General features: G+C 32.1%; 1 protein-coding gene across 2 annotated transcripts; it reads left to right on the top strand.

Moving 5' to 3' along the window:
• Nucleotides 1-13,147: 13,147 nt before the first annotated feature.
• On the top strand, nucleotides 13,148-78,863 carry LOC111039067 (putative uncharacterized protein DDB_G0291608). Of its 2 annotated transcripts, none has more exons than XM_022322346.1 (4): nucleotides 13,148-13,879; nucleotides 59,076-59,880; nucleotides 61,236-61,281; nucleotides 75,142-78,863. In XM_022322346.1, the coding sequence occupies exons 1-4, from the start codon at nucleotides 13,636-13,638 to the stop codon at nucleotides 76,462-76,464; spliced, it is 2,418 nt and encodes an 805-aa protein (XP_022178038.1). In that variant the 5' UTR covers nucleotides 13,148-13,635; the 3' UTR covers nucleotides 76,465-78,863. The 2 variants fall into 2 exon arrangements, with proteins under 2 accessions (XP_022178038.1, XP_022178037.1); XM_022322345.1 differs by having other exon boundaries at nucleotides 59,073-59,880.
• Nucleotides 78,864-129,633: the final 50,770 nt, after the last annotated feature.

Here is a 129,633-nt window from a genome sequence, read left to right as displayed (position 1 = left end):
GGCGGTGGCGGTGGCGGTGGCGGTCCTAGGATCGGCAAATATATACTACTTATGCGCTATTTTGCTTACATGAGGAACTTGGTTTTTAATTTGTAGAAGTTGTGTTGAAATTAAATTTAGTAAGAAAATATAATAAAAAGAATGGATGTTATAAAATATAAAAAAATTGTTTAAGAATAAAAATCGAAATTTTAAAATTACACAGTTAACTTCTTTCTATTTTTAGTCTTCAATAAAAGTGTACAAGTGACAAGTGTACATTGTACAAAATAAACACTTAACTCCTCCCCCACAAAACACAAAATGTTCAAGTACGTGCTTGATAATAAATAATAACACGTAGGTAGGTATTAAGTAGTAAGTTACACCTACATAGGATGATTTATTAAACTAACTAATTTTACTTATAACATAAAAATGGACTATACCGTATTACATATTTACGCAGTAGATACCTATACTATATTATTAGTTATTAGACACTTATTACCTATATGCTTATGTACATTTACACCGTGACCGTGACGAATTTAAATATTTAAAAAGATTGCTTGTCCAACCAGCAGTACCTAACCAGATTTAGCAGAATCCGAACAATAGCCGCTATATCATACTATGCCGTATAATATTATAAATAATAATCGTATATTAAACCGCGGAATGCAGATTATTTAACGCGATCGGTCAAGGAAGTCAATCCAATTAATCGTCTCGGCGTGGCAGTAAAATGATACGATTGATTTACCTAGAATATAGAAGCCTGTAGTAGAATTATATTATAGTAGTATAGTTTATAGTTATTTATGGTATGTCTTATGAGTGGTTGTGAATTCTGCTGTCGTATATTTTGAGGGGAAAAAGTATGTAGATACCTAGTATACTACGTACCTTTACGTCCTAAACATCAGGGATGGCCAACTTTGATAGACCTCCGAGTTTTTCTAGGTGGTCGCGATCGACCAAAAAAAAAAAAGGTTGTCAATAAACAAAAAAATATATTATATGAACAGGCGTGTTACACTTTCTAAATCTAATTTTTATATTCGTAGGATATACAAGGATACACAAATTGTTCAAAAATTTAAGAAAATGCGAAAGGGTGTCGCGATCGACTTGAATTCATCTCGCGATCGACCGATTGGCCACCCCTGCTATACATTATAATAATTATCCATATACCTACCTTTGTTTTCCTGAAAATGTTAAATGGTCAATGTTATTTGTACATTTATAATAAACACTACAACATTTCATAAGCTCGAAATAAGACTGGTCAGCTACTAGGTGTCTTCACCATACTTGCAGATAGGATTCGATAATATATAATACCTGAATCGACATTTCGACAATATCCAATCTGTGTACTACACAGTAGGTAGGTACATAGTGGCCACTACAGGCCGATGCCATATTACCATGTGGCACTGATGATTTGTTTATGGTTAATGATAAATAAAAATAATAGATTTTATTTTGATGCGGTGTTATTACATAGGTACCTCCTTATGTTACGAGTATAATAATATGATTCTTATTTGCTATGACTTTTAAAATTATTCAATTAATCTGTCATAGACGTTGACTCGACGATTGGTTTTATACATTTTCGTTTCTTTTTTTAAAAATGTTTACTCTAATAAGTTATTAGTAATAACACTGTTTGGTTATTAGTCATCACTAATAACTCTGCATTTTCAAACATACATTCATATACGCACTCAAACTATAATATATACTATTGTACCTTCTTACATATCTAAGCATTGAGAAAAATAAAAATAAAATAAATAGATAACAGCAAATATAAATATTCATATTTAACTCCAAAAGAAAAATGAATTTAAATGCTAAATAATATGATGCAAATTATCTATACAACCTACCTATATACATACACATGGTATACATAATATGATACATTTCAATCGTTATATTACCTGTGTAGGCGTGGGACATTAAAACATTTAGGATTTAGATTTAATACACTTACCGCTAGTATTAATCAGTTAACATTGCAAAATTACAGATTAATAAAGTTCTGAGTCTATAAGTTCATCTAATATAACATGTTTATTCGATTTACCATTTAGAATTATTATATATTCAGTAAAAGTGATATTACTATGTGTATAATATACGCTATGCAAATATAATGTTAATATGCTAATATAGTGTTCGCATACCATGTAATACATGCATATCTCGTGTTCATAATATTTCATGAATGCATGTGTTTTTATATATTTTGAATTATCTGTTAAGGTTAGGTTAGGTTATGTGAGGTCATTAGCGTTTCCTGACTTCTTGTTCAGGGTATGCGAGAATGCACAATCGTCAATCAATGATGTAAAAAACCAACAGATTATAATTTATAATCTGTCTTCATCATAATCACTAGTTAAACAACTTATTTAACATAACTTTTGTTGAAATATGTACAGGTATCATGAATAATATATTCAATTTAAATAGTTTAATAACTAACTGCTGTAAAATAAAATAATACGTATTAAATAAATACACTTAAGTATAAATTATAAAGTGTACAGTAATAATAATTAATAATAAACCCTACATATGTAACTTAATAATTATAAGTGCATATAATTAATAATGTTGAGTATAAAATTACCACTTCTACAGCACTCGATCCAAAGACTGTATTTTGTGGTAGGGATTTAGTGGGTTCACCCCCTTCCTCCACTGAAACTTTTCGTGGTTGGTAAACTTAATTTATGAAAATCAATTAATCAAAAAGAACTACACTGCACGTACCCAATAATATGTTGACTAGTGACTACTTTTTTTAAATTAAGAGGACGTCGTATACCCGAATGATTAGTCTCTATACTGAGTATGCTTACTACGTTATATTTTGTTCTCTTTGTCGTTTATTGTAGACAGTCGTCGACATAATATTATTTTATGTATGTGTGTATTATAGGTGGGAACAGCTTTAGCAACTAAAATATTAGGATAGGTCATGATGCCCGTGAAGTGAGATGTGCTGAGGTGACATAAAATGTACTATACGTATAATACTACCACACGACGGGCAGAGGGGGCCGGTAGTCGTCGAGAAATTCGACGGAAAAGTGCGATTAGGTACGACGATCGTACTCGAAAGAAATAGTACGGGCTAAGTGTGCTTCTCAAAAGTGATTGTTTTTATATTTTAATAAAAGTGAGTAGTACCTGGGTCCCTGGGTGTTGTCCACCGCCACCGCCACCACCCGCCCCGCGATAGATCGGGCCACCGCCACCACTCCTACCCACCGCCACCGCCACCGCCCAGCCATGGCTCGCCCGGCATCACTAACTCTTCGGAGAGGAATAGAGGATCATGCCGCCGTTATACCTACGTGTGCATTATACACACACATATTCATTTTTACACACATGCATATGCAACCGGTTGGTCAAAGAAACTGCAGCAATCACATCATAATTATTGCTTACATATAAATTAAGCATAATTAATAAATCGTAGGATGTTTTTTCACACACATGTCTTTTTACTTAGTTTATTTTTTCATGTTGATTTTTGGTATTCAGCATTTCCATTCACTTAAAATCCCTGTCCTTCTGATTTGAAATAATGATAATCAGTATGAGTTATATTTTGTACCAAAAAGTGTTAACGTATTTCATAATGTTTGATTTGGCAGTCATTTTTTTAAATTTTTTTTTAAATGATAAAGAATTTTCAAGGCGGAAAAAGAATAATAATAATGAATTCGTTATTCCGAATCAGGATTTTCCTGCAATGTAAGTTTAATGTTATTATTTTTACTATTAGTTTATTAATCAAATTCGATGTTTAGTGTCGAATGTCGATGAACAACCATTGCCCCAGCCAATAAATTTACGCGATGCACTTCTCGGGAACGCGCCCATCAATTTGATGGTTCGCGGTGGAGTGCTACAACCTGTCATCCAAAACGGAATGTGTGTGATGTAAGTTTATTATTAAAATGTTTTTTTTTCTAACATTTAAAAAAATAAAAAAATAAAAATAAAAACATCTTTATAGTAGTGATGACGAAGAAATGCCTACTGATGAAGATTCGAGTGACGAAGAAATGTCAGAAACGTTCTCCAAATATATCATCCGACGAAGATTTGTGATGTTAAATAAATAAAGTTACAAAATATTAATCAAGAGTTGTATTTTTATTACGACTGAATATTCACATGCTCAATTATTAATTGTTATAATACAATATCACCAAATATATCATCTATCTATTAGATTCAAATTCAGTGCATGCTTCTAGTAATAACCGTTCGTCGTCCCTGTATCCTTCTCCCCAAATATGACGTTCCAGTGCTTCGAGGCATGTAGCATCTGAATCTTCGTCAGTCCATGAGTCAATATCATCTGCAGGTTTATCAATGATAGTAAATATTTACCATACAGTATACATAATGCATATGAAAAAACAACATTAATTGAACATACCATTTATTTGTTGGTGATTAACACAGTCCTTCGATAAATGTTTGACATTGTTTATAATCTATAACAGCATATAACGTTGTTAAGGTAAGTGCTACAATAATATTATATTTTACCGTACTAACTTCGTCAACGGAAATGATTTCTTCTTCGGATAATAAATCATTGTACTATACCCGCCTCGGTGTATTCGATAGCTACAAATACATAAAATGTATTATTTTTAATATATATAAGTAATTAAACTTACCATTTCATCAAACTCACCATTTGCTAAGAAATCAATGAAACCTGATGAAACATCATGTGCGTTTATAGTCGATACCTGGCTGAAGTATGACATTTTAAAAAGAAATGATAAAACGCTGAAATAATTGTTTTAATAACTGCGTTTAAAAATGCACTAAGAGTGCATTGAGATTTATCATGGGTATTATGTTTAAGAGAAAAAATTACATCGTCACACGGGGGGATATAAAACAGCTAAGACAGCAAAAATTAAAATAAATGATTATTTGACTTGACCATTGCCATAACTCATAAGCGTTAGTAACGATCCGACAGTCATTTGTGTGTGTGTGTGTGTGTGTGCCACAGCCCTGTAGTTATCGTTATATTAAAAATGTTTAAGTGCGATAAGTTTGTATCTGTTTTCTCCCGGAAAGATATTTTTTTAAGACATTTAAAGTGCCACAAGAACACTAAACAAATTAAGTGTTTTATTTGCAGTACTTTTTTTAGCGATTTTTTTTCAAAATGTTGCACTTCGTAAATTTTTAGAATCTTATAACCTTTGTCTAATGGTTTTTGCACTTCATCTGTTGTCCAGGTTCCAGTAAGCGCCTTCTGTTCTTCGTTGCGTGTACACTGTCTAACTTTATCTAAACGACATTTATGACAAAGTGTGAATACTAATTTATTAGTTTTCACCGGAAGTAGGGGATGATATAATTTGTTAGGCGGTAATATTTTACATTTAATAAAACCATACCAGTTTGATCGCATGTATTGTTGTATTGATGGTTTATAAATTTTTTTTGGATGACCTACGGGATAGTTGTCATAATACATTACGGTTGGGTATAGACTACACACATCAATGTATTTAATTTTTTTATTTTTAACCATTAGTTTTATCGCGTTCGTTCTGCCTCCGAAAAATGCATCTCGGGGGTTTAGTGGCTCAATTACTTCATCGGGATATTGCATCATTTGTTTGTGCTCTGCGTGCTTTCTCCATTTACAACTCCACATTTCTTCAACTTGATACCCTTTTCCTTTCAATTGAGATGTTCGTCGTATCGTGTTGTTATATAAATCAGTCATAGTGTTTTTATTAACGGGGTTTATACCATTAGGATGGAAGCAATCCGGGCAGCCATGCCAGAAACATCCACGATACTGATAAACTTTTTTTTCCGATTCATCATAACCGTCGACTTTTGCTCCACATATGACGACCTCTCCACCGTTTAAAGCATGACGTATGTTTTTATTTTTGTTTAATATTTTACTTTTCATCCACTTGATAGACTCGTCTGAAAAAGTTTCTTTTTTGGTATTTTGGACGACTGCTATAGAATTATTTAACAAGTCATTTTGTCGATAAATTGCCATACAAACGCTAGCTATTGTAATGTATTTAAATGGGTCAATATTACACACGTCCATAAATTGATTCCTTAGTTCTAAGCACCCTCTTCGTAGTATATCAACGTCCGAATTACAATATTCCTCCAACTCATTTTTGAAATTAAATACATAATTTTTACTTGCCATTTCGTCATACCAATTTATAAATGCTGCTCGCTGATTTCTCGCCATAGAGTTATAACCGTAATAATAGGTATTTGTCCTGTAAAGGCCCTATATAATTTTGATTTACGGGAGTGTTGAAATAATGTGGAAAATAACCTTTTTTTGCTTCCGTAAGTCCAAATGTTTTCGGAAAGTCCGATAGCTTTGACTGTACAAAGTTATGGCTGTCAATACATTTTATATTTAGGCCCCCTTCTTTTATTTCAAGCATCATAATTTTTGTTCCGTTTCGAATAACTTCGTACTTCACTGTAGGCATATGTTTTAAAATATACTGAATTATAAAATATGTATCATATATGCTTTTGAATTATGTGCTATGTATGTTGTTCCTTTCTTTTCTTTACTAAGTGCCCATTTACAAAATTTATCATTGGCCGAACTCCCGTCATCCGTAGAAAATACAAATTTGTTTCCTTCAAAGTCGTGAGCGATAGCCATATTTGGTATGTGCGTTCCTGTGTTTTGTTGCGCCTCATAATCGAAAAATATATAATTGGTAGTGAAAGAACAGCCTTTCTGTTTTTCTGTCGATTGTTCGTTACAAACACAGGCTTCCACACAATAGCCTCCTTTTCCCATTTTCCGTTGCATATAACATTCATGTTGACTTAATTTGATATTTTCCTAATTGAAATACCGTTTCGTCAATATTCACAGATTGATCCGATGTTAATATACTACAAATTTTATTTAAAATTTTCCGTCCTGAGACATTAGACGTCATATTTCCTGTAGATATTGGTGAAAAAAACTTCGGATTGTCTGCATACAAGTTAACAATATCGCCATCAGCGAAGATTGTGATTTTTTTAATATTTGATATCATATTTTCTAACCCATCCTTCAATAGTGCGTTTAAACTAACTATATCTTTAAGTTTTCCAGTTAAAAAATTTCTTCATATAGGAGTGTATACTTGGCCCATCCCTATCTCTTAAGAGGATGTGTGCGCACTGTCTGTTTTTTCTCTCTAGCCCACGCGCAACATAAACAAAACACATATACGCAAAATCATTATTTTTTTGTTTGTTTTTGAGTAATCTTAGAGTAAAATCACTGATTACAAAAATGATAGAAAATATTATTTTTGAGTCATGACGTATAGATTTATCTAAAATATATTGTCTTAAAACAATTTAAACATAATTATAATTTTTTTTTTATTATTATTCTGAAAGCTTAATACCAAGTTAAATAAAAATAAAATATATAACCGATAAGTCACCCTTCAAAAATATTATCCTCTAATCTTTTTTAATAGGTGATTTTATTCTAGGCTTTAATCATAAATCATAAAAACGATTTTTCGAGTGGGTCTGAGAAAGAATATATTTTGCTGACATATTAAAGGAACTGATTTCTAGCAGTATCTATACGACGTCTAAAACATCGATTGTATATTTATTATTAAATATTATTATAATTAATTGTGTAGGTATATTTTAATATTTATATAATATATTATTGTTCTTAACTTTTGAGCCAATATACCAACAAACCATAGAAGAGCGCACTTGAATAGGTCCATGAGAAATAAATATCTAATATTATAATATTATAGAATATAGATATTAAATAGATTCTATTTTATAACTTATAGGTTATAACACAGAATATATTTATATTGTTAAATAAAAAAGTATTGGAATTAGTTATACATATTTGTAAATAGTATACTGAACACAACTATAAAATGTCAATATAAGTATGTACATTGTACCTACTATTTTTTAACAAATATTTAAAAAATAAATGATCAATTTACCTTCATATTATTATTATGTAATAATATTATTTTAATAGATTCATTAAATTGTTAATAAACATTATACTAATATTCATTTCATTGTAGGTAGGTGGTTCGCTAAACAATTTTTTTTTAATCATAATTTAAACACCTAAAATAGCATGTAAATTAAGGCTACCGATAAACTTAGTTAATAAATGAATATATGAATAGTATTAATAAATACTATTTACTGTACCTTTTATAATTTAATTTTGGTATAACAATACAATTCATCTTTCACGAATTAAAAGTATTCTGAATTAATTGATTATGTTTATACATATGTAATGTTTCAGTTTTAATTCACACTTAATTTTACCAAAGAAATGTAATAGGTAAACCTATTGTTTATAAAAATTATTTTGAAATTATTTGGCTAGTGTTAAGGAAACATTATTTCTAGAATCCTCAAGTACATATAATTTGTGACTTTGGTATATATTATACTTATATATTTGTTTGCTTAATACAAATAACCTACAAAATAAATTTGCCAAAAATTATTTACTGAATTCAAATACACTATTTAAAATTACTTTTCTCTGAAAAATAAACAAAAAATAAATTGTTGGTACTTCGTTGAAGCCCTAGCTGTTGTGTGTTAGGTACCTATATCAATTATCTAATATAAATAGTAAATACCATGTGTTTCTAAAATATTTAACCTGTGTAATTTTTAAGGCACAAATCAATTACAAAATGTTTTATGCCAACTGTTAACTGTCTTTTAAAATTGTTATAGTTTAAGTAATATAGTCGTAACAGCGCCGGTTATAGACGATAGGCGACGTAGGCACAAGCCTACGGCGGCAAAATTGATAACTATATAGAGGCGGCATATAAGAAAAAATTAAACATCTTATTTTTCATGTTTATTTTAGATTTCAACAAATTTCAAAGTACAATATACAAACATATTGTGTAGATCGATAAAACTTTAAGACAATAGTCAATAAAAATAATATAGATAATTTTTCCCTGAATTGCGATAACGTCTCAAAGCATGTTGTGCCATTACAATTTAATCGATAATAATTCTATTAGCTTTTTTGCAATTGGTGACTGTTGTGTCATTCACTCTCACTGTACGGTGTAGTGTAGCCAGTGTATAGGTACATTCTTTATTGAGCTCAGCAATATATTTTTTTATAAATCAAGACATTTACATCTATCAAGACTTCATCATTACACAATAGGTAAATAATATAAATATAATATATTTTTAATTTACTGTTAAATTAATATTTAAATATCATTATTGGTACCTATAGCGCGTAAATGATTCAATAGTATATACTTGTAATATACTTGTTTATTATTATAAATTGAAAGCCACAAAGTCTAAAACCTATAAATGGTTATTTTAATAGAAATGCTATATTATACTAGTTTTATTATATTTGTAATTATTTTAAAAATGTAAAAAGAGCAAATAATAGACTTTTTGTTGACTAGTGGTTAATTAACTATGATGTAATACTGTTATATAATTAGTTTTTCTTGTTCGTTGTTGTATGGAGTTTATGTTAAATAATTTTAAGTCTCCCAGAATATTAACTCACGAGCCGCTACTGATAAAATACTTGTAAATTGTTATTATTTACTAATCATATTAATTAATTACTTATTTATTCAGACATTATGGCCGATGACATAAAAAAAGAGTAAACGAATATCAGGTTCGCAATATTTAAAGAAAAGACTAGCACGGGAGACAGATTTAGTTAAACGAAAAGGTATTTTACTGAAATTTGTTCAACAAAATAGTCAAGAAAAAGTTATTAATGATAATGATACTGATGACAGTGAAGAAAATAGTGGAAATAAAAATATTGAAGATCTAAGTATGGGTGTAGTTGACAATAAAAAAAAAACATGACAATGAAAGTAAAGAAGAGATTAATATAACTGAAAAGAATAGTGGCTAGTGCCAATTTAAATATTAAAGATATATACATGATATAAACTGCAGAAAAGATGATTTTGACTCTGAAAATGAAAACAAGAAAGAAATAGTAAATTATTGTATAATAATTGACAAGTGTAAAACGTTTTTTAATTTTTTTGCTCCTACATATGACATTTATCTATTTAAGTTATAATAAAATGAGAGGCGGTTAGATATTTGCCTATACATATAAAAAATTGCTTGCGCCGGCCCTGTATATAAAGATACTATAAAGATACTCTGATACTTTATATAGGTATTAAGGCATTTCTCTAATATATGAAGTCTTCGTTGGTCTATTAATATACTACTATAACCATTACCTATTCATTGAGCAAGATATATTAGATTCTTTCTTCTAATGTTGGTTGTAAGTTGTTCTTTTAACATCATGTTTTAACATATTATAAAAAATATTAGAGTATCTATTGTATTTTGAAATTAGAATCTTAAATATTAAAAATAAATATATCTTACATCGACATACTTTTTTTGAGATTTCTAGCCCAGCTCTACCAATATAGGCTAGTATCGAAAATGTTCTTTGAAATAATTACGGTTTCTAAAATCAATTCAATTGATTAGCGAACAACTAAAAACAAAAATTACAGTAAAGGTACTGACCTTAAAGTGAATACCTAAAGGTTAAATATTAACAAAAAGTTAAAAGTTGAAAGTTAATTCCAATTTTTTTTTAAATTTTTTATTAAGTTAAAAAAAGTTAATCTTTTTTATGCAACGGTAGGGTACTTAATTTTGTAAAAACAAAAACTATAGTGTTTAATGTTTATACTTCATACAGTATTTTCATATAGTACTTAAATAGTATTTTTAAGAACAGTAGTTATATATCCAATAAATAAACTAATAAATAATAATTAATACCTAAAAATATAAATTAGTATTATTTAGTATGTGTTTATGATACAGTATTACTGTATATTTATTATTTATTATGTAATAAAAAATCACAAAATATTTTATTAAACAGATACCTACTAGGTATTATATACTTATGCAGATACAAAAATATTAAATGAGTATAATTGCTTATATTTTCATAAATTAATAATTATATATTTATATATTTATATCCATCACATAAAATCTACCTAACTTCAAATTATATCAGAAATTAAAATATAATTTAAACAAAGAGATAATAAATAAATTGAAATAGTTGGATAATATAATATTTTACCACAATATACATTTAGCATTTTAGTCATGAATAGGTATACTTGAACTATAAGTTTAAACATAAATGGGTAGCATTACTTTTATGCTAAAAAAAATTATAATTTTAACTTGAAACAATTAGTATTTTATAACAATAAATATTTTTTTGACATGACAACAAAATCAAAATGGACTCAAATAATGAAATGTAAAAAAAAATTAAAAACAAAATAAATTAACTTAACTTATTTCTTAAAATGATAAATTAATTCGTGGTTATATTAGTTATAGTTAATTAAAAAATAAATTTAATAATAATTAAGTTAATGAAAATCCAAAAGTAACTATTTAAGTTAAAGTAAAATTAACTTTTTAACTTGCCATAAAGTTTTTAATTCGTTAATGCCCAGCCTTGTAAATATTAAATTATTATAATATACCTAATACTATATTGTTATAAATTATAATAGAAGTAGGATGCTTACAAAATGTACTAAATATTATATTTTATACTTATATGTATAGCATTAGGAAAATATATGAACAGGTTATTGAAAAAAATGTTATACTCACCTTTAGAAGTTTGATAGTAATAAATAATAAATATTATAAAAATATGATTTTCCATTTCACCAATATAAACATTCATATAATTAGTTTAATGAATATAACAATAATCCGTACCTATAACAGGTAGCTTATAAGTAAGTATCTATACTCATTTAAATTTCAGTTATTATTTAAATCAAGTTTTAGATTTATATTTTGCATTATAGTTTAGTCTATTTTATCAATTTATCGGCTTACCCATGACCTATCTACTTTTTAATTGCTAAATATTATATATCTAAGTATATGTTAATAAGGATCACATTATAAGATTACAAAACAATTAATTGGTAATTTGAAACAATTGGATATCCTTGAAATATTTAATTTAATTCAGCTTTATGAGTATTTATATTATATATATATATATATATTATATATGTATAACCAAGGTAACAAATACTTAAATATTATTTCAAAGGGAAAAAGGGAGTATTATTTAGGGTGGCCTAATTTAATAGATAACATTTATAAACTAAATTATTCAACAATAATAAGGAATTGTTTATTTATTTAAAATAGAAAAATATTTATTTGAAATATAAATAATGCGCATTATAAATGTATAACTACATTATTATAAGTTTTGCTGTCATATTTTATATTTAAATATTCCTTTCTATATTTATAATACCTGAAATATACTTGTTATAACTTAGTATTTTATATTATATTGATGTTATTTATAACTTAATGAGCTGTGCAGTGTGTATGACGCTAATTAATTTAAAAATGACAAAATTTTCAATCATTTTATACAAACAATAATTAAAGTTCTTATTATTGGTGAGTTATTGTGTTCTGATCAACAATACTATGTTTTATAATTTAATCAAGTTTTTTACACCTTGTTGATTATAAAACATCTATCAAAATAATGCTTCAACAATCCAAACTGTAAATACATTATATATGTCCAAAAAACATCTGGTATAAAGGTTTTAATTTTAGATGGGTCATCAAAGTTATGCTTTTGCTCATTAGCATAATATATATCTGGTGTGTTAGTTTCCCCTTCTGTCAGAAGTAGGGGTACTCTGGCCTCAATTAATTAATCTGTTACAAAAATACTGAAACTTGACAAACAACGAGCAGAGCAGTAGATCCGTGTATGCATTGTAATAATATAATATTAATATTTATCATATAGGAGGAATCCTGTGGTAGCCAACGATTGGTCGGTTGACGTCGCTCCTCCTCCAGACGGAACCACCATGTCACCATAGTTACCGCCACTGCCGCCGACGTCGACGCTACCACCACCACCGCCTACAACCACGTAACAGCGCAACTACCATGTTGTGACCATGTACCATTAATTGTATACCTACTTCGGCGGCAGCAGGTTGCTGTGGCTGTGTATACTAATTATTACTATTATCATAACACGCTCGTGAACAGTGTCTGCACGCGCAGTACAGCGGCAGCAACGGCGGCGGTAGTGCGTGCGTATCTCACTTGCGGCGTTCAGTGATATTGTGATAATACATCGCGGTATGTTATATTATTATCATCACACATTCGTACTTTAACTATATTGTTATTTAATTATTACGTTAATAAAACAGTTCATTCACGTACAAATCGATCGATCTTACATCGGTCTAATTGTATTAAAAAAAAAAATTCTTATCGACAGTCTTGGTCCAGGCCGCCGGAAAGCGCCGGAGAGAAAAAGTAGTAATAATTTCTCTGCAGTCCACGTCTCTCGATATCATTTGACTTTTAAAATAATAAAAATACCAAAATCAGTTTCCGCGTACACTCGCATCGGCATCGATAAATGTCATCGGCACCGTCCGGGCCCGCACCACTCGCACCGTCAACGCAATGATTGCTTCGGAGACCCGTAACCATTGCGCCGCCGTAGTCATGGATTTGAGCACTCGGGCCAGTTCCGGCGGCGGAGGCGACTCCAACGACGGCGGCAACCACGGTCGCCGGCGCAGCGGTGGCGGCAGACCAGCCAAGTCGGTGTTTTCCATCCGGAGTCTGGTCGGCGAGGATACCGTTCGCAGCCGTTGCGACCGGAACATGGACGGCAGCGGTGACGACGACGACCTAGACGATCGCGGTGAGTGATAAATATAGTTGAGTAGCCTAGGTGAATTATATTACTTTAGTATATTTTTGAAATGCGCGTCTAAACTAATATGCTATGTTTTCGACAATAATTTGGTACCTACCTATTTACAATATTATAGTTTACATTATACACTAATCTAGCGATCGACGGCAATAGCAAATTACATTGTATTTATAGGATCATTCGTACACCAATTTATGTTAAAATAATATTATTTATACCTACCTGTTATTATTATTTATTATTTATTTACTCGTAGTGTAACCTGAGTAGATTGTGCTTGTGTATCTTTATTCGTCAGTCAAATTCGTTTACCCGTGCAATATATCTTCATCATTTTACATCATTCCGTAGGATGCAATTATGCAAATAGGTAAAGGGCTATTACCTACTAAAATCCTGATAAACTGGTTTACTTCAAAAATAATGAGATATTTCGGTATTTTTACAAAATGTATTATTAGGTGTAAATTAAAGAAATATAATATCATGATTCATGGGTTGCATACGCAACAGTGATGACACCCGGAGCCGGCCTTAAGAAAGCGCCAGGGGGGCCCTTGCCCCGAGATTCGCTCATTTATATAATATTTTAAGCCTCACATATTAAACAATAATTGTTATATTCTGAGGCTTCCCCTAAAAAAAATTACCCCTGACCTCTTTCCACCGTAAGGCCTGCTATGATGATACATACACATATATAATATTGTTTGTATGTATTTATGAATAAATTCGATAGATATATAATTTACCCACATTGTACATAGTTAATACGAGACGCGATTTATTGGATAACTCGGTGGTTTTATTATTAAGCTAGGTAAGAAAAAAATTCGCATAAAATATAATGGTCATATCTCTTGTATGTATATAAAACGTAAGTAGTGATATGGCAGCAACAGCAATTTCTGCTGCTGCTACGACGACAAGAGCACGAGAGATTGATCCGAGCGGAGAGGCAAAAAAAAAAATCCTACATAAATTAACTATTGAAAACCCTCAAAAAATATGTTAACAACATCTGCAGCTGCAAACAGACGTTCTGCTGTGCGTTGCATATTGACAACAAAAATGATACGAAAAATGTGTGCACACGTGGTGATACAGTTTGTTAGTATAGTAATATGTTTATAGTATTGAAGTACAATTGTATAAAGCATACTAACTACATAATAATATTAATATAATATTAGTTATTACTATGCTTCTTTATTTATATGTTTTTTTTATACTGATTGTTGGAGAAAAAACAAGTTACAAAAGTTGATCGTTAATTAATAAATTTCTAACAAAAAGAATAACTAATTACTTAAGTATCTAAAATTCTATTTTCTACAACATAATTAAAAGTTATCTCGTTTTGTTGCTCTACGAACAGCTATAAATTTGGACTTGATTATTCAGCAATTTCTAGTGTCTATGTCGTTTGAAACTATTAAGGCTTTGCAGAGAACAATAAAATAATATATAACGGTGAGCGTATTATCGCCGCGGCGCCTCGTACGATTTACGGCGATAACTATGCTGTCTACGCAAGATTATGCGTTTTATTCAATACATTTGTAATATTTTATTAAAATGGTATACACATTGATGGTTAGTAATAATAATATCTAATAATAATCTAATAACAACAACAAAAAGGTTATACAATAAATACAACGAGATTACCGCAGAGCGTTTTTTATAATATATAGCCTGGTCTTTAGGTATTTAGAGTTATAAATTTATAATCAAATACGAATTCGTTTTCAACGGGCAATAGACATAACCAAAGTTAATTACTAAATTACCCATTGATTTCGACTCAAATCTCACAATAATCCCTGCATAAATACTCACGTCTTCGTTGGTTTTTGATGCGTTATATATGACCTCCGAACCTTAAGCACACCTTTGCTACCGACAGATCGGAATTCGGAATATTATGAGCGTGTGTTACCGTGGGTGATGATACATTATGTATTGATGTGTGAACATTTCATGATATTGATGTTATAGTAGTTAGTGAATGTTTGTATGTATATATTAGTAGTGAACATGTAGTTGTAGTCCATTTGGTTATAATACTTATAACAAAATATATTTTATATATATGACAGTTATATGGGGAGGGACATTATTTAGCTTACACAAGAGGCTAACACTGGCCTTATAAAGTTTAATTTTTTGAAAGTTAGTAAATAATACAAGAACACAATTATATTTTAATAACAAACGTATAGCGTATTAAACATATAATAATATTATACTAGCCATAATTATTGAGAAAAAAGACTTAAACGCCTGCAACTGTTGGTGATAATATAATAATATTATATTATTCCTCGATATAGTACTCCAGATACATGCAGTGCAGAGGATGCAAATGAGTTTTGTTCCCGTGCAAAATTATGGGACATATAATTTGTGCCCCTCGGTTTTTTTCGGGTCACACGATATTTGTTGAGTTCAGTAGATTTTTTGGGATGTAGGTACACGTTGTATGCCAAGAAATTTGCCCAATGCAATATTAATTATTTTATAGTATTATATATTATACATATATTTTACAAAGAATAAATGTTATTTCGAAATTAGTCATAATTAATATAAATTAAAAGTAAAAAAATGCATTATAACGCACTGGACAAAAAAATTAAAAGATTAAAAAATTGACTTTTCATCAGGAGACAACTTTTTTCCCTATAATTTTGAAACAAAACCCAATAAAAGTCATTAAAAAAATAATTTAAGATTGTCGAAACACCGATAACCGTACAATAATACTTTTTATTCTAATATATTTGTATAAATAAATAAATTGAACCTATTTTATGTTTTTCTGGGGAAAAAAAAAATGTGCAATAGTGCAAGATTTTTACCGTATTGTTTTGTAATACCAATATATCACTCTCTCTCTATGGACCCAGTCTTCTATAGTTTGTTACTGAAAAATGCTTTTTACTTTGAGTTTTTGAAATTACTGATTAGACTTCCTCGTTTGTTCTTGTTCAATATTCTCCGTTTTCAACAATAGGGCTGTAGATACGGTGGAATACTTTTTTTCAGAGATCATTATATAGATTCTCTGCGTCACCTTTTGTTCCGACCTCATTAATTTTCACTTCCATTAGATTTTTGTATTACAGTTAAGCATTGAATTTAAACCAATCCATTACAGTGAGTACAATGATGAGGTATACAATCGAAACCTTTTATGCAGCTAAACTGAGTTCTGCTTTTTTCAAATTAAAACCGTCCTTTTTACTGTAAATTGTTAAGTAAATTATATTTTTAAAAATGTTCATGCATTTAAATTTGAGTGATTACATTCTGAGTTATTCAATAGTTATTCGGCGGTCAGACATTGTTCTCACATAGGCACATGGTCTGCACATGTGTTACCTATCTACATTGCATTTTGGCGGGTCCAGTTAAACAGACGTCTTGCTGGACCACAAAACGATAGCGTAGCACACTGACATCTACAATATGAATGTAATTTGTTTTTTTGTTTTTTTTTTTAGTGTCCATACTTAACATCTGCGACTATGGCCATTAGTTAAATTTACAATACATTTATATTTCCTTCTTTTTTTGGTGGGTGGGGAGGGAGGTGCACATGGTTATACATATTTGGTTGTACAGTTTAGTTATTTTTAAAAACTTAAAGATTTGTGTAGTGGTGTCAGTGTTGGGTGAGAGTAATGGGTAAAGATAAAGGTAAGGGTAAGGTGTTTGAAACGTAGATTTGTTTTTTTATGTGTACGTTTAATGTAGGTATACTAATTAATAATTACTAGGTATACCTTGTTTGTATATAATATACTTGCAAACATAGCTAAAATTTAAATAATTAATAATTTTTTGTAGTTAATATATTAAGATTATTTATACACCTGCAGCGGTGCAAAATTTAAATACGAGTTTTAATGAAATGTGATTTATCATTGTAACAAACAGTAAATATAGGTAAATTACGTTTTGTCAAATTTTTATCGATGAATATTATTATTACCATATTAGGCTTACTAACGGTTGTCATTGATCTCCGTGTATATATTATATTTTGTTCACCTAAATGTGTTGCTATAATAGCTATTCAATAAAATATTGGCTGATAACTACAGTCTGCAGTCATCAAGTTGCTATATATTAGCACACTTAAATACTAAATAGTTAATACTCTACACACGTATACACATAACACATTTCACACAATAATTCAAGTAAATAAAATGTATTGTATAGTATACCTACATTATAACTGGCTTAAATATTTCTATGGGTGTATTATGAGACACCGGCACGACATTGTTTATACGGAATATAATCACCAAAATATCCATCGTTATTGTATACCTATACCTACTCGACTGTTCACCGCCACTATAAATGACATCGATGACGTTATAACCGGAGCGACGTTGGTCAACAGACCAATAATGCTCGTACGCGTGTTTGTTATCTTAATTACTATTACTTGTATACATATACATTATACATATATGTTTATAATATTATACATTGTACGACAGTCTCGGCTTCGTGGTCGTCGTGGTGGCGGACGCCTAGTAATCTGGGGTGGTCGACCGCCGCCGAATTCCATCGCAGTGACGGCCATAAATTCACTATATAAAAGTATAAAACACTAATAATAATATCATAATAAATTAGAATATTTTCGTTATTATCTCTAACGTAAAATACGATTCAGCCAGGGATGACTTCGACGACAGGAGAATCACGAGCTAACATTTACATTATTGTACTATTTGTACTGAACAATTTTTACAATATTATTTTGCACGCGACCTGCATATTTTCTCAAAAACATAACTTACAGGAAAAAGTCTCTAGCCTCGTAGAGTGATCAGATTTTTATTTTTGTTAAAAAGAGGAGTACTTCTTACAGGGCTCATTGGACTTTGATTTTGAAAATTATATTTATAAACCCTATAATAAGAGTTTGATTTTTACAAATTTTCACAAGGTTTTAATTTTAGTATTAATTTTGTTTTTAGCAATGAAATAAAAGAGTCCAATGCGCCTATAAAAAAAAACAATTTTAACAAAACAAAAATTATAAAAATCCGACAGTTGTACAAAATTATTCATGAAGTCAATTTTTTCGATATAATACACTTATCCCTTGAATAGGTATCGGATTGATAAGTGAAAAGTGTTATAATTAAAGTGGCAATTCAAATATAAAATATAAATTTCGAATTTTATTGAATTGCGGAAAATTTGAAAAACCGGGACCGCCCCCCGTTTTTAACAGTTATAATGACTGCAAAATTCGGGTGTGGCATTCAATTAACTTATCAGGCATCGATCAATTATATTAGGAACAATTTTTGATAATACTTCATGTCAAATTCAAAATTTTACCGAGTAGTTTTTGAGTTTTTTAACTTTGAGAACTGAGGATAATTGGTTCTTGATTATAGGCTTATAAGATATGCAGGCAATGGTGATTTGTAAGTGTTGGAAATATCCCTGATTTAGGGATATCTATATCTATCAATATTTATAATGTATAAAAATGGTCCAAGAACAATAAATACTAGATCCAATGTAACATATTATATTTTATGCTATTGTAAAACTATTTATCTTAATTTAAACATTTTAATAACGAATTTTGAATTAGGTTTTGAAATTTTCAGAAAAATTATCCAATAATTAATTTAAAGAAAACTAGGTGGATTTTTATTTGAAACGTTAGAAGTTTGTATGACCACAAGAACACCCCTTCGTAGTAAAAAAATCCCAAGAATTTGAAAATATAATCTTTAAGTGTATTTCAAATTTTCAAAAATTAAAATTTGAATAAATTCAATATTAAAAGAAAAAATGAGGGTGAGCATGTTTGGTAAATCTCACTGTTTATTAATCGTTTTTATTCCCTGGATTTAATGTAATGCAATTATTATTCGAGTAGATACCTAATACATTTTTTTCCGAAAGTCCGAAATAAGATATTAAGAAAGCGTTTGTAACAAAGAAAGATTTTACACAAAATTAGCGAATTTGTTAAGTAATATTTTCTGTTATACTCTGTATGTGTTATGTTAAAATATCGCTAAGGATTATGCGCTATTTGATAATAATATGAAATAGCGTACCTATGTATTTTCTTTTGTACACAGACGCTCTGCTTTACTTAATATATAGGGATTGAAATGTGTGAACGACTCGAGTACAGAACGACCAGCACAATATTATTCTTAAGTATAAGACGTGTATAACACATGCGTAAGTAAACGACGAAATAAATGACGTGGGTTATATTCGAAAATGATTTCGATTTTCGTCGCTAGCTCATGTTTGTTCGTTTGCATAAAAGTATTACATTCGTGCAGTCTTCTTTCTCGCGATCGTCGACCGACGGATTTACATTTGAATCTTTCCATTATTATTATTTCCACACGACAGACGAAAGCGACATTCTTACACTCTAACACTAAAAATGTATAATAATATTTGGTTGGTACTACAAAGACGACGACTAACGTTTTGGGCGTGCGGTCGCGAACCTAATAGCACACAGGACTCACATATTATTATTATCATTGTAATTTTTTATATATATGTATAAATTATGTATTATAAACAGACGCGCACGATGAATATAATAATTATATATCACACGCGCAGAGAAGAAAAAAACATTAGGTATACAATACGAGTGTAATAATATTATTAATATGTACGGAAATACCGTACGCGCAAGAGAGACTGGGGCGGCGGCGCGGCGGTCGCGTATACTACGGGCGACGACGGCGACGACCCGAAAAAAAATTGTAATCTATTAACGGGCGCTCGTTCGTGTCTGCGAGCTTGTGTATTATAGGTAATCTCACTAATGTCCGTACGTGTAATTCGACGACGAGGACGACCCCGAAATTAATGTACGTTTTAATGCGTGTAATGATGTTAACGCATAAGACGACCCGGGCAATTAATCGATACGAATGTGATACGCATAATATAGTCACGTCTCATGTATAGTATAGTACGATATACTATAAAGTGTATTAGTGTGTTTACTTGTACTGATATCACTACTACTACTACTAATAATAATAATAATAATACTACTACTAAATACTAATACTACTACTACTACTACTACTACTACTACTACTACTACTTATTATTATTATTATTATATTAATATTATAGTAAAAAATGCTCTCGGCGGCGAAACCAGTTTATCCATTACCACAGTGTACCATACGCACGCACACTCTTGTTGACCGTACCACAACTCCGGCGGCGACAATCTCGACCGTCGTGTACGATAAAAACTTTAAGAAACTGGTCGCGCCGTCGCCGCCGCCCTTATCAGTCTACGAATGCCGCTATTACTTACGAGCCGGTCGCCACTCGCCGGTCGCCGACGACCGACGACGATACCGAAAAACCGTCGGTTTTAACCAGCGTCAAGCGTAGTAATAATATAATAATTATTGTACTCCTCGGAAACGATAACGGTGAAATAAAAAACGAACACCTCAAATGTATAAATATAAGACTACAAGTAGAATACGAACCACAGTCGTCGGAAGCGATTTTACTACGTAAGCGCTAACAGTTTACTTGCCACCACGACATCGACGTTTTCGGTTTTAAATTAACGACACGATAGTATTAGTTTTAACATTATTTCGTAACATATTTTGTAAATTAATACAAATACGGAGAAGTGAGGACCACTGGTTTTGAGTGTTCACTCCTCCACCGCCGACGCCGTCCGTCCATGTAAGCGACTGTAAATCGAAATAATTTAATTGTGCGGACTGCGGATACGGTTTTTATAATAAGCAATAACTAATAACGGAATTATTAGAAATTAACGGAAGTTAGGACTAAGATTTATATATTATACTGATATGTTTTTCTTATAGAGTACTTTTACAAATTTAGTTGGAAATGTCAATGAATAACGTCGCTGTATATTCCTACAAATAACATATTTTTAAAATCCTAGGATTTTTTGTACTACTTAAAGTGTCTTCTGATACAAACCTACTTTTCAAATAAGAATACCCCTTTTTGACTGTAAATTATTTAACGATTAACTTTTCTCAAAATGTCAACCTGTAAAATTCAAAATTTAGTTTTTGAGTTATTTAACTATGAGTATAAAAGATGATAGGTCAATGATTACGGGCTTATAACTTTATAAGATATGGAGGCAGTGGTGATTTACTAATTTTTATTAATCCATCAATATTTATAATGTATAGGTTAGGTTAGAATATATTAACATCTATTGTACAACTATTTTTAAGAACTTAAATTATCCTTAATTTTGTAACAATCTGACTACGCTCGGTTTGATGGTGTTGAAAAATAAATGAAGAAGAGTTGTCTTTTTCTTTATAAATTGAATACTTTTATTTGATTAATACAAAAACAATAAATTTACTAAGTCCAAATGACTATTTAAAATAATGAAGACTAGCGAGATGTGACTTTAGTGTCCTAGCTCCTAGCTCTTCGTTGATGTTAGTTCGCCTAGTTCGTCTAGCTCGGTGTTGCTGGTCCGTCTAGCTCGGTGGTGTTAGTCCGGCTAGCTCGGTGTTGTTGGTCCGTCTGCCGAAGCCTATCCATGCGACGTTTTTATAATGGTGATCCTAGGATCATATCCCTGCCTATAATCCTACTACTTTACCATATAAGGTCATACCGTGGGCGGCCACGCGCTGCACACGCCGGATGTCCCTTGCTTATCTGGTCGTTGTCATCTCTACAGAGGCAACACAACACTTTTAGTGTGAACTATTTTAATAATATTCATATGAGTAGTTATATATCTATGAACATATACATTTCGAGGTCACGCGAAATAGATGTTTTGTAGGCCTTACTCAACTATTATATCTATATAGTTCTTGTCTAGGTTATTTATAATATTTTAACAAAGTCACAGCTCGCTACAATTTAAACATTTGATGAACTGAAAAACTACTCATTCGAATTTTGAATAACCTAACAAAACCGATTCAATCACGGGCATTTGCCATTATTATTGTATATTATAATCTAACTGTGGCACTAAGCATGCGAATTTAGGTCTACTCAAAGAGTTGACTATTGTAGGTTTTTGACATTTAAAATTGGCCGGGATCCAAAGATTTTTTATAGATTTATAGAAATCCTAAGTCAGGATCCTGCCTGTATAATTAATAATAATAATTCTACACACACGGACTTTTACTTCTGGGGTGGATTGAACCTCTAACCCTCCTACCTATATACACCTCTGGATATAATGTATACTATACAATAATTATTTGTGCTTTATATTACAACTTGTAAGCTAGGCTTTAGTTAGAACTTAGAGGTAGAACAGAGAACTCACTGTCTAAAGGCTAAACAAATAGTTTTATTTTAGATGAAACGACTGTATAAATCGGACTTTTTCATGTTTTGAATAATATCCCCAAATACAAAATCATTCGATTTTCATTTACGGGCTATATTTTCCACGATGGACATCGTGATATCACCGTATTATACATTTGAGGGTACGAAGCCCTTTCGGGTCACTTTGTCCTGTAAAATACTAGCCTCTACCCGAGCTCTACCCCTAAATAATTTTTACAAGTCTCTGCAGCCTATGCTGAGATCTCAATTTTGTCTTACCTTGGACCAAATTAGGTCCTAGGAGCACACGGCAGGGTGATAACCAACAATCAGTATATTTATATACGAACAAAGTGTATAATAATAATATATCAATATGTATCGTAAGCTGTCGTTAGCATAGCAGCTGTAGCCGCAGCGTGTCGTCGTTGGACACGATTATAAATTATAATATTGTTTATCAATACGAGACGACACTTGGACTGCCTCACTGACTGTTGGTGGAGATCCGACGATCCGATCGAAATCGAATGGGAATCGAACCGGATCGCGATCGACATACCTGCGTATCTATGTTGTATACATATACCTACATAATACATATTACACTCGTGTATTCCCACCGGCGGCGGAGGCGGAAGTAATTACCACCTACCCACCCGCCCGTCCGGCCACGATGACGTGGTGTACCCGTACTAACTAACTTTAACGGGCCACCGGGCGGACAGCGGACGGAAAACCCGCGGCACGGTTCATTAGGGAAAAACCCGTGCGCGCGCGTGTGCGACAAGCGCGCAGCCGCCGCCGCCGCCGCCGCCGCCTTCGTATTACAGTGCGTCTTTTATATATTTCAACAATAAATTTACATTATTAAAACGTGTATCACTATATTATACCTATAACCGGCGCGCCGAGCCTGATGAACCGCGGCGGACTCTGCACCGGTTTAATAATAATAATAATAATAATAATGTACACCGTCGCGCCGTGGCGTGCGTGCGTTTGGTGTAAAGCGGGCGGGCGGTCGCGCGCGCGCCAAGCGTAAAATATGTAATTATTGTCGTTCGACGTTCGGTGCAACACACGCACACGGGCGCAATACACGCCGCCACCGACTGATTGACTACTGACTGACTGACGCTACTCATTTCCTATATTTAATAATATAATTTCGTCGCACACCTGCCCGCCACCGCCGGCGCAGGGTTTGCGCTCCGTCGCTCGTCGCGCCGTGTTTTACTATATATATTTTTTTTTTCACCATTATTGTTTTATTATTGTACACAGACGTCGTCGGCGCTCGGTGCGCGCAGGAAATCCTCGTTACGCCGCCGATCAGTGTTGTCGTTATTATTAGATTCGTCGATACACTGCGCTGCAACGACGATACGCCTATTAACAATAGCGTACAATAATATTATGTTACAACTCTGGCCGAAGATCGTTTTTGTTCTTTTCGTCAACATCAATGCTATCGGCAAAATGTATTACGATGTGGCCCCTCACTAACCTTCATTCGTGCGTCGAGTATTACCGAAGACATCAAAATAGTGTGTAAAAAATGTATACATGTCACATGAATATTGGTGTCGGGGATCGGTGGAGCTATGCCCCTTTTCAGAAACAAAATTAAAGCTTGGTCTGTACTTGTTGTAAACATGCAGGTCGGATCGTCAGTTGTAATATATTTTTGATTTTTATATAATATTAATTGTTCAGCTAATTGCTTAAAACTAAAAATAAAGAATTATGTTTAAACTGGGAAGACAGAAATGTGTTTAGACGTGCTACAAGAGAGTATGATTAATAGACAATAGTATTGGAGGAGTGAAAAGAATAAAAAGGTGCATTGTACATTTGCCGCGATCTAGTCTAGCTGGGGCCTATGGTGAACTTAGATGACTTATGGAAAGCAGTGCAGGAATCAATCTCACCGGGTAAAAGCTTTGATAAAAAGTCTTTTCTAATTTCTGTCGTCTAAAGGGGAAACGAATATGCATAGTTGGAAATCGTGGGAGCTTGTCTGGCGCGGAGTTGCCCGATTGTGGCCCGTCCAAACACACATCGGTTCACAAAAAAGCTTATAATTAATAAAATTAAGCATTTTGTATTTGACATATTTGTATATGCAACTCAAATACAATGTCTTGTTTATGATGTTGATCATAAATATATGAATAAATATATGAATAAATATACAAGTATATCTTACAAGACTGTAAACAGTATAAATTTAGTCTTACATTTTATCTTCATTTTTTTTATCTTTAATGGACTGGAAATTACCACATATTGGTGATCGTGAGAATCGTGAATACGATAGTTGTATATTTATGTCAAAATACGTATCGGACGCAATCGGGATATTTATTTAGTTTTGATAACCACTGTATATGTTTCCTACCTAATGTGTACGGGCCGTAATTGGGATATGTAAAAAGGTAAAAAGGTTACTTTGGGCCGCAATCGGGCTACACCCGTCTGGCGAAGCCCTTAAAAAGCAGACGACTGCTTCTTAGTTGTTTTGAAGCAAAGCCCAAATTTTTCAAATTTATGTTAAAATTGATATCCCTCTTTAATACATTTCCGCTTAAGTGTAATGAACTAATATTCATACCCACGTTGTTTACTTCATTAAACCTCCGAAGTCCAAACCAAGACATTAGGTCAATGGTCCCAGTTTCTGCTGTATTTCTGATTGTAATAACAATTGACATTATGAAGGGTAATATATACATTTTTGACGTCTTGCAAAACCTAAGAAAACCTTTAGGATCAAAATCCGAGACATTTGTCAGGTAGTGCTCCTATCGTCTGGGCATTATCGCCCAGGTTTTAACTATACACATACATCGGCACTAGTGAATTGCGATCTACGCATCTACCGAACTGCTGTTGCCCACATGCTACAAAGTACAGGTCAAACAGGTGAGATATACATAGTATCATTATGTGTAAGTACGAGCTTGTCGTGGCAATACACACATTACACACACGTAACAATGATAATAATAAGACTGACGTGCTTTTCTTCAGCGCCGGGCGTTGTCCGTCTCAACCGCGGTCCACGTACGAATCGTGTCTGCGCGTGACGCCCAGAAAAAAAGAAAAAAACCGTACATCTCCGCTAAATATTAATAATCGTGCGGCGGCGGCGGCGGCGGTCGTGCTGTGGCCGTCGTATACGCACTTGGTACTTATAATATTATTATAATCACGGCGCGATGTCGGCCCAGAGGCAGCGACCGATTGCGGTTATTCCTGTGGGCTATATAATATTATATTATTAATACATAATATTATACACTCAGATACTTGGATGTGGTACTAGAACGGACCATCGCCCCTAATGGTCGTGTTGTACACTACGTGTTTATAGGATGGTTTTCCGACCAAAAACAAACACTCTCGACCGCAGCGACACCGTCTTGGCGAACGATTTCCATTTAAGTTGCGTCGTTAAACACACACGCGCATAGGCACCGATCGTGGGTTATAGGTGTCATTATCGCGGTCGCCTTCGTTATTATAATAATGATCTCGTGTTTCGTTTCTCCTAGTCATCGGAAATCAGAAAAACAAATACACACGATAATGGCCGCGCGATCACGACGTGGTGCACCACAATGATATTACACCGAGGAAATTATAAACCGGAGGTCTCCTCCTTCACCGCGAGCGCGCGAGCTATCGGACGTAATGATATATTATAATATTATTATGTACGCGCTCACAATATTATAATATTAGTGTACACTCAAAGTCTCGTAATAAATAATAATGCACGCGCTCGGCATCATGATGCGCCACGTACACCTCCCGACGAATTAGTGGGCCGCGATCGTGTGTGTAATAATCGACGTCGACGAGTGTCATTGTTTTCTGTACCGTATATTATTATTGAGCTAATAAGCACCCGACGACGAGCGGAGAATGACGGACGGACCGAGATAGAGTGAGAGAGAAAGAGAGAGTGTGAGAGAGAGATGGTCTGGTGGAGAGAGACGGTCGAAGGAAAAAAATGGGATTGCGTGCCCATGAAGTCAAAGAAGAGGTATCTCGTGTGACGGATACGTGTGCGGTGTGGTGTAATCGTCGCTGTGGCTTGGAAATCAGTCGTCGACGACGAGACCATTTGTTTGCGCCCATTACAATATTGTGTACGCCTATTATAATATTATTATTGTATAATATCATTGACAACAGACGGCCTCGTACGTATATTAATATTATTCCAAGTTGTACACGCCTCCGATTTCGGTACGATATAATATTAATAAACAGCAACCGACTTAATTTCCATACCTCTTCGAGTGTGTAATATATATTTGGTGTGACCAGTCGTCTAACTACAGCGATGGGGGGGGGGGGATTGGTCCAGCTTTTGAGATCCGCGTCTATCTTTTTTAAATGTTCTCGATGTTGTCTTGTATTCGCAAAAATTCCAAACATCATTTTTTTAATCTTATATTTGTATGATTGAAACAAGATTTTATTATCTATGGTTCATGGTTTCAATCACGACGTAGAGAAAATGTTCTCTACAACAATGGGTATCTTCTCTACACTGTAGAGAGTTATAACATTGACACCATTTTATAGAGGCATTGACCACTATTATTATTCAATCATCAATTAACATGGTATGAAAATAATATCACGGTAGTCATTACGGTATTTCACACATCACGCCTTGACTTTATTTTATATTTTTTAATTTTATTATGACAATTTTTTTTATTATTCGTATAAAAGCAAATCTCTTTTTTGTTAATTAATATCTTTTAGTTAAAAATTAAAATGTTATCTTATAGTATAATGTATGATACAATCATACAATATTAATAGTTTTATACCTACGTGATACGTATACGTCTTATAAAAAGTAAAATAATTTAAGACCCAAGCTAAGTATTCAAATGTTCATACCAAAATTGAGTCACGAGTCACAATAATGTTAGAATAATATAATATATTTTTTGTCAATACCCGATCATCTATGCGGACTCGGTCCGTGTCGGTTTATGATGATGATGATGATGATGATTCCGATGATGATACGAATATATACGAACGACGCATACTACAATAATAACGTGTGGTGGAGAACCAAAAAAAAAAAAATGTATAATATTATAATAATAATTAGATTGGAAGAGTTAGGTCGGTCGCGGTTGGATGCGAAAATAAAATAAAACACGTAGGTAAACACAAACGACTATGGCGACGAGCTGGTAATAATAACCAATTATCGTCGTAGCTGTTTTACGACGGCGATAATAATAATCGTCGCGGTTTTCCGCCGCGGTCGTCATTACGACAATAATAACAATAATAATAATAATAATAATAATCCGGAAAACCGAAAAAACCAACAAGACCGCCGCCCGCCACACCGCGAAGAACGGCCCCGCCGACCGGTGCGGTAAACGGCGATGACGAGCTCGTGCTGTGTACCGCTTCGCCGCCGTCACCTACCGCGAACGCAAACAAATACGACTAATTGCGGCTAAAAAGGGGGCACACCACCGCCGCCGTCGTCGTCGACGGTATTCTAATAATAACAATAATAATACAATGCCCCGGGTAGATGGATATTATAATGGTATTTATTATTATTATTATTATTATATATCATAATGCGTGTGCACGTATGGAATGTGTAATATCGTTTTTATCGTAACCGCGCGCGCGTGTTCGGTGTACGCGTTATTTATAATGTACAACAAACTGAAACGCGATATTATAAATAATGACGTGACTGTGACTTTGGGGTTAAGCCGCAGAGATGACTTCGTAAACTGTTTTTTTTTTCCGCAGTCGTTTCGAGCTGAGCGGATGAAACGCTAATCGTTGTTTGGGCACTTAAACATCTACAAATAGATTATAAATATAGGACGTAATAATATTATTGTCATACTATTGCACAGAATTATTTTACGTACTGCGTTATAACTTATCTCACATTACGATTTTATCTTTTGTGGCTGTATCGGATCCAAGCTCGGCTTTCTTCTCTTCGGTTAAAAAACTGTACATATTATCTGTTGCGGAGTCGTTGTCCCAATTCGACATTACGGTTCAAAACAAATTCGTCCTAACGCTTTTCGCAAGTTGCTTTTCAAATATCGTTTAAAAACAATTTATTTTTTTTTGATATATCGCTCTTTAGTGCTACGACCTAACGGCCCTTATCAAATCCGAGACGATGTTGCACTGTTGCACACTTGCGTGTACACAACTGAGCGTCGTCGTATCGAAAAGTTAATTCAGCACATTCCTTTCGATGCCTATGTAGCATGTGGTAACGTATTATATTCTGCATAATACATAGTCTTTATAAACAGTACAATAGTATACATTATATCAAATCATTTATCGGCGGTTCTTAACAGTATATAAATAGTATAATAATAAAACAATTTTTTTTCATTGCATAATAAGTAAAAATAATCTTTTTAAATTAATAATAAGATTTCAGATATAATATTATGAACATTAATAGATATGTTTGATCACTATTATTAGAATATTATGAAATGACAAAATAAATGCTTGCCACTTAAATAAAAAATTCAACCATATTCTTAATTTGTAATAACAGTAATACATTTGATATGTAAATATAATGTTCACAAATAATGTAAATTGTAATGCAATTTTTTCTATGTGTGTAAAATAATAATACAATACAGTGGGTTTTCTATCATCCTACATGAGTGGCCGTTGATGCGAGAACCTTTCAAAACAGTGACCTATCCAGTGAGCAGACACGACTAATTGCGGCTAGAACAGAATAGTGGCTATTTATCCATAATGATGATAATAATAAAAATTATTTATAATTTATAATAGTAATGATAATAATAGTATAATAGGAATTTATTGTTCATAATAATGTCATTTTATTGTAACTGCTCGAGCGTGCAGAATATAATAAATAATAATAATGCGTGCACTATAAAAATACAATATAATGGAAAGAGTGCCACATGTATTTGTGGACTTTCGGGTTGTCCCGAAACCCGAAATATTCGTAAACCGTAGTCGGCTGATGGAATCGTGTGTTTTTAATGTTTTTATAACATTGTGATGCATATTCAGCACACCGAAAAAACGACGAATAAAACATTGTATGTACATTGATTGATAGAACTTGATTTCGTCTCAGAGTCGATATCAAATCGAAATAATTTCATTGGCTATAGAATTGGTAAATTAAATTAGTTCGAGAAAAACAATATTTTAATTTACTACCTATCTGGAATATTTCTTATTTGGAGTGGTAAATGTTGATCGACTGAAATAAAAATCCATATTCAATGATCATTCACAACGAATTGTTCTCGCACATGTTACATGTTAGTAATATGTTGGTGTTATTAGTTTATTACTAATTAGACGTTAACACTAAACCGCAATAAACAATATTTAGAAGTGATTTTCAAGCTAAGACACCTTTTGCATATAAGAAAGAAAATTAAATTTCATACCGTGTTCTGTGATGTTCTAAGTATAATAACATTAATATACTCAACCGTTTTCTAGGTAATATTGAACTATACATCACCTAAGACCTAAGTGGCTAAGTCTTTCTTTTTGTTTGTTATTGGGAAATAACAATTTTTAAACGTAATAGTATTATTAAAATATAAAAAATAGTTTTGATCAACTTTCGGAACGTAAAAGGACTGCTGTGCTTAAGATATTAGTTTATTTTTCCATTAGTGATTAATAGGTCTGGGATTTATATGTAATAAAAAACCAAAAATATGTACATATATATGTAATTAAAATTGCCAAAATATGTAATATAAAATAAAAATTATGTACTAAGAAAAATTTTAAAAATACCTATGTTAAAATTTTAAATAAAAATACAATTCCAAATAATTTTTGATCATAATTGAAATACAATAAATTGATGTTTAATCAATTGTAAGGGAAACAATGACAAACCATATATTGTTTTAAATGTTCAAAATAAAATGTCATCCGCAATACCACAAAGAATGTTTCTTATACATTTAATGTTCTTCAGTCCCGAATTTTTGTTTAAAGCGACGTTCATTTCATTCTTTAATAATTCTGCTGTTGGGCCCTCTGATTCATTAATTTTTGAAATTGTTAAATCATTAATTTGTATGCTTTCACTCAACGGAATCTTGGTGTTTTCTAATTTTGAAATTGATTCACCCAAAAAACTAGAATTAGACACAATATATGATAGAGCAGACTTTATATTAGGTCTCTCAAAAATTTCTTTTCCCTTGGAAATTGATGCTGCTAAATGTAAAATATTATTAAACCACTGAAATTGTCAAAATTTACGAAGTATGTAAATAAAAATGAAAATTGTACAAAGTATGTAAAAATATGTATTTATGACGAAATATTTAAAAATATGTAAAATAAAATATGTCTTATTTTATTGCAAATCACGTGAAACGAATTTATCATTTTCAATAATTAATTTATCGTGTTTCACTAAAAATATGTATTTACATACAAATCCCAGCTCTAGTGATTAATATACGATATGTTAAATTAATTGTTGTCAAAATCATCACATGGCACATTATTATAATACTTTACCGATGTGTCATTAATTATTATAATAATATGTAGCATACATTATTTGTTTTTAACTTACAATAGATGAAAATAGATTTGAATTAATTCACGGAATAAACATCTTAATAAACTATACTTTACGTATAGTAACAAAAAGTTTGAAATCCATATGAATAATATTTTTGAATGATCACAAAATAACGTAAATTGTTATTATAATTTTGAGTATCAGAATATCCAATATAATAAACATATATTAATATGTATTGAATTTCAATCACTGATAAAAAATGTACGTGGCTTTTCAATTGACTTTTTTTCCAGTAAAAAAAACTGATGAGGAATCTTGTATTACATTTTCAATTTTTTAACTCCAAAACAAATATATTATTATCCATAATGAATGGAAAAAACCTAATAAACTCTACAATTTCATGTATCTAAAATTTAAATAAATAAAATAAATATAAATAAATAAATATCGAATCATTTTTAATTATCCAAACTCATAACACAAAATATTTTCGTTAAGTCAATACATTTATAGCTCCGCTCAGATTCTGAGAAATGTAAATATTAATTAATGTTATTAAGGACTGTAACTATCCCCAGACCGTGCAAGAATGCATAGAATGTTTTCAGGTTGATTACCTATACGCCGTTACTTTTGAGACTACATGATAAGCGATAAGCACTCGTATGATAAGATACCTCGGTAATTTTATTAATGTCGCCATCGGGGCGGTAACCGGGTTTCGACTACGACGTCTCGCCGGCCGCGATGACGATGATACTTGAGTGCATATTATAATTCATAATATTATACTACATTATACTGTAGGTACGGCTCCTAAAATTATTGGTGTGATTATATATAGATACGAGTCGCTCCGACCGAGAACGTCGAATATTACTGTCATGTGGGTAGGCAGTAGGTACGTCGACGACACTACAAATTCGTGGTGACGACGATAATATATTATAATAATTTACAATGTACTTAATATTAAATTGCGAAATTTAAAATATTACGCACCGCCGACGACAGTACAATTATCGTCGTATAAGGGGCGTCTTTTGTCCCCTCCTTCATATTTAAAACGGAAGAGTTTCGAAGAAATCCCAATACAAATGCATCATTGCCGAAAGCAATATTTCAATTTTACCGTACTTCTAAAAATCATTGTGCTCACCGGGACATTTGACGAACAGTATACCCAGTTTATACCGTATATCGGTGTTGAATTTGAAAACATTTGAACCACCAAATCAATTGCAATATCTATTGAAATTTTTACCATTGAATTTACGTATTTTTGTCAAAATACTAAATATAATATATTTTAATAATAATTAAATTCACCTATTAATTACGATAGGAACCTATTTAATGTCTTTTAAATTGTGAGTACTTGAATTTCTAGTATAATATTTAAAAATAATACACGCTTCGCCATATTATGTTTGGATCTCTCAAATTTCGGCTATCCGTTCGCAGTAAGTACATTTTGTGATTTCCAACTTTATCATTAGCGATATAAAAATATTATTATTGAAACATAAATATTTTTAAACTTTTACATTCGCTCAGCGTCAATGAATAGGTGAATATTGTAAGAATATGATAATATGCATTCATTTTATTGTCCTGAACTAATTCATTATAATATAATACATATTTATAAAATAATAATCTGAGTACTCAATTGAATTTTTTCTAACAGATATAATTGTCTTCAAATTCATTATGATATGCCAAAAATGACATTTATTGTGTACAAAATATTTTACCATAGACATAAAATCATCTAATGGAACGCTAATCTAATAAGACCAGTATTATAGTGGACAGTTTTTGCAACTTCAACGATCATATTTGTTATTATAATACATAATGATTATAATTTATAATGGTTGATTGTAAACTTGAATATTTAATAGTGCCTATTTATTTTTATTTCTAAATAATTTTAATTATATGATTTTAATTAATTCTTATAATTCCATTTTTAATAATATAATATATAATATACTAATAATATGTTTATTATTTTTCAAATTAAAAAAAAAGTAAAAACTTTATGAACATAATATTATTATTTTAACATCGTGTTAGTTAAAATTAATCAGTATAACGTTAAATCAAATAATGTTATTTGGACTTAATTTGGTAAAATAGTAAGGTATTGTTAAATGTCAGTAAACTATTATTGTCAGTAAACTTTACCATACAAATATAATATAGTATAGTACAAAGATTATTGGTGTAATCTAAATTTATCAGAAATATTCTTATATATTTATTATTTTTTTTCAAGCATTTAGTTGTAGCTTGAAGATCATAAAAATATATTTTCCTTTTGGATTTATACAAACTGCACTGCCGGGCTAGGGTCAAATTCCAGTTATCATGTCAGTGTGTTTATATTTTCGTGTTTTTTACTTTTTTATATTAATGTATGTGTGTGTGTGTGTGTGTGTGTGTGTGCGCGTGTGTGTGTAATTGACTAATCTACAAGTAATTGCAGTAAACGCTGTAAGCAGTAACATTAGGAGTACCGATAATATGTGTGTAATGTACCTAATCAAATTAGACGAGTGTCTATATTATGAGTCATATGATTTTATATCTGTATTTATGTCTATAAATCGGGCGATTTCACGCGTTCGCGGCAGTAGCGTTGTTATAATAGTAACAAACTAACAAGTGTAACCTGTACTCTGTAGTTATATTATAGTACCTAGTCTGGCCAGTCAGTTCGAGTTGGTAGATTCCGAATATAATATTATTTTTATTATTACTTCATAATAATATAGTAATGAATTGAGACGAATAATTATTATAGTAATTAATCGCAATTAATCGCGGACACCGAAAATGAGAGATACCCTGTAAGCCTATAAGTCTTTGTTTCAATTTTAACGTTTGATCGTTTACACCACCGATTGCTCAGAATATACGGTCAAGATTCAAAAGAAATGAAAATCCAAATCAGTTGTCTCTGTCTCGAAAAGTATGTTTATATTGAAGTTGCTTACAGTATATCAACAAATCAAAATTTAATTATGAGCTGAATACGAATACGGAGTAAATCACACAATGACTATTGACTACTAATTACAATGAGTGAACAGCAATATTATTAAATTGTTGATATCCCCATGTGGCCATGTGTATATAAAACAGTGAGGCGTCATATTTTACTATTGCTCCATTATCTCGACAAATTTTCCCGAGAGAAATTCGAATTGAGGCCTTCATAATTTATATAATAAATTGATTATTGGTATAATAATGATTAGTTTTTCAAAAATAACATAATCGATTCAAATGTAGTATTATTTTCCAAAACGTACCTAAATCGTATTAGTGGCGGTGGAGTTCGTGGGGTCACTAATAACACTCTAGAAACGGCTTAACTATATTCTAAAGGACGCCGAGTGAAGGCGGTTGTCTGCAGCGCTGTGTTTATATACTAGGGTAATAATCATTTACAATATGCCGGGGCTACAGTTGGATATAACAGTCGACGGAGCCGTAAAAGAAGCGATTCGGATATGGACAATTTTGGGGTAAAGAGGGTGTCGCTGTTTATTTGTAGCCTGTAGGTGTCTTTCGATGGTACGTTGTAACTATTACTTTATTGTTAATTATCATCTTCGAGTTTCCTAATACTGAGCAAGTGCGTATCAATTACCGCCGTCGAATTGTCGTGTTTTATTCCATTTCCTCTGCGTTTTCGTGTTATTGTCATTTCATCGTCCTTCGCTCTACGATATGATAATAACAGGGGACGCAGCCGCTGCAGTTATAATGCAGGTACGATAATAATATTATATATTTGTTTCCTGTATGCGCGTCCGATTATCGCCCATCGGCAACCTATAATAGTGGTTAGGCGTACAGTTGCTGTTCTAGTTGGTAGGTAATAATAACAATAATAACATAGCAATAATAATGTTAAATTTTTTTTATTTTTTGTAATAATTTTTTAATTTGGATGAACACGCCGAGGAGATAATATTACATATACGTACACGGTGGTGGAGGTTGGCGGAGAGGATGAGATGAGAGGGGCCGGCGACGGCATAATGCGATTTAATATAATTATATTACTGCAGGGCGGGGTGGTACGCGGGTTCGACGAAAGGAAGGGCGGTGGCGGTGGCCGTAAATATAATTAGGTTATGTACGAGACTCCAGTGCAACACTGACACAACTACACACAACAACGACAGAGTCGATTATATTATTATTATTATTACTATACGTATCGGTGTGTGTGTGTATAGCTATTACCCCACCAGCCCCCGTCCGCCACCAGCACCGACTCAGTAATATTATTATTATATAAAAACTCCGACCGACATATACACCGGAAACGGACTCGCGCGCACAAACAACAGTGGATTCGTATTGTAGTGCACATAGCTGTTGTAGTAATAATTGCACACCACACAACAACTCGTAATAATTCGGCTTTTTTTCCTCCCGTTTATTTCGTACACTCAAGACGTAGTTGGCACAACCTCCGCAAAACTGCAGTCGTATAATATGTGCACACATGTAGGTATCATATACAGTGCGATAATATAATTAAATAACGTCGGCGGCGTAGGTTATAACAACTTATAATGATAGGGTACACGCCACACGCGCGCCTTTTTCCCTCAATTTTTTCCCCGGTTGCCAATTTCGCGGGTCGCCGCTTCGTCCAGGCTGCTGTTGCCGCCATCAGCGCGGGCCGCCCCGTTTTACGACCGCTTCTCGACTTCCCGCGACCGGATCGCTCTCCGTTTTCATTTCGTTTCCGATTTCTGGAGAATACTGTTTGTTATTAAATAATTAGTAATAACCTAACCTTAGTGAATCACTGTATCCAGATTTCAATACCTCGCTTTCAAATAAATATTACATTTGGATTAGATATACCAGAAAAAGTATTTACAACGGGTGCAAAAATCTATTGGAAATTATTTTTAATGATTTATTTATTTTTTTTTTTTTTCGTTTATTGTTAAAAGTTGTTCAAAATACGTTTTAATTAACCTCTATATTATTTTCCAACATTCTATACCTACTCGTAACATTTATATCCATTTAACTTCACTACGTGATTAATTACTTACTTACTGCGAATTGTCCAATAATTATTCAGGTATATATTAATATTCAACATGAAGTGTGTAATCGCGTCACGAGGACACTTTATGAGTAAAATATATGTTTAGGGCTTGGTGAATTTGAAAACAGTGAAATATAGGTTTATCATACGTCAAAACTTACAATTATTCTATGATGGCTTAAATGTTATTAAAATTAAAATTGATAAAACTTCGACTAATTTTATAACATCGTTCTCTATGTGATGTTTTCACAACATTTCGTAATGAAAAAAATAATATGATTTACGCTCCAAGACTAATTTTAACAAGAATCAGATAATCATATAATGGAAACCGAACTTTTCAAATAATTCTAAATTACATTTCCACTTCAGATTGCAGCCACTAAACGTCGGTAAAATAACTATGGACGTAGTGTGCGAACAAATGCTATCATGGCGCGAGTGCATTGGTCTTTCATGGGTTTACTCTATAATCAACTGCTATACAACTAACTAACTTTAAACTCAAGGAGTTGGGTAACAAGTAATAAGTAATCATAATAACTAATAATTAAAAAAAACATATATGCTATGGAAAACTCATTAGAATCATAAACATTATATTATTTTATGGGTATATAGTATTCAAAATTGGGCTACTACTCGTAAAATGTTTAAAAATAAACATGTCAATTATTTGTAAAAAGTAAATGTATAAATTAATATTATAATTTTTAACTATAAGTTATAACTAATGAGTTATGACTGACTAATTTTTTTTAAACCTTAAATATCAGAAAATCATCCTGGCCTTTATATAGTAACTATATGACTACGTTTTATACTTAAATGTCTAATTACTTAATAGTTTTATTATAGCCCATATATTTATTTTCACTAGTTGTTAGAAATCTGGAACAATCTAAAGTACTTGTTTATAAAATAATATGCATTATATTTAATATCAAATTTTGCTATATTTTATTATTTTAATTTCAAATTTTCATTTTATTGTAATCTGTTTTGCAAATCATACAATAAACTACTATAATAACTACGATGATGTGTTTTGAAATTGTGATGTAAAGTATGAACTTTTTATTACCAACATTATATATTATTAAATTATATTCATTACCTATTCGATATTTCGGTATATGACTAGTAATATTGTTGTGTATTTTAAACATTTTTTTTTCGTTGTTACAAAATTTGGTAATTTTCTATTGTTATTAATTCGTTTATTGACTATGATACTATAATAATATCAATAATTATCACACACGATTATTTACCTAACATCGGATTATCACTTAGATTTCAAGATAAAAACTAAATGAGAAGTTTATTTTACGAGATTATGACTAGAACTATAAGAACTCTCTGCAACTGCAGATTTTGATTCAAATTTCAAAGTTAGGAATTTTAATTTATTAATCATATGTATAATTTATAATGATCTAATTATTTCTTTAACATGTAGCTGGTTAGGTTTATTAGTGGAAAATGATCAAATTATTGATTAGTTACAACTCTCTCTCTAGTGTATTATGTACCTATATTAAGATCGAGAAGTTCGTATACCTAGGTATAGTTGTATAGTTGCTGTTGAGTGGTTTTATCACGCACATCATAACGTTTTTTATTCATCAACGTTTAAATTTAAGTTTTACAAGTGTACTACACAATATAACCTAGGTATAGCTACATAACATTTAGTGTACTATAAACAGCTACAATACACGATGTATAATAATTATTATGGTCCATTATGTAATAAAATAACGCACCGAACGTTTTATTATGACTGCCAGTAATCAAAATGATAATTGATAATAGGACATTAGGATATTTATAGTATAGTTAGTAGATAAATTGTACACCCCAAGAGAATGCTGTAAAGTGTAAATAATGTATTCATTGATTTCAGTGTGTACACCAACAGAATACACAATATAACGTCGCTACACGTTATTATTGAAAATATAATTTATAATTACGATGTTCACCCAATACCGGTAATTACCGCGACATACCGTAAAACCACCAGAACTACTTCACAAACGCATATTATATTATAACTCCCATGATGTGTATTTACTGTAGCCGCAATCGCTTCGTCGACAAGGGTGGTCGGCGACGGCTGTGATTGTCATGTTGGCGCCGCCACTGCCGCTGCGGCGCGCCCTCTAATAAAACAACACGACGAGCACAACGCACATAAACGTAATAAACAAACGCGACCGAAGCATAAAATAAACAGTATAAAGTTTGAAAGGTTATTTTGAAAATCTAAATAGAAAACTCCGTAGAAGTTATTGCTTACATAATTAACGGACTTGGCAGAACTTACGAGATCTCGTCCACATCATTTTATAAATTCACATTTTTATGGGGCGCTTTGGGCATCTGGTTCTTGCTATACGAGTGTCTTTGTATTGAACTATTTAGCAGTATGTGTTGATGTCATATTATTAATGTATAACATAACAACAATCTATTTATTTAGCAAGTAAAAAAACATACGCAAGTTCAAATTTTAATATAACGATTCGCAAGTTTGCGACACCACTATTATAATATAATATTGATATTAAATATCATGTTTCAATTTACAAGTATCAGCTTATTAATGTTAAGTCGAGTATTGCACAAGTACCTACTCCTACTTGTATGACTTGTACCGGTGGTATGGAATCTGGATCACAAACATAGGTTATTCATATAGTTACACAATAAATCTATACGAATAAAACTAAATCGTTTTTCAATCATAAATCGAAATATTTGCAAAAAATAAATTATTGAACAAAATATTATTTTAGTTGTTATGTGTTAACAAGCCAGTTGTACGAGCTTAACTACCACTTACACTTGTTACATATTATTATATAATGATGTACTCATGAGTGCAACCGCTTGAGTATCATATTATATTCATATTATTAAAATTTAAAATTTAATATCTATATATTGTATATTATTCATTGCTGCATATAGCGTATAATAATTTATTGCGTACAGTGCAATGCGCAATCTCAGAAAAATGAAAGAATCCTGCGAATCAGGCCGTTATACGTGTTTTATCATGCAATCATGTGCATTTTTATCAAAAAATATTGTTAAAATAATTTTTTTTCTATTGTTTAGTGTACTTTAGTACAATCGCTACAATTTCTTAATGGGTATTGTCCTGCTGTCCTACGCATTTATGATTTTAGTTAGACTATACCACAGTGCCGCTTGTCACCATGTGTACCATGTTACCACCTGTACGATCTCGCAGTGGATGTATAGTACATTCATACATATATAATGTTGTGCAAAGTGTATACATAACTTATAGATATAACATTATAAAAGACCGCGTTAAAAAATGGTACTAAACAGTAGTAATACCGCCTGCGGTTGTATAGGTTTACCTATAGTCATGTTGAGTACCTTCAGTATAATGCTCTGAAGTTTTTGGGCATTTTATACTTATATACTTTTTTGGTGGGACAACCCCTACATATTTCCATTCATGTTTTCTCAATCCATGTGTTAGCGATGTGAAATAATCATTTTATGAGATCTATTTTTTTTCCTAGTTCATGGTAGGTATACAAAATTATATAGCTGTGGTACCTCCAGTAAAATTATATACTTCACCCATGCAGGTTCCGTAGCTTAAAATTTAAATTGAGAAATTATACTGTTGAATATTATCATCATAGGATATGTATATTATGCGCTTCAATATGTAGGCGGTATAGTTTTAACTATACATCTGATATTTACGATGCGCGTGTACCTGTGTTTTCAGCTCAATTTGAAGTCGAATATCGAATAAAATAACAAAAAAGTTCACCAAATAAGAATAATAAAAACTTCAAAACAAAACTGAACGAGAACTTGTTTAGTTACATCTAATTTTTATTATATATCGAGACAAATATTATTTTCCAACTGGTTCGATTGATTTAAACTTAAAAATACTTTTCTAACTATACATATCACCATAAATCAGTGATTAGTTTTACTAAAAATGTTGACGGTTGACACGAATAAATTAATGCTGCTTAAAAACTGGAAATCTGTAATTACTTTTTGAATTTGTATTTGGTCAAAGATAATGTATTAAGGATATGTTGTATGTATCTATTGTACCTATATAATAATTATTATTATATAATTAGTACAATATATACATGTATATACATATAAATTTACATATCTAAAATTTATAAAAAAAAAATAATTGAATTAGATACTAAAAATATTTTTTTTTATCGGTTTTTAATCGGTTTTAACTCATTACTCAAATCCTTATTACAACCTCTTTCAAAGATTCTCTACATCGTTTTTCTAACGCCATCGCCCATCTCTAATCATGATTGTATACTTTTTCTCGTAAATCGTTTAAATTGAATATTTTAAGATAATTGCCGAGCTAAATTGTTTCAACATCGAAAGTAATTTCAAAAAATAAAAACTGACATGGTTAGATCGATATAAATTGTCGTATTTTATCCGCATAGAAACCAGTATGTTCATCGTGCTATGTGCAAGGCGTAGGGTCGTAAGTAATGTTTTTTTTTACATATTAAATCGATAATTTTAAGAATAATAGTTATATGTATAATATATATATAGATATAATATAGAGGGGTTCGGAAGTGATGTAGTATGTGCACGTGTGCGTGTGTCATCCTCGGCGGTGACTATTTGGTGCACAACTACAATATAGTCGTGCCGCGTACATCGACGTCGGGTCACGAGGTATATATTTTAGGGTGGGGTGGAGGTTGAATTACGACAATAATTAGTATAAAGTGGCTATATATGTTTACACGTCGGTATAACGTGCGGTCCCGCCGTTGAAATGATGACTACGTTTTTATCGTCACCATACCCTTAATTTGTACACATTAAGTTGTATATATATACAGCGTGATTCGCAGTGCTCTATCCGAGAGAATAATATATTATACAACGAACGCATAAAACTGTTATATGACTGAACGGCCCACCCTGTACAACGCAACAAATTGGTTGGTATAATATATATTAGCCGTCGCACAATTAGCGGTGGAGGGTAAGCCACCACCACCGCGGGTTGCTCCGGATCCCTCCCATATCCGTCGTATATAACCCACTTTTAGTCTTCTTCTCTCATCCTCTGCAGCCGTCGCCGTAATTCGATTAACTCTCTGCACAGCTCGTACAGGTATACATAATAATATAATGCCCACGTAGTAAACAATATTATAATGTATGGGTACCTGCACCCCCTGTATACACACACGCACATTATGTTATTATTGTTATTATTATATTACACGGCATATTATATTATAATGACTGCGGTGCGGTTGGGGGTATACACGACGAATGACTGTGTCGGTGGCAGCGGCCAGGCTCTAATATGTGATTTTTTTTTTCATCCTCTTCTCCTTCCCGCCGTTTCTGTTCCGTTTGGTTCATCCGAAGACGTCCCTAATGTCTATTACTATATTATACATATTATAATACACGACTGCCGACGTGTACGCATTATATATGCGAGCCCGACTATATCATTATTCCGATTACGTGATTACACCACGACTGTTACAATAAAAATTACACGTATAGGAAATTATATATACAATAATAATAATATCATACGATCTGGGGCAGCATCGAAAGTGTATTAAAGTTACGGGCGGCGAGGCGTCGTGGACCAAATTTGTGTGTGTGTGTGTGTGTGTGTGTGTGTGTGTGTGTGTGTGTGTGTGTGTGTGTGCAGTGTAATAAACGTGTCGTAATCGTTCCACCGCGTCGTAGTAAACCGCAAAAAGTAATTTCAAAACGTGTATAATATATTTTACATATATGTATATATATGTGTGTGTGTGTGTGTATGTGTAGGTACTGTACGTGCGAGTATGCGTCGAGCCATGGCAGGGGGAGGTATGGCGGTCAAGGGGTGGTGTACGAAGGAATAACTATTATTTTTTGTTATTAGATTAAAAATAAATTCCCGCGAGCGACGACCGAGATCGCGAGAATGATTATTACGTTATTATTTTATTTTGTTTTTTCGTTATTAGATTAACGAAATTCTCTCCGCAGCGGCGACGACCGTGAACTTTTTTTTTGTGTTCCACGAAACTCACTACACAGTCATAATATAGTTGTTACTACGTCGCATATGGTTTGAATCTTGTACGAGTAGGTAGTTTCCACGTATGACATACAACACAGTAAACTCGATTTTTTTCATTGCAGTACATACTACACGCAATTCCAGAACTCAGATTATTGATTTTGGAGTGTAGACTGGGTATTTAGGTTGGAAAATAAATCGTTTTTTTTTTTTTTTTTTGAATATCGATGAAATTACGTTTGAAGATAAATTGAATGAAAGGCAAATAAATTGACCTATTTTAGCCTATATAGGTTGACATTAAAATAAACACGAGTTTGCAATTTAGATTTCTATTAAATTTAAGTATTCAGAATATTATCGACGACCTGCAAATCCTTGTGTGTCAACTTATCTGCTTGAAAGAGCAGCTCTATTGGTTATGAAACTTATAACTTTTAAAAAAGTTCTCGATCCAGATGAATGGTATTAAATATAAAACCTATTAAATTAAAAAAATATAATCGCGAGTGGCTATACAACAAATAATAGGTTTGTCATTACACTATTTTAAGACTTAAATCGGAGTATCATTCTGTGCCTATTGGTTTTTTACATCAAAATGTATTATTTTTAAATAATTGTATTACCTATCAATATTAATATTTATTTTCCTGGTGAATTAAATTTAATATTATATTTCAACTTTCGGTGCTATTTAGGTACATGCTAGCATGTATCGAATAACACAATAATATGTCAAGCGCATAGATAATATGAACAATATGAACAAATCTGGTGGTAGCGGTTCATAAAAGGCTGTGTGCCACCGAAGAGATAATACGCACAATGCACACGCCGATTAGTGTCTGCTCGAACTTTGTATTTAAGTTTTGACTCACATTATTATTATTTATGGTCGTACGAAATTCTTACCGTGCGAATTTCCGAGGTTCGTCATAATAATAATTATTATGATGATAAAAAAAAAAATAATAATAATATAAAATATAATACGGCCGTCGTTGTCGTCGTCGTCGTCGTCGTCGTCGTCGTCGCGCCGCCGTCTTCCGGTGCGTGTGGCGGCGGAGCCTCGGCATGGCACACCTGCGCGCTCATATAATTACGCATACTCGTGTAAGTCATAGGTATACACAATTCGTAACATAAGTGTATTCAAAATACACTTAAGTAAATTACACATCCCGGCGTCGTTATTAATTAATTCGATTATACCGACGACTGACGAGTACAACTCACTTAATCGCAGTTTAAGTTGTAGAACACCGAGCTAAATACTCACTATATATCCGGTGTCGTTTCGTATTTATTTCCACGCAGAACATTTAATTTCTGCAAACATTAATAATGTTTTGGCTTTTATCAAAAACAATTAACTTATTTAAATTAGCTGAACAATATGATAATACTAATTTTAATTTATGTGGCCATGTCCGGATCCCCCCTCCACCCCTCCTACGATCAGTTTTCAGATACGCCATTGCTTCGTGTGATATGTCCACATGCGGAGGTCTCTGCAGAGATTCATGCACGCATACAAATGTGCATCAGACCCTGTAGTCCTAAACCGTATACTCAGCAGTGGTCACCAAATGGAAGGCCACAGATGAATTTTATCTTACCTGCTGACCAGAAATTTATTTTCAAACCATTACTTTTTATGGTGAATTAAATGAGATTTTCATTAGCTTTAATTTGATTATTTTTATCTTAACTTATATACTCACTTTGTATTTTGGTGGCCCCCGAATTCCCAATGTGACTGTCCAAAATTATTAATTAGTTACCCCTGATATAAACAGAGTGGGAAGTGGTGTTTTCCTGTTTTCCCCTCTACCGGATATTATCCGATTAATATAGTGTCATATATTATAACCTAGGTAAAAAAACTCCATATCATTCACGTCTCGCGCTACCATGTATAAATTAAGGGTTATGTACCTATAATATACACCACTGTGTGACTTTCCTTGTTTTTTGTCTTGGTTTTTATTTTTAATTATGCGATTGTCTTGTAATAATTATTATGTAAAATAATAGCGTTAGGTTTACACGGCGATACACTTTACTCGACGACGATGATTTCGATATTTCATTAAATTGTAACAACTGCACAGTGCACACACGGCGGTCTGCCGTTCTTTATATTATTTAGTGGTGGCATCATATACGTATATAGTTGACGGTACTTATGTAATATAGTCCTATGTTATAGTAATGGTGCAGTCGGCGGTGGACTACGACAAGTGTTTGCACTTAAAAAACAAATACTGTATTCAAACAATGCGGCACTTCTTCTCACACACATGAACACAAAATATATAATTCGTTAGAAATACGCATTGCTGCTTCAGTATAGTAGTGTTATTGCGTCAGTAACATTGATTGAGACAATAAGACATTATTTTATAAATTATAATATGCATTATTTCGACTTCAGCGAGGAAATCAAAACAAGAAGTCTATTTTACTTACATACCTGTCCTACACCTATTGAAATACACATTGTTACCCTATAATGAGATATTACAGAAAAAAAATTTTTAGCTATCACTTGCTGTAAATCATAGTGTATACTAACGCATAGATTTAAAAACATTTTGTACATATTAAATGTGTAAGAGATAAAACGACAATGTTTTCTTGTTTGGTACATTGTATCTAAAAAATAGTAGAATTTTTTTGATTAATTTCGTTGTTAATTCGTAGGTATATATATTATACTATCAGCTTCTTATTAGTTATTAATTATATAAGTGTTAAGTTTGTACTTGGCGATTTGGTGGGCTTCAAGTAGTTAATTATTACAGCTTACAAGACATTTACGGTTCACTTGAAAGTTGAAAGCGAATAAAAAAATGTATTATTTTTGTCATACGATGCTAATACGTTTTGAAGATTGAAATGATAATAATTTTATTCAAAGGTTTCTTTAATTATTTACATTAAATTTCATGCAGTTGATACTCTTAAATAAAATCTGGTTAAGTTTGATGATTCACGGAACTATTTAAATAAACATTAAATATGATAAAATAATCAATTTATAATACTGTTTGAATTCGAATTTGAAATGTCCTTGATGCAAACATCAATTGTGTAAGCCAAGCCCGCATATGATGTATACACTATACATATATTGCAGATATACATATTATATTCAGAATTCAGACAAACATTATGTTGCAAACTGTCGCTTATCATTTACAAATGTTTAATTAGGTACCTATTGAGACTATTTTCATGTTTAGGAACTTTGACATGAAATAATTTTATCTTAAAAAATTCAATGTTTTTTTACATTAAATAAATAAAAATCGTATCCTTAAAGTGAAATGATAAATAAAGTACAAAACCGTGCCAAATCCTCAACAATTGTTTAATTGGTGATTTTACTCCATTAAAATTCAAAAACAGTAAAAATAAATTAGTGTGAACGCATTTTATAGATGTTGAGCTTAAGTCGGAAAAATAGTGCACTGACAGTATCTTATTAATAACCGTTAATAGATTTATAGCTTTAATTAGTTCATCGAAGTATCTTCTATATATAGTATATAATGTAATGTATTGATGTATACGTTTTAAGTATACTAACATTAGTTATAAAATGAAAAATATAACAACTACTATAGAATTAAGTATGTAAAATACGTATTTAAGGTATACTTATTAATTATTATAATCAATAAGCCGCGTGGTTCAACTTCATTACCTATGGTATATTTTATTTCATGTATACTTCTGAAAACACTTTAATAAAATGTATGTTTATATACTTATAAATAAAATAATCATCTACAGAACATAACTATATTATTATAATAACGATCAAACTACTTATTTGTAATTTATTCTCCTTAAAAAATAAACTTGTAAACACATTCATCTTAATATCTACTATACCTACCTACAAATTAACGAGATAATAAACAACAGTCATATAATAGCCCAGACGAAGGCCACAGACATCGGAGCATTTATAATAGGCCTCAGAAATATCTGCACAAGTGACGATCTGGTGTTCCATATTAAAATCAAAAGTTAAGGTGGTAGGATATTTTTTAAAAATGATCATAAATTAATTGCTGAGCTGTGATAGTATTGAACTAAAAGTTAGAAAAAAAAAGCCGTAACAAATTAATGCATTCTAAATTCATATCTCACAAACGGATTGTAATATCCTTTGTAGTTTATATTTTGTTTAATATTTTACTAATATTTAAAGTTATATTATATGCAATTTTTTGTATTATCTTAGAAAAAGTGACCTCGACTATACAATTGTCATTGGCTGAAAATGATTGTGTTAGATTTTAAATTTTTAAATGATAAAAAATAAATAATAACATAATAATAGATTATAAAGATTTACAATTGTTTTTTTTCTTAGTAGTTTTATACAGATTGGTGATGACATTGATACAGCGTTGTGGAATTATGTATAATAATTATTAATTATAATACGATTGCAATTTGAAACTGTAGTACTGGTATGATAACCGTAAATTGAGTTACATAATATATTGTGTTTGAAACATAATAATGCAGTAACACGTTGCTGTTGTGGTACATATTTCCTGTTTGTTCAAATTCATCGGTTTTATGGTAATTAATAATTATCATCTAATGATTAGTGATTACAACATTTAACCTTTAATAATCAACTACAACAAATAGGTACATTATATCCTGTATAATATAATCCATACTATGTGTAAAAGAAGTCTTTGGGCAAGATTCTGAGCGAAGCGATCAACGATTAATATTTTTTTAATTATCATAATATAATGTGACAAATCACACCCCTAATGATCCTAGCCTAATGGTTAATGGTCAAGTAAACCGAATAACATTTCTCATCTTATCGACCTAAATATCCACACATATAAATACTATACATTTTGGTGGTCCGGTTGAAACTCATTAAAAACAAATTAGTATTAAACATTAGTTTTAACTTTTAATTGTATGGATGCCACATCATGCATTTTGGTGTGTCCGGTTGATTTTACTCCCCGCCGGACCGCCTCATGATTTTTCACACGATTAGTTGTACGTCCTCCGTTCTGTTCATATGAGAAAAAAAATAACACCAATAACAAAATAAAAAATAAATGATTTTATTTTGAATAATTATTTGTATTATGTATCATAATATTGTCTCTATTTTAGTAGACATGCAGTATTATCACTATTATATCTGTAGAACTAGTATAGCATATTATTGTATATATAATTTTGTAACTCTGGATTTTTTTAAAAATTTTAGAATGATTTGAACCTTGGAAATAATAACTAGTTTGTATTAACGAGACCATACTGTGTTTATTTGTACGTCATTTATGAGCAATGGTGTTGTTAAGATTTACCGATAGTGGAGGTGGTAAATACTGTGTGCACACGACACACCAAAGGATCATAAGTAGGTATATTGGGCCGTTATAATTAACCTATATAGGTATTAAACAAAAGACAATGGATGTCGTTGGATGGCAAACACCCTCCCAGTTACGCCACTGTTTATTAGTCTAAAATAAAATAACATATGTTATAAACTTAAAATATACTAAATAATTTATGTACATACAGTCTTATTGACGTAATTGAATTACCATTTTATTTTTTATTGTTTTCATTGCACTAGATTGATCCTTTTTTCGTTTTTAAATTGAATACTGCTAATCACAGAGACTGAGAAGCCGGGTAGACTGATCCATGTTCAGTCTTATGCTTATGAACATTTTGTTGACTAAACTATATAAATAATTATGAAAAAAGCTCAAATCTATATTATAAATAACGATCAATGGACCGTTTATTGATACAATAAAAATAATATTTTATGGATAGCGAGTATGGAGGGAAGACCTTGTCAATTTTCGTTTTATTAACTATTTTTTTTTATATAATAATCTTAAAGTTATTGCTACATAATGTTTATATGGTACGTCATACGCTTGATTTTTTTTTACTACGGAACCGATAAATCGATTTAATTAAAAATCGATTCGACATTTTATTAACAGTTTTCATTTTCGAGACATACAATGGTGATTATTTTTAAATTGACTTAAAAATGTTTATACGGCACGATGCTGCGAGTGATGCGGATAAACAACAAGAACAGTCTTGTATCAAACCAATTTAACAGCAGCTCGCTACCTCTGTATAACAACATATAATATTACTGTACATATTAACACGGAATATTACGGTCTCGTAAATCTCTTATAAGCCATCTGAATAAATCCAACGTTGGACATATATTGTTGTTGGCTTGTCTGTATTCATTACCACTTATGTGCTATAAGGCGATCGTACGTAGGCAGGTACAAAATATATACATTTTTGTATACTGCACGACGCCGTAGTAATTTCTTGAGATTAAGTCCGAAAGGGACATATAATATATTGGTCGACGAGACAGACCTCAGACGGATTGTAGCTTGTAAGAGTCATAATAATATTTAAATAATAATTAATAATTTATGCCATACACGAAAAGTAGCGAAGCTGCGTCGCTGTAAATTGATTTTCTATAGTTTATAGAATTCATATACAGTGGCATTTAGCAGCCGGCTTCCATGTCACGGTACGGTATTTGGTGCTGCAAATTGGATTAAGTGCAATAAACAACGATAAGGAAAATAACAACGGCCCGCTGTGGTGTACCTACTTATAGTTTCCGGGGGTGCGGTGTGTTTCGACGAAACCGTTTTTCGTCGACTAGTTTATTATTATACCATATAGTATATAATATACTGGGCTTATTATTTATTGTAATATAGCCATACAATCGTATCATATACGTAACAACTACTATACTTAGGTATACCACACTAGAGTTCACTAATATACTTTTCACGTTTCGTATCGCGCGATGGTCACGTTAACTGCTGTGCGCCGACCACGACTACGGCGACGTGACATTTCAGACGGGAAATTATAAGCCGGCTAATTACGGTCACCTGCCCGACTCGCCTCACACCCAAACTCTGCCTTCGGTATCGTATTAGGCGTATTAACGTTATTACAAGTTGCCCACGCGTAATGTGTATATACACATAGTGTAAGAGCGTGTGTGTGTGTGTGTGTGTGTGTGTACAGTGCGCTTTGTTTCCGGTTCCGCTGCGGCTCGTCACGGTGTAAAGTCGTCGGTATATTGGTGTAGTAGCCACTATGCCGCGTGTGTGTGTGTGTGTGTGTGTGTGTACACGACGGAATGACAGTACCGCTCAAGCTGTCACTTCTCCACGCCCACACGAGTCGTCATCTCGTCGGGGTTGACCGGGCGAAGGATGTGTAATTCGGACGTTTAGGACTCGGTACCACCGCAAACGTGTTTAAAAAGAAAAATTTTCTGATATCGGCACACGACGACCTTGTTGAGGATACTAAAATTGTCTCATAAATATTGCGAGCTCGGACCGTAACATATTTCGCTTTCCTCTCGGCACTGGAGCTTCTATACACAGGGCCGAGTTGGGTTTGTGCACCGGGCGACCATACGACCATATACGCGTCAATTTGTCGTCAAAATAATAAAATATTTCGATTTTCGCGTCGTCCGTAACGTTGCACGTGTTGTTTGGTGGCCGCCGGTATGGCGCCAGCCGTACTTAATATTATACACATAATGCAGAGTAAAGACGGCCCGACCGGTACAGGTATGGTATTAGTTTAGTATAAGTATACATGTATAATGCATATAAATGTACCTATGCGTGTGAGCGTGTGTATATTAGCCCGGCGCCGATTGTGTTAATTAAATGTCATATATATGTTGCCCCGTAGACAATAATTGTAATATAATTGTCGCCAGTGCAGACGTATTATACACCGCGCCCATACATTATAATGTATAACAATAACATAATATACCATATTCTGTTCGAATGGAAACACTCAATATCTTATATTATTTCGAGTCTGACCTAGCCGTTCCATTAGGTTTGTTTGATAAAAAAAACACTATCTTGGCTCCCGCCACGTCTCTATATATAGTCATATGTATTATGTCTGACCCTATTATTTATAATTACTTCAGGTTTCGGAATGTTTTTCCGTTTCATCTCCTCGCGCTTTGTCAGTCATATTCAATAACTGACAATAAATTCACCATTATTGTGACTATTGCGGTCATTTGTGTGCTTTATGGGTTGAGATTCACACGGGTATGTTGGATGTTTGTATTAAAATATTTTGGTCTTTATGAATAGTCCAGTAGTCCACACAAGTCTTGACTCCATTGGCGAAGCGATTAATTATTTTCAGTCACATTTGAATGACATACAGCATGCGATAGATCATATTATAACAATTATTTTCCCGGTAGTGAGAGGCCACTACAACAAAGTATCTACAAAGAGCTGCAGACTTGTAGTATTCATAAAATAAGTTTTCACATTAAAATTGTATAAATCTAAAATTACATCATTTAGAATTTAGATAACTGATTTCAAAGTTATTGTATATTTGTATATGTGTTAGTATAATTTAGAAAAAAATCATTGAATATAACATTTTATTCATTGGAAATATTTAATTATTGCACCCGATGGTAAAAGTAGTAGAATTTGTTAATTCTGTAGGACTGCACAATTCGACAGTCCTATAAAATACTTAAATACCGCTGCCGCCTTATAATTGGATTTATGTTGGTTTCTAAGTGCGTGTGCGTCAATTGGTAAATTTGTTGCCGTGACAGTTATTCGTTATAAATTACAATATTATATATTTTATGCCATACGGGATTTGTATACTTGTGGCGGCGTGCACACGTGTAGGATAACGTATGTGTAATTTCGGGAATTGGCACAAAAACCGCATTATTTTTTTCACATTTTTCGTACACTATAATAATTCTCAACATTTATATTTATTTTAAATCGATGTTTCATGGTTAATCCCGTACACGTGTGGAATGGGCGTTTGATATATTGGTATGGTACGACGTACGAACTGTGTACATATATAATACGTATTGAACTACCCGAAAGAAAAAAAAACAAACATATCATTATTAAGTATATTATACATGAACATATATGTATGTTGTGTGTCATATACGTTAGTATAGATGGTTTACTTTCGCTACGACTCTTAATAAAATATAATAATATTCTCGGAAATCGTAAGCGGATGGTAAAAATGAGAAAACACATCACGAACGTTACTTGTAGAGATCGCACTATCTGACTTGACGGATAGGTCAACACGTTGTTAGCAGATATTATAGGGTATGGAAGTAAATATTTAAGTTTTAATTTTTTTTAAACCTTTATTTATAAAATAAACTGTAAAAAATGTATTAAATAGTTATTTGTTTTGATAAAATTAATAAAAATGTAAGAATCAAGGTTTTTCATTATTGAAAAATAAAACACTGTCGAAAAGACCGCGATAAGACTAATGTAACACTGGCACAACTAACACATAGTAACGTCGGATTAACTTTTTTTCATATAATTTATGCTGGATGTAATATCCATATATTCGGATATTCCATAAATACCACAATGAGAGCGGATTCCGAATTAATAATAACAATAAGTGAATAAAATGTAAAAATTACATATATTAGAATATTATATTCAAAAATGTTTTTTGTGTAAACCATGAAATTACTATATTATGTAATCTCGTTTATAGTGCTTACAATTTTTAAAATATAAGCCATTGTAAAACTCGTAACCTAACTAACCTTAGGAGTCAAAGCTAAAAAAATAATATTACTTACCTTTTATAATTTATAGACCCGACCGGCGTCCAGATTTATGTACACTGAACAATGAAGATAATGGGTCCTATGGCCCATGTGTTCTTTAAAATGTATAACTGAATTCTCTTGTGACAGACATTTGATTTTTTTTATCATGGTGACAATACGTAATATCACGATGAAGTAACAGTTACTGATAGTAATACTCAGTATTACTGATATCGGTGTATATTGTTAAAAGTTTTCGTTTACCTGTAGCTTATAGTACACATATTTTAATATTGATAAAACACTGAACTTTGCAACTTGCTTGGACCATCGGCTGAATAGACTTATTCTAGAAATATGCCAGAGTTAAAGAAAGACTTCTAATAACTATACGGTATTTATTGGTATTTTTTCTTCGTAAATTCATGCGTCTTATAATATTGTAATGATTATTATGAACTAATAATTTAGATTTATATGGATCACGGTTGGCCAAATTCATGATTTATGGAAGTTAAAATATGTACTAAAAATCATTAAATGCATTAAAAATAAGGGAACATCGACAAACTTTTTAAACTAATATGAATACAAATTGTAGGTATTAAATATTTTGTATAAATCTGTAAGAAAATCATATGTCATCTAAAAACTACAAGTAAAAGAAGTAAGATAACATTCTTAAATTCTTCAGGAAAATGTAAGAATAATTGTTTGATATAGAAAAGCCAACAGAATAAATTCAGATTTTTAAATGTGTTTTACATTTTTTTATTTTTTTATTTTCTTGTAAAATATTCTTGCATATTGAGTGGTATCAGAGTGTTTGGATTGTTTAGATTCAATGTAATTAGAGACTGCTGCATTTGATCAATGTTGCTCTAATTTAGCACACCATGAAGTACTTTGATACTCTTGTACAATTTGTGTATTTTTAAAGTTATCTGTATTTTGTATCTTGTATTTTGTATTTTTTAGTTAAAACTAAAATCAGAATAGTATGATGATACACTTGGTGGGCAATCAGAATAGTTTTGTGAATGAGTTGAATAGTTATAAATATGTTGTATACTTGTATAGGTTGGAAATGGCCAGCTACTCCGGTACATGTTTCTCCCAAAATATCGTCTATTACATCTAACATTTCACGTTTGAATTTCTTCATTTGAAGTTCTTTAATTTGGTTAATTTCAGGTAGCATACTTAATGGAAACCATTTTCATAGATCCTCTTTTTTTTTTGAATTTTGTTTTTCTTTGTCAACGTTAGCAATAAAACATTGAGGTTGGTTAGCCGCAGACGTGGATGGCTCGACGAAAGATCTACACGAACCAGAAGACAAAATCGTGGCAGTGCTGATCATAGCTATACTGTTGGAACACTACGGCAACTGCCTTCCGGTGTACGCGGAAGTGGCTGGACACGGTCCAGTATCGTCCAGCTCGGGACCGGCGGGACGGGTGCTGCTGCTTGTAGGCGGACCGCCAGGCATCGCGAGCTTACTTCTGGTGGCTGTCGCGGTTGGTCCGGTCTGGTCGGATTCACGTGGTGTACGATGCGGCGGCAACAAGTGTGCCAGAGGAAGAACTCAAAGGCAGCTCTCCCCGCACTGGCGCGACGCGATTGACGAAACTGGCGATTTTTCAGTATTTATTTATAGGACTTTACCCATACATGCAACGCGACCGTTGTCGCGACGACCCCTCCGATCATCGTTTTATTTTAGTTCCTCTTTTGGCACACTTGTTGCTTCGGCCGCCGTCCTCCAGACACGCGCAGCCGCAGCCGCAATCGTACACCACGCGGATTCGACCGGACCGGACCAACCGCGCAAGGCACCAGCGGTACGCTCTCGACGCTCGGTGGTCCGCCCACACGCAGTAGCACCCGTTTCGCCGGTCCCGCACGGCCATCGTCTCGTCCCGGGCCCGCTCGGCCATCGTCTTGTCCCCGGCAAGTCTATACTGAACCGTGTCCATGACCATGTCCGCATGCACCGGAATGCCGTCGCCGAAGTGTTCCAACAGTATGGACGTGATTAGCGCCGCCGCGATTTTGTCTTCCGGTTCGTGCAGGTCTTTCGCCGAGCCCTCCACGTCTGCGATTATTTCACTCATCGTTCTTTGGGTTGTGTATTATCAGTTATGTCGGTGTGATAGTGTTGTTCATTTATACAGCGTTGATGATCGGGTGTTAGATCATAGAGTATAGTGTAGTACTGAGTGCAGTTGCAGGTTGATAGTTTTTACTAAGCAGTAACTACGGTAACGCGGTCATTATAGTTAAGATGATTGATTGTACGCTGTTATATCTATATATTATAGGCTCTGTTTGAAAATGCTTACACGGCAATGAAATCCCAACTTTCCCTATCATTGAATAACATTGTATATTAGATAGAAACATATAAGATACAATAACTATTATATTATTACGACTATAAATTATAATAAATATTAATTAATAAGTATATGAATATATGATATTATTATACAGTTGGATGACTAAATAAAAATAAATCAGAAAATGGACATTATAAGGAATTATACGAGAAGCATAGAGAAATCTGATAAACGAATTCGCCATTTTTTTCGGAGGAATTAGTATGACCATTCTACATAATTAACAATATTATCTTCCTGGTTGTCATATTTAAGTGTCCAGAGCCTGCTGCAGTTACCTATATTAATCTGTATCTTTTATCTCTATCACTGTAGATGCAACTCTTATTTCTCTGAAGTCCTAAGTATATGTTACCAGCTACGACGGTCGTACTTCTCAGGATAGTCAGGCGCATAATATACTAGGTATATTATATAACTATATGTAGCAAAATATTATTTCTATAAGATAAAAATAAACGATTAAATATTTGTTTATATTCAGTGCTCACAAATACTGCAATACAATAAAATTAGTATTTGAACTTTGTTTCAATTGTATCATGTTATTTTTCGCATATTCGAGGTGCTTATACTATAAATACAGGGATGTACGTCAGTTCATCGCACGTCAACTTATCGCGCGTCAGTTCATCGCGCGTCAACTTATCGCGCGTCAATTCATCGCATGTATATATTGTTTTAAATTCAACATTTTCCTTCCCATTTTAACACAGACTTAGGACTTTCAGTCTATCTCCCCATTTATTTTTGACGTTGAAAAAAACGACAATGACGGTTGAAGATTAAAAATTTTGTCTTTAGTAAATTTCGTGTTGAAAAAATTAAAATTCTGTCGCTCTCAAGACTACTGTCATAATGTAAAAAAAGATTATCAGTTATGGTTTTTGTCATTTCGTCAGATATAATACAATTAAAATCGGTTAGATCGTTTGGTAATTGAAGTTGTTGTTTACGTACACGTAGTATAGTACGCTTGAGTCTATGAATTAGGTAACTGATTCATAAAACACATTCTGTAGGAATTTGAGATGATACTGTAGCTATTACAGAATGAGAACTTGCATCAATAATGTTATTAGTAGCTATTTATTTTAGTAAATTTAGTGTTTTCTTAACATTAGTGTCTGTTGAATTTGGAACGTGGTTGCGGTCGGTATTTTTAAATATTTTTCAGTCACTTAAATGAACGATATTATTTTGTTATTAAAATATTGGTTGCACTTCCAAATTGACTTAACGCCAATATCGTTTACGTCTTAATTGTATTGTATAGGTACACTTTTATATACGAAATACATTAAAGCCACAGATAATCAACAATTACCGTAGAGATTATAATCAGTGATAGTATTGTAACGTTAAATTCTAGGTTTGTCAGCAGTAATTGATTTAAAAACAATATATATATATATATATACGATGAATTGACGTGCTACCAAATACAGTTCATATGACCTACACGTGTACCTATATAAAATAAAATAAAATGTTTCTAGGGTCTATACAATCTTAGTTAAGACACATTTTGTAATTGCAGATGATTATTAAAATACTAAAATAATATGAATATTGAAAACTGTAAATTAAAAATAAAAACTTTGATTTGAGATTGTGGCAGCTGTACCCTTTGAATTATTGACTTATAACAATGTTTTTTTAAGCTTGTGTTTATTTTATGATAAACTTCCTATTCTAAATTGGAAAAAAATGATAATCCGAGGAAAATTAGTTTGATATCATCCAATTTATTTATGTACATATTATATTCTACACATAAAACCATTGATAATAATATATTAATATTAATACTACATTATTATACCTATACTGCCTAGCTGCGCGCGCGGATATCGTAACAGATACGTGGTCACGGGTAGATGAAACAGAGATTATAATGCACTATTAGGTCTGCGGATGCTGCGGACGACGATATAGGCGGGCTTTTCGTCGTCGGGGGAAAGTCGTACGCACACGTCTGCCTCTATAATACGCGGTCGCGGTCGCGGTGGGGACACGCGGGCCGTGGCGTGTCTGCCAGCAGTGCGTTTGCGTGGCGCGTCTTGACGACGAGGACAATAATAATAATATGATAATGATGGCGGCCGCCATTGCTGCCGAAACGTAATAATAATAATAGTAATAATAATAATAGGAAAAATCACAATCTATTATAGAATATGTATTAAATATTATATTTGATTTTTTATGGTGTAATCGGGACAGCCGGTGATCTCTGGTGTACGCAAGCGCGCGTGTATATAGTGATGATAATATAATATAATATATTATTATATTATATGCGTACCGACGTCATATGGGAAAATTAAAATAGTTATGCGGTCGACGATAATAAACAATAATATCGTGCGCACTACTCGCTGATCGATCGAAATTATATTATTATTGTTATTATACCTATATAAGGTGCCTATTATCTTGTATAATATAGGACATAGGTAATGTAGAAATGATATAGGAAGGTATTTACTTGAATCAACCAATGTATATATACATGTACACAGGTATATATGGAAAAAATAATCTCAATTTATCGTGTAATGTACATATTAAACAACAACTGGTCGTCGTTAAATTTATGTATAATTATAATGTGAGTGCATTATATACACACTATTATATTATATTATGTAGTACACGCTCCATTGAACAACGATACCATTACCTATAATGTATATAATATATGATTCATATATTGGTACGTCGGCTAGATTGTTATATCAATTACCAGCGCGATGTATATCCTATATACATTATACACCTACGTATAGGATCTGGAATTTTATGTATATAGATAAGTTAATAATATACAAATACAATGCCAATAATATTGCTACACTATATAGTATGTATATACAATAACTATGCGTACACTGCAGAACACTGCACTTGTTCTGTATTATGTACTCGCAATATTATTACACTAATTATTACACCGCTCCACTGCACCGACGATTTACCTTCGCGAGTTCAATACACATTTATTTCTACCACGCCATATATCATATCATCATATTATATTTATTATAATTAACAGACATCCCGGCGGTACCAATTTATATACACGATAATAGTATTATGTTATAATATGACGTGTGTCCATAGTTCATATTATATACCGCGTGTAGATATATTATCATAACATTATTTCTTGTTATAAACATCCCGCCTTCGTGGTTATAATATATGCATTAAATATATATATATATATATATATATATATATATATATATATGTAATGCTGTTTTTATAATACCGAATAAATTATATCTATAAACCTCGCTATCCCGTGTTGATCCGTGATTGTTGACGAAATCCTAAGCTTTATGCCAAACCTAATGCCGAAGATTGTGTCTGCACAATGCACATGTTAAGTACACCCCCTACAGACAAAAGAAACACTGAATCGAAACAAGGTACAGAAATAATTATCTTCATAATATGTATAATATGACACCATAGTTAAAGGTTACAGATATTATAAATCGACCCACGACTCGGCTGCAGTGTAGCAGACAATTTAATTAAAAGTGATTTTCGCACCTCATCATCCATGTTACGTATATAATATTTGTAATGTATGTACAAAAATATTATAATTTAGACTACGGTTCCATTCATCGTGCGTCTCTTTGTACGACTATAATGAGTTTGTCAAATTTCACACCTCATCCCAAATAGCATCCATCACTGCAGTCAGCAGACAATATATATATGATAATGTTTATCTGAAAGTAATGTTTTTACCAACTCCGTTTTACCGAACAACACTCGTCGTAGGCCTCGTCGAGCGTATAATGCGACCAATGCACTTACGATAAATGAATGCATTTTCCCTGTACTGATGAGTGTTATTATGTTTCAACAGCAGCAGCGGCGGCGGCAGTATCAGCAGCGGCAGTGTCGGCTGCGGCCGCGGTGGTATCGGCGTCGGGAGTTTCGGCAGTGGCCGCCGTGGCGTCGGTGGACGAAATAAGCCACGGACTGCAGAAAGACGACCAGCCGCAGTCAGCTGAGTGTGCACTTACGCACGCAGCAGTGCCGTTCGACGACCGGCAACGCACCGCCGCGGCCACCGCGGTGGCCATGGCCGCTACCATGATGCGAGAGAGGTCCGCTGTCGTGGCGGCGGCTATGGTGGCTCAACAGCAGCAACAACAACAGCAACAACACAAGCAGCTCCAACACCAGCAGCAGCAGCAGCAACAACAACAGCAGCAGCAACAGCAACAACACCACCAAATGCAACAGCAGCAACAGTTGCAACAACAACAGCAACAGCAACACTGCAGATCGTTAATGGCTTCGGTGGCCAGTAGCGGTGGCCGCGGTCCCGGAACCGGCTCGATCGGTTACGATTATTATTCGTCGCCGCCACCCGGCTACTACGGCGGCGCCGTGGACGACGATAACGGTGCGGACGACGACGCGGAAAACGGCGGTTGCGACGACCACGCCGACGGTGACGGCAGGGACGGGATCGTGGACATGAGCGGCGCCGGTGGTGGCCACGACGCTTCGGCGGACAACGAGGACGACTGCTACGGTGGCCCGCCGTCCGCGGGCGGTACCAACAAGAGGAAACAGCGTCGGTACAGGACCACGTTCACCAGCTACCAGCTGGACGAGCTGGAGAAGGCGTTCGGCCGTACCCACTACCCGGACGTGTTCACCAGGTGAGTTGGCAATGCCTCAAGTCTTATTCGCCCCTTTATCTATGCATGACATTATATAAATCGGGGTACGTATTATACCTAAGGTATGCACTAGCACCGTTACTAGGTCAAATGTCTAAATGATGTGTCCAGTTGACTTATATAGAAATGTTTAGGTATATGTGTATGCCCTCAAATTGGTTTGGATTATAAGTATTTGCCAACATAATATTTTAGTTTAAAGAATTTTGAATTATTATTGTACCAATAAACAAAATAAATACTGTACAAAATGTGTACGCAATACACATAACCTACATAAAAGTTTAACGTTTCGTTTGTTTTGATTTCAAAAATAATACAAAATCCTGTGCTGATAGCCACTAAACCAGAAAATAAGCATTAATATTTAATTATTTAATATGAAAAATAAGAAAAAAATGGTAACATTTGATTCAGTAGAGCATGAATGGAATTTGTATAATATTAAATCTAGGTTATCGTTAAGTCGGGCTAATAGAAAAAACAAGGAATTTCATAAACATCTAAACCCTAATTATTATTATATTTACGATGAATTAAATTGCAATATATATACTTGTAAATTCCAAATCGCAGTTTCAGTATGCCGAATGCAACGTAATCAAGATTTTTAGGTTAAGAGGTGGGCGGAGATATTCGATCATATTTTATTTATGCATTTCAAACCATGTATGTAGGTACTTCTTTATCTCTTACGTCCTTCGATGTATACTTAACTGGCTACCAATAATATTCTTTTAAGTGTGTAAATATTTAAATCTGACAACAACAGTAATCATTAAAAATTGTACGTTATATTATAGTGAACCAAAAGTTAAGGAACGTAATCTACATAAAGTGCGTTATAATAACATAATACAAATTATACCATATTTACGTATATTTGCACTTTGCTTCCTAATGAATTGGAAACTATTTGTCAGTCAGTTATAAATCATAATCTATACAATATATGAGAGAGTAAACTTATATACATAAAAAAGATTACTTACTTAAAATTTGTTTTTATTTCACCGTTAAACTTGGCTTGTTACAAATCGTATTTAATTTCAATTTATCTTCTTACTTCGAATTTCAGATTTTTTTTTTATCTTCAAAACCGTCTTTGAAAAAACTCGTTTGAGATTATTTGTTTTGTGTCGTCTAATGGTTGTTATTTCTTAACTAAAATACAGGTACCATAAAAATAATAAACAATAAACAATATTTACATACATATCGGGCTATATTTGCTTGAAAACAGACGACATGTGTGGGCCTGAGTAAAGTACACCCACATACATATTGACAGGTAAATATAACATTTTTTAAATGAGCTTGTGTGTTTGTTGCAGGGAGGAACTGGCGTCGAAAATTGGACTGACTGAAGCGAGAATACAGGTAACTTATTATTACTATTATTTTAGTGTAGTAAATATAGTAAATAGTAAATATCTACATATACATTATTCATTATAATATAATACTGTTATAAACTTATAAACCTAACATTTAGTATGTTTGCATATGTAATATAAATAAATAATAATGTTATGTGCAGACAGTGCAGTCTTAAAATGGTACTTTTTTATAGTAAACCTATACAGATATTTATTTTGAAAATCATTTAATATACGTATTTAAATTCTCAGTATAAAAAGTACCGATACTTTAAAAAAGTGTATACAGATAATTTCAAATGTGTATACATTACATACTATTTAATATTTGTATTGCTTAATAAATCATTATTTTTAACATTTTCATGTCTTATCTTAGTTTTATAGATTATTTTACACCAATTTTTATTTTTTTTTTAAGTTATTAAATTTAAAATTTAACGTATAAAAAGAAAAAGTATGCGATTTTAAATATAGATAGGTACTTAAGTATTTAAAATAATTTGTCTGAGGACTTTTTTTAAGTATTAAAAAAACGTATTTGAGTATACTTAAAAAATTGATTTGAATAGTTTTACTCGAGTACTAGATAGTAGTGGTAATGGCTTATGTGAATAAATAGTATAATTACAACTTATTTTATTTTGTAAATTCAAAAAATATTTTTGTTTTATTAAGAAAACATTATGAACAACCCCAATGAATTATTTAATTGAAACTTCTTTTCAATATTTTTTTATGAAACTATTTACTTTCATTCTATTAAAAAGTATAAGGAAAAAAGTTGATTAGAAGATGTGATAACAATTAAAATTTAACTTGATTAAAATTTGACCAAAGACATAACTGGATGTGGGGAATGATGTTGGCTGAGAAAGCAAGGAAGAAAAGTCTTTTAAAGAGAATTTTTTTGGTCTACAGTATGGGACAGAGGCAGTTTTTTGAGTATAATAATGCGTTAGATGAAAGAATGTTTTTGTTGCAATCGTTTGATCTATAAATATTTTATGGTAAGCTATTTCAATCATTATAGCTCTAAAATCATTCGGACAATTTTTTTTAAAGGACCTATACATATTATTTTAATACGAGATTATTTTTTGAAATTTCATCTAATAGGTATAGTCGAGTATATTTGTGTTCAAACTATTATGATACTGAATTTTAATATTGGTTTAATAGAATGAGTATTCCTCCAGTCTAGAATTGAAATTCTCCTATTATTTTGTTTACGAAAAAATTGCTTTAAAATTTTAAAAATTACCATCAATATGCAAGTACAGTACCATGCATAAGTTATGTTCATTCAAGTCTCGAGAATACAGTTGTGAATGTCATAAAAGGAATTATCATATAGTTCATACAACCTGTAGATGATTTGGTTTATTAGATCACGGCACCAGTTCCGTTAGAGTCTGGAAGCGTGCATCATGTTCCAGGCGAGTTGTGAGAGCAGGATTAATTGGTATTGGGATTTGAATAAAGTGTTTCTTGGAAGCGTTTGTAAAAAAATGAAGCGGGGTTTTCGTTGATTGAATACGAATTTTAAGATCAGATTGAAGGGTTTTGTTTATTACATACCAGGAAGTTCATATTGCGATAATTACCTGAGTACCTATCCGAAGTCAGATGTTCTGGAAAGCATAAATAGTTCACATTTTTTTTTCCTATTCGTTTTTTTAATAACTATTTCCTGCGTCTGAAGTCGATCATTGTCACGTGTCAATAATTCAACGACAGTTCTTGTGATACCGTTTTTTCTTTCTAGATTTGAAGTCGCTTAAGTGTTTTTCGTCAATAGATGTTTTTCTCGGTTTTTAGTAGTATACCAATAACCGAACCGTCTACACGTAACATAATTATATTATACATGCGTGCACATTTTATTATCATATTGTATTGTAAAAAACATAAAAAAATATAGAAACAAGGTATACATCGTACATAGCGCCAGGTCGCCGCGGGCCGTTTGTTTTTTTAACGTTTCCAATTATAATATTATTATTATTATTAAAACTATCATCGCCGTCGACGGTAATTTATTTGTATTTATTATTTCGTCGTCGTTTATTTGTTTTTAATATTATTTTAAATTAACCGCGGCGTGCGCGGTTGATGCGCCGCGCCGACGATTCGGAACCCGACGGCATCGAGGCGTTGTATGATTTATATACAGAGTGGTGATATTCTTTCATAAATCGTGAACCGACCAATGCATCACAACCCCCGGCATCTCGTGTTCTAATTATATGATCCGATAAATATAATTTTACCGATTTTTTTATTCTCGGGGGAGTGTGGGTTGTATACAAGCATCATGCAAACCAATAAAATACTGCTCAACTGTTTTTCGCAAATGTCTACGCATACCCTTAAAGGACGAGAGAAAAAAGTTGTGGACAGCGGTAGAACAAAAAAAATCACTCTGTATAGTCTGTACGGCATAGGTACGTGCGTATTATGTAAATATAATGTGCATGTATTGGGCGCGCGACGGTATTTATTATTATTTATATAATAATAATAATATAATATATTATTGAAAAGCCGGCGGTGGCTGCGGGGCAACATCGCCGGCGTCCCGTCGCGACCATATTACATTTAGTATGGTACATATTATTATTATTATTATTATTATATTTTATCCTCTATGCACGCGTTCGTACGTTGTCGTATATTAAACGGATTATCCTATATAATATTATTATTATTATTATAATTATTGTATCGTACAGTCGTCAATGATATTAAAACATTTATATAGCACTAACGAGCCGCCGCTGGATATTTAATAACGAGAGAACGAGCGGCCGACGTCGTTATTTACATATTATTATAATAATAATAATAAGAAGAATAATAACAATGTGTACACACTGAATACTCGATGTATGTGTATTAATTGTGTTTCACTTTTCAGTGTGTGTGTGTGTGTCAGAAGTTGATCCGAAGTTCATTAATGAATGGGTTTATTTAAAGTTTATCCCGTATAGCGCCTCACAAAAATGAAAAATGGTTTATTTACTGTGGTTAGTTTTTAACCGTGTAGAGTTGCTAACCGATAAAGTAGAGGTTATGAACTCATAATAAATGAAGTTCATGTATCCTTTAGAAGTAACCGCTGGTTAGGTTAGGCTGTTCGTTTCAACAAAATCAAGATAAATGTGTTTTAAAATGTTATTTTTTTGATCCATAAAAGATTTTCGTTTAGTAGTTACACAACCAAATAATATAAATGAAAGCATGCAAATACCGTGTGATATGCTGCGATAGTTATGAACATTCAAAATTCCTTGTATAAAGCCTTTCAACACAATACAATAGACGTTTTTCTTTTTAGAAAATATTTTTTTTCGAATATTTACAATTAATACTTTTAGTATGAAACTGTGATATAACTTGTGGGAAGTCTCCGCACAGAGTCATCTTCACATGACTGAAGTTATTTATATTTAAGTCTTGTATGCCAAGTACCTATATGTCACTTAGTCACTGTACCAGCTGCATTTGAGACGTCTATCATATTATGATTGTCCGGTAGTGTTTTATTAAATATAGTTAGTAGGTGAGGAGATTGGCATTTGATTGGTATTTGGCATGGAATGTTTGTAAAACGTGATATCCGTTTCACTGATAGTTTTAATTTAGGAATCATCGAAAAGTAGTTTATTTATTAAATAATTATCAAGGTGCCTTTGCGATGTTCCGGAGACAAAGCGACAGTACCTGTATTATAATACAGAGACGGATTTACTAAAAATGTTATCAAAAAATTATTTCAAAATTTAAAATCGTACAGAACACCAATTTATGAAACTATAGAAGAATACCACTACTACCGCCAACATAAATCATAATATAATTAATTGGTCACCGCTTGTTCACATAATAATTTATTCAGTATGTTTTCTGGTTTTACAAGTATTACAACTAACATAATAATATTAGATTAGTAGAATTACATGAAAGTCGAATGATTGGTTAATTAGTTATAACCTCTAATCCACTATTATAATTCATACTGCAGATTTATACTACAATCTTTTCTGTACTTGTATGATTGTATTTTGGAGAAAAAAGCAGATGTATCTATAATATACGAGTACATATAAGTTACGTAGTTATATCAACAGTTATAAATCAACAATTTCTTTTTTACTTAATAGGGCCCCCAAACATTTTTCTTCTGGCAAAAGCCACCGCATATATTAATAACTAGTCTTGAATAGTTGAATCATGAAAGTGACGGAAATATAATAAATTGTATTATCGAGGACGCCGCCAATCGCATAATGTTCTGTCTCCGAATAAAGTTTCGTGTTGTTACTTGTTAGTTTTATTTTTATAGTGAATTGACCTATCATACAATTTAATGGTGAGAACATAATATATGGCAATTTTTACGGTGTTTCATTTTTTAAACTAGTATAAACGAGTTATGAGTGAAAAAAAGCAAATAAAAAATCTCATTACTCGCTTAAAAATTAAAATATCATAAAAAGCAACGTACAAACACAGATTAGATTTCTATCTTTAACTTTGATAATACGTTACACATATTTTCAGGAGTTTTTCTGATTACTATAGTCGGCTTTATAGTCGGTGCCATTGACATAAGAAATACAAGATAAACATTTAGTTCATATAATATACATTAGGTAATAGGTATACATAGTTGCATTTTGGTAGAAAACACATCATCTGGGATCAAATCATCTGAGGTCAGGGAAAAGAAAAAATCTATAAATTAATAGTTCGAAGAATTATTACTGTAAAATATCTGCCCCGTTGCTGAATACATATGATAATAATAACACTAAAATACCATATAGTGCCACTACGCTGGTTATAAGGTATGACGTAGGCAAATTAGACACAAACACGCGGAAATGCGTGAGTTATCATTGTATCACATGTATTACAGGTATCAGTACCTACTGAGCGACGGCGTATATAATTTTGCAAAACTTCCTGTATTCTCAAGCTTTAGTCGTCTTATTTACCATTAAGACCATTATATTCCATTATTAAGGCATAGAAACATAGGTAATGGCGGGAGGCGTATACGTGGGAAGCAGGAGTAATTCGTTTCCGCCAAAATGAAAAAAAAGGTTTAATTTTGTTTGTTTCGAATTATAGTTATAGAGAACCACTTAGAATTACCCAGGGGCCACCGCCCACCACGATAGTCGGCGGTTCTCGTTGATCCTCAAAAATTATCTCATTTGTTGTTACTTATTGATTTTATTTCGTCTTATCATTTATATATTTGTCTAGACTTGATACTGTTATTATTAAAATCTTAATGTTCAATAGTTTTTGACATTGGTACTGTTTTCGAAAATTCTATACGGGCTATAGTTCTAGTTTCATACTTTGCTACTGCTGTTAACTGGTTAATTTGTAGTTTTGAATATTGTCTCTTTTTGGTTTGTCGATGTATTTATTTTAGAACTAATAATATATTTGTGTATTAACATTATTAGATTGAACACTTTAAATCAAAATGCTTAATAGTATAATAATATTAGGATGTGAATAATTGTATAGAGCTGCTTGTTGAATTGTACATGGAACGATTTGCAATTATTGGTTGTCTTGCATAAACTATCATTGAAATGTACACATCTGTGGGTGGAAGGGTAATATTTTTGGAAGTATGATTTTCAGAATATTATAAAAACATAACAACGTGAAACCTGAATTATGACCAGTGATTATCAAATGATAATTGTGAAAGAAAATTAATTTGGCAGAAAAGAAAACTACATTTTTTTTACATTTTGACTGAAATAATAAAGCATCCCTCGTTTAAAGAAAAAGCATTTTGTGATATTTTTATAAACATTTTAAAAATATAACACTATTGGCAGTTCTTATTCAAAAAAAAATAAATAAATAGCTGGTATTTCATTATAAATGTAACATATATAATAAAGAAATATATAATATATATTCTATTTTATTATACATTGTTGTCTGTGGGAGTGTCTTTATATAATATATAAATTTGATATAGTACAATAATTACTGATTTACTCTACAGCTGCAGGGGTCACCAAATCACCATTGCCGGAAGTCACAAATGTAAAATTATAAGGTTTTCATTAACTTAATTTTATTTCTTGATTTTGACTTTATTTTATTTGGATAGACATGTAATTTAAATTACTTAAGTGACCCTCTGAATTCCTAAAATGACTCCAAACATATAAATTTATAATCCCCGTTACACAGTTTATATGCTCTATATTACGTTTGTGATACCCACACAAAAAACACGAGTTATAGACGATATAAATACAATTTCTGATGTTGCCGTCATTTACCACACTTTTGTTAAGCTGGCCATCGTCACACGATGATACAGAGTGAAATCCCGATATTCCTGTCACTGCTGTTGAAGTAATAGATGAAAAATTAACTAAAAATAAAATAAAATTTAGTGTTGCATAATTCAATTAGGTATTTAAGTATAGAATTTTGAAATAACCAGCGTATATGCATGTGTTTGTTTCATTACAATCCATCATAGTCCATAAGATCATTCATTTAACTATATTGAATAACTTCATGCGCATTCTATATAACATACGTAACTAAACCTCTGCATTTCAGAGTGTGATTGTACCGAGTTACCTAAAATTCTTTATTTTTATATATTTTTAAATTTTTGGGACTTAATAATTTCTTCAAAATGTGTACAATGTACATAGATTGGATTTTTTTCCAAAGATTTCCTTCACCTTCCATACAAAAGTTACGAATGCGCACTTTCGAGGGGTCATAACTCATAGATAATCAATGAATTATAGACATTGATGTATATTATGTAATCGAAATGAAAAAAATCAACCATGTTTGTAATATATAGGTATGACGTATTCATAATTAGATTTACTCGTTTCCAAAATAACTATAATAATTTATAATATGATTGTAAAATACTATGTAAACTAGTTTTAAAAATAAATTAAAAACATATCCATACCACAAACATGTAGATATAGGTAAATACAATACGATGTACTATTTACGTCCTCAAGTAGGTAGGTATAGCTAACTAGCTAATACAATCTACATAATGCTATATATTTTCAAGCCACCTCAAGTTTTGCGCAAACTATTTTGCAATATTTGTTGATAATTTAGATTTGAAATCGCGGTTCCCCATTTTGATTTTTAATCATATTGTTACAGAATACTTTTTTAGGCAACACTATTTCTCCTAATAATAATAAACAATACACAGGTCCCCCACATCAAATTTTGGGCCCTGCATAAATGTTTTTGTGGATCCTAAAAATAATATTTTTTTAACTTTTATTTTTAATATATACAATCTGTAAATACAATTTTACAATAAGCATGTTTGAGGTTTTCTATTTAAATGGCATGATTGACATGATGAAGTAATCACCCAGCGGCAACACTTACTGGCAAGAGGGCTAGAATTATTTTAGGTCACGGTTCCAGCTACGTTTTAACCTTCTAGGTGGGTTCCCATGAATGGAATCAGAGTTTAGAGCAAGGATTAGAGGGTTATAGTGGTTTGCAAGACGGGCACGAATAAGTTTAAAGGAGTTTTTGGCTTCTTCTTTAACAGTGAGAATTTTTAAGTCTGAATGTAAGGTATGATTTGAAACATACGGAGGGGCGAGGTTGATTGGAATGTTTGAATTTTATAAATATTTGATTGTTTTGCTGATCCCTATAGTTGGATTTCATGTAACCAAATTGGTTTGAGGAGGGTAAAAATAATATTAAATATGTATTCTTATCAAAATTTCAGAAATTATAAATTCTTTTCAACGGGCCCCTAAAATAGCTTGGCCCCTGAATTCTTGGTTCGAGGTTCGAGAATTCCCCCCCCCCTTGTGGGAGCTCTGGCCATACATATTAAAATATATCTTATACACTATGCAGTCCTATACATCTAAATACTATTTCGATGAATACGTTTACTGAACAGTTTTTCCGATCTCAAACCTATTGCAGATAATATGGGAGTCGACGAACGCATTGTGAAACATTTTAAGAAAACTCAACAATGAGTGCCGTTTTAACTGACGGCAGTGCCCGTCTCTGTATTATTTGTATTTTACTATCGCATGTACTGTATATTAATTTATTATCAATGATTCCTATGCAATTATAAAAATATCATCAAATATTATAATAGCGTATAACATAATAATGTTATATATATTATCTTATACTGTCGATGGGAAATCGATTTTCGTATAATAGTCATTCACGAAACATGACGACTCATTCGCGGGAGAGAGGCCGTTTTCGCATGTAAAATAATAATATAATATGACAAGTCATCAGCAGTACAAGGCGTATTGACTGAAAACTTCCGAGAATTCACAAAAATGTCCTACGTTTATGTGTGTGTATAATATAAATAGAGTGACGTCTATGTGCACTTTCCAATCTATTATATTGCAGACGAATGATGGGACAGGCTCTTGAATCAAAAACGAACACGTTGTACCCTCGGTTAGGTTATGTATAAACACGAATATTATATATTTTATAATATACGAACTCGAGAGAAGTCTCTTTATTTATTTCGTCCTGTACGATATTGTATTAAATTTGCAAAATAATAATACATAATGTGGATATTGTGCGTTCGTGCAGTGTATCGTGTATGTACTGTATCGTATATTACATATTATATATTATAGCTGATGGCTACTATAATTAGTAATTATAGCAAACGATGCAACTATATGCAAGTGAGACCCGATGGTGCAGTATATAGTGCGCCTATATAATAATATACTAGTCGTGACCGAGGGTAATGGGTAAGTCATATTATTATGTGCCTATATATACATTTGTAAAGCCGTATTTCAAATTGCGTAAATTCGATATTCTGAAGTCTCGATTGTCCCGATTACATTCTATAAGTATTTTGTGATTAGAAATATAAATTATATTTATTTCCATTTATTATCTAGGTACCTATATTATATTATGATCTGTACCTATGTACATTGTACCTGTTACAAATAAAGTATTCGATTGGAAATTGTCACGACTCTCGAGTATAGTCGCGTAGGTACTGTTGTTCTAGAGTGAATGGTATTTTCTCAAAATAAAACTCAAAGTATCTGAACACTAAACATTTTTATACATTTTAAAATCAAAATAAAACAGTTTCAATCGAAATATCAAAAATTGATTCCCACGAGAACCTAGAGAAGAGGGCAAGAGCGGGCTGATAAACTCAATTTTCTTACAGAATTGAAACCAATTTTTTTAAATTTATTAATTTAATTTACCTACTCGGGTTTCCTCATTTTGTAAACACGGTTGTAGATCCAAATCATGAAATAAATACTCTGCTCCCGACCGCGATACATGTTATATATGCGACTTATATCACCGGTACAATACCCGCAGTAGGTATACCATCAGTATACCACAATATTTTGTATGCGGAAAAGATAACAATTCACAATATTATTATCTTTTATCGTATGCCACAAATCGTATAGAATTCCGGCAAACTTAATTCCACTTCTTGGAATAATCCACATTCTAAAGAACTTGTCCCAGTATGCGACGCGTATGCAAGGAAAACTTCTCGATCGACCACATTGTTACTAGATGGCAGATGCCGAAAATACGTCAAAGCTCAGAAAATTTTCACCAACTCAACTTATCTCCGACTAGCTCTCAACGAAGAAAACACCTGAGCAGTCTATACATTTTTCTACTCCGTACATATATATGCAATAAATCATAAACAACTGTAAATATTCTAATCTGGTTTTTCTTAACATTTTTTTATCGATGTATTACATCTGTAAGCTAATAACATGAATGTTGAAGCTTTTAGGCTTTAGGTATACTTAAGATTTAAAAAAAAATTAATAATAATCGCCTCAGTATTAAGAAAATACAATTTTAAATATTTAAGTATTTTAAATCTTTTAATAATCTCGTTATCGGCTTTATTATATTTAAATTGAAAATTGCAAACAAAAATTATATAAAACTCCTACAATGAGGAATTGTGATTTGAGACGGAGATTATATAATAGGAGAATAGATACTCGTATAGTCTACTCGAACTACTTCGTCCCTGTTTACATTAAATATGCCTGCATAATATTATTTGTGTTATGGAAATATTGTTGCGAACTCGCTTATAAAATTTGTTTGTCATATTAATTATTTATATTGAATGATTTTATTCATTTATATTGCAAATATCTGCTCTATAACAGTATATCCGCGGTCGAGCCTCCTTCGGCAGGGCGGAGATACCCCTCTTCTCTCTCCTTCACTCTGTCTATTTCCCCCCTTCTCTCTTTCCTTCACTCTCTCTATCTCCCCCCTTCTCTCTCTCTCTCTCTCTCTCAATTCGTCATAAAAAATCGTATATCAAAAAACATCGCGGTCATCTATTTAATTATACGGACGGAATATCGATATGACGCGCGCGTGATGTGTGTGTGCGAAAATTTTCACACATGTTACATACGCATTATCGTCATAATATTATGGTCTATTATTCGGCCGATACATAACCATTATTATTACTATCGTGTGTATAGGCACTAGCGCGGACGGCAGCACAATAAGCCGCGTCGTCGCGCCTAAACAACCGTATATTATATTAATATATTGTGTTGGCATTTTATTATCGCGTACGTGTATGTACAACGCACGTTAAACGGTACTCGTTCGCGAATTCATCTCACACACACACACACACACACACACACGACTACACGAGTCTTATTATAATAATAGTAATAATATAATATAATATGGCCGCCGCCGTCCATTGTCCACCGACGACACAACACGATATTAAAATATATATTATAATAAATAATAATAATAATGCGTACCGCCTATACGTACGTCACATTATATATATCGTAGACCTCGTATTATTATTATTATCGTTTTTTTTTTTTTTAACACACCGCATTAAGTTTTTTTTATATTTTTTAATATACCGTGTTATATTGTTATAATGTAATATAGTACTCGACACATATCGTGAGTGTGTGTGTGTGTGTGTGTGTGTGTGTGTGCGTGCATATATATATTATATTATCATTATAAATCTTTCCACGGTTTTTAACACACGCACGCGCATTTCATGTAATATGTATCATGTTATAGTTATGTGTATACCTATACGTACATCGTGAACGTCGCCGTCGTCGGTCGATCGGTCGGTCGGTCGGTCGGTCGGTCGTCGTCGTCGCGACACGTTAATACGATTTACAATATATAATATATATATATATATTACGTTATTATAATGTTGTTGTTATTATATTATACCTACTGCACTGCGCCGGAGAGGCCCCGTTTAAATTGGTTACCGATGACTGGGCGTTTTTGTCCATTTTTTAAATTTTTTTTTCAACATTCTCACACCGCGCCGGCCAGCCGATATTTTGTATTAATGTTATTTATTATATTATTATTGTTATTAAATATCGCCGCGGATAACCCGGCGTAACGATGATATCATATAGTATAATATATATATATATATATATATGTAATATTTATACGTGTGTTGTATGTAGTCGATCGCGCTCCTGTGTGCTTGAGTGGTGCGTACGCGCACATTTTTTTTTAAACCAGGACAATACAAAATGTATAATATGAATTTATCACACACACTCACACACACACACACACACACACACACACACACACACACACACACATATATATATATATGGGTACATCAACTAACCTTACGTGTACCTATATTAGATTAGATTAGATTAGACGCGGTGAGTATTGCCGCCGTATTGCTGCTGTGTACCATCACCACCTTTATATTATATTTATATACCTATACCTATGTATAACACGCGATGATGCGACGGTTTTCTGTATCATTTTGTTGTATACCTATACAAGACGCCTATGATATATTATATATTTAATATTATTATTAAGTTTTATGTATAAGATATAGGTATGCGCGTTGTTAATAAGCGTGAGATTTCCACGCGCCGGTTTAATTAACAACGCGGTGACGACAATGCATAATGCGCGTTATTATTATATTATTATCTGTACAGAGTATGACGCGAATATCTATGGAGGATGTCAGCTCACTATTATATTGTTTTCTCCATCTGACCCACACACTCGCTTAAACGCGACAAATTCGCGCTCAACAGATACTGCAGTTTTGTGTTGTTGTTATAGCTTTGGTTTACAATGGTACATAATCGACATATTACCTATATAACACTTAACGGTATGAATATTATCGCCTAGGGCACCTCATATGTGCTAGACAACTATGCTGACCATTAAGTGCACCATAATATACGTGCAATAGACTAAGCAATGTGCAAACAGTACAGCCTCCATGCTGTGATGACTACAGGAAAAAAAGGGCACCTCATTTTTATTGATATTTTAATTTAAAAGTTAGTTCTAAGGTTCTAACTATGTTAGATTTATATTACAATATAACAATAATTTAATATTATGCATACAGTTTTAATGCTCCCATACGCATACTTCATATAGAATAACAATATAAACCCATGTAACTTGCTACATGTGTATAGATGACATTATCTTATAGGTACATTTAAGATTATAATAGCACTCTAAATAATATTAGAATATTCGCATTTTTATAATAAAGGTCACAACATAAAATTTTACCTGCCACATTTAGTGGGTGGGTTGTATAGTGAGAAGAATGGAGGATCCCGTGCGTTTAAGTTGTGTGCATGCGCTTCTTATATAAGCACAATGCATAGTATATAGGTCATGTACATGATGCATCGTACATATACATAAATTAATATGTATTATACAGATGGTGTACGGGTGTGAATTTAGAAATATTTAATTTAAGGTGGAGGGGGACACTGAGAAAACATAAATTAATAATTGTGGCAATCGTCGTGTCATGTACATGTTATACTACGCTAAAAGAACTAAAAAGTTTATCATGAAATAAAAAGTTCTGATATATTATAGTAAAATAGAATAATCTGTAGATCAATAATTAGTATTTAATGTTTAATTCTCATAACACATACAAATACATACAACAAATATTGGGGATTCAAAACCCTCGTAGTTTATGCCCCTCCCTTAAAAACTCCCCTGCTGCTGCATATCCAAATCAGTATATTACGTACGTACTAAGCGAATCGTTTATTATATAACGGGATAAACGTTCATTTTCTTTGCTGGTCGAGTTATGTTATTTATTAGATTTTATTTATAGCTAGTCTATATATAATATATAATAATACCTATATATTATGTAGGATTTAACAAACACCTGCGTCCTCCTTTATTCTTTAATAATGCGTTAATTGATACAGTTTTGGAATTTTAAGTAGGTATAGTGACAATATTTTCAAATGCCTAGGTATATAATATACTCGTATATACTTATATTCGTTATACCTACCACTTGAGGAGTATCATTTGACGAACAAACCTCTTTTTCGAATGATAATCGTTATTTCTTATTGTAAGTTCTTAATTTAGTGCGACTTTTTTGAAAATGTTGATGCACCTAAATCATATTGTTATTTTTTAATGAGTAGTTTCAGAGTTATTAGACTAAATATACCTAGGGAAGAAAATTCATTTATAAAATATAAGTATCAAAACGATTTTTGGGTGCCTTCACTAATACCAACCAAAATTATTATTTACATTGTTTTTTTGTCATAGTGTACCTATCGTATATATCTCTAACTAAATACATAACGGCTTGTTTAAAAATATTATTTTGACAAAATGTTGTTTTTTAAAGCCTAGAGGTGGTTATTAAATACAAATGTAAATGGTTTTCTAAAATATTTTCCATGTCGTGTTTCAGGTATGGTTCCAAAACCGACGAGCAAAATGGCGCAAGCAGGAAAAAGTCGGTCCGCAGGCTCACCCTTACAGTGGTGGCGGTGGAAATCCGTACTTAGGCGTGCCGAGTTCCATGTCGGCCGGTCGCCACAGTCCGTCTGGGGCCGCGTTGAGCCCACTTCCGGCCAACCCACCATTCATGATGACGGGTGGCATGGGGTTAGGTGGTAGTGGCCCGTTGGGTATGGGCAACATTGGTCTGGGCAGCCACCATCTACTGCACCCCGGACACCACCACCATCACCACCATCACCAGCAGCAGTTACAAGCCGCGGCTGCTATGGCCGCTGCATTGCGCGGCCACCACCACCAGCACCATCATCCGGGCAACGGTGGCACGGGCAGATCACCGCCACTACCGCCGACGTCGCAAGCCTTGTCAACCGTCGCCGCGGCCGCCATGGAACTGCAACTCCAGCAACAGCAACAGCACCAACGCAGCAACGGGGCCGCCGCAGCCGCAGCTGCAGCTGCAGTCGCAGCGGCGGCAGCTAACTTCCGTGGTTATCCGTCTCAGTTGCAGCAGCAAAGATCACCACCCGGAAACGATAGCGCCTCGACCACTCCGCCTGCTCCAAACAGCAACTCGCCGCCACCCACGATTCCGCTCCAGCCGACACTATACCATCCGGCACCAGTGACCGCACCACCGGCTGTGCCGTCTCCGCACCATCTCCACCATCACCATCCCTACGCCGCCGCTTATCACCAACACCTCCGCGGGGGAATCGGTGGTCAGGGATACCAACATCACCATCAACAGCAACAACAGCAGCAGCAGCAACACTTCAACAGCCTTCTGGCCAACATGGCCATGGCTGCGGCCGCTATGCGACCCTCCACCGTCGTCGGCGGTGCTCGATCACCACCGCTTTCGCAGACGACGCCGCCGGCCATACTGCACCCACCACCTCCTCCGCCGCCGCTGACGACGGGTCCGCTCGCCGTACCAGTGCCACCTCGGTCCGATTCGTCGACCACCTCACCGCCGGCCGCAGTGATTCGAGGGGGCGGTGGCAGTCGGAGCTGCAGCGATAGGAGCAGCCCAGCCGGTTCGGACGGTGACGCGTGTCCGGCGGACCCAGTGGCCGCAGCCGCCACTGCAGCAGCTGCCGCCGAACTGAACCGCCGGTCGTCAAGCATCGCGGCGCTCCGCATGAAAGCTCGCCGTCACCGGGATGAGATCCGCTTGCGTGGCAGTAGCAACGCCGGCGACGATGTCGCCAATGCAAACGGTGGCCGCTGTTCTTCCTCGTCGTCGCTGTCGTCGTCCACCTCGTCGTAATCACCTCGAACATGACTGTCGTCGTCGTTGCAGGCGCCAAGTTTCCACTTTACCATATCGTGAAGGGTTCTGCGGTTGAATACAACGTAGGTAACGCGTTATCGTGTCGGTAACACGTTACCAATACACCTTATATATTCAACCCTATACCAGGTATGGTATAATGGAAACTAGGGTTAAGTGTCGACGACGTTAAGGTGCGGTTAGGTTAGGCGATTACTTTTGTATTAGGCGTATATGGTTTGTACCGCGGACATCGTATTAATACTGTCTTAAAATACTTAAATGTTTTATGTTACAAATATTCAGTGTTAGTACACGTCTATAATTTTTAGTGACTATATAGATACTGTAACTACCTCCGCCTATGTATTTTCATATTTTTATTACGCACAATATAATTTTCACCGTCCTGAAACAGCCGCCGGCGGTGAGCATGGCCAATGCAATAATGATATAGGCAGGCACATGGTACGATACGTCGATGATATTATTATCGCAGTGTGTTATACGAATCGCTTCCGTAAAATAATTAAATTTAATAACGATTAGGTCGGTTTTTTTTATTTCTTTCGTTCCGAATTACTACTACACTGCCTACGATGAATCGGAAGGCGGTGACGGCGGAGAAATCGCCCCCGTTCGCTGCGCCTCCCGCCACAGCATAGGTTAGGTCTTAACGCGCGCCCCACCCGACGACGCGAGGCGCAATTTGTGCTGGCCCCGATGGATTGTACCCGCCGCCACTGCAGTAGTCATCGGATAGATCGGTCTAATAAAATATAATACACGAGAACGACGACGTCCGATCGATATACCTACATGCCTACGCACAGGTACAATGATAATAATAATAATAATAATAATAACATTTTCCCGAAACATAATGTAATATAATGACGACGAGATGGGTAATTGGTATTTTAACGAACCGAACGTGACGTTGCTCAAAAGCGAGCGCGACGCGCGGCGGCGCAAAACGAATCGAAAACGAAATCAAATTAAAAACCATAAACGAATCCCATCTGCCCAAGACACCGCCCACACGAATCCGCTGGGTGAGCTGCTGTTGAGACGTCGTCGACTTCAGCGAGAGTATATTATTATCTGTACGCACATAGAAAATCTGTGTATCATATTATTATGGCTTTGCCATTACAATCTCGTGATGGAAATTCTCAAAAAATAATGCACGCAGAGAAAGAAAATTTCGGGTGAGCCGATACAGTGTTAATCGTTATGTACGTGCACAGGTCGTGCGTATCGTATCATAATATTAATATTATGGGCATACTGTAAATGTGTGCGTAACTAATTAAAAGAAACATTTGCTATCAATAAATGTACATATATGTGTGGATATATTATAATATAGACAACGATGACATTTTTAAAATCACTTTCCAAACTATATAGCACACGGTGTGAAAACAGAACGGCGTAATCTTGGCCGACTTTATTATTACCAGTACTCATGTCCTTAGTGTGTTATCGATTTATCGTAAAGATATACTTACCTATGCACGACTTCGACAGACCTAACGGCGTACTTGTGGTCGGTGCAGCCCTCCCCCCCCCCCAAAAAAAAAATCATATATAAGCCAGAAGCCTATTGACTCGTAAACCAGCTCTGCCTATAGTTGTCTAAAATTACGCGTCGTGACTCGTGAGCTTAGATATAGGGAGCTACTGAGTGACCGCACTCAATTATATTCTATACAATTATTTAATATTATTGAATATAATTGAGTTATAGATTGAAACAGTCACCAGCGCCATCTATAACGTATCTGATCTAAATCCACAGGACCGGTCCATTTGAGTATAATATAATATAAGGTATGTATGGTTTAGCGCAGTTTTCTGTAAGCACTTGGTAAAATTCGACCGTTGTGCTTAAGAATTGTATTATTCCCGAAATTATTATTATAGTAAGCAGTGGTGTCTCGCATTAGGTTAGCCCGCGCTAATCGAAACTTCTTGTAATTATACAGTAAACCGACGACGACGATATTATCGTGTTTATACGTATGGGGCCTGTAACTAGTAGGTAGTATAGTAGTTTAGCGGTATATGTATTATAGTTGTAGACTTGCGTAGTGTATGGTAGAAATAATCATAATGTAATTATCTTAGTATCGTATTTTCGCGATTAATATGTATATATACCTAATATAATTATACATTTTACTGTAGCCCGTATATGGTCTGTTTGTGCAACGCGGAATTAAATTAAAAATTGTAAAAATGAAGTAGTGGCTGCAGCTATATTATATGTTTTCACGGATACGGCGGCCGTGGTACGTAATAATAGTACTGCCGGATAATATAATATATTATACACTATTACAGCCATTATTGGGACGATGTAGAAGCGGTATGCTGCACGTGCACATCGGTATCTATATAATCGTGTAATGTATGATAATGGTATAGATTAAGGGGAAAATACATATTAGCGCGACGTCGAGTCAAGTGATCCAATTATCATCTCGACTCTTGAGTATGAAATGGGTACACGTGTGCTCTCATATTTTTCGTTTTGTTTCTGTTGTGAGGTGTCCATCGATGTTTGTATATAAAAGATAGAGATATGACTTTCCAAAGTTCAAATAGAGAGATAATTGTATATAAATTACCTATGAACCATATATATAAATATGTACATATTATTATATTATAGTCTTATACTCTTAAAACCATGACGAATATGTAATTTTTATCACGAGCCTAATTTTATTGTAAGTTATTGTTAATCCATATTATTTTATTATATATTTTGTAATATTATGTACTTAATCCTATTTATTGTTACGCGTGAATGTTTTTTTTTAATATACCTATATTATACAAAAGTATGCAAAAGTGTAATAAATATTAACGATCGTTTTAATCGACTAATGTCGTGCGATTACATTTTTTATTGTAATTATATTATTAATGTTGTTACAATTTCGATTATTGTATTAATCGAATACGCATATATTTACATTTTATATATTATTACATAATATTATACTTTTTAAATTTAAAATACACTTGTATTATAACTATAACAGAGCCGCGTGAACAATTTCGTGTTATAATAAATGTGTTATTATTGTATAAATATAACATTCAATAAACGCGTGTATAAAGGATAATATACTATATAGATATAATTTATATACATAGTCTGCCTTATAACAAGCTGGTGACTTTAACGACGAGCATGATTGTTTACGGCAGGTGAACATGATTGTTTTGCGTGCTCGCCAAATATTATAATATTATTTTTTTATTATTATTATTATCATCATCATACCTATTATTTTGTGTACATATTTTTTTCTGTTAAAAAAAACAATAATAATAATAATATATAAGGTGCGCGCGTTGTAAACGACGCATATATTTTTATTGTGAATAATATGTTTTTATTTATTTCTCTTTATTCCTCTCCACGACAACCGTGCTTACAACCGACGGTGTGTAACACAGGTACGCATGATACTACCAATAAGTAATAAAAATAGGTAAATATCAGTGTCATTATACACTAAAGTAAAAAAAATCTACCACTTTCAGTTTTTCATTTACCGATACAATTATTAATTATTAAAGCCGACAGAGTTGGTGGCGTGAATACTGACGGTGACGATAATGTCAAATGTTTTGTATACACATATGACATATTTTGATAGTATGATGTATCATATTCATAACAAAATATAATTTCACAGGTAATATTATATACAGTATAAACTATAAAATATAGATAGTGTATGTGTAATAATTTTCGTCTCGAAAGATTATATTTACATCAATAGCCGCGTAAAGCGACTCGATGGACAAAAATTACATAAATTGGATTAGCCGTATAAATACAGTAACTATTAACTATTTAGATACTGCATGTCTATTGTTGATAAATGGATATATATTGTTGTAAGTATAACCTTGTATTATTATGTGAGAATAAATATACAGCGTAACGATTAATATATTATTAAATCAAAATACTAATTTAGGTGCTAAAAGCCCGTGCCACGAGGCAAATACTACGTGTCTAGACGTCTTACAATTATTATGATTTGAAAAAATAATTTATATTTATTAAAAAATGTACTGAAAAATCCTCAGAAAACGACTTTATGACGTAGTGATAGTTATGCACCACGGTTGTCTGGACCTTTATAAAATGTTTAACTTGGTCTCCCAACGCTATAATACACACACATTACAGAGGTCAATATTTATTTATAACTTAAAATAATAACATCTCAAAGTGTAGAAAATGGTAAAATAAATATTCAGTGAAAATTGCACGTATCTACTGTCATTTGTTTTAGAGTTACACCAAAAATCTAAACCAATTATCCCCGTTTTTCTTAATAATTTTTTTTTGTTTTTCCTAATACTTTTAAAAATGTCTGGTAATTAAAATTTTTTACCTCCCCAATGCGTCAACAAGATTCACTTTCCCATCTATAAGATACTGAAGTTGAAAATGGAAACATTATTTTGATTACTATTTGTGTACCTATACTGGCACAAAAAAAAAATACATTCATCGCTCCGCTCAGAATCTAAAAATTAAGTGAAAACTGTAATTTTCAAGCAAAACCGATGACAAAATCGATTTAATTATCAACATGTAATTTATTCCATGGCTTAATATTAATTTTGGTTATCTGTACTACATAATATTCAATTTCAAATATTGTAATTTAATTGGTAAACTGAGCCATCATAGTGTTATACTAGTGGCTATTAATAAAAAAAATTTGTAAACTATCTGAGCTCATATCTGCAGTCATAGAACATAAAACGATAGTTAAAACCATGCACAAAGCATAATGAATTATAATATTCCCGAGTTTTACATATTTTATTATATTAACTGAAATATTACTAATTTATACAGATAGGCTTGCAAGGAAATAGGTTTTAATTGTCGCCTGTTGATTTTTCTTCATAGTTATTGTCATTATTTCCTCAATTCGAACCTCTTACAACACCATTTGACTAATAAGTAACATAATATTCGAGTATTATACTGGTTAATCCAACTGAAACACGAAGGTTCTTCGCTCAACTACAGCCATCGAGCATAGCATATATTAATATGTACCTACAGATTGCTCGGAAATCGAGAAAATTCCAGCAGATAAACGTAAGTTGTAGCATTGATTTTATAATCTATAACTATATACTAATATATAAAGACGTGGGCATTCAGATGTATATGCTCGAGGTAATCTCTGGAACTACCAGTAGGATTTGAAAAATAATTTATGGATTTCATAGCTCAATTTTTGATTATGGTTATAGGTGAGGTGTGATAGACCTACTGCACGTGTGTCAAAAATGGCACGTAGTTGGTCAAATTTCAACGGCACGCGAAAAATTAAAATTTTAAGAATTATGCTCTATTTATGAAGTAAAATAAAACATTTATGTACATGTAATGTAATTTTTTTAAATTTTAAGCCGTTTTCAATAAATTTTCAAGACATTTTTTAATTTATTTTTTGAGTTTTTTTAAAGTCATTTTTGCAATTTTTGAATGTCTTTTCTCGCATTTTTTAAGGACATTAAAATCTCAGCCCTACTGATGATATTATACTGCTCTCATATAATCAAAAACGAGTCTCTCGGGCAACGCCTGGTGGGATGGCTATAAATTAAAATATGATATATTTTACACTTAAAAAGACATTGTTCCACAGCAAGTTACACCCAAAAGGAACTAAACAATTATGAATTTTTTTCAGGGCAATGCTGGGTAATTCAGTTATAGTATATTGTATTAGTACCCATATTATAAAGACGATGGTTGTACGCATAAGTGGAGATTCGATTGCATTTTCAAGGGGGGGGGGGATACAACTTTCCCAAGCAGAATGAGCCGATTATTACCCCAAAAATATTTACTATTTGGGCCCCCCTCAATCACTACATGCGGTTGTGCGACGGACCCGGCGGTGTTGTCTGTGTATGACGGAGAGAGGCTAGATCGCGCGACAAACGGTAAAGTAACCGGCGAAGAATGCGATCGAACGGCTAGCCGCGTGTTTCGACCGGATCACGAACAACAATATCATCGGCGCGCAGCCCACCCATCATCTGCATTACACTTACCCATATTAATAACGAAATGGAAAATAAATCTCTCACAAACGTCCGAACGCGTTTTTCCCACACGGCGGCCGACGATATAATAATTATTATGATTGTTATTGTAGTTGTTGTTGTTGTTGTTGTTGTTGTAAGCGTCGCGTCTCACATCACGACGGCAGTCGCCAGTCGAAGCAGAGTCGCATGATACCTACGTATCGTTATCCGCCGAACAGAGTGCCAGCGGCTGCGACGCGCGCTCGCCTTTAATAATAATTGTCGTTCGTCGGGCGTACAAAGTGGAAAACGGACGCTGCCGCCCGAGTGCGTCACAAAAAGTCATCGCAATCCGTGCGTCGCCGTCGTCGTTTTAATAATATTATCGTCGTCGTCTGGTGGTTTCGAATTTTTATTTATTGCGTACCACTCTTCTCGTCTTTTCCTTCCAATAAATAAAACAAAAATATTTCGTTTTCGATACGTCGCGGTCGTGCGCATATATCTCGTAAACTATTATGTATATACATATATATATATTATATGTAAATGCGAGATTAATTTTTAATTTATTGCCCGTCCGACCGTCCGTCTGTCCGTTTGTTTTGTCGTACGGCGCGCGGCTAATTGGCTTTCTCGACCGCCGCCGCCGCCCCCCCGCACAGCATAATATTATATTATGACGCGTTGTACGGCCGGTAATATTATTATCGTATTATTACAACGTAACGATAATGTTTACGTACGTAACAATGTATACCGAGACGATAAATTACATCGGAAATATCGTGTGTATTTTATGAGAGAGCCCCCGCGATATATCGGCTTTTTTGTCGGCAGCCGTCTCCTCCTTGGTGGTTTAATTGGCGGCGCCGTGCACGCGGAAAAAAGTCCTCGCCGCCTATATATATATCATGTTGGTTGGTACATTGGTTCATAGACATATCTCTATGCTTTATTATATAGTCATGTAGGTAGGTACTGGACGATTAGTTTAATAGTAAAAATTTGTTATCCAAGAAAAACATCAACGTTTTAAATAATGATTTATTTTTTACATAATTTTTAGTCGTTACGTTCTCATTTTTTCCCGACTACAACTTGCATATACGTTTTTGATTTCATATTCCTAAGCAGAATATTTTGATGAACGCTGGTGTAAAAAAAATCGGATTTTTAACAGGTATAATTTTTATTGCTTATAAATATCTAAAGTTTAAATTCTAGTAGAATATAGTATGGACTCTATATAGAAAGTAGACCAACCTTTTGTTGAAAATTAAATGTGTACGATTTTATCTACGTACATTAAAATTACCACAAAATATTCTGCTCTGAAATCTGAAACTAAAAGTTAATGATATGTTTTCATTCAAAAAAGTCCATGCAATAATAAAATGATTACGATATAAAATACGTTTTGTTCAAAAATAACAAGTCATGAATTCATATGATTTTAAAACAATTTCAAAATTACTTACCTAAGTAATTATATATGCCTATCAACTTTTCGAGTGTACAGTATTTACTCTTATAGAATCACCCAGCACAGTATACTGTTATCGTCGACAATTGCTGTCAACAGAAATGTTTATGCAACAAAGTTGGATAGATTTGTAGGGTAGCCTCGACAATTTAACCCTACTCCGTCCCCATAAAAAAGTTTATTAAGTTTGGTGAATGTTATTATTTTATAGTGTGTATATTATCAGGACCATTTGTTATTTTTTATAGATTTAATTCTATTTATGAGTTGATTTATTTTCATAACTGATGTGGTTTTTTAATATTTTGATTATACATATTATTATTCTGGAAATAAAAATATTTAATTCCGTGAAGTGTATTACTTAAAAAAGGGAGGATGATTTTGTAAATTTTTGTACGTAAATGATTCTAACATTAAAAACCCCCCCCCCCCCCTCAAAAAAAAGTTCTTGTCTACAAGGTCAGAAATCGGCATGCAAACTGTCTTGAATTTAAATTTTAGAAATGTATTAACTGTATATGTAATAAGTATGTATTTTATTACAATATGATTAAACCAAAATTGTATTTAAAGGAAATTATTAATTGCTAATTTATTTTCTAAGAACATATTAGATTATAGTAGAATATAGTAGGTTGAATATATAACCGGTTTGAATTTAAGAGGTATTAAAGTAATTTTGCTTGTTTTATTTATTAAACTTGATAACGAATAGTGTACCTAATATTACAATTTTCCGATATCACACCCACGCTGTATAACTATTTGAATCCAGAAAAACGTCAGTGGGAACGACCCCACAAAAAATCATTTTTCATTTTTATTTAGTGAGATAGATCTCCGAAACCGAAGATGGGATTTTGGAAAAGGGTCTTGTTAAATTCAAATTGGCTGGAAAAAATGCAATGAAGATTTTCAAAAGTTTATCTTTAGTAGTTAATTTTATACAGAGTTTTAAAAAAATTAAAACACATTTTATTGAGAGTTTTTTTTTTTTATGTTTCTCAGCTTTAAAGCATTGTTTAGTGTCTTAACGATTGAAGATAAACTTCTGAACATTTTCACTACTTATCCTAGCAAGTGTGAATCTAAGTAGACCTCAAACAACAAAATCCGTTCTCCAGTTTCCGAAATCTACTCTGCTAAATGAAAATCTAGCTAAAAATAACTCTTTTTTTTTTTTAACTGTGAAAATTAAACAACTTTTTTAAAATTTTTAACAACACATTTCGTATTTACTTGATAATTTCTTTTTGAAGAGTTATCAACCAACTTTCTGGCTACCATAGTTTAGGAGCAAAAAAATAAAAATTTTATTACTGTTGACGCGGACTTTTTTGTGGATTCAAATCTTTTTACCGCTTGGGTGTGATATCAGATCTCTCTCGTTAATATTTTATATCAAAGCCAGCTTAATTATCCACCTACTCATTATTACTGAGTTTTTATAATTTTCCCATTTAATACAAATTCTTGAAGTTTTCAAAATGCAGACTTTTTTCATTTCAATTACCTACCATACTTTCTTGATTAAAATCGAGAAAGTAAACATTTTAAATTTGACTGTATCCGATGCCCCTTGCAGTGGTCGATAGTCGATAATATATTCGTTTAATATGTGCATTCGCGTAATATCTAATAATAATATTGTAATATTTATCGGAACAACGTTATTAGACGGACAGATGTTATGATGGGTGGGAGGGTTGGAGCAGTGAGTTGGACTCGTGTGCAGTAAATTATTGTAATAAATTTTCGACGGCGGCGGTGGACCAAGTCGTGTAGAGACGACCGCGACGTGGGTTATAATAATAATTATTGTATTCTTGTGTGCATTATATTAAAATATACAATACTTATACATATTACGAGCGCTGCGGGTGTGTATAATACCTACGCGGTGTAACCGCCGCCGCGCCGCCGCGTTTATGAATAATATATTTTTATAATATTTATTATAATTGTGTTTGTTCGACGCGCGGCGGGTGTGTGTGTAAATATTATTACTATTATTATAATTGTATTTGTGTAAAAACAAACATCGGCGGCGGCGGAGAGGTTCCGCCGAACGACGTTCCGCCGCCACCTCATCCCGGCGGCGTCCCCTCGCCGTCGTCGACCACATAAATCTATCGGCGGGCTGGCGGGCCGGCGACCCGGTCTGCCGCCGCCGAGGCCGCGTCGGTCGTACTATAATATAATATTAATAATATTGTATTATATTCGAGGAGTAAACGAGTTGGACTTATATAGGCATTATAATAAATATTATATTATTATATTGGGGACCGCCTACCTCGGGGACGCGTTCGGGACCGAGTCGTAAAAAAATAACAGCAAAACGAGCGATTCCGCGAAGGAAACTATTTGACGGCGAGCGGCGATTCCGAGAAGAGACAGCGTGCGCAAACGTATTTCATCTTCGCACCCATGCTAAGCGCAGTACCCACCCTATCCGTAGGCTAGCTGCGGACACGGGTCGCCGCCGCCGCGTCTGGCTGTTTGGAACGGACCGTAATAACAACAACAGCAGTATAATATGAGATAATCAAAATAATAATAATTATTATTATTGTTATTATTTTTTCGGTGCGGCGGAACTGCAGCAGTATATATAGACATTAGACGTGATATTATGTTATTATACACATTTTCTACACCTTCAAATCCGGCCCCGGATTGGACCGGCGAGTGAATGTCTATTATAATATAGGTATGTAACATAGACGTCGGTGGCCGTGCAAAATTCAATAGTAAAAATGCTGAAAAAACATGATTTATTTTAGGAGAGTCAACATCCATCAGGTAATTTCAGATATTTGTGAAACAGGCTCAGAACGTGATGTTGCAGGGATTTTGGGCAACGGTAGAATTAGTTCCACTATTCCCCGGCGCCTCAGCTTGGTTGCATTTTAGGTAGGTACCTATATAATATTACTTACAACAGAGGTGGGCTATTTTAGTGGACTTGTGATCGACCTTGAGTTTTTTTGGGTTGTCGTGATTGACATCGCTTATCTCGATTTAATTAAATATGATCACAAAAAAAAAAATAATTTACATATTTGTTTATAATGACTGAGTAATAACAAATAAGAGTCGGGAACGACTTGTTAAAAAAAAAATTAACAATTTGACATTAACATTTATCACTAGATATAGGATGTTGATGACTTTTGATTTTTTTCCTTCTAATTTTTATTCTATAAAACGGTATCTTGACCAAAAATTCGTTTCACGCTCCCTTGCTTCATTTTTTTTTTGCATTTTTAGCTAGGAAATTATCTTGTAATTCTTATGCAATGTGGGACGTTTTTCTCAGATTTTAGATGTGTGGGTTTTTGTTGTATTAATAATTTTTTTTTACTTCTATTTTACTTTTTTAATTGATTTGTTAATAATTTCATACGTATATTTTTACTGTAAATAAAACTTAAATTACAATTTTTTCTATCGTTGTCTATTAATTTTACAATTCATATTTTAACTCATTATCACACTGTTATCTTTAATAATAATTATTATTAGGTTCTAAGCGGAACGATGAATGTACCTATTGATTTTACATCAATGTGTGTTTTGAAATTTTTTTGCTTGTGTCATTACCTTTTGGGACGGTAATAATGCTTTATTAGCATTTAAAGTTGGAATTTCGACAAAATGTATCAAATTATTTTGTACTTAAATCTTAAATATTTATAAAATGTTCAACTTTTATAGTTAAGAATCATAACTTAAACACGAAGCTGCAAACAATATAAGTTTATTATGTAACCAAATTCTATAAGTATAAAAAAACACCGTTTTTTCATAGTTATTTTATGTTCATGTTTTGATATAGGTACTTAATTATATTTTATTCCTTTTTTTTAGAACCAAGTGTCACTGTTTTTCTTTACTCCTTTTTTATTTTATCTTACTAGTGGATACAGAGATGTTGTGGTGAATAACACTTTTAGGAAAAACAGGTAGTAAGACACTGTAGTACTTACTTTCTCGTCCAGCACTCGTTATCGTGGTCAGTCGAGAAAGAGTAAGACTTTGTCTAGGTAAAAAACATCTCACCCTCGAACATACAGTACTCGTTATCGTGGTCACCAAAAGGAGAACTTAAATAAAACTCATACAGCAGGTGTCGATAATTTATTCGTTCGACGGTTAGAGAATCGGAAACCGTAATATATTTGTTATATACGTCAAGCCTTGCGTGGCGTATACGACAAAGTGGCGCCCAACATAGGCTCGATACTTCACGGGATTACCTCGAAACATTGTTTGTTTTAATTTTTTTTATATATATTGTTCGTGTTTATAAATTTTTTTTTTGGTTTTTTTATTTTACTTGAGTGTAAACGTAGTGAATAAGTACATGAGCCGTCCGTAAAGTGTAAAAAAAAAAAAGAAGAAGCATAGAGGTTTTCAATACAACTCTAAAGAAAAATAAAGAAAGAAGTATACAATGCTCAGAGCAACCAACTTCAAGTCCAAGATAACACAGAATCAGTCTAAAAAAAAAAAATATTTTGATTAATTAAACATTAATAAATTAATATGTATATTTTTTCCTTTTAAGGTTGTAAAATAGAATTTAAGAAAAAAAAGAGATTAGTTTTAAGACAAAAAGGGTAAAATAGGATTAAGTTAGAACAAAAACCATTATTCTTAAGATAAAAAAAAAAAAAAAATGTAAAATAATACGATTAAGAAGAAAATTAACAATTTATTTTAAGGTACCTAATACCTTTTTTTTTAACAAAAACAATTAAATATAAGTATAATAACAAATACAATTGTAACATCCGTATATATGTATAATATTAATTATTATGTATGTCTGTATGTCACACGTATGTATAATAAAAAAAAATAGAATGTATTTTCAGCATATTCAACAAAATTCATTAGACACCGAGTCACTACAATTCACTGAGACAAGGGACGAATTTAATATTTTAAAAATAGACAATTATAAGCATTAAACTAATAACTATAAATATAAACAGGAAATTAATTTTTCATACAAAAGACAACATACAAGTAAAGATTTGAAGAGCAAACATATAGATATAAGAGTAAAAATTACAAAATCAAAATTCCAGAAAAAAAAACAAGCAAGAAATAACCAAACCGATACTTCGGTACCTTATATAAAAAAAAAAGAAGAAGAGGAAGCAGAATAAACCACTACAAAACTAATAAAAAAATATATACCATAGATAACACATTACCCTAAGAGGAAAAATAACAAACATTTACTGCTATTTGTTAAAATAAAAATATTAAACTTCAAACCGAGAAGAATCTCTAATAAGACTTTTTTCTACTCCAAACAAGGACCAATCAATAGATTATCATAAAATTATATTCATGTTTTTTTTATCATAGGTGCACATTTAAGATTTATTTTTGAAATAGGTAGTAAAATTAAAATTAACATTTAAGCATAATTGTATAGTCAACGACTCGAATAAGCCAAGACAGTAACTTAGTGATAAAATAAGTTAGTTTTTAACGTAGTATAATAAGACATTTAGGTATATCTAACAATAGCCTTAAAAAATGAGGGCTTTTTTTCAAAAAACTAAGGGGACTGTTGTATATTATAGACAGTTGTCAAAATAATATTATCTAATATATATGTTAAAAAGGTGTGGATATTTTAAATTGTAAATTATTGAAGTAGGTCAGGCCAGTGTTGTATATATAACGAAATTATAAAATAACATACGAAGCAGAAATCAATCAACCAGAGTCAGCAAAATTTCTACTACTTAAGGCGACGTCCGCGACGGGAGCGGGTCTGTTTTTGTTTCAATTATTGTAGTAGCTAATGAGCAGTATTTTTACGTTTTTTTTATTTATTTGTTTTGATATACTTTACCATATTTTATTCCTTTTTTTTAAAACCAAGTGTCACTGTTTTTCTTTACTCCTTTTTTATTTCATCTTACTAGTGGATACAGAGACGTTGTGGTGAATAAAACTTTTAGGAAAACCAGGTAGTAAGAAACTTTAGTACTTACTTTCTCGTCCAGCACTCCAGACTTTGTCTAGGTAAAAGACATCTCACCCTCGAACATCCAGTACTCGTTATCGTGGTCAGTTGTTCGGGAGTAAAGTAACCTTAGAGTTGTATAGTGTAAATCCTGTTGGATTTCTATTTAATTATCCTTTTGCGCAGTACTCGTTATCGTGGTCACCAAAAGGAGAACTTAAATAAAACTCATACAGCAGGTGTCGATAATTTACTCGTTCGGCGGTTAGAGAATCGGAAACCGTAATATATCTGTTATATACGTCAAGCCTTTGCGTGGCGAATACGACAATAAGAATGAATTCACCTATAACAACATGTTTTGTATTTGGTTGTGTTCTTGATATTTTAAATTTAAAGTGGGTAACTCACATTTTAAAATTGTAATATTTTATACAATTTATACTTATTCAACCATTGTAAATTATAATCAAAACTAATGTACCTACCCCACTTACTGAATAATAAAATAGTATAGATCGAGTATCGACGCACTAGTTACGTGAATAAAACATACTATTCTTAGTTAGAGTATATTTTACGTTTTGTATAATTAGCTAGACTCATATATATTAAATAATATTATTTTGACAACTGTCTATAATATACAACATTATATATAAAAAAAAGAACCTATCAGGGAACTGCCGAACGAAATTTACTATGATACACACGTCTTATTGTTGATGCCTCTGGAAGTATGTTAGCCTATGACCACCCAGATAAAAAAATCACTCATTTGGAGAATTAGGAATTTGGTAAGAAATTTTAATTTTGTTGTTTGGTATTATTAGAAATTGATTATTAATTTTCCAATATGGTTGAAGTAAAATTTTTAAAGTTGGGTGCCAGGCTGAGGACTGACCTCAATGTATATGTAACTGAATTCTAACTACGGTCTGTAGTATTCATATTTAATTTATTGATAATTCAGGAAATTTGGACAACTCAAACTTTTTTAACTCGAAATCGTATGTATTATACCTCGAATTTTTTCAAACTTTTTGGATGGTCTCTTGAACTTCGAAATAACCAAGTATCCAAGTTCAACTGCATTTTATAATGATTTACATTATTGTATCAATTCGAGTCGATGTATTTTTACTGTTTTTAGGCATACCACCTTACATCGGTATACCGATTATTCTTTAAATACCGTTTGAACGGTGTATGGAACACTGCAAATTACCACCCTACCGTTAAATACCAAAGTAATTACAATTTTTAATGAAGTATGGTTACTCACTTAAGTATTTCAATCTATGTATTAAAGCGTCTTAGAAAGAATATGAAAATAAGTTTGGGAGTGGGTAATTATATACTGATATAATTGTTTTATAGAGCTTTCGTGTATTAGTATACTAACAAATAATAAGAAAAAGAATAATAATAATAACATTATTGTAACAATAAAAATATCATCAGTAGATACATTTTTCAAATAAATATAATATAAATATTGCAGCGCCCCCTATTAGTTAAAGCTTGTTCTGGAAGAGCAGTTCTTTCAACTAACTTTATACGCACTGTATAATATAATACTAATGTACACACCTTTTCTGATTACCAAAAGCAACTCTTTCATGTACAATAAGGTGTATAATTATTCATGGATGGTGCCGATGGTGGGAAGATCTTGCATCATATTTTGTTCCATGTGTGTATTATTTTAGTTCTATGTAATTATTAGTTATTAATTTGTATAAAATCATAATTACTGCATCTTATTTTATAAGATATTAATGGAATAAATTATTTACTATAGCAACACACTTTATCTTATACCTCATTGTCATCTTATTATTTTGCAAAAAAAAATATTCCTTAAGAGGACACCACACCCGCATGTGATAACGATACTTCAGTTTTTAAGCTAGGTATGCTTGTATAATAAATGTAAATTAAAAATTATCATAACTCACTTAAAAACTGAATTATTGTAAAATACTTCCAACAAAACACAGATAAAGTTCTTATACCATCAAGTTTCATAATAGGTTAATTCACTCTAATTTTTAAGCTAACGCCATAAAACTTGAAATGCCGAGCGTAAATTCGGTATATGTTACTCGTTTGTAAGACGGAGACAACACATGCGGGTGTGGCGTCCTCTTAACCGACAATACTATTCAAAGTAAAGTGGTAAAAAAATCTATTTTTATTTTGTTCTGTCTAATTGTCTAATTTATATTTTTACCACTTTCGTGACACGAAACAGGTAAACGCCTACTAATCATTGTTTCATCGTGTTAGCCATCATTAGGTCTATAATAATATGAAGTTAATGGTCAGCCGGATATGCGTATCGATGCCCATAACCCCATATCGGTACCGGTCGTCGTTTAAATTTACACGTACACGCATTGGGTATTTGGGTGTTTAAGTGCGTAAAACAGCTGGCTACCATCGGCCCTGCACTCCTGTCCGTAAATAATTTTAACAATGATTAATAATAATAATAATAATAATAATACAATACAGCTCGTAGTTTCCGCCTGCATTCGCCGACAAAACCCGCTCTCGTTAAATGCGCCTGCGCCGATCGTTTATTAGGTGCGTATACAACTGTGTATAGGTGTGTATACTATGCAATATATAATATACAATATACATAATATTAATGCTATAGGTATATTATAGAATATTATATTATATTATTATAGTAAACTACGAAATAACAAAAAACACTCGGACGATGACGAGGGGCGCCCCCTCCGTCATATTAATGATTATTGCTGCAGTGCCCGAGTAGATATATAAATATATATATATAATTTACGTAATAATATTATTAGGTACCTATATTATATTGTATAATATAGAAATATGTAAAAATGTTATTTCCGTACACGGCGTCGAACACGTTATTAAAATAATAAAAATAAAATAATATTATTACAACGATAAGAGTAGATATGACTAAATATATATATATGTAATATTATATATGGAGTGTACGAGTATTATACGACGAAGAGATAAAGTCAATTAAAAAAATCATCCGCGTTGGCGTGAGAGATTAAGCCGGGCGCACGCGGGTTATAACTTATAATATAGTTTAATTAAATTTACCATAATATTGTAATAATCGCTGCGCTCGTACCACGGACGGTGCTGCTGCGGTATACCCTACCTGTATTTTATAATATATGTACACGTAGGAAATATCGTTGGAATACGACGGGCGCGATGAGATTATACGCGCGCCGTCGTCGGCCAGTCGGTCGGGTTGTTTTAATTAAATTTACCGTGTTATTATCGCGTATTTTAATATAATTATAATTATTTTTTATTTTTATTATTAATATTATTATTTTTCTCCGCGTTACGTACAGCTAATGCACGTCTGCACGTCTGACCACGCCGCCGGTAGTTGGCTGTGCAGTCATCCGCTACCTACTCCAGTTTATTTCTCATTTTTCGAATAATATATATATCATATTATTATTATTATGTTATAATATAGCGTTTTACACTAATTTATTATACAGTGTGAACTTGTTTACTATCGTCGACCGGGAAAAATCTTATCTCAGATTGAACTGTTATATATAAGTTACACATGTATACATATTGTTTTTGTTGTACATCGACACTCTAGTTTTTTTTCATTTAAAAATTAAAAGTCTAAAAACTATTATGTGTGTACATCTTCAAAATGTACTGACGAAGACTCTATGGTCTGTTTTCGTAATTATTATTTAATCATCACACGTGTGTTTGTAAATATTAATTGTATACACGGCGCAATGAATATATAGGACGAACAGCCCCATAGTTAAAAACAATAATACTTAAACTTTTCCTTGAACTATATTTGTATTTTGTTTCTCGAGATGTGACTTGTGCTCCGATTGGTTTATTTAGTTATATCAGACCAGACGTATCTAAGGATATTAATAACAGTGTAGGGACTGATTAAGGCGCACACTAATGCAGTGAAAAAATTGCATTAACCATTAACCAGGCCGCCCCTTTAGCAGTGCAACGGCACTGGCCTATAAAAACGTAATGAGGTAATTCGTAAGAATATAAAGAACAACAATTAGTTGTTACAAAAAGTAGTTATCCTTACGATTTTAACTTTTCAGCCTATGAACTTAAATTTCTCCCACTAATAACAGTGATAAGAACCTAATAAGTTACCAGTGTCATTACTATATTAATAAACAATTAACAATTATTAACAGTCAACATTAATAATCTTGAAGATTTAGCTTGCCACCAATAAAATAATAATTATATTACATTACATTATAAATATATTAAATTATTAAATTAATTATTGAATCGGCAATTAACTTAATTTTATATTATTTCATCTTTTAAATACATTATTATGTTTATTTGTATGTTATGAATTTATTTCAATACTCAAAATGTATATGTACTTGTATCATGCATTATCGAATGTTCCTATTCTTATCAGAACTACAATAGGTCTAACTATGGGTAATACACATACACTAATACTTCAATAGGCTATACAGTTTATATGGAAAACATAAAAAATAGCTGTCTACGGTTTTCACGAAACTGAAATTGAGAGTGCCTTATTTTATCCCTTTATGTGTTAAAAGTTGAAAATTTCATTCGTAACAATTGTAAAAACATAATATTTGTGGCTTTCTCTCAATGTGCGGTCAACCAATGAACGTGGTCTACTGGTCTACCTGGTAATGCTGTGACGAGACCGTCGAAATTCGCACTGTTCGAGCCGGTTTCAAATGTAAATATAATCATAATATTTATATATATATGTATATGATTTAGGTTATTTACAGATAGACATAATTTATTATTAATATTACATTATAGGTATAAGAGATATTATAACATTCGATTAATTTCATATTATGTATATACACTGACGCTAACAAGTGCACCACACACGTGCGACGGTACCTTTTATAGGTATTCTGATAATAGGTACCTCGATTAAATCCATCTTATATGGATAAGCGTATACGTGTACTCTGTCTGTATACACAATTAATTTTCTATTCATCGGAAACGATTTATCTGGAGATTCGGTGCCGACCACGGTGACGCGGTGTATATTACGCTTGATGGGGAAAATATATCATCCGGTCGACTGGTAAAATATATGATACAGCACTACAGCAGTAGGTATCCATTTAAGTAATAGACCTTGTTCGGCGCGTCCAGTCGGAAAAACTGCTCCGAATCTTAGGTACTTACTTCCGGTTTATATGTTTACAACACGCAGGACGGGAATCCTTGAAGATCTTATACAATAATTGCTATAATAATGTTGACCGTCGTCTTTGTTGTCGTCATCGTTGTCGTCGGAAGTTCTAGTGTACAGTCGGTTAATTAGTCAATTAATTAATTAATTACGTTTTTCGTCCGACCGGAGAATATAGCGAAAAAAAATACTCGACGACGTTTCGGCGGCCCCGGCGGCCTTGAGCGCCCCACAATGACGCTACAATGCGTCGCCTCGCCTCGCCTTCGTCGGATAATTATCCCTAACCGAGTACTCACACAAACACACACACATACTGTAATACAGTTTGCACGCTATATTACAATAATAATGATAGCAGCAAAATTAAACATTTTTTTTTAAATTAAATTAATTACCATCTAGAATTTAAATTAATTACATTATCTATTATCTCTCGTTGCCAGTCATTGTTCGTCTTTGTTCCTCCCACCATTTCCTTCGCCAAGAGCATTATTATACTATCTACATGTATATTCTGTATTCTCGTCTGTCATACCTATCTATAGTGGTGAGGACTATGCCCCCCCCCGCCCCCATCCGCGCATCATGAAATTACGCGTTGCGGTGGCTGCAGGGATTTAAGAAAACAATTAAATATCGTTAATTGCGTTTTGCTGTCCTTACTATGATTTAGTATCATGTTATCACATATATACATTTATGATCGTGTTGATAATTATAAGTTATGTGTATAGGACTGGACATTTGATCTCCTAAAAAAACTAAGAAAATGCCTGAAAAAATTAATTTATGCATTAAAAATCAAAACAATTCACTTGTAAAATACACCAACAATTATAACTATACATCAAAACCAAACAAACATTTACAAAATTATAAAAAGCACAATTATAATGCTACTAATACATTTATTTAATTGATGATTGATCATAAAAGTATTAAGTATCTATGAAGGATAATAATAATATAATAATATTATATATGTTGCCTGTTAGCTCATATTGTTTTTATTATTTCTATGTAATTTTAAATGAATACATTAGATTTTTCAATTAGATTTCATAATTTTTTTCAATGTTCTTTCTTATTAAAAATAACTGCAGCAATATTCATTATTATTACTCAACAATTAATTTTAATTATTTATTATTAGGTAGATATTCATAGTTTCTTTAAATAAATGGAAATAGATTTAAAATGCCTAAAATTTAATTACAAAACTAGTCACCGTATGATTTCAAGTGTTTTTTCGAATTATGAAAATATATTTTACTTCTAAAAGAATTGTACATATAATTATATAGTCTTTTTTACTTTCTACTAACTTATATACCTTTCATAAATATATTTCCCTTATCTATTAATGTTTTTATTTTTTTATTGAACTACAGTCTGCCAACTATGGCCATTAGCTGCAGTTTGTAGGAGATAACGGTTGGTTTTAGAATAAGTATATTCATTCAGGAGTTAGCAACGCCGGCCGTTACCTACACTCAGAGCGTTTCTTCAGATACGACCGTGCCTCACCAAGAAACATGTCCATTATTATTAATAATAATAATATTATTATATATTATTAGTTATTAGTTATTACTTAGAGCGTTGCACCACGTGATCAAATAAGTCAATAGTCATTGGATATGTATTTATGATTTATTTACTAAAGACCAATGAGCAAATTATTAGACATTAAAAATTGCATACATTGCCGATTATACGAGTCACGAAGATCGTTCAGAAAGTAAGGTTACAAAATTAAAAAAAATCTTAATCTGCATAATATATTTTTTAATATGGACCATCTGATACAAATTAATCTTTAATTTTTGGTTCTAGAGACATTGCTGAGTATGAAAGTAGAATTCTTTTATAATTTGTATTTTTATCACATTTATCAGTAAATGTAATTACAATGTGTATAGGTTTATTTTTTATGTTAATAAATTATAAAACTACTGATTATTTTAAAAGAAAATGTAGGCGTAGTTTAATCGTTAAACTACATTGCTGTTGATAGTTGTTATATTTATGTATCTACATATACGTATTAACTTAATATACTTCTTAATTAGTTATTTTAGTTAGATACACAAATTCAGAAACCCAATAATTAATAGGTACCTAGGTACCTAAATGCCTTAATCGGACCACTGATTACATTTGATTATGTATTATTATAATGACAGTAGTGTTACCATAAATGGAGGCACTAATGGAAATAAAATGATAATAGTGTCATTACCATATACCATGTACAATAATATACACAACACTACATGATATACAATACAGTATTAACTAATTAGTAATTAGTCATTATAAAATACCTACCATCTATGCATTTATTGTTATCGATTTAATTTCATTGCATATTTGTTTCATATAATTAATTGGCTATTCAATGATTTTACTGTTTTTTTTTTCGCAGGTTGTGCTTACTATTAATAATTATCTCAATTAATTAAAATTTTGAACGATACGGTATTTAATTGTTGATGGTAGTGATAAGAACGGATGACGGATGAGATATTGGAATATTTGAGCCTCGAGGCGTATTACTTGGAGCATGTGTACTGGGTAACGGGGGGCTAAAAGCTCTTCTTAATATGTTGTTTCTAGTTTTTACTAACAGATACTTTGTGTCGTTGTTATTAGTAGTTTTCTTATATTCTCATTAGTTATTTTATACCACAGCCCACAGGCCACATTCCATGTTGTTCAATGACTTCTTTTATGATATATCATATTTAAGACCACCTGAAGATCACTGGCATAATATTGTCTATTTGATAATCAGAAAATATTAACAATTTTGGTTATCAAATAGGACAATGTTAATAAAGCTGTACGTTTGTATTAGATACAAGAATATATACACTAAATGGGCGTCACGTCATAGTTACCTGATGGTTTTATGTATTTAAATATTTTACATTTTTTAAAGATACTTACCTATATAAATTAAATTAAAACTACAAGTGCGTTCATTACATACCTATTAAAACAAGTTAAGACATAAACATGTTTACCTTTTTGAAATTAACAGTTCCCACTCCAACCTACAAAACAAGGCAGTAAGCTATACCAAGCAGGCATTCAGGGTATTTTATATTTCAATATTTATTTTTTAATATTTTACATAATAATTAATAATCAACGAGCTAGTTCGCGATCCCGGATATTATATTATATATTTGAATATTATACAGACTGGATTGTATCTAACCTAACCTAACCTCTTAATGTAATGATATGTTGAAACCCTAGACCTTATACCTTGTTGAGTATAAGATCTTATGGTTCAAACAATTAATTAAAAAATAATATTCGTATCATTTGATGGTTATTATTATAAGGAATATATATATATATATATAGCATACATATTTTGTTAATCATATTGGTCTTATCCTGTTCAGTCGATTTGATAATAATAATAATAATACATCTGTTATTATAAAATAATTGTTTAAAAAAAAAATCGTAAATGTACCTTTATTTAATATTTTTGAGCCGTTAGTATAAACATTTATGAGATATGTTTTTTGTTTATGACTTTTAAATGGTTTGACACAACAAAAACATTATATCATCTACTACAAGAAAAAACTAAAAAACTTGAAAATAAAAACGTCTATAAATATATTGTTCAAAATATTTTTTAAATTATACTCTTTATAAAAAAACTAATGTGAATACTTGGTGAATATTTCAATTATATACTGTTATTCGTTTTTGAATTACGACAAAATAAGAAAATCGTATCAATGTTAAATGAGAAATTGTTAAGTAAATTAAATTGTTAGTTTAAGGGTGAACGTAATATGTCCAAAAGTTTTACATCAAATGCTCATGAAAACATAATTTGACTTTTAAATAAACTTTTTTATTTGTTAAAAGTGAAAAAACCTTAGGAATCTTGTATTCAATTTTCAAATCTTAAACATAAAAAGAAACATTTTTATGAATCTCTAACTCAAAATCTGTCTAATTTTTGTGATATTGACAAATTTTGTCAAAATTCTAACTTCAAACTCTGGTAAGAAGCTATTGTAAATATAAGCTCAACTCTATTTTTTAATTACATAAAAAAATATTATGACCAACCATGTGTTGAGTTTTCAAGTTTTTAGACAAATAAGCAATCATTTTTTTATTGACAATATTTTTAAAAAATACTAATAAATATAAGATCAAAATATTTTGAGAAATGTATAGTGCATAGAAAATGATTGTTAACATTCGGTGAAAATTGTATGTATCTACAGCAATTTAATTATTTAGAGTTACACCAAAAATACAAAATTAATTTGACAAACAACTGATTTTGAGTACAATTTTCTGTTTTTCATTTTTAAAACTACTGGAAATGTTGACCTCTAGATTCTAGAATGCACTAACTAGATTCACTTTCCCGCTAGAAAAGATACCTTCTAAAGTTGAAATCAAACCCATTGTTTCAACTACTTGTCGCGCAGTACACCTAAAAAAAATCAATCTAATTTATGAGTAGTTACACACATTTAACAATAATAAGAAAAAAAATAAAAACAGCTTATTATTGTGTATGAGGTAGTCCACCGGAAATATTCTAACATTTCCTGTGGGCTAACCCACCCTTATTATATATTTTTTATACTTTTTAGACTTTTCTCATATTAAATTATCTGTTTTATTTGTTTTAGTTTACTAATTATCAATCTATTATTAATCTCTGTTATTAGATAGTTAATATGTCTATTTTGTTTTATATTTAACCAAACATTGTAGTATTATTATACTGCACTTGAACCCTCATGGGCGTTAACATTAATAAATAATACTGCAGTTTTCAATAGGCTACATAGGTAACTATACTATAGTATACGACGTAGGTGTTATAATTGTCTATACATTTATCATTAGTACAGATTGCCAAGTTAATGAATTAAAAACCATTTGAACATATAGAATGGTGATACCCATACCCAAAAATGTAAATGATCCTGATTAACCTATGTGACAAGGTTGTAGGTATACAACTTTCTGCCCTCCCACCACAAATCCTTTCCATGATGGTTACTTATTTCATAAAAAATAAAAACAATTCACAGTATCCACAGTATATCATATCTAAATTACATAAAATATTTGTTTTGAATGAACCACTTTTGTACTTTCTTGGTGCCATGATAATTATTACGGTTTTTGTTTATTATACGGTTGTAAATTGGTTACAGAAAAAAAAAAGTTTTTATGATTCTGCATATTTTTTTTCACAAAAACTATGAATATAAAGGTGCTGAGATTTCTTTGAAAACCCTTTTGTAACGATGGTTACATCATTACTTAATATATTTTGTTAACACAAAATGTTTAATCGACACATATGTATACATAATATGTATATTATATTTCTTATAAACATAAAATGTACATTGTGCTGACTAAATATTAAGCCCCTCCTGTTGTAAATATGTCTTACGGGTTATTATTGTCAGGCTACTGCCAAATAGTAGTAAGTAAGAGAACTGCGGTTCTTCGCGATTACCATCACGCAAAACCGGAAGTCTGAGACTGTCTCACAAATTGGTTACTTAATGTTAGTTGTAAGTTATTATAAACTTTATATATTTATGATTTTTTGAATTAATCCGCATTCATTTGTATTATTAAGATACTAAACACTTAAATATTATTCATGCTCTCCAGCTACGGTTAAAATATATTTCAAAAAAACAAACTTCTTAATTGAATATACTATATTTAACTGGTCACCCCTGACCACGTTACATCTTGGTTTTCTTACAGTTAATTATATGCTTCAGCTGTTCTAAGGTAGTGGTAATCGGTAAATAACTTGTACGTAAATTTTACTGATAACCAGTGACGGATCCAGGGAGGGGGGTTAGGGGCCCAGGCACCCCCAGACATATTAGTTCTCAATTTTTTTAATAACTCTACAGATCTTGATATTACTATATATTTCAAATTGCATGTATGTCTGGTAATATAATATTTTATTATACGTATGATTTGATGCACAAACTGAGATAGTACTATCCTTAGTTCACGGTGGACAGTGATTCCAATATTGTAATTTTACATTAACAAAAAATCGTGCCCCCCCCCCCTTTCCCCAGATATTTGCTCTGGATCTGTGTCTGCTGTTAACATGGCTTACCTCAAAGTTGTGGAATAAGATGAACATAACAAATAAAAAGTATTCAAATTTTGGACTCTGTAATTATTAAACAAACATGATTAAAATATGTATTATTGCATGAAACACTCTTCTCTGGAAAAAGCTTCGAATTGAATTAACCGATTTTAACTAGGTTTTCACAGGTATTGTATTAAATAACGAAAAAACGGAAAACGATATATGGATGGATTAACCCATGTGGTTTGTAGCTTATGGACTCAAAAACTACTCGACCGATAGTACGACGAAACAGGCAGGAATTGTATTTCGGAAAGTATTTAAATAATAGAATGACTTCAATCACGCTCGAAAATAAGCTAGAGTGTCGAGCGCTATATCCATTACGACACAGGAGCGTTGTCCAGACATCTGCCGAAATATTTCACAAAGCAAAATACACAGAAATTTGTCCGTGAACTAAGCAAGGATAGATCTACTGGGAAAACGGGAATTTTCCGGTAGGTCTCTCTCTGAATTTGGGCAATGTGGCCCTTTTTAAAAATTCTATGCTCCCCTGAGTTATTGAGTCACTCAAGTAGGTACAATAATGAATAAAACAGACATAGATCGAATAATATAGCACCGAATTTTATATTAATTGTTCATATATTCCCGGGCAAAGACAGCATGTATACAGCAGGTATTATATAATATAATATTTATATTTTATATAGATGTACGATACAAATTATTTTCAAAAACTCTCAATACCAATTATCAATAACACATATAATAATAATAATAATAAGTATGAATAAATAATATTATGAAATATTCTATGTATTGTAATATATTTTGACGTATTTAAACAGACGGACAGCTTTGATCGGCCGTCGCCTTCTCCGCCGGTAATGTTATTATAATATTATTATAAATTATAATCTACAGTAGTTGTTTTCGTTGCAGCTGTATATTAATAAACTACACACACACACACACACACACACACACGTACTTGGTTGCACGCACGCGCACTCAAACGTCTCGCAGTCGGCGGTTATTAAATATTAATCGAATTTAATAATATTTTTTCTCGACGCCCGCTCCAACCGCACACATTATAACAAAATTTTATATATTATACATATACATATATGTATTACTCATGCGTTGCTATCATATCTACGTTATTACCCATATATATATAAGTATAAAACACACACACACACACACACACACACACACACACACACACACACAGCACGCACACACACACGGACGCGTCATAATATCACGTATATGCCGGCTCGTACGTGTGTAATTTATATTTAATGCCGCCGCTGCTGGACTCGAGAGTTAATAACTATTATATTATTATACGATAAGAGGCATGCGCGCGCGCGCGAGCGGGTATCAGCAGCGGCAACGATATTATCATCATTATATTATACGACGGATCGGTTGCAGCGGCAGCGGCAGCAGCTCTCTCGCGCGCGCGCTAATCGATTTAGTTAGCCGGTTAGTTAGCTGCGGTCGGCCCCTCTCTCACTCACTCTCACTCATTCTCTCTCTCTCTCTCTCTCTCTCTCTATTTCTGTTTCTCTCTCTCTCCATCCATGTCAAAGTCTATCTTTCCGTCTGTCTGTCGGTCTTTCTCTCTCTTCCCATCGATCGCTCCATCTCTTCTAACGTCGATCCGTCACTCACTCTCTCTCTCCCTCTCTCTCTCTCTTTCCGTCGATCATGCTCTCTCCATCTCTCCCCCTACCCCGAGATCGAGATATCTATGGTCGAAGTCCGCCGCCATCCATTCGTTGTCCATCATCGGTTCTACATAACGTAGGTATGAGACCGCCGGGGGCCAATGTAATTTAGACGATGATTAATAATAACGACGACGAAAATACAGCGTGTAGTACATAAATAGTAGTAGATAATAATAATAATATATAAATGTGTGCGCGAGCCTGCGATTACTAAATATCATTAAATAACGACGATAATTATTATTGTAATACGGTCCCGGCTGTCTATATACTCGTAGTACAATAAATATTCAATTATTGTTGTTGTTGTTGTCGTTGTGTATACGTTACCTGTACCGCCAAACCACTCACTAAGTCACTAACTACATACAAGTACATATCAATGTGTTATTATAGGTATCGTGGTACACATGGACACTTAATAATATTATTATCAGTAGGTCGAATAGTGCTAGAGGGATGTCTTGTCTGCCCTACAATAATACGTACATGATTTTATGTACCTATATCATATTATTATATAGTAGGTATAGGTAATCATCATATAGATAATGGATCCGATCGTTTGTATCAGTGCCTATAATTTATGCATTTTACAACTGCATACAAAATATTTTTATTATTCCTTCTGAAAAAAAAACAGATCATTATAATATTAAGTATACACATTAATTAAATCACCTATGTTGGAATACATTGTACATAATATTATACTCGAGGGTTGGCAGGTTAATGAAAATAATTATCTCAAATAAAGTCGAGTTAATTGAACATAAGTTGAAGATCACACACTGCAAGCTTATCGTTAACAAATAATAACTTTAACTCACCAAGTTTATTAAGATGGAAAGTATCAATATTAAAACTCAATATTAAAAAACTTAATGTCACGATGTATTATAAAGTTTATACATTATACTATGCAAGACTACAAAAACTTGGCTATTTTCAATAACTGAATACATTTTAAAATTGTATACTTACACAATTCATTGGTCAATATGCTTTCAATCCATGTGATTAATATTAATCTATATTTCGTATGGCGAATATACTAGATTGAGGTGTATTGTACAGCAAGTTTACTCTAAGTCATGCGTTAAATTCTGGTAAATAGCCTATATTAAATCTTTTGAAGATATTCAAATTGATTTTAAAATTAGGCAATGATAGCTGTAAGTAATTACGTCCTATACAAGACATTACTTATCCAGTCATCGTCATCATGTATATTCATATCAGTCCTACAACCATCTAATTATCATCGTTGTTGTTGGACGGCCTGAACTACAATACGAGTATACTGCTAAGGCTTATATAAATATAGTTCTAAATAGCGGTGTCGCCTCATGCCCCCATATAAAATATTATAATAGCCAGAGATGATCAGTAGGTCTACTATGTTATACATAATATATTTGTATACAATGTATTATATTATACATTCGTACGTGGATGATCGGTAGAGATTTAGAACGCAGCGGTGGTTAATCGCTCGTGTGTAATGCACGCGTGCGCTACCCGTAAGCCGACAGTGCAACGACCGCCTTCGTCACTTTATACTAATTTATATACAACTAACCTAATAGTGCAGGTGATCTAAGAGAGATCCAAGCAGCAACACAGAAACTCAATAATGTAGTTGGAAGTTGTTGTAAATGTACTAAAATTGTCAAAAAAACATACAAAAATTCATATAACCTTCAAATATTTTGTTTGTTACCAATTATGCAAGTACCGACTTCGCCTACGTTTTAGCAATATTGCAGTTTCGAATTTTATTGTAATTAACTTCAATGGTATACGCTTAAATATAAAATAATATATTATGTAACAGAAGCTTTTATTGGCTTGTGAAAAATCTGATAAAACATAATAAACCAAATTAATAGGTTAAAACGTATTAGCATAAGTCATTATTTATGTTGTAATATTTTGTAGTTGTAAATATTGTATTGTGTATTTGCGTATTTTAATTTTGTATAATTTATTGTTTCACACTACTTTACCACACATCTTGTAGTACACATTTTGTAAATTATTTTACAGCAGTTATTCTAGCAATCAATTTTAGTTGGTTTACTATTGTTAAAAAGGAGGTCATAACAAACACTCTAAATTAAACATTAAATTACTTCTCTACAAATCTCTTCTGAAACCAATTTGGACCTACGGACCTATTCTGTAAAAATATTAGAATTACGATACACAGGCGTATAGGCTTCGTGAGTGATGTATTGTATATGTGATGAATTTAAAAAAAATAATAAAACTCAAAACTAAATATATAAAAATCCGATGTCTTGTAAGTCGTGTTGCACACACACCACACACACACACACATTATTGAATGTAACGATACAATGAATTCAATAACGATAATCGCGTGATTAGCCGACGTTGTAGACCACGACATATAGCTGTGTAGGTGTCAACGTAATGACTAATGACCTATAGTGGGCAGTAGGGTTACCGGTCAATGGGGCCGAGGTTTTATTTAATAATAATTGATATACATTATGCATAATAATAGATATGCAATTCCCTTCCTCTTGTGTTGTGATTACAACTGGTTGGACTGGTAAAATTCATTTTATTACTGCAAATGTGGTCCACCATAAAGATTAGATTTAGATGTCAACAATTATGTTATTGACATGCATAACAATATAACATGTAATATTATATAATATTTTATACAAATAATAATTTAGGAATTAACAGTATTTAATATCGATTTACAAAAAACATAAAATAACATTTAAAATATTTCCGTTCTACCTCCTTACGGTCTTCCGCATACCATCATTTATATCCTTCGCGTACCATTAGTTTGTGAATCACCGGTATTCTGTATACGAGTAGGTTGTAGAAAATGTTTGTCTGCATAAATATTTTTAGTATCGTTGTTTTGTGATGGGGTGGCAATCCTGCACCTATTGTTATCTGGACCCTTCCCTCCCACATAACATTCACTGGTACAGGGGAAGGTATGCGTCTAAAAAAAAATAAATTTCCTCCTGTCTGCTTCTTCAAAATTAATACACTTTCAGGGTTCACGAGCCATATACGAACTCTCCAATTTCCATAATATACAATCCGTACAAACGTACAATAATAATTATAATTTCCAGTGATTAGTGACCCGTCGTCCGGACTGGCTGTGCAAGCGAGGGTAATCTATATTATACCCATATACTATATGTGTCTATATATAATATGTATGCCTATTTTGGATATAATATATTATATCTAAATACCGAATATTCTGGTGCCGAGATTAAAATATTATACTTCGTGCCGATGAGCGGCGGCGGACTACGCCCAATTTCGTACGCCGGAGAATTTCATTAACCAAACTCGGCGGCGGCGGCGGACGACGGCGGCGGACGACGGGGTAATGACGGCGAGAATAATAATGGAAAAATTAGTAGCGAACGAGTAGGCGGAGGGGTGTACCTACCTAGTACCTATACACAAGAGGAAAAAAATTAACCGTCTAATAGGTAATAAGTAATAACAGTAGGTACCTGCATTGCGATATAATATTATTTACGTATAATAACATATACTCGGCCGAGAACCTATATAATATTTTAATGTAGGTGCACGATGCGCGCGTAGAAACTAGTTATTCGTCGTCGTCGTCGTCGTCGCCGTAGTCGTCGTCGTTGTCGTCGCTGCCGCCGGCGTCCTTCATTACCATAATATAATAAACGAAATAATAATCATAATATCGCGCACGCCGCTCGGGTACCTTGTAGTAATATTTTGTAATTTAATTATAATCACGGCGACGGCCGAGGCGCGGTCGCGGATACTCGTTAGCGTTTCCAACGAATTAACCGAAGTCGCCGCCGCTGACCTTGGCCTATAATTACTATACACACCACCGGGTTATGTTATTATAAGCGGTAGCGCGGCGGTGTGGGAAATTTAATTTAAAAAAATAAAAAATAAACCGCGATCGTTTATTATTATATCGTCGTTCGTCGTTATTATTAGTTATGAGTTTTTTTTTTTATGACAGGCATCCGTAAAGCAGGAGGAACCGCGAGGCGTAGGGTAAGTTTTGGTGAGACAAATTTCACGGTGCTCCGCTTCGGTTCTTACACACCTCGTGGGCTGTAACAAGGGGTTGTTTGTGTAGGTTATAACTTATAACTCAAAGGTCATGGTAAAACGATGAATCTATTAGAATGGCAATAGACGCTTATTATTACTACTTTACAGGAGAGTAATATGAAAATGTTCATATGGGTGTGGTGGGTAAGTAGGTATACCTATAGGTACTTGACCGAAATTTCGCTTGTTCCAAAAATTAAAAATTAAATGTTTCATTATTTAAATGGCCCGGTTTAAACTTATCTCTAATCATTTCCTATCATTACCTATAATCATTTCGTAGACCCTATCAATGGCTTCTTTTGCCTTTTATCAATCGAATAACATTCGAGAATGTGGAATGCAAAGCGTGTACCTAAACACAATGTAATCATGACATTGCGCTGTTCTAGACAGATTCGGTCTAGTTTGAAAAAATTTAGAAATTACATCTTATTTTTTAGAACTGAGTTTTGGTAATAGGCGCATAAAATCCCACTAGGAGTGAGATCACAATTCAAAGGACAAATTATAGTATATTTGGTTTACTTATTTTGGCGTACTTTAAGTATGTATCAATATTTATTTTAATGTATTGCATACTAATTACTATGTAAATAATACAATAATTTTATTCCTGAAATATTTTATTAACTATAGGATATGCAACGTACATTATACATGATATTAAATTACTTACAGACATACAGTTTAAAAAATTGCAAGGGATGGGCAACGGTTTCTTCACCAAAGAAGCCGTCGATGTATAGGCATAGACGCCGAATATCTTCCACATTTGTGGGCCATGATGATTCGTTCCGCCGCCGCACACCGCTCCCGTTTTGATGGCCAGTCTGCACGTCAATGCATACTACTCATTTTTATGTAATATATTATACATAACGGTATACATCAAAATTGTGTATTTTTAAACGGGTTAATCGATAACTGTCCAATGAAATACTGGATTATAATAAACACAATACACTTTTTTAATTTGTACGTGAAAAGTAAACAACGGTATTAATGAACTATATAGGTATTGTAAGTGCCAAGCTGCCATATAAAAGTGATTTGACTAAAAATTAAAGCAAGACAAAGATGGTCTAGATGGGTTTTAATGATATTAATATTATAAGGACATTTTTACAACAAAAGCGTACGAAAACATGAGCTGTAATAAATTAGGTATGGTAAGAGAAAAAACCAGTAGCGCAGGTGACGTCGTCGTTGTCACGGTTTACCTGCCCATATAGCAGGTGCTTTACACTTAAACACTTGTAAATAGTTTTAATACAGCGCATTATATAAAAATAAAAACAATATATATATAGTTATTCTATACAGTTACGGTTGTCAATATTGTGTGTTCGTAGTAAAATAATAATAGTTTGTATTCTTATACACGGCAAGTCATAACAGTAAATAGTAAAATACCTAGGTACTAAATAGCTGCAAATCACCACGCGCCGTCGCAATAAATAATCGTGAAAAAAAAACAAACCTAATATAGGCAATCGTCGCCGTGGGGTCGTTACGCACGGTGATTACAATAAATTAGAGTATATAGACGTATTATGTACTTGTAGAATATGCACGAGGCGTTTATAATAAATACGCACCATCATATAATTAGTATTTTTTGTTATATTTTTTATGATAATTACTAATTAGTAATTACCTAAGATAATTAGTCGTTTCCTATGTATTATTGTGTAGATATTAGTGTTGAATGACAATTATCGTTAACAGTTTATTTATATGTATGTGTAGCAACACGTCTTGGGCAATAAAAAGCTACACTTGACTCGTAAAACGTAATAAAATAATTATGGTAAGTTAAAACAATAAAATACATACATTTGTGACCTATATGCTATAGGCTATTTGCTACTTATTATATAAACACAAAGAAAAGTAATTATCATAATAAATTACAGCCGATAGACATTAATGTACATAAAATCAGTATATTGTATTTTTAATTATTTTCATTCGATTTATTTTAATTTATAAATTTTAAAATATGTAAGAATATATTAAATACATTAAAGGTTTAAGTGTATAATAATATATTATGTACACCTTGTAATTATTATAATTATGGTTCTGTAAAAAAAAAAACCTAACAATTATTCAATAAAAATAAAAATATAGACTGTAGTATTTTATAAATTTTTGATTTTCAAGTAAGCCAATAAACAATATTACAGTCCTTTTTAGTTATAATATTATACAGAAAAAAAACATTTTCAATTCATAACATATTTGGGATATTTCTTCAATTTAATTGTAACAAATGTGAACAAATTTGAATAAAAACAAATACTGATTTAATGACCAATAAATCGTTTACTTCGATATAGCAAATAATAAATATGCCATAGTATTAATAATTAATAAGGTTATAGGTTACATACCTAGGTATTTGTGTTTAACCTACGGGTTACATCACTTACATCATTATGGTATGAACGGCTTTTACAATTATATAATATAGTTGTAATTATACTTATTGTACAGATTGTTTTATTTAATTTGTTTAATAATAATAATTTGAAAAAAAATTAATTGCTGTTACATAATTTTCAAAGCGTAAAATATTATATGTACCTATTAAATTATTATAAATATAAAATATATTTAACATCGAATTATCAACAGTTACCTTTATTGTAGAGGAGCTTAGAAATATTTTTTTATTATACTTTATTATTTATTATTAGGGAGAAATAAGTGATCCTAGTGTATCGTATATTATAGTAAGACGAATATTTCCGTTATAAAAATAATTGTAGCTAGTAACTACATTTTGTAAATTGTACATAAATATTTATAGACAGACTATTTTTACACATTCATTAACTGTAAGTATATAGTGAAAAACTTTACCAAGTCAAATCATGGAACATAAAACAATTGGTTTTGGTTTTTTGTTATATTGCATTCCTATAGAGTATAGAATACACATGCATTCTTTCATTTCCTTGTCTTTTGCATCTAAACTTTAGTTGAAGATGTTAGCACACTATTTGTTTTTTTATTTATCTAATCCACCCTCGAAATAGTAAAGATAATAAGTTTCATTACTCACAATGACAATTTATTTATCTTTTAATATTTTCAAATAATTTAATTATAATTTGTATCTATAGTACCTCATTATTGATGTATTTAAGCATCTCGTCAATTTGCTATTTGTGTCTAAGATCATGATGTTTTTCTTTTCTCCGTTCAAATTAACATTTGGTCATTTCTTGTTTGTTTCGACTGCTGATTGTATTGAATTTTGTAGTCACGTCTTGTATAAAACTTTTACTTAAAAATCTCAATGATAGTAGTAGTAACCTGTTTTAACCACAATTCAATTTAGTCTTAGCTCTAAAATGAAGTGAAAAATGCAAATATGTATTGACAATTTTGGTGCTATAATAGCTATAGTGCTTTAGAATTAGAATATGTGCTTTGGACATGTCAACATCTATATAGAATATAGTATATGTATACCTATGTGACCTCAACCGAATAAACAAAAGTTGCAGAAAACGAAGGATAAAGCACAAACCTTCTGATGTTTACAGTTCTTGAGCGGATGACAAAATGTCTCCAGGAACAGCAAAAGCTTGTCGAAGATTGTGCCATCAGTTGACAGCTTAGACATTTTCTAGGAATTGTTTCTAGTCATAGTAGATTTGTAGGAAACAGAACATTAGTTGTTGTTTTTGGGTATAGTAACTAGTAAGCACTAGTATTGTGGTATGTCTAGGAGCCTTCGCCGCGTGTGAATATAACGAATAGCAATAATGACTAAAAATAAAACTGTTCAATATATTTATAAAGTTATATATAATATATATATATAACTTGATTTCAGAAACTAAATACAATTTAGAAAACCGGACGCCGGCGGCGGTATAACAGCCCCTGCTGGGGTCACTGTTGCGGAGAAGAGGGGGCTCTCCGGCACTGGTCCATTAATTAACAACGTAAACTCGACTAATCGGCATTTAACCTCACGTCTGTCTCCCTCCCGCCCACTATCTATTTTTGAGTCCGGAGCCTAATTGCGCGTGTATATAATATAATATAAGGCCCGCCACAGTCGTTTAAAGAAATCAGTATCACGTACACACACTCGAATAAAACGATCGTTAACGACTAGCACTAGATATTATATAATATAATGTATTATAGCCATTTAGCTCGAATATATTAATTATACATCACTATTACGTTTAACTATATATAATATATATTAATATATATATAAATAATATTACCATTGCCCTATAATAATATAGAGTTTATAGACTATAATATAACAACTAGTTTATGGGTTAAATACTATTCTATATCTCCTGCGTATATTATTGTATTTGTGTACCTACATGTGTTACCTACATATAAGTAGCCAAGTACGAACCTGCTATTAAAAAATATATCATATTGTATAGATCACGTGTTTAAAATATGTAATTGTATTCGTTTAAGCTATACCGCGTAATCTATTTTAGGTGGCTACGAATATGATGAGTACCTTTACCCAAATCGATTAAAAGCATATTGTGGTATATGGGAACGTTATTTTTTTCGTTTCGATCTCAGAGTTGAATGACTTGAACAGTTTTCTATCCAAAATACTTCTTGAAGACTAAATACACTATGGGGAGGTATTATAGGTAGAATATTTTGTGCTGGACGGTCCACACTTCTGTAGGAATGGGATGCAGTCATATTGATGGAGGGATACTCCAAAGACAATGGTAAGTTGTTGAGAATCATTATCGACTATATTATCGGATTTAAGAGCTAATACTAAATCTAAGTAAGACGATGCAATGATGCATATTATAATAATATTTCATTTGAAAAACAATCTTACACGAATGTCAACTCAATAAATTATACATAGAATATGTTGGATTAAGTGTGTATGCCATTATTTTGAATAGTAGATACTTGTAAGTGCAGATGAATATCAAAACAATTTTGTACATAATTTAGTATTTACATTTATGTATTAAATTTTCAGTTTTAATTCGATACATCACGCAACCATTTGTTGTCTCCGTCTTACAAGTGCGTAACATATAGCAAATTTAAGCTCAGCCGATCACGTTTAGCTCCGTTAGTTTAAAAATGTTAGGTTAATCGACCTATTATGAAACTATAACCTAACCTAACGATAATTCAGTTTTTAAGTGAGGTATGACTATTTTTAATCTACACTATATTATTTAGATAAGCGTAAATGGTGAAAAATTTAACTTAATAAATAAATAAATAAATTTAATTTAACGATTAAAAAAGAAAAACCCACTGTCGTATACCTATCTCTCGATGGTACACAAAATAATTGTTAATAATTTTCACACTATTAAATCACTTTATTTAAACAAAACAAACACAAAAATATTAAACTAGATGAAGCATTTACAAACATGCGGACCTGGCTAGAAAAACCACACTGCCCCCGTACCGTGGTTATTATGTTCTTAAATATAATTTTACAAACTGCTGCCTCAGCTTATTTGCTTCGTTGTCCTATTGTTAAGAATAATGAATATAAAAACAATTTAACTATTTAGCATAAAGGAATATTGGTACATACAACACCACGTACAAACACAAAAAATGTTCTTACCATTAGGTTTTATAATAGGTCGATTAACTCAAAATGTTTAACTAATGTCTAAGCTAAACGTGATCTGCTGAGTGTAAATTTGTTATGTTAATATTACACACTTGTAAGATGGAGATGACAAATGGTTGTGTAGCGTCTTCTTAAATATAATAATATACCTCGGAAGAAATTCCTTTAAAATAATATATTCTTCAAATTGAACATTTGGCAGCTATCAACTAATTAAAAACTCATAAATTGTTACTGGCTCTTCATACTAGAGATAATTAGTAATTGCAAAATAATATCGCAGTAATAGACTTCCTATAAGTTAGTCGTTAGTTAATAAATTACAAAAAAAATCTTACTGCTCAGTGCTTATATCTTGTTGATAAATGATAACTGTTTGGCACATTTGATGTATGAAAATATATAATCAATCAGGTTTGTATTTTTAATTTTTATCTTATTATACATTTACGAAACCATTTTTGCAGTTATTTATAATTGTACATTAGTATTTAGTACTTACCTAATATAAGAAAAAATTATTGAAGATGATGCGAAAGCGTCAAAGACGATTAAAACAAATACGAGTCCCTTTATGGATAATTTGTATTAATGAATATTCGATGAGGAAAAGTAAAAACATTTTTAATTCAATTACAATTTATACGAAATTAGTTTAGTGTCCATCAAATCGAAAACAGTAATTAGAAAATAAATGTCTTATATTTTATTTGTGTATAAAAACATAGGATGATGCGACTTGTATGTGTGCGTGTATATTGCTTATATATTAAAATATTACATATATATATAACATTTATAGGTACAAGCTAATTATTTTAAAGGTAAATCACTCTTTTTTTAGAAACAAACAACGTTATAACGTTATTACAATTATTTTTTTTTAGGATAATTCAAGTCATTACAAAACAACACTTTTGAATGCACAAGAAATACTTTTGACTATTTGTATTTTTAATTTTTTTTCTTTTTACAATGACAATATGCATAATACATTATTAACTTCATATCCTAAACAGAATTTTAATTAATAAAAATCAACATTTAAACGAGTACCTAGTTAATATTAATGCCAACTAATACTAACTTATAAATATTTTAACTTGTTAATACTAATTCAAATAATTATGATTTTGTTCATTTAAATTTTTAGGGAAATAATAGCTGTCACACGAAAAAGTAAAAATACTAATAATAATAATTTTTTATTACAAATGTTAGTATTTTTCAAGACCACGAGTGTTTACTATTATGAAATAATCACTTGCAGTACAGGGTCTCGGTGCCTGCACTTGTCCTCGTCTATAATATAATCCTACCCAGCTAGCTAAGTCTCCTGCTTAAATCTTAAAAACGTGACTCTCTGGCACACAAAACATTTTTCAAAATCGCCTTTCAAAAATATTAAAAAGTTTTATGGATGGCGACAAGCTGTGTGCGGTGATAGCCAGTGAGATACCTTGTATAGTTGTGTATATATTTATATATAGGTATAGTACATATTATTATATAGCCCCGATAAATTACTAAAATAGTAGTAAAACGTGTCGTGGTCGCGTATACAACACGACAGCTATCGCCAGCGGTCAATGTTTTACCACACTCTTCATTCTTATATATTATATATTATTATTATAATACACTTCCATAGAATACCATAATAGTATTCATGTACATACAAATACTCGTGTTGTACATCTGGTATATTCTAACACGTTGTCGTCGTACATATTACACGCTATGGCCTATACATATACATATGCACAGATATTATGACGTGTGTGGTGTGCGGGATTTTACGGGAGCTCGCCGCGATAATTGGTAATTTAGTAAACGAATTATTACGAGAGACCGTTCACCGAGGAGGTATAATATATTATATTGTCTAAAATATATTATAACTTACAGTAGCAGTGCCGCAATGAGTATAAGTAAGTAGGTAGCTGTTAATATAATTCGAGTGCCCGAGTGTGTAATACGTTTATGCTTGTATAGCTGGGTGTAGGTGTGTGTGTTGTGATGATGGAGCGAAAACACTAAGAAATATATAGGCAATAATAATGACAGTAATAATAATAATAATAATACCGAGTACAATATATTATACATTATTAATATTATTATAATAACGAGTACCTAAAGCGGTGGAATCCGACGACGACGAAGACGACGACGAGTGGGAACTGCAGCGGCACGGCGGGACCGAGAGCATGAAAAATCGCCTTCGTTTACTGCTGCAGCTGACAACAGCAATAATTCCGGTAGCCATTTTCCCATTACCGTCGTCTACCGCGGTCGTGGTCGTCGGTTATTATTATTATTATTATTGTTATTGTAGGTACGTAATATTTTATTATTTATTATATGCGTTATTTTTTCCTGCCTCGCCGCTGTCGTGTGCACGACGAAGAGTGACGAGTGACGTATCGACACAATATTACGATTTCCGCTCCATCTCTCTCATCACCCGGAGCTCAATAATTAGGCGTATAATATAATATACGATTTACAGCAAAAACGACCGCGGCACGGCGGGTACAACGCACCGGCCGGTATGGCCACTATATGGCTACCGACGCGCGGGCGCATAGTAATATTAATAACAACAATAATAATAAATAATATAATGTATAGGTACAAGTCTCTGCAGCATTCCTCGTGGTACCTACGTCGAAACTGGTGGTACAGAGTATATATACCAGATACCTACGCGGTCGATGATGGATAGATTTCAATATCCTACCGCGGAGGCGTATCTACGGCAGAGTGGCACACCAGACTACGTAATTGTGTCTGGATGTTGTTGATCACATTATATATATATAATAAAACCGTGTAGGTATAGATGGATTGCATACAAGACGCCGTCGATTAGCATCGTTTTGCAAAATATATTATATGTTTTTGGAGGGCATACTCGTATATCCCAATGCGGTACCCGGCACCTGCACTGCATATTGAACACTACGAATAAAATGTCAAAATCCTTTTCACTTTTTGGAGACAAATATTGATATTGACATTTTATTTGCAACATATTTCTCATACATTTGCATATTTGGTTTTACAAACGAAAGAAGTGAAAAAGCAAAAATAAAATTAAAAAAGCTGCATTGTATATATTTAACTATTTAAACATATATTTCCAAATATCAAATTTGGATTGACTTAATTTGAGACATGCAGTGAAATTCTTTCCCCCAATATTAAAACACTACTACATTAAATTGCGTGTTTGCAAACTTATTGTAGCTTCAGCAGGACTCTCATTTTCTATACTAAGAAGGTTATAATTTTTATCTGTTTTTATAATTTAATTGTTATATTTCAATAGCTTGAACTGCTTATTTAAAACATACTTGATATTATTGCGCATACCCTATGGCTATAGTTTTTACTAATGATTAATTATCACACTAATTTTGCTTGTAAGCTGTTTTATTATTATATTGACTGCTGTTGCTTTAGATTAAAAACTTGGTTGCGTTCTAAACTTCTAAGGCCGGGCGCACACTGAAAGAGTAAAACTGTTCCGAGCTGCTTGGATCAGTTTTGCTCTTTCAGTGTGCGCCCGGCCTAAGATAAAGCAATCAGATATGTGATTTGACTCTGCTACATATTCCTCTTGAAATAGAGATTACAGTCGATGATATAATTAAACGCTTTGCTTTTATAAAAACGCTTTACTAATGCTTCTACGATACAACTTGTTAATGATTTGAACAAGTTGTATCGTAGATATCTAGTATCTATGTTGACTAGATGACAATTATTATATTATATAATATATACGTGTAGAGGACTTATTGATGATATATTAATATATTATGCATAGTTTAAAATTCAAATAAAAAGATAACGAAGACATCAGCAATGTTAATAATATATTACATTTATTTTTAATTTTTATTGTTGATCAATTCACTTCAACAACAACGCGGTTATTGTCGTTAAGTGTAAATTACATTTAAAAGTTTTAAACGGATGATGCATCGTTCATTATATAATAATTATTAATTAATCCAATGCTTCTATCGTGTGATGATGTACTTTCTTGTGCTTGACCAGTTTTATACAATAATTATAATTGAGTAATTGGTTTTATAGGTGCAGAAGTCCCGATCAGTGACCAATTATGTTGGATACATAATTAAAGTCTTTAAGTGGCGCTTGGTGGTGAATTGTATACAACGCTGCCCCTTGCGAGTTACTACATATGTTGGTTGGAGACCTTATTAATGTATTACACGTGTTGTTCATGATGTAGTATTATTTCCTATAATATAATATATGTATTGGTGTATTTTTACAGTGCAACATTTTTAGTGATTTATGTGTGAATACTCGACCGATGACTTGTATAGCTTAACACATGTATAATATTAATGTATTTTACTATAATATTGGATTTTATGAATCATATTATGCCATGCGTATAAATATATTGGCGGTAACCAAAAAGTGAATCGGCTAATTATTCTGCGAACTCAAATATTCTAAATTGTTCATTTTGTGGTAAATATTATAGGGCCGCCATACTTCTCGGTTTTGAATATATAGCGTCCTGGAGTCCCGCCAAAGTGTTTCAGGACTGCCAATTGTCCAGGAATTAAACTTCAATCATTTATGTTAACAGCTTATGTTTTACTCAATATTTCAGTAGAAAAACAATATTGTTTTGATGAATGATATAATAATAAAGTTGATTACTTGATTGATTGACTATATCTAATTTAAAATTATTTTTCCAGCTTGGTTATGACAATTGTTGTCGACTGCGTTTATTGTTTTCCTGTTGCCTCACGTCAATTTTTGTTATAACTTAATAAGTGACACTTATTTCATATTTGTAACTGATATTTTTTCGGTTAAGAAGTTAATCTATTAAGCTTAACCTATTCAATTCCAAATCAATTTAAATTATACATACATAATAGGGTGTTTTGATGATTTATATGCATAGTTTCAAGTTTGTATCGTGTAGAATTCTGATTATATTTTTATCGATAAAATAAAAAATGCAACTTTATATTATAATACAGACACAATATTAACATACGCATAATCCTATTATGAAAGGAAAATATGTTACCTAATGCTTGATTGCTTTGCGTGTATAGATGATCACCATCTATTGACGGAACTCCAGTGACTAAAGTTTAGTTTGTGTAATGACTTAATTAGGAATTTGCATCATTTCTGTTTCAGGAAATAAGCCGGATTTTTAATAGGGTTATTGGAAACCAGGTTGGGCAATATTAAAAGACAGTTCAGATGTTAAATATTTTATACCCTGATGATTTTTAAATATTGTATGATTGAGTTTGGGCAGTTTGGCTATACATCTCTAATTATGGTTAACGGATGTTGAGTGTGTGGAGTGTATCGTTGGAAATATACAGTATGCAGTGGTGTAAGGCTATATAGGGTAGTACGGAGGGCTCGATATAGGAACAATTTTTTTTATTGAGTGTTATTTATAATTATATAACATTTATATAGTTAATCATCGCCGTCATGATATTATATTAAACACATATTATACAGTTGCAGCTTGCCCATCCCGGTGGCCTGGTCATCGCCGCACCAGACACGTGTCCCACCGACCGTGCAAACGAAAAAAGAAACGATGATGATATTAATAATATTATGTAATCGATCGATTGATAGCGCTCGACGCGTGAAAACAAAATGCATATAACACAAATTAATGGAGAGCTGATAACGTCATTTAGTACGGTAATCACATTATAACGTACACGTGTTTATCGCCACCGCTGGCGGAAATCAATTAATACGTGCGTTCGCAGTAGGTGGTTGGCTCTTAATTAGTTTTCTCATACACACACGTGAAAAAAACGCGTATAATGCAGGTATCCATCATTTAGGAAGGTATGTATCTGTATAATAGAACGTTGGTAACACGCATTAAAATCACCGCAATAAACCTGCGCGGGGACTATACCTAGATGTCTATTATAAATACCACGCGGTATATGCCATCAATGATCAAACACGGTACGGGTACACACAGAAAATATGTTATACCCGTGGTAGTAGTGGGTAACCCATATAGGTGTATGGGTGAAACTCGTCGCCGCCGCGCGTAATAAATTCGTTGTTCGATGAAAATCTAATTAAAACCAGTTTTGTTTTTGTTTCGCTTTGTATTACACATTTTATTATGCATTACACGCCGCGTTAATAATATGTAATGCGTTTACCGGGCGCGTATTTTATTATATTATTATTATTATTTATAATGGCACTTGTCCGCCGGCTATATATTTTAATATATTATAAATTATAATATTATGTACGTTGCTGCAGTATCTATCGCCGAGCGCGCGCGCGGTAACGAGAAGTGCGACTCTACATGAGTTTTTTATTATACTTGCAGCTGCAAATCGGTTTACATAATATTATTATTATTAGGTATTGTATTAAAACGTCGCGCGCGAAATTATCGCGTCGTCGTTAATTTCGAAAAATCGTAATTAATATATTATTATTTAGACGTAAGGTAGCTAATAATAATAATAATAATAAACACATGCATATTGCATATATTATATACGCCGGTAGGTACTAGGTACACACCCTCATACAATATTGAATATTTAATATACAATCCTATCGCCTGTGCGTGCACTAGTACGTTTTTTAAAATGTACAAAGATTTTTATTAGCGTAAAATATTACATTATTAACTATTTATTATTATTATTATTATTATTATTGCTAAATTGGCGAAATTTATAATTTAATATTTGTTAAATATACTTATATCTATCTGTAAAATACAACTTATGTGTTATAATATATTGATTAAATTAATAAATAAACACTAAATACAGCATTTATTTTCTGATTCACCTTTGTAGAGTATATTAACATAGACTATATGATACTATTTCATTAACAGATAAACTGAAATTTAAAATGTTAGATTCTGAGCAAAATCAAGAAGGAGATAGCCATTAATCATTATAGTCGTGGTATTACGAACTATATTATTGATTGTTCGATGCGTTTTTACATAAATTTGATTGTTTTCGTAATGAATGGGCCAAAAGCTTTAATAAATCATATTTATCGTTCGGGAATCGAGTATTGTTGCCTGTTGGTACTTAAAATATGTTATTTTTTTTTCGATCCACCCAGTTGTTACTTTAGCCCTTAGACTTTAAAGTAGGTACCTGTATATATTACATTATTGAAAAGTGCACAGACATTAATAAAACAATCACGTGATTACTGGAGTTTAGCTAAGTTATACTCAGACATATTTTGATCTTTGAACACTGCGTTTTAAATAATTTTTTTAATTGAATAATATCTTATCTAATTATTCATAGCTGCAGTAACTCATAGGATTTTATTTATTAAACTAAGGAATTTACTTTTCTCTATATTGCCATGGTGGCAGGATTTATTACCAACTAAAATACGTGGGTTACAGTGCATTTAAACATGCAAATTATTTGGACATGCTATAGACTGTGCGCAGTAGCAGTTTTGACAATATATCTTATGGCTTATTTTTGACTTTAGTCCTGAGGCCTCAATTGATCAGACCGGGCCACACATATGCAAAAAATTAAAATTGCAGTGTCCCCGGAAGCGTGTTACACATTTCCCATTTGCGTTGGTCCTGGACGCAATAACCGGTGTAATGGGTGCAGATGGATAGTGCTCTGTAGTATGAATTATGATTCATCAATAATATGATGATGATAATGCAAATCCAACTATCTTAAACAGAAGAACCATAAAGTAGTAAAATAACAGTAGATATTTATGTAATAACGTAATTTATTGATGTCCTGTCGAGCTATTACGATTATAAATACCAAATTAATTTTGCACTCCGCAGGCATAATTCAGTACCGTGTGTCTCGTCCACAGTAGGAAGCTTTTTTGTGAGGTCGGTATAATATGATTTATTATTTTTATTAAATTAAATTAAATTTTTAAATATTTATGAGTTATATTTGCGTATAAATAAAATATACTTTGCGAGCCCTTTAATCTATTGGATAATAACCCTATATTCACATGTTAAGCAATTTCCAAAAACTAAATGTTTAACAACCGATATGTATAATTAATTATAGGTGTCTGTGTCTGTATTGTGCAAATGTAATAATTTTAGATTATAAGCAGAGTAATGATTGTATTGAATTTTCATACCATAATTTTCTTATTTTGTTATTATTCAAAAAACAATAACCTCAAGAGCTAGACATTTTCATTAAATGTTTATTTTATAATTTTCTTTACATGATAACATTTAAAAAATATTTTGACTCGTTTTGAGTTATTTTTACTTTTTAGACATTTGAAATTTAAAATTTGTATAGTTTTTTATTCAATAAATGTCAATAAAATGTTATTTTTTTCGTCAAAAAGTTTGGAAATTTAATATAAGGTTCCTCATAAGTATTTATAAAAGCAGTTGAAAAATCTTATACATCCGTAGATCCGTGGTTTTTTTTATAAGTATTTAAAGTTCGAAATTGTATGAAATTCATTAAATCTCGAAATTTTGAAGTTAAAAAATTATGCAATGTTCAATATTTTTACAGCTGAGGATTGAAAATTTAAAATAAGGATTCTCATAAATATTTCATACCGTAACCAAAAAATCTAAAAAAAATATATAAACACATGTATTTTTTACAGACATTTCAGTTCAAATATTGACGAATGACCTATTAAAACCGAGAATATCGATTTTAGTTAATTTGTCGTAATTTTAAAATATTATTTGTGAGTATACTTGAGACTTTTAAAGTACTTATTGTATACAGTATACTCACAATCAAATTTTAAAATTCAATTTTTTTGGCAAAAATATATCTTACCTACTGTACTACTAAATACTAATGCTTCATAGTAAAATCAATTTCTTTAATCACAATAATATAATTTAATTAACTTTGTAATATTATAGTAATATTATAACCTTCATGTATATTGATTATAATATTCAAATGTAATACATCCATTACAGTGATTCTGTAGTCTCTAGACACCTACCTAATTATGTAGGTGCATCAGAGCTTACCCGTTTTTATTTATTTATTTAATATATATTTACAAACAAACAGTTAATATAATACTTAAATATATTTACCATTAATTAATATTTATAATTGTTTTCACATCTTCTAAGCTAATGCTTGAATTGAAGGTGTTGAGTTCATAATCAAATTACAAAGTAAAAGAAAAAAGAAACAATTTCTACGAATAATAGGTACTGAAGGTATTTTTATTCTGATTTACTTTGTTTAGCCCACGGCCATTGAAAAATCCTGGGTACGCCACTGCTAAATAAAGTTTTTGTAGAAAATTAAAATCTGTGTCTTATAATTATAAAATATATAATTTATACTAATACACCATAGTATGTAGTGTGGTACAATTAAGTTTTCCCACTAGACTGTGTTTTTTTCTCAGTACTCGGAAATATGTAAGTGTTTAAGATCATTTATCTCCCATTTTAAGGTTAAATGTTTTTTATATAATTAATTATTATACACTTTTAGAAAATCCAAAATGTAGAATGATTTACTTTTCTATTAAAATATCTTTGGAACAACATATTTTTCAGTTAAATAAATAAAAAAATGAAGATATAATTTGATTATTGCATTTCAAACTTGCGTCGTTAAATTGTAAACATAAAATTCTGTTGACATAAACCTAATTGTTTTTTTTTTTATCTAAATAGTGAATAATTCTTATTGTGTAAGCATCGAATTGCTTCGACACTTAAAAATAATTTAGAACATTTTGTTTGAATTAAATACTAATAGTATTGACGTAAATAGTAGTATATTTTGTGTAGTAAAAGTGATTTATATTTTGCCATTTTTTAAACTATATCGGTACTTACCACTTACGTATACGTAGGCAGGTACAATAATAAACGAACTATTGTCATTTGACTACATATAATATACGTTAATAAGTGTGAAATGATTACTGCTTGATTTATATTTTTAAACTTATTCTTAATAAATAATAATTGATTATGTTTAGATGAAACATTAGAAAAATCAAACTGCTGCTGATGATTTGTTTTTAAATGTATATCATCGTACTAATGTTCGATTATTTTAAAAATGTAACAAATTTAGTTATTTTGTGGTATATTTTGGAATGTTTTTTTCAATACTTCTATATGTATACATTTTTAAAAACAAAAAAACAGGTAGCGCGTGCTCAAACCTTGTTTTTTCTTTTGCGATTATTATATACAATGTACAATATACAATATACAATATGTATGTATATATTTATATATAAACAGTGCTCACTACTCTTAAATCCTTGACGTCAATGTATAAAATCGAAAAATAGTTCAGAGTGATTTCGTTTGGTATTTTGACTTAATCTCGTTTATGTTGTTACTTGAAGTGATAGATCAATATTTATTTTTAAATTTGGTTTTCGGTCGTAGTTGGTTAGTCGAATGGTGACGATTTTTATTACTTTAATACCTACACGTAATGTCGTCAACGCAGTGTTTCTTGATCCCTGCAATATGTTATATTAATATGATGTATAAAGTAAAATATAGTTTAGGGTCCGGCGCCAGTTCTCGATTGCGAGACAGTGGAAATGCAAAAATACGTGAACACTGAACACATGTGTGGACCATCGACCCACGCTGAGTACCTACGATCGCCATGTACCCTATTCATTATTATAATATGTACATGTAGATATTAAAACGTATATAATATATTTTAAAGTAGTAAAGTATATGTATATTATATAGTATATATATGTTGCATATACTACTGTACATTCAGTACATATGTTATATGTACAATCGTTGAATCAGACATGAACACTTGGCAGTCGATAATATTATTATAATATAATATTTCGAAAACAGATACTATCAAGTGTCTGTATAGAAAAGGTCGTGCCCAATGTTATATTTTTGAAGACAGAATAAATATTTGAATACTTCGAACTACAAAAATAAAACAAAAACAATGTCTGCTGCAGTATTCCAAGACATTAATTTGGATCTGTCATTTATTAAGACATGTAACGTAAAATAATGTCAATGAATTATAAACAAAAACAATGCCACTCTAATAATCGTACCTGGCTAGAAATTCTTATCGGACTACCAGAGAAATAAAATTCAATCTAGAATGCAGGAACTAGTAATTATAATTAATTCCGTTATGTATTAAATAAAATCGCTGTGTGAAATTCGAAACGCATTAAAATTGTATTTTATAAATTAGTTGTTATTTATTCTTTCGATATAATGTCAGCAGAGCCAGCCCGTATCATGCCACAATCACATAAACCCTACTAAAAAATAACCCAAACATACAACAGATAATTCAATTATTTGTTTAAAAAAAAATTGTTAATAATTCATATTTCTTATCAATCAAATAATCTTTTCGCATATCATAATAGGTATTTCATATTAACTCTAGAAAATCGAAAAATTAATTTTCATTTTAAAGTATACAAGTATACAACGATAATTATTTAAAAACTACTAAAAAGCAAAAGAAGTTTAAATATTTAATTGATTTCCAGATAGGTAGGTACTTGCCAATTATATAATAATTATGAACTGGATCTCTATTGGTTCCATTAAAAAAAAACTAAGATTTTTGATTTGATAAAGAAGTTTACATCAGTTAGAGCACATATTTAATATGTTTCATAGCTAATATAAACAAATAGATAAAAAATAAAATGCGTATGCTCCAAGAATTTGCTATTATTGAAAAAGTGCTCCGACCAATGAAAAGTAATCTTGTTTATGCAATAAAATATCTTCATAATTGTTGAATCAAACCTTTGAATACTTAAACTTTTGTCAGGCGTATAGCTATTTCACATTTTCCGATCCCTAAATTAATTTAAATATTTTGATCTAATGGCATATGCTATATGCATGTATGTGCGTAATATGTGGTTAACACACAAAGACGAGTAGTGACCGCAATGTGGTATGTGTTTATTACTATAAAGAATTACCTAACCACAACTCCTTTAAAATGAAACTTTTGCAGTGGCTCAAGTACAATTTTAATAAGTGTGTCTAAATAACAATATTTTATCAAGTTATTAGTATTATTGGATCCGAAGAAGACAAGACTATCCAGATTTGTTTAAAAAAAACTGAATAAGTATGTAGATCGATCAGTACGCATAAAGTTGAAATGAAAATTGATATATTTTTAGCAGAAACAACTACTATAGTTCGTTTAAAATATGAATGTATTTTGCATATCTTGGGTGTATGATGTATGCAACTGATATACTTAAAAACTAATACAAATTTATTTATTTCAGTAAAGAGCTCATAATTTCAGTATAGTTTTAGTTTTATGATCTAGTTAAGTGATTTGTGCCTATGCAGTATTATGGCTGTTGTAAGTGTCTCTATTAGTATTGTCTGAAAATCTTAATATAATTATACTTCAGTATTTATTTTATTACACCAGTTTTGTAGCACCTTAGTCGTAGCGCCTCGACAACGAGTCTACCTACAATACATTGCTCGAGAATGTCGAACGCCCGGAACGTAAAGATCGGGTCACCGGAAAACGAGTATCGAGCACCTGTTGTTGAGAGTTAAGGAGTATTGAATAGGCAATTTTTTTAAAATTAGAGGTTATCGACAAATAGTAAATTTTATTCTGTGATCAGTAAAATAATTCATAATTATTGTCAGTGTTCTCAAACAGGCGATAATTCTAACGAGATTGGCATTGTCATTATATTTTCAGAAGAGCTAAAATATTAAGTGCTTGATACAACGATTTTGACATAAACAAAATTCAAGAATTTATAATTGCAAAAAAAGAATTTAAAATGTTTTTGTTTTTTCTTGGTGAACATGACTGTGACGTGTGTGTCAACATTAATTTTGAATTTGTTAAGTTGTAATTTTTTAAATATTGTTCAAATCTTTTATTATATTTTAACATATTTAAACACATACACAATTCCCTTTTCGATAAGTGGGAGATCAACCAATTTAAATCTTTTATTTATTATTAGCGCTAGGGTTAACTAGTATATTTACATACTTTATAAAGGGGTTGAACTTTGAAGCATGAGGTATATGAAAAATATCTAAGTACTAATAAATCTTATCTTCAAGAAAGTAAATTTGTAATGAATGTGTTAAATTTGCATTTCTGGTATGAATTGGTTCATAGTGTAATATGTGGACACTCTTCTATGCAAAAATGTCCAAATTTAGATGATTTTTCAAGAATATGTAACTGTAACTTTTAGCCAGTTAAATTTAGAATTTTCTACTTTGCACCATTCTTCAGAGGACGTTTAAAGTTTTCTTTTGAACTAAAGTAATATGGAATATGTTAAAGATATATGAATCTAGATCCACATTCCACATTCATATAAACACTTTGCATTGAAAAACCAACAAAATTTACTTGAATTTCCATGTATAGTGGACTGTAACCTTTTGCCAATTCAATTTAGAATTTTCTACTTTACACCATTCATTAGAGTACGTTTAAAGCTTTCTTTTTGACTAAAGTAATATGGAATATGCTGAATATAGACGAATCCAGATCCACATTCATATAAACATTTTGCATTGTGTTGTAATAAGCTTTTAATTGTTAGTACTTAAAAATTATAGGTAATAAGAAATATCATAACAAATACAATTAAACAACAACAAAAAGCATACAAGTAGGCTAGGATAACAATAATATAAATTATGCAAGATGCAGTAAAAATAAATGTTAGTGTGTAAAAAACTTAATTAAGAAAACATTTATTTTGTAAACGAATTATTCAGTAATTTTTACATTATTCATCAAAATTTAAGATGTGTATATAAGGGAGTCGTTAAAACAGGAAAATGGTCAGAGGTGGTAATCGTGTGACTCGATTATCACTGGACGTCGTAGTTAAATAAAAACGTATTACAATTTACAATATATTTTTTGATGGTTGGTTTATTGTGTACGTTCGAGTAATCAGCGTATACGACAAAGTAGTGCCCAACTCGTGGCTTGTTACTCTACGACCATTTGTGTGTGTGTGACGTGTGTGTTTAGACACGATTTTACGGGACATACCAGCGTATGTGTGCTGTTCATACGCGATTTCATCTGTATTCTACAATGTGTTTATTCAGACTACGGAAAAAGGTTAGTATTTATTTAATTTTAATTATTTAACTAATTATTTATTATTATTTACCTTTTTAAAATTTTCTTAATGGGATATGAACAAAGGCGTTAATAGGACACTTGCTATATCGAAATTAACATACATTTATCAAAAGAAAAAACCAGAACTAATAGAAATTTGCATATTAAATAAATTAAAATCAGTAGCTACAGTTTATGAAATAAGGACTAGATTATCAGTTTTTTATAAGGGAAAATCAACATTTAATGACCTAGAGGATACTTCAAACGAAATTGAAAAACAGGGTGTTATAGATACATCAAGGAAAAATATAATTAAGGATTACTGATTTATAGGCGGAATTGAATGAGACAATAACTAATAATGAAGAATTAAATAAAGAGATAGCAAAGAGTAAGAAGGTATATGAAAATTTAACTAATAAAGCACAGGATATTTCTCAAAAAATTGAAACAATCATTGGTGGTTATGAAAGTTATTATCAAAATAAGGTAGATGATTATGAATTCATCGACATTAATAACCAGAAATTAGAAGCAGGACCTAGCAAACAAAATTTTACCGGAGTGTAACGATGGTTATATCGTCACTTATACTTTGTCACCTAAATATGTATAGCCAGCATATATACATGTACATATATATGTTATTATATACCTAATAAACATAATATATAGAATATGCTGACTAGATATATTGAGCCCCTCCTGTTATGATACCATTGTAAGGCTACGGCCAAATGTGAATATTATGTAAGGGTACTGCAGTTCTCCGTTCTGCGCGACACTGTCACGTGAATAGGAACTCCGGGCTGCCAATAAATTAGTTGTAAGTAAATTAAATGTAATTAAATTATATTTTAATAACAGTTTAAATCAATCTGTATTCACTTGTAACTATAAGATCCCAACATTCCTGCTCCCGAGCTACGGATAAATATATTCAAAGGATACACAACTCCTCCCTGAATATCTTATATTTAACTGGTCTTCCCCGACCACGTTACATATTGGTGGAGGCACCGAAGCTCTTAACTAGGGAAGTTGCAAGTGTTTACGATTGGTTTGAATTTGAACTAGTTAGTAACTTATTTTAATTGAAGTGTAGGAAAATAATGAATTTAAGTGCAGTCCGATTAAGAATAATTGATTTTTTTGTAAAAGCGTAATTTATAAGGGGTATCTAGATCTTAAAAAAAAAAAATTTTTAAGTTTTAAGGGAGATAAACGAATTTAAAAGATAAAATTTTAATATAAGTGAGATAAGTTTTGAATAACGAATGTTTAAGTGATTAATATTGACTATAGGTCTTAAGTGGAAATTTTAGTTGTTAAGTGAGAACAAATTGTTTGAAAATTAATTAGTTAATTAACATAAATATATTTAGAACAAAAGAATAGGTTAGAAAAGTTAATTATAGTTAAGCTATTTAGACTGAATGTTTATTATTAGTAGAGACAGTTAAATAATGGAATGTGGTATTTAAAAAATAACGATAATAATCTAACTATAAATTTAAATACAGAAAATATTAAATTGGTTTCTCAGAGTTTTAACTTGTTGAAAGCTGATAGAGAAGAGTTAATAGAATATCTCAATAAGTTAACGATAGAACAGGTACAGATTTTATTTAATGCTAGCAATACAATTCAAGTAAAAAATTTTGAGGGTAACACAGACAATTTTTTAAAATACAAAAAATTAAATATTTTTGAATCTTACTTATCCCAGGAAGAATTGGATATATTTTATAACGGTAAATTAGGACAATTACCATACATAAAAAAGGATAGGCTACAAACGATTTTACACGATCAATTTGGCATATTATTAACAACCACCCATACTCAGGAACAATTAAGAGATTTAGCACGTAACATCATACAGAAAAATATTAAAATAAAAAACGAATCAATAAAGAAATTAACTAATAACTTAACGGAAAACTTAGAAATCGTAGCAAACTTAGAAAGCAAAGACGATCATAGTAGTTAACACTCGACAACGATACAACATTTATTCTAGACAAAACATTAGATAGTGATAATTCTTATACAAAACGAGCAAATTGCTTAGAACCGATTAAATCAAATATTAATTATAAAAATGGAAACGACACGAAATCGAAAATGGAATTTAAAACAATGATCCACCAACCACAAACTTTTTCGGGAAAAATGGGAGAAGATGTTGATTCTTTTATAGAAAATTTTGACTTAGCTGAACCCAGAAAAAATTACGTTATTACCATTATATTTGAAAGATTCAGCGTCAAAATGTTTTAAATTAATAAAAATTAAAACACCAAATATAGGCTGGGAACAGACTAAACAACAAATCAAAGAAAAATTTACTAATATCGGAAATGAGAAATTACTTAGAATACAATTAAACCAAAGGAAGCTGAAGGAAAACGAAACTTTAAATGAATTTATAATAGATGTGAGGGAACTTTGCTATAAAATTAATCCAAATGTGACAGAGGAAGAAATTTGCGAGAA

The sequence above is a fragment of the Myzus persicae genome, unplaced genomic scaffold (assembly GCF_001856785.1).
Source record: "Myzus persicae strain clone G006 unplaced genomic scaffold, MPER_G0061.0, whole genome shotgun sequence".
Lineage (NCBI taxonomy): Eukaryota > Metazoa > Arthropoda > Insecta > Hemiptera > Aphididae > Myzus > Myzus persicae.
This window is presented reverse-complemented; position numbering and strand designations above follow the sequence as displayed.

What these genes read in the sequence shown, in the direction of transcription:
- LOC111039067 (XM_022322345.1), top strand. Translation starts at nt 13,636, where the DNA reads ATGATTGCTTCGGAGACCCGTAACCATTGCGCCGCCGTAGTCATGGAT. An exon ending in TACCCGGACGTGTTCACCAG is followed by an intron (nt 59,881 to 61,235) that starts GTGAGTTGGCAA and finishes TGTTTGTTGCAG; the next exon opens with GGAGGAACTGGCGTCGAAAA. An exon ending in TGACTGAAGCGAGAATACAG is followed by an intron (nt 61,282 to 75,141) that starts GTAACTTATTAT and finishes GTCGTGTTTCAG; the next exon opens with GTATGGTTCCAAAACCGACG.